This window comes from Vidua macroura, chromosome 7 (genome assembly GCF_024509145.1).
Source record: "Vidua macroura isolate BioBank_ID:100142 chromosome 7, ASM2450914v1, whole genome shotgun sequence".
NCBI classification, from domain to species: Eukaryota; Metazoa; Chordata; class Aves; order Passeriformes; family Viduidae; genus Vidua; species Vidua macroura.
This window is the reverse complement of record NC_071577.1, coordinates 18,750,015-18,888,041: the sequence shown is the minus strand read 5'-3', so window position 1 is coordinate 18,888,041 and position 138,027 is coordinate 18,750,015. Positions and strand designations below refer to the sequence as shown.

At 46.3% G+C, this 138,027-nt stretch overlaps 11 protein-coding genes and 2 long non-coding RNA genes across 20 annotated transcripts in view; 11 read left to right on the top strand and 2 right to left on the bottom strand.

Moving 5' to 3' along the window:
* The window catches only part of EVX2 (even-skipped homeobox 2), a 3,033-nt gene extending 2,253 nt beyond the window's left edge, over window positions 1-780 (bottom strand). The window contains exon 1 of the mRNA XM_053983051.1: window positions 357-780. Within this exon, the coding sequence (XP_053839026.1) occupies window positions 357-780 (424 nt within the window). The remainder of the gene's footprint in view (window positions 1-356) is intronic.
* A 7,866-nt stretch (window positions 781-8,646) lies between these two features.
* On the top strand, window positions 8,647-10,408 carry HOXD13 (homeobox D13). Its single transcript, XM_053982825.1, has 2 exons — window positions 8,647-9,364; window positions 10,158-10,408. The coding sequence occupies exons 1-2, from the start codon at window positions 8,647-8,649 to the stop codon at window positions 10,406-10,408; spliced, it is 969 nt and encodes a 322-aa protein (XP_053838800.1).
* Window positions 10,409-15,917: 5,509 nt separating this feature from the next.
* Window positions 15,918-17,055, top strand: HOXD12 (homeobox D12). The gene is made up of 2 exons (XM_053982956.1): window positions 15,918-16,479; window positions 16,817-17,055. Exons 1-2 carry the CDS (start codon window positions 15,918-15,920, stop codon window positions 17,053-17,055), a joined length of 801 nt encoding a protein of 266 aa, XP_053838931.1.
* Window positions 17,056-23,290: 6,235 nt separating this feature from the next.
* On the top strand, window positions 23,291-24,706 carry HOXD11 (homeobox D11). Its single transcript, XM_053982700.1, has 2 exons — window positions 23,291-23,897; window positions 24,471-24,706. Exons 1-2 carry the CDS (start codon window positions 23,291-23,293, stop codon window positions 24,704-24,706), a joined length of 843 nt encoding a protein of 280 aa, XP_053838675.1.
* A 7,832-nt stretch (window positions 24,707-32,538) lies between these two features.
* On the top strand, window positions 32,539-35,432 carry HOXD10 (homeobox D10). Its single transcript, XM_053982635.1, has 2 exons — window positions 32,539-33,280; window positions 34,680-35,432. Exons 1-2 carry the CDS (start codon window positions 32,539-32,541, stop codon window positions 34,955-34,957), a joined length of 1,020 nt encoding a protein of 339 aa, XP_053838610.1. The 3' UTR covers window positions 34,958-35,432.
* A 3,584-nt stretch (window positions 35,433-39,016) lies between these two features.
* Window positions 39,017-40,792, top strand: HOXD9 (homeobox D9). Its single transcript, XM_053982579.1, has 2 exons — window positions 39,017-39,698; window positions 40,274-40,792. The coding sequence occupies exons 1-2, from the start codon at window positions 39,017-39,019 to the stop codon at window positions 40,513-40,515; spliced, it is 924 nt and encodes a 307-aa protein (XP_053838554.1). The 3' UTR covers window positions 40,516-40,792.
* A 4,393-nt stretch (window positions 40,793-45,185) lies between these two features.
* On the top strand, window positions 45,186-47,332 carry HOXD8 (homeobox D8). Of its 2 annotated transcripts, XM_053982467.1 has the most exons (3): window positions 45,186-45,492; window positions 45,766-45,913; window positions 46,495-47,332. In XM_053982467.1, exons 1-3 carry the CDS (start codon window positions 45,382-45,384, stop codon window positions 46,788-46,790), a joined length of 555 nt encoding a protein of 184 aa, XP_053838442.1. In that variant the 5' UTR covers window positions 45,186-45,381; the 3' UTR covers window positions 46,791-47,332. The 2 variants fall into 2 exon arrangements, with proteins under 2 accessions (XP_053838442.1, XP_053838441.1); XM_053982466.1 differs by having other exon boundaries at window positions 45,186-45,913.
* A 15,903-nt stretch (window positions 47,333-63,235) lies between these two features.
* On the top strand, window positions 63,236-64,574 carry HOXD4 (homeobox D4). Its single transcript, XM_053982559.1, has 2 exons — window positions 63,236-63,653; window positions 64,058-64,574. Exons 1-2 carry the CDS (start codon window positions 63,245-63,247, stop codon window positions 64,360-64,362), a joined length of 714 nt encoding a protein of 237 aa, XP_053838534.1. The 5' UTR covers window positions 63,236-63,244; the 3' UTR covers window positions 64,363-64,574.
* A 13,619-nt stretch (window positions 64,575-78,193) lies between these two features.
* Window positions 78,194-80,013, top strand: HOXD3 (homeobox D3). Of its 5 annotated transcripts, XM_053982933.1 has the most exons (3): window positions 78,194-78,612; window positions 78,706-78,822; window positions 79,222-80,013. In XM_053982933.1, exons 1-3 carry the CDS (start codon window positions 78,327-78,329, stop codon window positions 79,974-79,976), a joined length of 1,158 nt encoding a protein of 385 aa, XP_053838908.1. In that variant the 5' UTR covers window positions 78,194-78,326; the 3' UTR covers window positions 79,977-80,013. The 5 variants fall into 5 exon arrangements, with proteins under 5 accessions (XP_053838908.1, XP_053838904.1, XP_053838907.1 ...); XM_053982929.1 differs by having other exon boundaries at window positions 78,194-78,812; window positions 79,188-80,013; XM_053982932.1 differs by having other exon boundaries at window positions 78,194-78,820; window positions 79,214-80,013.
* Window positions 80,014-82,138: 2,125 nt separating this feature from the next.
* LOC128810241 (uncharacterized) lies at window positions 82,139-85,750 on the bottom strand. Its single transcript, XR_008437982.1, has 3 exons — window positions 85,655-85,750; window positions 82,617-82,681; window positions 82,139-82,415 (listed from the first exon to the last, which is right to left on the bottom strand). It is a non-coding gene; the product is annotated as an uncharacterized LOC128810241 (long non-coding RNA).
* A 72-nt stretch (window positions 85,751-85,822) lies between these two features.
* LOC128810240 (uncharacterized) lies at window positions 85,823-88,118 on the top strand. The gene is made up of 3 exons (XR_008437981.1): window positions 85,823-85,922; window positions 87,386-87,509; window positions 87,658-88,118. It is a non-coding gene; the product is annotated as an uncharacterized LOC128810240 (long non-coding RNA).
* Window positions 88,119-88,659: 541 nt separating this feature from the next.
* On the top strand, window positions 88,660-91,656 carry LOC128810352 (homeobox protein Hox-D1-like). Its single transcript, XM_053983150.1, has 3 exons — window positions 88,660-89,086; window positions 89,224-89,393; window positions 91,019-91,656. The coding sequence occupies exons 1-3, from the start codon at window positions 88,660-88,662 to the stop codon at window positions 91,085-91,087; spliced, it is 666 nt and encodes a 221-aa protein (XP_053839125.1). The 3' UTR covers window positions 91,088-91,656.
* Window positions 91,657-102,756: 11,100 nt separating this feature from the next.
* MTX2 (metaxin 2) lies at window positions 102,757-132,063 on the top strand. 3 transcript variants are annotated; one of them, XM_053982952.1, is made up of 10 exons: window positions 102,757-102,862; window positions 115,513-115,560; window positions 116,555-116,601; window positions 125,734-125,806; window positions 127,116-127,192; window positions 127,942-128,034; window positions 128,756-128,794; window positions 129,187-129,312; window positions 129,936-130,012; window positions 131,574-132,063. In XM_053982952.1, exons 1-10 carry the CDS (start codon window positions 102,823-102,825, stop codon window positions 131,779-131,781), a joined length of 828 nt encoding a protein of 275 aa, XP_053838927.1. In that variant the 5' UTR covers window positions 102,757-102,822; the 3' UTR covers window positions 131,782-132,063. The 3 variants fall into 3 exon arrangements, with proteins under 3 accessions (XP_053838927.1, XP_053838929.1, XP_053838928.1); XM_053982954.1 differs by lacking the exons at window positions 115,513-115,560; window positions 116,555-116,601 and having other exon boundaries at window positions 102,812-102,862; XM_053982953.1 differs by lacking the exons at window positions 102,757-102,862; window positions 115,513-115,560; window positions 116,555-116,601 and adding an exon at window positions 120,332-120,483.
* Window positions 132,064-138,027: the final 5,964 nt, after the last annotated feature.

Here is a 138,027-nt window from a genome sequence, read left to right as displayed (position 1 = left end):
ACGCCGAGGGCTCCAAGAGCGCGGGGAAATACACGGAGAAAGCTTTGCCTAAATATAGGTGGGTGGATATTTGTGCCCACCTATATTCTGGATATATATCTACATATCAATGGATTTGGGCATGCACACACACACACGAAGGCACCGGCACAGGCGCTGCCCGGACAGTGTATCTCGGCTATTGGGGTAGCGCCGTAATTGTAATAATATTTTACAGCCTGGAGCTCTGTCTTCGCAGAAGAGAGAGCGCCGATGCAGAGGCCAGCAACTTTGGCGGTGGCAGCGGGTTTCCTCTGGTTTTTAAAGCCGGTTGGCAAAGCGCGGGGCTTAGATGAAGATGATAAAGGAAGAGTTACCTTTGTTACTGTTTTCCTTCAGCTGGGAGGAAGTCAGGCTGGCCGGGGAGCGGAGCGCGGAGCAGCCCACCTCCACATCACTGTTCATATCTGCCTCTTGAGCAACTTCGGAATAAAGGCTGATTTTCTTCCTGCTTTCCGACGGCGGGATTTCGGAGGACACAGTGCTTTCACTGCTCGGATGCTGGAGATTGAATAAAGTGTCTATTTCAAATTTGCCTTTGGCGGAGATGTCCCCTATAGCGCTGTGCAGGGAGGCGGCAGTCAGTCTCGGGCTGAGGCGACCACTGTGCGGAGAATTTTCAAGGGCCTCCAACACCGCATTTCCAGCTGAGTCTGACAAATTCGAGAGCCTTTTGCCAGCTGTAGGGCTGTGCAGCCCTCTCTCCATCAGGATCATCTCTTTTCTTATTCTTTCCATCATCTCAGCTTTATAAAAAATGTCAAAGTTGCAGGGCTGGTCCTGTACTAATGATGAGCTGCAGCAGGGGCTAATTCACATTCAGCCCGGCAAGTGTCTCTAAATATTATTATCTGTTTTTGAGGGAGGTGTAAAAATTGTGGGATGCCAAAGCGAGGGAATGACTGGTCAAAATGACCCATACATCCTTTCTAGCCCGAAATGTCATTCATCAAAAAGTGGTGCTCGTCATTAAGGTACGAATGACGCTGTTCGAATAATCATTTATTGTAACAGGTTTATAAGCAAATAAATACAAGCTCCTGTCAGTGGATAATGAAGGCGGCTTCAGAGCAGACAAATATATCCAGGTGGAAAGAAAGAAAGACAAGAAGTGAGGAGTAAAGCTCCTGTCCTTAGCTTGATCAGATCCTGCTTGAATTGCTCTGGGGTTTGGCCTCTGGGGTGGAATTGACAGTCTGATTAATAAAATGAGCTGTGCAACATTTCCCCCTTCATTTAGGTGCATCATTATGCTCTGATTTTTGTTTTGTTGCCTTTTAGGTCCTAATGATGCAGCTTCTTTCTCATTTGTCCTCGGACAGAACTACATGCTAAATATTAGATAATACTTTTCTTTATTATTATTTCTGAGGCAAATTTTAGATCACAAGGCAAATAAATGCTCAGTAGGACCAGAGGATCGAGAACCTCCTGCCACTGATATCTCTTTACTTTTCCCTCCCATTTCCAGACCACTTTGTACTCTTATTTAGGAATTTACACTGACACCCCCATGCACCCCCTGACACGCACGAACCTTATGCCCAGACTTTACAAATCTGCTGCCTACATTCAAGGGTACCTACAGTAGTTACCTGGAGATTAAAATATTTGTTACAATGTAGTATATTACAACTCTATTATCTTTGTCTTCTTTGAGTCCTTAAATATGATCTCATTTTTACTTTCTATAATCCTGCTTATCGACGAAGCTAGCCCGGGATTTTTCTTCCTTCTGGGAAAATACTGACTGTTTTACGGTATGATAGGGGAAGGAAATAACTGGAGAACATTAAATACATTAGTGATTTAAAACACTCCGTGGGCATCCATTTCATTCTCCAGGCAGGTTTCACTCCAGCCCTTTGCTTCTTTCCTCCCCACCACCAATAAAACCTAAGCATTTGAAAATTAGAAAATAATAATAGAATTAAATGATGGATGAGGGTTATTGCCTACAGGTTCCGACCTATCAGAAACATCACCTTAACACCCTCTCTCCAAAGTTACCTGTGGCTCAGTTAGCTCATCCCTCCGCTCTTTGCCGGGTGCCGCGGGGCGAAGCGTCGCCGCGCTGCTGGAGACACGGGCTGCCGCGCTCGGCAGACGTGACAGTCGGAAAGTCTCCCTTCAGTGGTAACTTTGCTAGTAATAATGACGCTGATGGCAACCATTTAAACGAAGATAAATCCTTTGTCGTTAGCATCTCTGGAGTGCGCTTCGATAGCTGCCCAACCTTTTATCTCGCCGGGATTTTTTTTTTTTCACCTACATCATCTAGTGTTTAGACCCTGGGAATACCAGTTTCATCTCCCGGAGAAACACCCGAATGTTTCCTGTGATTAAACGCGGGTTTGTGTTTTGTTGTTTTGTTTTGTTTTGTTTGTTTTTTTTGTTTTTTTTTTGTTTTTTTTTTTTTTTTTTAATGAGGAGAGCTTTCCTGCTAATCTTGGTCACACGCATATCCTAAGTTCTTGTGCTCTTGCGCATGATTCATAGCTCGAAAATTGGATACTTGTTAGATTTCTTTTTTCAACAGCCTGTTAAAGTCCTCCTAAACATTCCACCAAATATTTAAGAAACATTTTAGGCGTTGTTTGCAAAATCCAGCCTTCTATTAATGAGAGTTTTATGTCAGCCCTTTGAAATGTGAATTTAGACTGCAATGTGGTGTCCTGCGTTTTACAGCCCCCAAACCAGACAAGAGTAAATGTCAACTTTTCCTTGCCCGCGGGCGCGGCGGAGGAGCGGGGCGATGCGGAGGGGAGAGGAGCGGTGCGCAGGCCACGGGGCCGCAGATAGCCCACGGGGTCCCGGCCGGGCCGGGAGCTGCGGCTTCGCGGGGCGCTCCCGGAGGGACGAAGCGTGTCCCCGGGGTGCCCCCGCGGAGCGCGGCCGGGCAGGCGCCCTGCCGGCGGCAGCTGGCACCGCCCCGCCCCGCCCGGGGGACGCGGCCCCGCCGCGCTCCCGCTGCCCCTCGCTTCCCCGCCGTGCCCGGCTCCGCAGCAGGCGGCGGCGCGGCCGCCGGTCCCGGCGGGGCGGAGGCGGAGCGGAAACCTGCGGCCGGGTTTATTGCTGTCGTTTGGCGCCCTCGTCTGTTTTCTTACATGCTGTAACGCGGCAAGCATCTTTCCCCCTGCTCTGTCGAAAACCGCAGCCGAGATACCACATCTCGGAGGCAATCGTATGTGCACGCCACCAGAACCGGCACGGTTTTAGACTCAAAAAATGTTACTGCACCACTAAAAAGGAGAGAACGGGTTTTATGTTATTTGGAGCGGATGAAAAAGACTATGTGAAAAGCCCTAATGTGAGAAAAATAAGTTACACTCAAGTGCGGCTATGAATGATCTTTACTAGGGTTATATTTTGCACCTTTTAAATAATAGTGATACCCTAGGTTATGTACAGAGTGCCTTAAAATACAGCTAGATTCATATGCAAGGGTTATAAAATGTTATACAAGACGTTAATAATCTTCCACTAGGTAGAGGTGAGGTTACAAAACTGTTCCCTGCAATGCAGTTAATGAGCTCACCCCAGACTAGTCAACCCCCTAATAAACTAGTTGTCTGTTGTTTAAAATCCCAGAAAAGTAGAGGTATTCACTGCACTAATATTTATCTCTTTGGGATTGTTGTTCTGTTTCGCTTTTTTTTATTATTTTTTTTTTATATATTTTTTTTATCGTTGCTTTTCTTTTGTGGTGTTCCTTTGGGGACTTTGTTTGGCTGGGTTTTTTTTTTCCAAAAAGAATAGCATAGCCTACAAGATCTTTCCGACTGTTTGTAGTTGTTCAAAATCAATAGCTAAGCCTAAAAAACCACGGATATTGAAGTGACATTAGTGAGTAAAGAGGGAGGAAGTTACAGAGACCGACGAGAAACTGCCGAAATATGTGAGCTTTTGTTAGCCTCTGTTTACTCAGTTGTTCTTGTAAGTTTAAATAGCTACTTAGGCCTTTGGCCAGATTTTTACATTTAAAGTTATTGCTGGAGGCATAAAAGAATATTTCAGTACTCATTTATTAAATCTTACCCGGGGAAAAGGGGTCACGTAGTTTAATCGAAACGAAGTTCGTATTAAATGAGACAAACATCTCGGGCAGCTTTTCACCAGAGAGAGCGTTCTTGGGAAGACGAGCGGGAATATCTTGCTTCCTATTCCGCAGCGGGGCAGGCTGCCAGCAAGGTCCCAGGGCAGCGCGCAGGAGACATCCGCAGTAGCGCAGAGTCTCCGGGACGGGGCCCGTGGGGTGGGAGAAGGCGGCGGTGCGGTGGTCGGGGGTGCGGTGGTCGTGGGAAGTGCGGGGACGCGCGGAGCCGGTCCCGGCGGGGCCGCTCCGAGGGATCCGCGGCGCGGGGGCCGCGCTCCGCCCGCGGCGGCACCGGCGGCAGGCACGGCGGCGCCATCTGGCGGCGCTTCGGCGGCACTGCCCGCCGTGCCCTGCCCTGCCAGCCCTGCCCGGCCAGCCCTGCTCTGCCCGGCCCGTCCTGCCTTCTCTGCCCTGCCCTGCCCTGCCCTGCCCTGCCCTGCCCTGCCCTGCCCTGCTCTGCCAGCCCTGCCCTGCTCTGCCAGCCCTGCCCTGTCCTGACAGCCCTGCCCTGCCAGCCCTGCCCTGCTCTGCCAGCCCTGCCCTGTCCTGACAACCCTGCTCTGCCCTGCCAGCCCTGCCCTGCCAGCCCTGCCCTGTCCTGACAGCCCTGCCCTGCCAGCCCTGCCCTGCTCTGCCAGCCCTGCCCTGTCCTGACAACCCTGCTCTGCCCTGCCAGCCCTGCCCTGCCAGCCCTGCCCTGCTCTGCCAGCCCTGCCCTGCCCGTCCTGTCCGGCCAGCCCTGCCTCTGCGGCCTGTGGTACTCGCCGGCCCTACCTGATCTGACCGCCGGTCCTGCCCGCAGGTGCTGCCACCCTGTTGTCCAGCCCTACTCGCTGGCCCTGCCCGCCCCCTCCCACCAGCCGGAGGCCGCCTGGCAGGGCAGCTCCGCGCCCGCGCAGCGGCTGGCCTGCGTGTCCGAGCACGCAGCACGCTCCTGCTCAGCCCCGACTCTCCCCTCTGCCTCAGGCCGCCATATCAGCATAGGGCCAGTCTTGGGGCGTGTTCAGCCTATATTGTCTGTGAAATATCACTCGCGAGTGAATTGTCCCCGAGTCCCACGGGCCCTACACGCCGTCCCTCCCCGCGCTGCGCAGGCAGAAACGCACGGGACGCCAGGCGAGTTTCACAGTTACACCATGTCTTCTGAGGCTGCCTTTGCACACAGACGGGGTTCCACTCAAACCACAGAGCCCACGTCCGGTCGCAAAGGGACTCGGCCGATGGTTCAGTTTAGGTTGCAACTGCGGCAGGCTGCCGAGCTGGTCCAAGGTCAGGGTCTCGAGGTCCCCGCGCTGCCTCAGAGCGGCAGGGGCAGTCAGACAGCGGCCAGCACCAGCCCGTGACCCGAGAGCTCAAGTTCAACGCCCGCAGTGCTCAACCACCCGTGGCCGCTGCACCGAGACCACGCGGGGAGCCCCGAGAAAACTTTCTCCGTCTCGAAACAGATTATTTAAGGTTGAAGCAACTAAAGAAGTGAGAAGCTGTGGCATAGATCTGGAGGGGGAAATAGTTTAACAATTCTCTACGTGTTACTGTTCAATCTATTCGTTATCATAACTGGCTATTTTTTTAAAGGCATGGGGGAAAATGAAAGTTCTTCTGTTCTGTTTAGCTATTAAAAGTTCATACAAATTAAAAGGTAACAACGGAATGCAGTGGAAACGGGATAAGATTTGGAAGACATATAAATTGAGTGGTTTTGTTTGCGTTCTCTGTTTGTCCTGGACAAGAATTTTTTTCTTACACCAAACATTAACATAAGAAGCAACTTCCTATCGACACAATTACCATGGGCAAATTTTGGCGAGGGAGGAGATAAAAAATCGGGGGGGGGGGGGGTCTGTAAGAGATGGATACTAGGCAGATACTAAAAGCTTGTGCTAAAAGTTTGAGTGGAATCCTAACTGTATTAAATAGTGGTAAATGCACTTGACTAAATGAGATTATTTCAGGATTGTAAAAATTAAAAAAAAAAAAAAAAATCCACAACCTTTTCTTCTGTGGAGGCACAAGCACGCCTGCAGCGTTGCTTTCTAGTTCATGTATTCTGCAGATTCCCATGCAATGTGTCAATGGAAAATGCGACACGGCTCCTCAGGGCGCTGGCCACCCGCGGAAGCGCTGCCCAGAGAGGACAAGGACGGCCTCGCAGGGAAAGACACCCGGCCAGCGCGGCAGGTCCGCCTGCCCTGCCCGACACGGAGCTGAGCCTCGATGGGAACTGTTCTCCCTGGGCAAAGGAAGTGCCGGACTGCACGGCGCCCCGCACGGCCCCCTGGACCGGGGGTGCGGGACCCATCCTGCTACTTGTAAACTGGGTGGGTGCTCTCAGAGAACCGACCTTTGCTCATGAGATCATTTATTCCTGTGCATAATATCCTGCCATTCAAGGCAATACTGTTTTCTGCACCCTTCACAAAGCAGCTCATTATAGAATTGAAGTTGTTGGTCATGAACCCGCCCAAAGAGTTTTTTGGTACACCGAGGGGCTCTCGCTGGAGCAGAGGTCTCGGCAGGGCTGAAGACCTCTACAGGAGTCCCTGCGGCTGCACCGTGGTTTCCTTTGATGCAATCGACCTTTAAAAGCTCCGAAACCCTGCTCTTTAGGTGCTCCTTTCTTTCACGGCCTTATTTAAAGGTCCTGACATGAGAGAAATTTTTACCTCATTTATTGAAAGAGGAAACACAACAGGACGTGGGAATACACATAGAAAGATGTCTGGAGAAAAAAAGTCCTTCGTTTCTCTGGACTTCTTTTTATAGCAACGTTTTCGGTAGAAAGTTGCTTGCAGCGACATAAAAGGGTGAGAAAATAATTCTTCGACTAAACTTCCTTCTAATTACGGAGAGTTTAATGTCCTGAGAGTAAATACTGATTCGGCTTATAGCTGAGAGAAACATGTAATCACGCCTGGCTCACTCCTTAGCAGATTATGAAAGATTAATAACAATTATGCGGTCAGAGCTAATGAACATGAACTCGTCTATGACATTCGGTTGGTGCACCAATGCATTTGGTAATTATGGGCACCCGTTTGTCCTTCCAAACCCCGCTTCCTGATACCGCCAACGATTATTAGACCGGCTACAAAGTAGGGTTGTGTGACGGGCGGCTGCTGCGGGACCTGCAGCTATCCTGCGACAGCCCAGCGTCCGGGGAGCCCTGCCACCACCTGCCCGGGCTGCTCAGCAAGGACACCCCCAGAGCCCCGCAATGCTGTCGGTACAGAGTTTCACCTCCATGGCGGCTGCCTCTCCTCTCTCACGCGCCTGAGCCTCCGTAGGGTCAGTAAACACAGCCCCAGCTATACGGTTTTCAGCGGCACGGAGTTTCCCTGTCCTTCCCCGCGAAGCTGACACTTTTCCCAGCAACTTCTTGCCCTCCGCGCCCAAGAGAGAGCGAAGTGTGCAATTCACAACTGCGGAGTGACTGGACTCGGTCCAGAGGGGTAGGGATTGGGGTTGTGGTTGAGGTTGTGGTTGGGACTGGAGATGGAGCCGGGAGTCATCTTCGGAGCTTTCTCCATTTCCAGTACTTCGCGCTCCTGCATTTCCATCCCGACTCAGTGTGAGAGTCGAGAGAGACGACAGGAGGATTTGCCACCGTCTTGGGAAGTCACCACGAGAACAGCCGTCAGCGTAAGCAAACTGCGTTTTAACTAGGCTGCCTTACCACGACATGAACTGACACTGCACGGGGAAAAAAGCCACATCTAATGAGTGCCAGGTTTACTATCTTGCGCTGCGCACACACCCCGTGCATTTTCCTAACCGGTAGCAATATCGGGGGGGGGGGGGTGTAAGGGGGATGGGCAAAAGGAGGGTTCTCCCAAGGACCGACAGTTCAGTGAAGCCAAGGGACCCCTTTTCCGATAGGACAAAGCCCATCTACTCCATATATCGCCGGGAAGAAGGGAGGTGGGGAAGATGGAACACAAAGACTGTGTTGGGGTTTTCCCCCTTTTGCAGAGGTAGCAATGAACTGGAGAAGGTCGCGCTGTGGATCCGGTGAGACCCTTGTCCGTGGCTGTAAAAAGGGCCCCTGCCGGCGGCCTCAAAAGGTCCAGTGGTACTCGGCTGGCCTTTTTGAAGCCGCGGGCAGGAGAAAGGGGGAGATGAAGCAACGGGGGCCTAGGTTGGTCCGGAGGGGCATCACCGCTGCTCGCCCGCCCAATCTCCCCCCGCTCCAGCGCAGGGGCCGTGGCGGGGCGGGAGCGCGGCGGCGGGGCGGGGGTGGGAGTAGAGGGTGGGGGCGCCGTCGGTGCCGACCGGGGGACTGCGAGGCGAAAGGGGCAGTGCGGGCAGCGGGAGGGTCACATGTTCCGACGGCAGCCTATGAGCAGCCCCCCGGGCTGAGGCAAACTAATCTGGGGCCGGCCGCCCCCGCCCCGGTCCCCCCTCCCAACCTGGACTTCGTTTTTATAAACGTACCGCCAGGATCCAACCTGTTGGAGGCAAATAACCATCCGCATCATGCCCGGCCGGGGACCGAGCCGCCGCCGCCGCCCGCGATGTGCAAGGCCATGAGCAAAGCAGCGAGCTGGGAGATGGACGGACTGCGCGGCGACAGCAGCGGCGGCGGCGGCGGCGGCGGCGGCGGCGGCGGCGGCGGCGGAGCCCCCGGGCAGTGCCGTAATTTTCTCTCCTCGCCCGTTTTCGGGGCGGCGCACACGGGCCGAGCGGCCGCCGCCGCCGCCGCTGCCGCCGCCGCCTCGGGTTTTGCCTACGCCGGCGGAGGGGAGCGCTCGGGGGCGGCGGCGAGGCCTGACCCCCCGACCAAGGACTGCCCGGGCTCTACCACGCCGGCCGCCGCCCCCGCGCTGGGCTATGGGTATCACTTTGGCAATGGATACTATAGCTGCAGGATGTCCCACGGGGTTGGGATACAGCAAAACGCCCTGAAGTCTCCCCCCCATGCCTCCATTGGCGGCTTTCCCGTGGAAAAGTACATGGACGTCTCCAGCTTGACCAGCACGAGTGTCCCCGCCAATGAAGTCTCCTCCAGGGCAAAGGAAGTGTCCTTCTACCAGGGCTATACAACCCCTTACCAGCACGTTCCTGGGTACATAGACATGGTCTCAACGTTTGGCTCTGGGGAACCGAGACACGAAACATACATATCAATGGAGGGCTATCAGTCTTGGACTCTGGCTAATGGCTGGAATAGTCAGGTTTACTGTGCCAAAGATCAGACACAGAGCTCACACTTCTGGAAATCGTCCTTTCCAGGTACGAGAGGGGGAGAAATGGTCTGAGCAGAACACCCCCGCGCCTCCTCCGCCTTCCCGTCCCCTCCCCCGCCCCCGGGCTGCAGGGGCGGCCTGCCGAGCTGGACACGCTGCACAGACACGCATACAGCAGGGTGGGGGCGGTGGATATTCTCTTTTTCTCACTCCCCCCTCGGCCGTCTACCCCCGAGAAAATCCTCACCCTCTGCTTTCCATACCCGCGGGACTGACCCCAGAACCTCCCCGCCAGCAGCGCCAGGGCACCCGACCCCCGGCCCGCGAGCACCGGGGCGGCCTCGGGCCCTTCTCCCGCTGCTTCCCTCGGTGGCCGGGTTTATAGTCGCGTTTGAAGTTTGCAGGACGGTGGTTCGAAGGCTTGCTCTCCTCTGCCTCTCCGGCTGGCGACTGATCCGGCGGCCCCAGAGCACTTAAGAGACCGCGAGCAGTGAGGGCACAGAGGCACAAACCACATGCAAACAAACCCGGGAAACTCTCACCAAAACGATTTCTGTATGTGCGCTGCCAGCACCGACCCACTCTCAGCCCCCCAGCCAGTGCCCCCACCGCCCTGCATGCTCGGTTAGCGATGCATGCCTGAAAAGTGATGACAGTCCATCAAAGTTTTGGTGGTGCTTTACTAGAGTGCAAATAATGTGGCAGTGTAAATAATAATAAACTGTAAACAACCCGGCATTATTTATTTGCCCATGAAAACCAGTGCCCAACAAGTATCGGTTAAGCTTTAAAAGCCTGTAATAAAATTCTGATTTTTCACATAATGTCTTTTGCAATAGGGGACGTTGCACTAAACCAGCCCGATATGTGTGTCTACCGGCGTGGGAGAAAGAAGCGAGTGCCGTATACAAAACTGCAGCTTAAAGAACTCGAGAATGAATATGCCATTAACAAGTTCATTAACAAGGACAAGAGGCGAAGGATATCCGCAGCCACGAACCTGTCTGAGAGACAAGTTACCATTTGGTTTCAGAACAGGAGGGTGAAGGATAAGAAAATAGTCTCCAAACTGAAAGACAATGTATCCTGATACATTAATTGCGGACAGTGATAAAAATATAAACTCAACCACCAGCTAAAGACTTTTGAAAAGACTTTTGAAAATATATTTAATTTTTTTTTGTCCTTCCAGCGGTGGCGAAATGTCGGGAATTGTTTTCCATGAAAGTCAGCGTTTTTCTCTCAGTGTAAGGGAGTGTTGACAAGTATTGAATTGAATTATAGTTTCTTCTTTTTGAAAATAATAATAATATTAATATTAATTATATTTTCTGTTTTTCCCTCTAGGCCAGTATAAACGAATTTAAATATGTTGAACGGTAAAATTTATAATTTTTTTTAATGCTTAAGTCTTTGGGGGGTATTCTGTGATTTTTTTTTTCTCTGAGCAACAGCCAGTGCCAGAAAGTGTCAGTTTTGATTTGGTATCATAAACTTCAAAACACGCCGAGTGAAAAAAAAAAAAATCAATCGGAAATACAAGAAAGCCGGAATACAGACCCGTGGCAGCACCCGGCTTCTGCCAAACTTGCCTGGCCCACTGGGACCCGGAGAGAATTGCGTGGAGGGTTACTGGCTGCAGCAGAAATTGTTATTACTTTGTCGAGGAAGGGAGAACCTCTCCGAGCTGTTGCGGGGCATAGAATCGCAGGATGTCCCACCGCGCTCCCCGTCCTGCAAGTTTGAGGTTGAGCTTGGGTTTGTGGGTTTTATCCGCCGCAGTTTCATTTTCAGTGCAAGGAGTCCACGCTTCCCGGCTGGAAATGGAGCCCCGGCTGAAAAAGGGAAGATCTTTTGTCCCAGGCGGAGCTGCGAGTCCGAGAGCTCCGCGGAGGCGCAGATCGCGGTGACTCGGGGCAGCGCTTTCGGCATGATGGATTGGCCAGCTCGCCCTGCTGCCAGAGGAGAGGTTGCCCCTCCAGAGGTGTGTATGGACCTGCACAGACCTGGCGGGAAATGTCCGCTCTGCCCTGTTTGTCTGGACCAGCCCAAGACTCTTCTACTTCCTCACGCCCAAAAACTTCCTGATGGACAAGCGAAGGTCACTGCTAGGTTTTAATTTACAAAACTAAACGGGTGTTAATGACAGAAGCAATAAATAAGGAAATTCAAAAGATGCCATAATTTATATAGGCCGAAAGGCTAAGATTTTGTCGATTTTTAAATTCTTTTAGACCTAGTGTGCATGTTATGATATACAGAGGGTGATCAGACACACTAATCAACAGCTAGGAGAGAGAAGTGGTATCCTCTCTGTTAATGTGCCTCATCTAATTATTAAAATGTGTTCCAAACTAGTATTATTTATTATAATATACTATTGCTCTAAACATTTTGATTACCCTTGTATGAGGTAAAACATACGATAAGCCTATTTCTCCATAAACCGTTTTTTGAAAATGTGTCTCAAAGTCAGCTTTTACTTTGTGTTGGAAATACAATCTGAACTTCCAAACTGTCAACGATGTTGCAAATCTTTTCCTGAATCATCTTTAATAAAACTATTTCTTTTCGCTGTATATAAAAAGAAAGCAATTCGCCTTCTTTTGCTGCAGGGGGTTTCACGGGCTCTAGGTTTGCCTGGGATCCTCTCAGGGACACAGGACGCCGTTCCTGGCAAATGAGAGGTAGATAGAATGAGACGCGCATTAAAGGATGAGGAAGAGCATCGGAGAGTGCCTTGTCGACAGGAAAGGGTTTTAGTGAGAAAGAAATGTTGCCGGCGAGAAATACACGGCGTGGGAAGCAGGCGAAAGGCTGTGTCTCCCCTCTCCCTCCGAGTCCTGCTCCGCCTGCCCGGTGCCTGGCGGCGAGGGCGGCCCGCCGCCCTTTGTTCTCCATTTCCAAAACGTCCCGGCACTTGCCGCTTCCCCGGCGGCCGGCCCGGAGCGATGCCCCTCCGTTTTCTCTGCAGCCGGCTGGCTCCATCGGGAGGTTATCTTCCGCCTCCTCCTCCCTCTTCCTTCCCCTTTCTACTCTGCTCGCACGTTCATGGCGTTTGTTTTCCCTGAAAGGACGAAAAAAGTCCATTTCTGAGCAGCTCAGATTTTATCGCAAAGAGCATTTTTGTTTAATTCTAGTATAAAAGGACACTTGCGCTGCTCATCATTTACGTGCCTGGAACAGCCCTCTCTGCTGATGCAACCTTCTTTTCTCCGAATGTTTTAAATTCTTGTCTTCTCCCCCTTGGCACCCCCACTCACCCACACATACAGACATTAATTCTACACAGGTTTTTCCTCCCACCGAGTCTCCCTGCAGACGGCCGGCCGGGCACTGCCAGAGCTGTTTTGTTTCCCGGCCGCGGAGCCATCGCGGGCTGTTCTCTTCCTCCTTCCAGGCTTAACCTTTGGCTTTGCCGGGCTCCGGGCTTTCAGAAGGCGCAGTTTGCCGAGGCAAAGCCGCCTTCCTCGGGCAGAAGGAAACCCGAACTGTCTGGCAAATCGGTACCAGATGGAGAGGAGTCGCCTTGTAGTTTCGTAAGAACGTTCAGAATCATTAAGAAGCCAACAGCTACAGGCAGGAGGAAGATGAGGCGCACATCTGCCCCCCTACCTACCGGCTGAGATTAGAAGGGTTTTCTAAGCCTGGAGCTGGGGCATTGGCGAGCCTTGTTCAAACCCTTCTTGGCCACAGCTTGGACTCTTCAAGACATCAGCTGCACGTGGCCCCGGGGCCGGGCTGCAGCCGCGCAGCCCCAGCTGTAGGCGGCCACAGCTATGTTTAGAGAAAAGGGTATGATGGTTCGTCTGAAATGTAGCGCACGTTATTGCAGATAATTAACATGTACCTCGACAAACCGAATTGCAAATGCACGGTGGCGCAGTGATGCATTGCTGGGCTCCTGTCAGGCAGCGCTATTTCCCAGCCATGTCTGAGGCAATCCTGCCATCTCCTGGACAACCCCCGGCATAGGCAGGGGAAGCCTTCCGCTTCGGGCGCCGCGTTTCCGAGTGATAAATGAGCGAGGGAGGCTGTTCGGTCACACGCAGAGCACCCTTCGTCTGTAAACTGGAAGACTATGCCAGTGAAATTATAGCGTGTGGTCAGCTCTGATGTCCAGGCCTATCCGGACGCCTGTTTAAAAACCAGGAAAAAAAAAAAAAAAAAAAAAAAAAAAAAGCGGAAAAGAGGAAAGGAGCGTGTGAAAGCAGGCCTCCGGGTCGCCCTGCTCCTCAGTGGTGATATTTCCTGTACAGACACAGGCGGGGGGACACCCGAGGCATTAACACGCTGCCCCCAAACCAGCAGCCGGCTGCGGCTGGAAAAAGCAGCACAAGCCCGTACGAGGCTCTCCTTCCACTCCACCCCGCTCCCCTCGGCTCCGAGGCCAGCTGCCTCTGGAACATGATGCTTCTGCAAATGTTTTCCATGTAGATTTAAACATTTTTCCGTAACTGTGAGTGTCTCCAGCTATTTCAGGTTTTTATTATGTTCTCTTTTTTTTTTTTTTTTCCTTTCATTCTTTTTAATTTTTTTAATTAATTAGCAATTACAAATGAGTTGAATATTAATTGAAAGCTCTGTTTTCTCTAACCCCATTAAAGTTAGTTTGAAGTGTCACCTTTCTTTCCGGTAACTGGGAACTCACATCCATTCCTTGTGTTTATTGCGGACAAAAATACAGCCTTTGAACTGAATGTTCCTTTTCTCTTCCAAGAACCGAAAATCAGCTGTTTCATAAAAGGCAATTATGAAAAAAAAAATATTGCCCATCTTCTTAGGGAACACAAAGTTAGAATACAAGTCAGCTAATAAGAGGGAGATTCAATTGGTAGACATAATTCAAACAATAAAAATTAAAGGCAGTGGTCAGCAATATCCTCCAGCGGTGCTTGTGTGGTCCTGTGTGGTCTAGGAGAGAGCAATCATTTAAAGATTTTTTTTCCAGGGCAATGAAATTACTGCAGAATTTCCCTCAATTTCCCATTAAACAGAAAGATGAATTTGATTAGGACAATGTCAAGAAGGGCAGCGTCTCTGATCTCGCCTTAGAAATAAAACCGAGATTAAAACTGTGATTAAGAGGATAATAACAGGGAAAATTAACCCTACATGCTAACTAGGTTCAAGTTTTTAACCGAGGTAATGAAAGTGGAAAAATCCGGGCATTAAGGCTTCGCTTGACGCCGGACTCGCACACACCAGGGGAGATCTTCTTGGGAAAGAGGCCGAGAAAATAAACACCCGGTCCGGTTGGCCGATCGGCCTCCAGAGTGTCCCGCGGATTTGTGGGATGGTGGGGCAGGGAGCGGCCGGGAGCACGGAGCCCATGGGTACTCCACTCCTTCCCGAGCCTTCCAGCTCCCTGACAGAGCCTTTGGGTGCAGCACACGGGGCCTTGCCTCTTCTCTGTCTCACGAACCGCACGGTTTGGGAAAGGACACGAGAAATCCCCTGTGAGGATGCTCTCAGATATGATTTTAATAACTCTGGGGCTGTGGGGAAATGAGAGAGATAATGGAATATATGGTCTCTTGTTTGATCAATCAAAAATATAAAAGTATGTGTAACTCCCCAAAATAACAGAGTAATACAACAGTAAGGGATTATTTTCTTCTCATAAGAGGAAAAATTCCTCTCACACAAACTGGGAGATGAGGCTGACTCTCCCCTCTGCCCGCTGCTGCATTCACACCCTCTCTGATGAAGAGCAGATCCTGGCATTTTCTTTCTTGAACTCTTCCGATTTTATTTGTTTGTTTATTTACTTATTTAATCTCAGAGGGTTGCCCAGGTAATTCCGTCTTGTTGCTCTCGCTATTCTCTGTTGATTCTTGTTTGATTGTATTTCAAAGACAAAACAGATTCCGAGTTTTAGAAGCGTTGTTTGCCTAGAAGCGCTTCCAAGTGAAGGTGAAAGGCAAAAGGGGTAAAAAGGGCAGACGTGCGGACCTAAGAGAATACTGGCCATTGGTGTGGCAGAATGACGATCCCGGTAACAGCCGATCGATTAAGACTCTATTTGCACGCATATGCAGATGCATATCATGCAGTTAGGGGCACAAGTACCTACGTTTGCCCTAAACATCCACATCTCATAGATATCACAAGTTATTTCCAGTCCTCGGTGCTCACTCTTACCGTGGGTATCGTTCTGGCCCGGAGAGTGCTGCCAGCCGGCGAGCACTGCCAGCCGGGGAACATCGCCGGCACCGGGGCTGCACCCGGGGCTGCCCTGCCCTGTCCTCTCGGCAAATGTTTGTTTTCCGCTCATCTCTCCACTGGCGCCGCAGCTCTGCCAACCCGCCCCGGCTACTTTTATAGAAGCAGAGACCATGGTTTCCCCTCCCCCTTGCGAGCTCGATATTTTCATATTTCAAGTGTTATCATAAGACTTTTTAAAAGTGGGGGTGAAGAGAAAGAAAAAAAAGGGTGGGGAGGGGGGGACTCTGTGGCTCGGTCGCTGGAGGCGGTGCTGAAATTACCGGCTTTGAAGAACCTGTCTGCAAAGTTTCGTCCAATCGTTTCAGGCTTTCCGCTTATTCCCTGTTGTAACTAAATACCGCTGTAAGAACAGCTGAAGTCCTTTGTTGGAAATGTGTGATCGCAGTCTCTACAGATCTGGCTACGTTGGTTCTCTCTTGAATTTGCAATCGCCAGATTCCTTTTATTTTCCTAATTTGCGGGCTAATGGCAGTCAATTGGCGGCTCTGCCCACCATTTCCTACCCCCGGAGCTCGATCCCCTGGACTTGCTCAAGTTCGTGCGCAGCCCAGCCGCAGAGCCACGCGTTCGGCGGCGCGGCGCAGCCTTACCTCCCCGGCTCCGTTCCAATCAACATCAGCTCCAACGGCAACAAGGAGTGCCTGGAAGACAACAATAAATATTACGCCCACGATACGAGCTCCAAACAAGAGGAGAGATGCAGGCAGAGGCAATCTTTTGCAAATGACCCAACTGTTACTCACACAGCCAACTTAAAGCCCGTAAAGTATGACCACTCGAGCCTGCAGAGAAGTTTGCATGGCTCGGCTACTCTTTTTGAAGTGAATTCCTGCAATTCAAGCTTAAAGGAGGACATCAAGAATCCCGTCAACTTGAACCTGACAGTTCAGCCCGCAGCAGTCCAGTCATGCCTCAGACCTTCAGTGCAGGATGGTATGCCTTAAATATCTCGCTTTAGTTAGAAGCGACCTAGCTATACGTTCTTTTTAAGAGATGCCTGTAATTACTTTGTAACCCTCCCTGTAACTCTTTCGGAGCAAAAGTCGCTTAATCTGACTCGGAGGTTAGATAGAAATTGTGCTGTCAGATGTGCTTTGCCCAGTTTTCCGACCTAGTTTAGCTCTGATATATTGCGGTTTTGGTTTTTTGTTTTCTTAGTTTTTTTTGGGTTGGGTTTTTTTTTTGTTTTTTTTTTTGTTTTTTTTTTTGCATATTCCTATATTTGTATACCCAGACTTGATCCACTAAATTATCGACGTATTTGTTGTAGGTTTGCCTTGGTGCCCCACCCAGGGGAGATCAAGAAAGAAACGGAAACCATACACAAAACAACAAATTGCTGAATTGGAAAACGAGTTTCTCCTCAATGAGTTTATTAACCGACAGAAGAGGAAAGAACTATCAAACAGACTGAATTTAAGCGATCAGCAAGTTAAAATTTGGTTTCAGAACCGGAGGATGAAAAAGAAAAGAGTAGTAATGCGAGAGCAGGCTCTTTCTATGTACTAGAGCAGAGTCCGCCCGTTCCTGCATGAACTTGTGCCCGGAGTGTTCACCCCTAGAGTAGAGCGTACGCGCCAGTGAAACGCGGGGAGTGTGTCTTTTTACCGTTTAAACCAAATTCTCAAAACGCGTAGGATCCCTGCGTAAATAGGCAGCGCTGAGTTCTTAGCCAAGATGAAGAAGACGAGCCGGACCAGCATGGAAACATGTATTATCAGCTTTTTACCTTTCTTTCTCCATTTATATAGATTCTGTCCTGCATCCCACCCTCTCTTTCCCCGGAGAACAAGCGGTGCTAAACTAAGATCGATATCTTTTATCTGTATGTAAACACCATTTTGCAGCAAAATAAAGGAATAACGCCTAGTAAAGACGTCAGCTCTGTGAGTCCCGGCTGCTCTCTTCATCTGCTGTCCTGCACGCCAGGGCGAGCCTGCAGCGCCGGCTTGTTTTGTGGTTTGGAGTAACCTGCTCGAGCAGCGATGGGGAAAGTGGTTAGCAAATAAACCTTTTTCTTTAGTCTTTTTTTTTTTTTTTTTTTTTTTTTTCCATTTCCACCCTCCCCCCGCCAGCCCCCGGAGCCGCAGATCCGACCGCAGCCCGGCGGAGAGCGCACGTGACACCCGCGCAAGGCCCGCGCGTAACCTGAGCGCCGGTTCAGCGCCGGTTCAGCGGCGGCCGCTCGGCCCCGCTCCGCTGGGGCGGCCCGCCCCGACGGCACAGCACGGCCGGGAGGCCCCTGTGTGCGCGCCGGCGGGGCCGCCGCCCGCGGGCCGCGGGCAGGGCTGCTCCACGGGCACGGCCGAGGGGTTCCTCTCTCGGGAAAAAGCGCCCCTCTCCCCCTCGCCGTGTGCCAGCCGCCTCCAGGCCAGCGCGGAGTCCCGCGGCAGCGCAGGGGCCGCGGAGTCGGGCGCCGGTGCCTCCCCAGGAGGCCGGGTCGGGCCCTGCCCTTGCAGCGCTCCTGACTTTGGCCTTGTCCAAGCTCTGCCCCAGCAGGCGAAAGACAGCGGGCGGTGCCGGGACAGAGGCCCAGGCTCACAGCGGCTGAGGCGCGGCTGGGACCCACGTCTCACCCCGAGGTGCTGCAGGCACGGGAGTCGGAAGAGCACGGAGGTTTTGGTGGGACTGATTATTTCACCAGTCAGTCCCCATGGCCTTTGCTGCATAAATTTGTAAGAGGGAAAAGTAAGAACGGTTCGGGGTTCTGCCCAGATATAAACCTCAGGAGATAACCCAACCAGAGGGGCTGGTAGCAATGTCTAAGCCGTTTGATCACTGTTTTGGGATGACATTTAGACCGATTTTTTTCCGCATCTTGATGAGAGGCTTTCTCTGCCGAGAGCTGCCGGCCGCTGCAACACCAGGGCAGTCAGACTGGCCAGAGCTCCAAGGCCTGAGGAAACTACACACTGCCCTTAGTCCGATACCTCAGAATATGAGTTCTAAAAGAAAAATCTCATGGATTTATAGGTCCGTATTAAAATGCCTTTTGGCTGCAGTTTCAACCTAAGTCTTCATTTCTTAACGAAAAGCATTTCCACGGCTCCCAACAGTAACAATAATTAGGCTGGCACACTCTGCCTTCTTTTCTGCTGTGTGAAATAGGTTCAGATATGGTTCTTCGTGGCGTATATAAAAAGTCTAAACAACTGCTAGGAACGGCACAAAGCTGCTGCCTACTTACACGGGGCTATAGCCTTCCCAAAGGCAATAAACTCATTATTTCATATAGAATCATATTTGAACTTTGCTCCTCCTCCTGTGCTTGCAAGTACTGCTCGAGAGGGCACGGTAGTCCAGATTAATTTGGAGCTAAATCCCGGATTTCTAGGCGGGCAGAGACGTAACCATTTTCCCAAAAGCTTTCCAGGGAGTCCCAAAGGTAACGCTTGGGTGGTGTTTCAGGGGGAGAAGGAAAACCAGCCCGAAGCATTTGTCGCCACACTTACCGCCCGCATTGCCCAATGCAGAGAAAACCCTACCTCGCCCATGACGGGGGTGGCTGCCAGTAGGAAAGCGGGGACGAAGCCTCGCCGGGTGACAGCTCCCCGGGGGCAAGGGATGCACACCCAGCCATCCACAGCCACAGGAACCATTCCTAGGTCCCTCCAAATCTTCGTTACGTTCAGCCTCTGTGCTGGGAGTTGACGCATTGCGGACAATGATGGTCTCTTCATCCAGTGGCATTCTCTAATTAAAAAAAAACTAGGAGCAACCCCAATGATGCAAGCCAGGAGAAGAGCAAAAACCAGATAAAGCCCCTTTTCTTACCCTCTCCTGGAATACTACTCAGACGGCTACAGTCCATGAGAAATTGACCCATTGCTCTGTTCTTCCCTATCCTAGTCCTCCCCAGTACAACCCGTCCCTTTATTACATGGGTGATATGAAATCCGAAGAGGAACCTCGGATGAAAATATGTGAAAGGCAATATATTATTTATTAAACGCATCTGATCCACGATGATGGCTTATTGTGAGGCTCCTAGTCTAAATCGCCTAAGGAAAGAGAAAAGGCAGAGGAGGTAGGATCTAAATTGCGGTTTGTTGAGAAAGTCTGTGTATCATGTATCTCTGTATGTGTTTGTGTATCTATAGATGCACTCTTTTCAGTAGCGCCCGTTGTGTGTAACCGTGTGTGCACACTCAGACGTACGTGTTTGTGGGCTCATGCTGTTCACATACACATCTGCGGTAGAAAATGGTGCATGATTTCACGCGTGCCCACACTCCAGGTTTCATCCCTTCCTCTGAAGCAGTGGGCGAGGACAGTGGTTCGGGCGTGGGGAGGCACACACGCGTGGCAGAGCTGCAGACGCAGGGCGCGCCCTGCCTGTGCGGCTCTGCCTGTGCACACCCACCCGAGCTGTCCCCTGGGCACACGTGTGCACAAGCGTGTGGAACACGCCGGCTGGGTGCACAGGAGATGCACCCGAGTGAGGTGGATGTACTCCACGCCCTTCCACTGGATTATTTCGGGTGTCTTATCAGGTGCCCCCTGTACCGGCATTGCGGGTGTATGCGGGGCGGGATGGAGCGGCGGGCACCCGCTTGCTGCGTTCGCGTCCGCATCCCTCCGCAGCATGCAGGCGACGGTTCATCCCTTTATTTTCTCAAACATAAACATCTTTGCATTTCCACCGCAGCCTAAACGTGTTCAAGCCCTTCGAGGAGGCTCCTCCATCCCTCCTCTTTTGATAAGGCTGCAAACGTAACTTGGTTTGTTGGGAATGGCTCTGGATGCCTTTGTGCTTCCTAAAAGAGCATAAATAATTAAAGTTTGGCAGAGAGGAAAAGCTTTCTTGCAGAACTGTAGTGGCAATAAATGAAATGACTCAGAATCTCTTCTCCAGTCGGTTTTTACGAGAGCTGCCAGACAGTGTCTGTTCACGTTCTCCAGATACTAGGGGCGCCATAACAAAGTTAAGGTCAAGTTAGTGTCTTATCTTGGGTGGCACAAAAATACCGCATCTTCTCCAGCCGGACCGGGCATATTTTTAAGCCCAAACGTTACGCAAGTCGCCTTAATTTCCACGGAGGGCGTTTGGAAATGTCTCTTGGACCTGAATACTTGGTGATTCCAGGCAACGATTGCAGATGTTTCAAGACGCCTAACGGTAAAGTATTCGCCTGATTGTGTACATGATGTGCATTTGTGTTTCGATGCTATTTAATCTGTGTAAGGGAAAAGGGGGAAAAAAAAAAGGGGGGGGGCTGTTATTGTGATGTTCAGAGCTGGGCTGGTACCGACCCCAGAGTGAAAACGCTCTGGCAGGCGGGGACCCCCAGCTCTGCCTTATTCCAGAGGGGTCTCTGCTGTGGTATTGGTCTCACATTTCCCAAATTAGATCGTTTCTTAAAGGACTGTTTCCTAAAAGAGCTTTCGTACTGACAAATCGTCGCCATGTCTTTGAACTTGAATTAGTTGAAACCGCTTGGCTCCTGAGCCAAAATTTAATTGATGCTAGGCTTGTTGCATCGAAAAGAAGGTGAAAGATTCTGGCTAAGGCACAATTAGTTGTTTGAACGGTAAAGAAAATGAAGCTCCATAGGTTTCCAAAACCATCTCTCGTGAGGAGATGGGCGATCAGAAACCTTGGGGGGGGCACAATCCGAACGGAGCCCTGCCCTGCTTTGCTGCAAGGTCCAGGGTAATTAGTGACACAGGAGCCATTTTAACTGCACAGACATCATTTTTGGGAGGCTGTTTTTTTTCTGTTGCAGCAGAACCGAGAGGGCTCGGAAGCCGATTAAGGGAGGGAGTGGTGGTTCTGTGCTTTGATTTCTAGTAATAACTTGCGACTTGCAAGAGTCTATCTGCTGGGAGCAATGTGTGGCGTTTGAGGTGTTTTGCGAGTGAGGCACCAAAGGAAAAAAAAAAAAAAAAAAAAAAAAAGAATCCAACTGTACAAAGAAAAGAGAAAAGGAAAGAAAGAGGCGGCGGTGGGGGGTGTTAAGAATAAACTCTATCTGCCTGGCTTTGGTCTTTTTATTTTTAGAAAGGGCTAGCTGGACTGCGGCATGGAAGCCCCTTGGGTAGCCCTCGACTGCTGTGGGGAGCTAGGGGATGCAGAAGGGGCAGTGCCGGTGGCGGTGGCACCGGCGGGGCGGGGGGCAGGGTGCGGGGCGCAGCCCGGGCTGCGGGGCTCCCGCCCCCGCAGCCTCTCCGCATGGCGTAGCCGAGGGCGAGCAGGAGGTTCCTGTAGCAGCGGAGACGAGTCCTCAGCGGGCACGGCCGCCTCGAGGAGCCGGGGAGTCCACGGGCCTCCTCCCCATTTGCCCGGAGCTCTGTGGGGCTGGCTCCCCACCTGCCGGGCTCTCCGCTTGCTGTGGGACCTGGAGGTGCCTTTGTGGAGGTGATACGGGGCCTGTCGAGCCGGATACTTGCCGGAGCCTCCGCCCGGGAATTGCTGGGGGGTCCGGAGGCGGCCGTGCTCGGCCTGGGGAGCTCGCCCAAGATAGCGGGTTTATTTGGAGAGCGACATGTGATGGAGCTAACCTGGCAATGCGGTACAGTGGCGGAAAAAACCCATTCCCATGGAGAGCTGGCAAATGTTGCTGGAATGAGGAATTGGTCGAGTATAGGGCTATGCTGGTGTATTTGTTATTCTCCTCTCTTTTCAATCTTTGCGGCCCTGTTTGTGCTTGTCTCTATAATATCATATTTTAAGGAAAAAAGGAAAATTGGCAAAAAAATGAGCCCTCGAAGGCAGGGCGGGAGCGAGGCTGGCGGCTGCTGTGCGTGTCGCCAGCTCCCAAGTCTTGCTTTTCCTTTCCAATGAAAATGAACATTATGGTGGGAGTTGGAGGCAGGAGAACAGAGGTCACTTTGTCTGCTGCTCTGCTTCCCAAGGAAACCGTGCTTGGTGGACTTCTTTTCCTGCCATAGCCCTCTGCCTTATAGAGAGCCCGAAAGTATCTCCCTTTCGTAAATCCGGCTGCTGAGAGATGTTCTGTTTGCGTATTTCTCATTTCAGTTTGGCGCCTTGACACAAGTGCGCAGTGTTTGGGCTTATAAGCGAGGGAAAACGAGGTGATCGAAACTCAGGCTTTGAATTTCGTGACCGGTTTTGATGCCAACTGTGGATTGCAGGAGCCGGGCGGGCAGATCCGGTCGTACACTCGAATGTGTGAATGGGACTTGGCTTTCCTGAGTGAACCCGCTCATCATCTGCTTGAGCGGCGGCCGGAGAGTATCGCTTCCTCTAAGGAGGAAGCGATCACGTTTCCGAGCCGGGGGTGCCCGTCCGTGAGCCCCCAACCCTCGCTCTGGGGGCTGCCTCCCCCGACGGTGGCAGTGCTCCCCCCTCGCTGCCCAGGGAGGCCGGGCGGAGATGCGGGCGGGGGGCTGCGCGCCGGGCTCCGGCGGTGGGCAGGCGCCTGCCCGGGCGGCGCGGCCCCAGGTGATCCGCACCACCTACGTGTATCTTACATCGCCTGGTGAAAGGATGAGACTTAAAACCGGCTATATTTGTACAAACGGCGCGCTCGCCTCCCCGTGCTGGGAGGGCTCTTTGGAGAGATCTTAGGAGCCTTTCCGAGGGGCTGATATAGATATAAGGACATTTCTACATCGCGTCACGTGACATAATTACCACTAGAATCAATCAAGATGAATTGCACGTCAGCACACGGTGGGGATTTTTTCTTAGTTGATCCTGTCCAAACCCTCTTGTGCAATAGATGGATCTTGTTCAATGCATTGAAGCCTCCTGGTTGCTTGCAATCGCAAAAAGGAAGACATGACTGAGTTTGACGATTGCAGTCACGGCACATCCAATATGTATCTGCCAGGGTGCGCCTATTACGTCTCACCCTCAGATTTCTCGACGAAACCCTCTTTTTTGTCTCAATCGTCGTCCTGTCAAATGACTTTTCCTTATTCTTCTAATTTACCTCATGTTCAACCTGTGCGTGAAGTAGCATTCAGGGAATACGGATTAGAGCGCAGCAAATGGCAGTATAGGGGCAGTTATGCTCCTTATTACTCAGCTGAAGAGGTGATGCACAGAGACTTTCTGCAGCCTGCGAACAGGAGGACGGAAATGTTGTTCAAAACGGACCCTGTCTGCGGCCACCACGGACCGTCTCCCGCCGCCTCCAACTTCTACAGCTCGGTGGGGAGGAACGGCATCCTGCCGCAAGGCTTCGACCAGTTTTACGAGACAGCCCCCGGACCCCCGTACCAGCAGCACTCCGAGAGCGAGGGGGACGCGGAGAAGGGCGACTTGAAAGCCCAGAACAGCACTTGCAGTAAAACACCTTCCAGCCAGGAGAAGAAAGTGACACCAGCAAACAGCGCCGATTCCCCTTCTGGTGAGGCTGTTGCAGAGAAGAGCAACAGTTCAGGTAGGTATCAGTAGTAAATTGGGGGCAAGAGTACAAGGCCAACACTTTGTCAAGCCGCATTTTATGTGCAATTTTATAAGCATCCAAAGGATTTTATATATCCTATAAGATTTCCTTTACCGTTGTAAAGCGTGTTTACGATAGGAAACCAATTTAGGTGGGCTTAAGGTATTCTTGGAAGAGGATATTAATTGTTATTAAATTGTTGATTCATCGGGGGCAGACGGAGAGATTTCACAGGTAGTGCTCAGAGCTGCCTTCGGTTTAGAGCTTAAGATCTTCGTTTGTTTGGGGCGGGGGGTGTGTGTGAGAGGAGTTTGAGAAACTTGGAATTTTTCCAGCCCATTTAAATATCTCTCTGTATTGCTCGAAGAGCTCTTTTTTAAGGAGAAGTTGGGAAATATTAGCTTTTCTTGTTAAGTCACCCGGAGATTATAAGCGTCAGGAATATTTTTTGAAGTGCTAGAGGGCTGCTTTGCAGGCAATGGGATATTATCAAAGTCTCTCATCAAACCCTAGCTGAGCACGTTCGTAGCAGCAGCGTGAATCAGTTTCTTCTCTCTTGAATTTCAGCAATTCCCCAGCGATCAAGGAAAAAGAGGTGCCCCTATACCAAATATCAGATAAGAGAACTGGAACGGGAATTTTTCTTCAACGTGTACATAAACAAAGAGAAGAGACTGCAGCTGTCCAGAATGCTCAACCTCACTGACCGGCAAGTTAAAATCTGGTTCCAGAATCGAAGGATGAAAGAAAAGAAACTGAACAGGGATCGACTCCAATATTTCACAGGGAATCCCTTGTTTTGAAAAACAAAACAAAACAAAACAAAACAAAAACCACAAAAAAAAAAAAAAAAGAAAAGAAAAGAAAAAAAAAGAAAAAATATATTAAAAAAAAAAAAAGCAAGAGAACAGGAAGAAAGAAGAAAAACAAAGAATACACCGGTCTCTCTGACCTACCATCTGAATGCAAAAGTTAATTTGTTTACTTGACACATCCACCCTGCGGAACTCAAAGTTTCATTTTCATGTGCAACTCCCCACACTGAATGGCCACTGGAGATTTCGGGGCTTGGCGGAGCAGATTCCTGATAAGGGGAAACTAGGGTAAATCCAACTGTCCACTCTCGAGTGTTTTTCGCCAAAGGTGCTTTTTTTCCCTCTCCCACAGTGCCAGCAATGGACCTGCAGTGTGTCTGGTAGTTGTTCCTTACAATTCATTGAGTTCGGGGGGGGAGGCTCTGTTGTTGTTGCTTTTGAGCTAGGATAACACTTTCCTCCCTTTAAGTGAATGCGGTTTATTTAAGAGATGGTAAATGTACGCTCGCTATATATAAAAAAATATATATATATGTTTCAATTGTCACCCAAAAGCATGGGCCACTGTCTTTTTCATGTGAATAAATGGTTTCTAGTAAAGTTAAGGTTATAACTTCCGTGGACTGTATGGATTTCCATCTCTGAAGGATCCTAGCGTTTTCCGGGCTAGAGCCAAGTTCAGTTAAATAATAACGTGAGGAAGCCTACCCGGGTTATTTAAAAAGCATTTTCATTAAGTTATAGTTCAGATGCCTAACTCTTCTTTGTAGGTATGTGTACCTTCCCCGTTCGCTGTGAGACAGAGCCAACATGGCTGTCTGCAGACCATCACTTCTGATGGTGCTACCTTTACTATAAACAACGAAAAAGGCTTTTCGTTTAACTGGTCAGGCTCCAAATAAGCCCAGAATCCCCAACGTCAATGACTGTTTACTTGTTAGTGAAGACCAAGGCAGAAAGACTGAGGGCTCCAAGCGAGTCAGACAAGAGGGAGCTATAAACAATTGGCACTAGTTGGGAAAAAAAAAAAAAAAAAGAAAGAAAAAAAAATAAAAGAAAATTTTAAAAAAAGAAAAAAGAAAAAAAAAAAAAAAAGAAAAAACCACCCCTAACCAAAATCACAAAACCGTCCCCAACACTTTTGGGAACAGAGGGGTGGTTCTCTTAAATCTGCTTGCCGGGCAGGGCGAGCAGAGCGCGGCGCTGGCGGGAGCTGAGCTCAGCGCGCTGCGGCCGCGGCGGGCCCCGCCGGGGGCCGGCACCCGGAGGAGATCCGCTCCGCTCCTCGCCGCTTTATCTTGCGTGACCTGGCTGGGCTGTTTACAAAACCTTGAACTGTCTAGACAACACCATAAAACCCGAGGTTCTAAACAGCTTAATTGGGTTATATTATACACCTTCTGGTGGGCGAAAAAGAGATTTCCGCAATGTGCAATAAAGGCGACGAGTGAGAAAAGAATTTGGCTTTTTTGAATAGGACGAGGTGGCTCTCGCTACTCTCGCAGGCAGGGAAGGCAAAAGTGCCAACTAAGTCAGGAAAAAGCTGTAGAATTCAAAAAATAGAGAAATAGAAGAGGAGGGAGGCATGACTAAAAAAAAAAAATTAAAACACTTTAGCAAGAAAAACATAAGTGTATGCCTTTGAACTTCCAAAATGTCAAGGTCATCACCTTTAACCTTTCTGAATAATTAGGCGCCTTAAGGTTCCTCTGTTATTTTCAACCACCACCCACTCTCTCTCTCTGTCTCCCTCTCTCCCTCCCTCCCTCGCTCTCTCTCACACACACGCACAGCCACACACACACTTTTTACCGCATAGCTGGCCATATTAGCAAATGCATCATAACGCAAAGAAAATCCCGGCTGGGTCGAGGTGAGCTCTCGGTGTCGTGCAGTGAGCGTGCCCTGCTCCAGTCCTTGCCAGCTGGAGCACAGGGGGCTCCTCACATCCCCATCTTTCTCTTCTGCGCCCTGGGAATTCGACCAAATTTTTTTTTTTCTTGTTTTCTTTTTTTTTTTTTTTCTTTTTTTTTAGCTCATAAGATAAAGAGGGGTTTGCTTAGAAAAAAAAATAGTAGGAAATGTCTCGTAATGTGGGGACAAAGACGATATTTCTATGCGGTTTCCCCACGAAGCCCATTAATTAGAAATGCGCCAGGTCGCAGGGAATTCCTCACGGCGTTTTGCCTGACCTCATAGCCAAATTCTCGCGTATCTCCCGATCCTTAATCCACAGGGCGAGAACGAGTCGTTTGGTTTTCTGTTCCCTGCAGTGCTTTGACAGTCTATCTCAGAGTATTAATACGCCTTCAAAATGCCAAGACACCGCAAAAGCGGGCCGCAGAAACCGAAATACCCATGCATTAATCCTGCATAAATGCTCAATGATAGCGGTGTTAAGTTTCTATTAAAAAGGAAAGGAAGAAACCCATGACTGAGAACGAATTGAGCAGAGGAGAAAGACCTGGAGAGGAGAAAACTCCCGGCGTCTGGCGGGCAGCGGCCACAGGAGGGCGCGCCCAGGCGCTGCAATGCCGCAGCCTCTGGTGCTCCAGTCTCTTTTCCCCCTAATAATAATTCCACTGCTAATAAAATATCTAATATATAAGTAACGATAAGATTTCAGGGCCTTCCAAATGAGAAAATAAAGCATCAAAAAGATTTATTAAACAAATAACCCATAACCGTGACGTGCTGGAGAAATATGCCACTTTAAAAGAATTTTTTTTTTGGTCGTAATCTTTTATAATGCATCCGAGCTTTAAAAAAAATCCCATAATTTTAAGAAAGGGAAAAAAATCAAACCCCAAAGATATTCAGAATTCGTTCCCTAGAACGAAATTCTATCTACTCCTTAAAGGACAGCCTTAACGCGGGTGGAACAAAAGTAATATAAACAATATGCATTTCCACAATTTATCTTTGATTCTTACTCGAGGATTTTCTTAAATAAACCTCTAGGTACAGAAAACATAATGTTAAAAACGTATTTTATTTAAAGGCGAGATTAACATTAGTTCCTGAGAGTGCTTGTTTTTTAAAATAAAGACAGAGAGACTAAAGAGAAAAGATATTTTTAATATCCTAACATCACCTTTCCAAGGCATTGCTGAATGAAGTCTCTCTCTTTAAAAGTGCTATGGAGATCTATTAAAATGAAAGTAGAGCTTACAGAATTAAAGTCATTCTTATGAATTTCTTGGACATTCTCCAGCAACCTAGCACATTCTGTCTTTCTGAGAATTTTTTTTTGTTTTGTTTTATCTTTTTTTTTTTTCCTTCCAGCGTGCACTTCTGGTCAGAACCTGAGGAAAGAAAGGGTTTTCCTGCTTTCTGCTTATTTGCAGAATTCATTGAAGTCTATTTCATGTTGGCTTAGCCATATTCCGCATTTTTTAAAGCCCAGTCTCTCGTGAACGCATTTGTTGGCACTTTGTCTGCTGGATTGTTGGTGTGTGGTTTATTTTTCTCTGATTTCTTCTTTCTTTCTTTCTTTCTTTCTTTTTTTTTTTTTTTTTTTTTTTTTTTTTTTTTCCTTTTTAGAAGTTCATTGTTAACACTTTCCTAGATATAGCCTTTCCGGCCGTAATAAAACGGCATGGTACAATCCAAAATCCTTGGGATCCCTGACGCCAGAGGTAGCCCTTGCAGGCAGAGCCGTATCCCGGAGGAAAATGCCTTGATCTCTTGGTGGACATACACTTTCCTAGGGGGAAATGTTTAGCGAAGTTTTGGTGTTTGTTTTTCTTGGCATGAGAGGGCTCCTTGCGAGAGCCCACTCCAACCCCGAGCCCATCAGGCTTCATCCGAGGTGCTTTAACCCCCCGCAATTACAGTGAGGCCGAACTCAGAGAATGTGAACGGGTGATGGGAACCAGGGTGCGCTGTTAATTTTGGAAAATTATATCTATACACGAGAACATGGAAATGACGCTTTCTTCCCTTTTTTTTTTTTTTTTTTTTTTTTTAACAATCGTGTAAATGTGATGATTCTGTGCGAGATTGTAACCTCTTCTATTTCTCCTTTTTACCCTTTTCTCAGTTAAATTCCTCTAGATAGAAAAGATTGTGAGCTATTTCCAAGTGTCTTTGGGCTTGTCCTTTACATAGAACGAAAAGGGCATTTGCTTATTTTCCGATTAAAATATAAATATGGCAGGAATCCTCCGAAAGATAATTGTGCAGCACAAATACCGAGGCTGAAGGCTGCACTGGCCACCAATATACACGCTAAAATCTCATCACACGCAGGCACCTTTGTGTCGGCAAAAATATGGAAATACGATAGGAGAACGGCTGGGGTTTAGAGCGAAGTCAGCGCTAGTATGCGATCTTTATGCTCAGAAATAACACCTTTGAAGAAAAGATCTGTGTGCTATTTTGTTTATTTTATAGGCTTTCATATTTAGGAAAAAACATAATGTCATCAGTATGTCGTGTCTGTCCCCTTATCTCGGTCAAAAAAATATAGAGAATCTGAGCCCAGTTGCCGACTCTTTCTATGAAAATACGGCACATAGAAATCTGGGCAACGTTGCTTTATTAAAAGAAAGATCACAGTATCGTACCTAAATTTTTTTCTTAAATAAAACTATTCTTCAATGTCCCTGCAATTTAACAGCGTGACATAAAAGATACAATCAGCGCATTTAAAGACTCCCTAAATAAAATGATGAAATCAAGTAAATCAAAGGAAATTTACTAAAAGCTTCCTGGGTTCCAGACTATTTTAAAAATAAGACATTTCTCGCAATACCTTTGTTACTGAAGGCATCTGCAAAATATCTGGCTTCTTCCGTACCCCTCTCCCATCCCCCTCACATAATGGGACACAAACACAGCAAATTGCAACTATGAGAATGCTCGGCACAGCCGAGACAAAAACATAATCATATCACCAGTAATAAGGTTCAGGGAGATAAGGCAGTGAAAATTAAGCCCTGCTGCCACGTCTGGTAACCTCCAGTTTTTAGCCCTGACATTTGCTAGAGGAGAAAACTGTAATGTCCACCTATGCTTTATTACAAACAGTAATTTACATCTACATGGACCCATTGGTTGGGGCATTTTTTCACCCTCGTTCGGAAAAATATGGGGCTCTGAGAGCAAAACCTTTATATTAATGCAGATTGTATATCTCATTTATTGCACAATATTGATTTATTTATTAATGTTAATTACTTTATTCCATTTTAATATGATTTAAAACAATAGTGACATTAAATGCCCAGAGCCTAAGTCCCCAGCTCCCCAATGGCTCTCGCATGTTTATTCAACTTCTATTTACATCAAACTTTAACTTTCTACTGTTCATTTTCACTAAAAAATTGCTGCCCGTTTTTAAATCCCTCATGATTTACCGTGAGCGAAGGGTCTTATGGAGCCGTGTGCCAGTCCCGAATGCAATATTTAAATTACTATAATCATAACAGTCATCTGAGTTTCCGTGTAGTGACATGCATGAAATTAATATTTTCAATTACAAAATATCAAAGAGCCCTCATGTCTAATCAGGAGCCCAGAATTCAGCTCCTCTAGCAGCAGCAGCAGCAGCAGCAACAGCAGCAGCAGCAGCAGCAGCAGCGAGGCCGGCGTGGAAAGCAGCTCAGCATTTGCTTATTGTTTTAACTTTACTGTTGGGCGAAACTCGCCGCAAACCTCTGGGCTGATACTTTCAGCTGGGATATTTCTGGGACCCCTTTTCTTACAGTGTAAATAAAGATTATGAAAGAACCATTTGATGGGCATAAAATTCCTGATTAGATTTAATAGTCAAGTCTTAAACTGCGTCAAGAAAAATAGTATTTTGTTTCTTTAAACTCTGTGGGTTGTCCAGGCTGTTGTTGAAGAGGAGGAAATTGCTAGAAGGCGAGGGGGGGTAGGGGACGCGGCGCTCGGAGGGAGCGTCGTGGGCTCCGCCGCGGCTTCTTCCCCGGCGCAGGCGAGTCTTAGCCATGGCTCTGATCATGATCTTACGTGGCCACCGCGCCGCAGCGCCCGCCGCTCGCCTCAGCCCGCGGCGCCGGCCAAGCGTGCCCGGGGAGGGCAGGGGCTGCGCCAGGCGCAGGGGATGCTGCCGACAGAGCCTGCGAGCAGCGAATATTACGAAGGTAATATTTAAACTCTCCGGCAACCCAGGAGCTGGAGACTGCAGCTATAAAAGACACTGGCTCTTAACCTGACAATGATGTTGTATTTGAACAGCTGCGATAAGGTTTTAAAAGGTCTGTCTCATTGCCACCGCGAAATTTTAAATAGGGTTATTGTTTCCAGCAGTCTAAAGTGTACGGTAAAGTACAAAAACATTCAAATGCCAGGAAACAGGAAAATTCAAACCCACGCTGGTGGAAAACGCATGTTTGCAAGCGTGCGAAAGACGCATTTAAAAATTTTTAAATCCTTTCACGTGCTGCCTGCTCTTGGGGATCTGAAAGGGTGTTTTGATAGTAGAAAGGCCCAAAATAAACAGGCGACTGAGTCCCAAACAAAAATTATCAACAAGTTCACTTTGTGTGGGTGAGAGTCCTTGACAACATTAGTCCCAGACAAGAAATACTCCAGTTTGGGGAAAAAAAAAAAAAAAAAAAAAAAAAAAGAGAGAGAGAGAGAGAAAGGAAAGTAAAACGATAAAGAGTAATAAACAGTTTCTACCGCCACTATTTAAAATGTAGTAGCTGCGGGTGCAAATACGGCTCAGGAGTGGAAGGAAAACAATAAAACACGTTTAAAATGTTGGGACGGAAAACTCTGATCTGCCATGTAGACAGTTACTGTTGCCTTATGTTGGTTGCTTTCTTTGCTGTTTGTTTGCTTTATGATACAGATGCATTCATCATTCTTATAAAAAAAAAGACCGAAAAAGTTGTTTAAAGGAGTTAAAGGAGTTGCAGTGAGGATATGAGTTTCTGTATGTTTTTTTGATGAGCAACACTACAGAAGGAGAAATTACCTTTTTGATACTTTCGGTTTGCAGGGCAAGAGAAAAACCCACTTTTTTTCTTTTTCTTTTCTTTTTATTTTTTTTTTCCCCAGGCGGTCGGGAGAGAGCATTGTAAAATAATTTTAGGAATGTGGCTTCCCTATAAAATTCGAGTTATGACAAAAGTCCACCTTTTAATATTTGACGATTTGTGTTAAAACAAAAATTGACCTTCTCGGTTAGCAGCTAGGAAAAAAATCAATAGTATAATTTTCAATAATTCATAACGCGAACGCCATTATGCTAAATCTTAACTATTAATCTTATCCTTTACAAAGTCTCGATTGATTTGTTAATAAAATATCTTCCCGTGCGCGGCAACAGAGGGTATAACTCTTGAAAAAGCTTCAGAAGCAAGAAAATTACCGAGTAGCCCGAGAATGTAGATGAGGGTTTTATTGATCGCCCCTGATTCTCCTTAATACGCATTAATAAATCCCGCAACCTTTTGTCCCCGCACTTGTCAGCGGCGGGGCTTTTACAGGAGCCATGGCGGGCAGGCGCGGTTTTGCGCCCGCCGCGCCGCGCCGGGGGTTCCGCGGGCGCGGAGGTTGCGCGGCGCGGGGGGGCGCGGGCCGGGCCGGTGCCGCAGCGCGGGCGGCGGGCGCGGTGCGGTGCCGGCGCGGCGGCGCAGGGGGCGCTGTTGACCGCGGCGGGGCGCGGCGGGGCGGCGCGGCGGGGCGCGTCAGCGGCGGGGCGGCGGCGCTCGGGGCGGCGGGCGCTGCCATTGGCCCGCCTGTCATGTGGTCGCGCGGAGGCATCCGCAATTACACGGGAATGTTTTCCTAGAGATGTCAGCCTACAAAGGACACAATCTCTCTTCCTCAAATTCCGCCCCAAAATGTCCTTTCCCAACAGCTCTCCTGCCGCTAATACTTTTTTAGTAGATTCTCTCATCAGTGCGTGCAGGAGTGACAGTTTCTACTCCAACAGCGCCAGCATGTATATGCCACCTAGCACAGACATTGGGACGTATGGGATGCAAACCTGTGGACTCCTTCCGTCTCTGGCTAAGAGAGAAGTTAATCACCAAAATATGGGTATGAATGTACATCCTTATATACCTCAAGTAGACACTTGGACAGACCCGAACAGATCTTGTCGAATAGAGCAACCTGTTACACAGCAGGTCCCCACTTGTTCCTTCACTACAAATATTAAAGAAGAAAGCAATTGCTGCATGTATTCCGATAAGAGATCCAAACTCATTTCTGCAGACGTCCCTTCCTACCAGAGGCTGGTGTCTGAATCATGCCCCATTGAGAACCCCGAGGTTCCTGTCCCAGGATATTTTAGACTGAGCCAGACCTACGCCACTGGGAAAACCCAAGAGTACAATAATAGCCCTGAAACGAGTTCAACTGTAATGTTACAGTTAAACCCTCGCGGCAGCTCCAAACCGCAGATATCTGCTCAACTTCAGCTGGAAAAGAAAATGAATGAAAACCCGAACAACCAAGACAGCACCGCTAAAGTCTCTCAAGTGGAAAGTCCCGAGCCCAAGTCCACGTTGCAAGAGGAGCGGAGCTGTCTGCCCGAAGGCTCCGTGTCCAGCCCAGAAGTCCAGGAGAAGGAGAGTAAAGGTCTGTATTACCGAGTTTAAGCCGTGCCGTGGTGTAACTCCAACACGCCAGCACCATAAAGCACGCTCGAATATACTAACGAGCATCACAGCCATCACATTTAATGCTAAGGAGTATCGGGCTGCAGGTGCTGTCTCTCTGAAGATTTTGGCAGGCAAAAATGCTACACAAAATGGTCCAAAGATTTTCCGTAGAGATCTGCCTCTCCCGTGCACGCAGACAGCCTCTGTGATGCGGGGAATATAGCCGTGTGCTCTGTAATGCGCTGCAGCAGCCAAAAGCAGCCCCATACCTCTAAAAAAAGCGGGTCTGGAGGTTGTAAAATACGAGCAGCTCAACTTTTCTCTCGTAGTATTTCGTCTTTTTTTTTTTTTTTTTTTTTTTTTTTTCCACTGAGCCTTACTGCGGTTTGATTGCATTTAAAGTTAATTACGATCCTCTTAAAATAGGTGAGGAATAGGTGCTACCAGACTGGGTAAAGTTGGAAAGAAATGCACAATGAAAGCAGCAGCTCGCTATCTGCTTGGTCCAAGGGTGGAATATTTCAATGTGGTGCTTTAGATAACCTTGGGTTGGTCTCCAAAAGTGCACCAGTATTTTGAAATGCTTTTGAAACCTGAAAGTGGTGGCACTCTGATTTTATTTTCCCTTTTAAAGTGCACTAACGCCTTTCTTTAGAATGGCGTGTATCGAAGAATCCCAAAATGAGAAATTTTCTGCTATCAAAATGTACTTTGCAACCTCTAGGTCAATTTTTACCCTCTGTGTGCATTGAGAATTTCTTTATCTGAATTATATTTAGTAGTCCAGGTCTAGCTTCATGTGGGGGAGATTTCTTTCTGGTGGGGAAAAGAAAACCCAAAAGGAAAATGAAAAAAAAAAAAAAATCAAAGACAGGGGGTCGTAATTTCTTATATATCATTTTGTCTGGGAAATGTCTATATCTGTTTATAGGTGTGCTTGCGTGATTCAGTTGATGTTGTGGGGATGCTGCTTCAAAATACAGTGCGAGACTATTTTGTAATTGGAATATTTCCGTGGCAATTGTCGTGGGAGCCCGAGTCGGCCATGGCGAGGCTAGACCCGTTAAGATGTGTCCATAGGGCGGATGGCAGGTTAAATATTGTTGAAATGTTAAACGCCGGCCGAAAACTTGAGAGACCCTTCCTGGCAGGAGCAGGAGAGCGGGGTGGCCGCAGGGCAGGGTGCCGTGCTGGGGACAGGCGAGCCCAGCCTGGCAGCAGGTCCCCTCACTGAGCCCACACCTCAGCCGGGCGGTGTTTAATGCCCACATCCACCATATCTGCCAGACACTGCAGAGGAGGGGTCATGGCCAAGGGTACACTCTAACAGTCTGAGGTATTTTTGATTTTTTTTTCTTCTTCTTTGATTTTGATAGAGGAAATCAAGTCTGATACTCCAACAAGCAATTGGTTAACTGCAAAGAGTGGCAGAAAGAAGAGGTGTCCTTATACTAAACACCAAACACTGGAATTAGAGAAAGAGTTCTTATTCAATATGTATCTCACTCGAGAGCGCCGTCTAGAGATCAGTAAGAGCGTAAACCTCACTGACAGGCAGGTCAAGATTTGGTTTCAAAACCGCAGAATGAAGCTCAAGAAGATGAGCAGGGAGAACCGAATCCGGGAACTGACCGCTAATCTGACCTTCTCTTAAACCCTAACCCCGGGGGGGGGCACCAGTGAGGAATGGGCACAGCACCACCACTTGATAAAGGCAGGAGAGACTCTGGCAAAACCCGGCATTTTCCAGTTTTGTTTTGTTTTGTTTTGTTTTCTGATAGAATGTGACTCTTCGTCCTTCTTTTAGCGCTGCAAGTGAATATGTATTACTATGATGAGTATATATAAAACCTAGCACGTGTAATTTATTTTTGTTCTCATCGTAATGCAGGGTAACTATTATTGAATATTATCATTTGGTCTTAACTTATTGAAACTGTCGAACATCCAAGCAATGTGACTTTTTCATGTTTTTACTAACAAAATGGTATTTATGTGGGGCTGTTACACGGGCCATAACATTTTGAGTACATTCAATACTTTCAGAAAAAGAGTGGGGGGAAACTGTAGGGGCGGGGGGAAAGAGAAGCACATTATAATGTAACTATCCTCTCAAATGAATTTAGAGATTGTCCTTCGTAAAATGGAATATTTCCTTCTTCTCCATTGTAGACATTTCCTTGTGGTGCATATGTGGAATAGTAGTCGTTCAGCAGCAAATTGTCCTTCTTGTGCATGTTCTGTTTGCATGTATAATGCAATAAACTCTGTAAACTACTGCGGTTCCTTTGGTTTTCTACAAATGTTTGAAGCACGGATACAGGTTGGTCTCCTGATCTTTCTCTATCAGCAACGTTTTGGACTGGTGAACCTTTTTTACCATATTCTTGTCTTTGTGTGTGCCTGCCTGGCATTCTTTCTTCCTTTTCCTCCATTTCCCCCCTTTTCCCCCTTCCTTCTTTTTTTTTTTTTTTTTTTCCTGTGGGGTGGGGTGGAGATTGGGCCGGGAAATTATGTATACCCACTTAATTTATAAATGTGTCTGTAAACAACTGATAAATTGATAAAATGTTGTGTGATGTTCGCAGTCTGACAAACTGAATGCAAAAAAAAAAAAAAAAAAAAAAAAAACAAAACAAAAAAAAACTAAACAAAAAAAAAAAAAAAAAGAAAAGAAAAAGAAAAAAATAAAAGAGAGAAAGAACAGATAAAAAAAAGTTGTAAAATATTATGACCTAACTGGACATCCTCATCCAATCAACTTGTACAACTCGTAAATGGTAAGTGATAAAAATATCTTTCTACTACAAGCTGTCAGGAATATGTGTATCATTTTATTTGATGTTCATATGTTGATTTTAAAAATATCACTCCCTGTGTTCTTACAATGCGCAGACTTTGATTTCGAGTCTTTGCTCTCTAAAAAAACAAATAAGGAAAAACCAACAGAAAACCTCCATAATAAATGCAAAGCTGGGCATAAGTAAATGTTAAGGAGCTCGGTTTTTGGTCGGCTCAACAGCTTTCAGAAGACCGTGAATGGAAAAAATATTCCCTCAAAACATTCCCAGCATCTGGCGAGGTTGGGGTTTTTTTTGAGCAGAAACCCTCCCAGGCGTGCTTACAAAGTACACCAGCCTCTTCAGACCCACTTTTGTCACCCTGCACCGTTTCTGTTTGCTCAGAGATCGTTTTATTTCGTGCAATTCCATTTTAGTAGCACACATCCAGCTAATGACGTTCACGACTCTTAACCCTTTCTGTACATAGCTGAAAAATAGTATTAGCAGGGCTCTGCGCTGGAATCTGAGGAAGGATGCGTGTGCTGAGAGCGGGTGAATGCCCCTGTGAGCAGATATACTAAGTAGAACTGCAAATAGCTTGCAAATGAACATGACTTCAAATTGAAGTGCAAATACTTGGGCATACTTTCACCTTCAAACGGGTACTGGAAAAGTAGTGTGGCTACTGTTGGCGCTGGAAAACCAGCTTGCTCACAATCAACGCCCATTTCTCCCCTAAGCTCTTTCTAAATCAAGAAATTAAACTCAAGATAGTGCCAATATTGTGCGACTTGGTGACAGATACTGCTCATAATGCTGTTGGTGGTATTCTGTATGCTCTTTCGTCGCTGATATTTAATTTAAGCCAGTACTTCCTCATGTGCACATTTACTCATAGGGAAGAGGCGATATATTCCTCAAACCAAGGCATCATCATTTTGAAGCTGCGAAAGCCACAAGCACCTAGGTACTTTGTGCTTGTTCCCGTTTCGAAAACAAACAGCAAAACGATGCTCAAACCCCCCCCCCCCCCCCAATAACCCCAAACTAACAACCCCTTAAATATTGCATATATTCGCACGGCCTTTTCTTTTCCTTTAAAGGTACTTGCTACACCACCAAAGAAGTTTCGGCAGTAAGAAGTAAATAGCTGGCTCCATACCAAGAGTTTAACGTATGTAAAAAGGAGGCTCACTCTAATCTGCCTGCTTTACCAATTGATATCTGTTTGAAGCGAAGGGAAATTCTTCACCATACAACAAACCCTGCTTCTAGAAAACAATGTAATAGAAATTATAAAAGCACAGAAGAAAATGCTAGTCAAAAGGAAAAAAGGGGGGAAAAAAGAGTAAAGGAAAAGGAAAAAATTAAAATTGAAAAAAAAGGAAGAAAACAACCTAGGAGAGCAATAAATCATTAAATAAACAGGAATTTCAGTCCCTTCCTCATAACGGCCCGCGAGTAGGAAGTGTTTTCCCAGCACTGCTGTCCGTGCCCCCGGCGGGCTGTGCTGCGGGCTCGTCACTAACTCTCTGCGTTTCCTCCAGATCCCGACACAGCCACCGTCCCTCGCCCGGGGAAGCAGGCGTGGGCAGAAGATCATGGGTAATCCACTTTTCCGTACTAACGGGGCATCGTTTCGGTCGGGCAAGAAAAAACAGGCCGGGAGGCAAGGGTGGGGAGGGAAAGCATGGAAAAGAAAGCGAAGTGGGCAGAAAAAATTCTCACGTAGGCATTGAACGTGGCTCCCCCTGAACTAGGGGCGGAGGAGACAGCTCTGCCGACGAGCTGGAGTCAGCGACAGCCCCGCGCCTCCGCGGGCCGGAGCCTGTCCGCCTGCAGCTGCGGGGCCAGACGGCCTCCTCCGGGTTCTCTTTGCCCGCGTCCCTCCCGGGCCGCACTGGACACCTTAAAGAGGGGCTGTGTTAAGGCTGTGTAGCCCCAAAGTTCCGCAGATAGAGGAGCATGTGTTCAGCCACACGTCAGTTGTGCTCGGAGACACAGGCTTTGCTGTTTCCATCCGTCCATTTTATTAGGGACACATTAATCTATAATCAAATACACCTCATAAAATTTTTATTGGAAGGCATAAAATCATTACAGAGGTCTTCCACCTGTTTTAAAACAACACAATGGGCATCTCTTTTTAAAAGTGTATCCTTTCCATGGAAACTTTCTGTCCGAGGGTGGGGGGAGCGGATAATAATACCCGCACATGCTCTGAAATATGGAAGTACCGCAATGTGCTTTTACTGTAACATTTTCCTGTTTTATGAGAAGTCGTTACAGTCCCAGCTTGCGATGGTTTGTTTTTACAGGCAAGAATCCCCCTTTCCCAGCGGGTTCCCTCAGCAGCTTGGAGTGTGATTAGCAAGCCAAGGCTGTTGGATTTATTTAAACACCCTGCCTCTCATTGATTAAGAAATGAATGGCAGAAATCGCTCAGCGAAGGTGAAGAAATAGTCCGCACCCGCCGCGGCCGTGGGCAGCCAGAGCGGCCACGCCCGCCGCGCCCCGGGCAGGCAGGGCAGACAGGCGGGCAGCGCAGGCGGGCAGGGCGGCGGGCAAGTAGGGCAGGCAGTAAGGCAAGCGGGGAGGGCAGCGCAGGACGGGCAGCGCAGGACGGGCAGCCGGGCACGCAGGGCGGGCAGGGCAGGCGGACGGGTGGCCCCGGTGCGGTGCGGGGGCGCAGGCGGTGCTGCGCGCTGTGCGGGGCCGTTGTTGATGATGATTTTTTTTTTTTTTTTTTTAATCACAGCAGCCCCAGTTTAGCGGATTGATTTACTCGCAGTATTGGTAAATATGATCACGTGGGCTCCACAACCAATGGTTGAGGGTTGCAGTCTGCAAAATACTACGATTGTTCTCCGGGAGGGTATCATATACAGTTAACAGTGTAACCTTTTATATGACTAAGAGGGGAGCCTAAAATGTCGTCTAGTGGCACCATAAGTAACTATTATGTCGATTCTCTCATAGGCCATGAAAGCGAAGAAGTTTATGGGAGTAGATTCGTCCAGGGAGGTCACAGTGCGACCTCCAGGCCATCAGGTGTTGCAGAGAGTTCAGATTTTTCCTCTTGTAGCTTTGCACCAAAATCCACCGTGTTTTCCACCTCCTGGTCCACTGTTCACCATCAGCCGTCTGCGGCAATGACCGGGATCTACCACCCCTACATGCACCAGCCCCACTTAGGGGCAGCCGACGCTGGCCGCTACGTGCGCTCCTGGATTGAGCCCTTCCCGGGCTTCCCGGGCGGCGGCGGCGGCGGCGGCGGCGGCAGCGGCGGCAGCGGCAGCGGAGGCAGCAGCAGCGGCGGCTCCGCGTCCAGCTCCGGCTCCTCCAACGGGCGCCACTATGGGATAAAGCCGGAGACGGGAGCAGCCACCTCCTCGTCTTCCTCCTCCTCTTCCTCCTCCTCCAAAAGGACTGAATGCTCCTCGTCTCGGGAGTCCCAGGGGATCGGTGTGCCCGAGTACACGTGCAGCTCCTTCCTCCAGGAGTCCCGGGAGAAGGCGCCTGCCGGCAGCTCCAAGGACCCCGCCGCCTGCAGCCACAACCCCAGCCCGAACAGCGATCTGAAAGAGGAGAAGCAGCAGCAACTTGACCCAAGTAAGTAAAAAAAAAAAAAAAAAAAAAAAAAAAAAAAAAAAGACATAAACACAAGAAAAAGAAAATACAAAAGACAATCAAAACAAAATGGGGAGTGGGGGAGATAGAGAGGAATAGCGGCAGAGAGAGAGGGAGAAAAAGAAAGAAAGAAAGAGAGGAGGAGAGAATGAAGGAAGGAAGAAAGGAAGGAAGGAAAGTAAGAAAGGAAGCAAGGAAGGAAGGAAGAAAGAAAGCGAGAGAGAGAGAGAGAGAAAGAAAGAAAGAAAGAAAGAAATTGCCCCTTTGATTTATTGCCGAAACCTGTAAGGCTCGAATGTGCAAAACTGATAGTTTTACTAACCTATAAAAACGTCTAGACGCCTACCCCAGCACAAGCAGCAACAAGCACCCATAAAAGACTCCACATAACCACCTACCATCAAGACATCATTTGTACAGTAAACAGACTGGGGCATTAAGGCTTTTATGATAATTCCTCCAAAGTTGTGAAAACAGTCCATCCTTCGTTAAATTAATTTAACGACTCTTCTCTCCCCCCCCCCCTCCCCGTTCCCTATATACCTCCCTTCTTCCAGATAACCCTGCAGCAAACTGGATCCACGCTCGTTCAACGAGGAAAAAGCGTTGTCCCTACACAAAGTATCAAACTCTGGAACTGGAAAAGGAATTTCTGTTTAACATGTACCTCACCCGAGACCGCCGTTATGAAGTAGCTAGAATTTTAAACCTCACAGAGAGACAGGTCAAAATCTGGTTTCAGAACAGAAGAATGAAAATGAAAAAGATGAACAAGGAGAAAGGCAATAAAGGAGACTAACACTGGGGTGGAAACGTAGTTGGGGACTATTGATTTAGTTTTGAATTTGGATTTTTATCGGGGGATTGGTTGTTGGGTTTTTTTTTTTTTTTGGTTTTGGGTTGTGGCTGCTTGTTTTTTTGGTTGTTCGGGGCTTTTTTTGGGGTTTTGTTGCGGTTTGGTTTGTCCTTTATATATTTTTTTTTTGGTTTTTTTTTTTGTTTTTTTAGGTTTTTTTGGGTTTTTTTTTGTTAGTTTGGGTTTATTCTTCCTCTGCACCCTTAGCCCCGCATACGTTCCTCCTCCTGCGCCACTCCACCCCAGGGATTTGAAATCAATCTTTTTTTTTTTTTCTTTTTTTTTTTCTTTTCTTTTTTTTTTTTTTTTTGGTAAAAGTGAAACGTGGTCTGTGTCAGGTATTTCCGGAAATTTTGTCTTGCTCGACAACGTGTTTTTCAGTCTCTTGATACTCCCCTCCTCCTTCCCAGACCATTTAGATGACAATATTGTGAGTGCACGTTAGCTTTGGGAACTCTATCTGATGTTAAATGTTTGACATGTTTCTTAAAAGTGATGTAGACTAGATAGTTATTTTGCCAAAATAAAGGTAAGAAAATTAATTATAATTACGGTAATAAAATACATATTAAATTACAGTCGCTTAAATCAATGGGGGTTGCTGTGCTGTCCACGACCTACTAAGAGGAAATCTTTCCCCAAACTTCTGCTTTCTAGGTCTGAATCCTTCGCAATAGATGCCACAGAGAGGCCACGAGCTACTTCCCCCCCCTTTAGTGCACTGTTAGGAGGTTGTCTCATCCTTGGAGCCGCTCGCCGTAGGCCTAACGCCTCCCGGTCCCCCGGCTAGCTGCCGTCCCTGCCCGCGGTGACTGTTGTATTAATTAACCACTCCGTGTCTCGAACTACGGACCTGTTGTAATTGTTGTCACTTATTACACAATAAAGTCTGCCGTGACCGAACGACAGCATTGCGGTGAGAGGAGAAGTCTGTGCGCCCCTCGCGTTGCGCGCTGCGCCGCCGGCCCTGCCGCGCAGCCCCCGCGCAGCCCCCGCGCAGCCCCCGCGCAGCCCCCGCGGGCCGAGCGCGGCCGGGCCGGGGCGGCGGGAAAGGCCGGCCGAGCTGCGGGCCAGCAGCACCCCCGGCACCTTCCCCCGCCTCCCTGAGCCACATTTGCTGCCAGAGGTCAGCGCGGAGAGGCCGGCTAGGTGCCCCCCCCCGCCGTGCCGTGCCCGGGCCTCAGGTACCAGCGCTCTTACAAACATCAGCGATCCCTTGAGATCGGCTAGGAAATACTTCCACACCAGTCCTCAGGAGCCAAGGAAACATAATGATGCCTATTCGGTTAATCATGATTTTTATTCCTGGGTTTTTTTCCTACTGCTGGGTCGCTTCTAACCTCTGCTTTCTTTAACTGGAAGCTGGAAGCTTTGGAGGGGACACGGCTGCTGCCAAACGTTCGGCTTTGTTGGCGGGAGCTCATTTAGCAACGCTCCTCATGCCTTCTGCATTTATAAACACACATGACTTTATCAAGATAATTGAGATGAAGTTCATTGTAAAAAATGCTTTGTTTAAAGAGCAACCATTAAAATGAAGGACCCGTAAATATTTACGAGCAGTTCGGTTAATTCAAGATTAAGGAGAGAACTGAGAGACTTGGTGTTTAATGTATTTTACCTCTGTGGAAAAAAAAAAAAAAAAAAAAAAAAAAAGAAGAAAGAAAGCAAAGGCATGCACCACCAGGAAAAGGTGTTGCATTGCTTCCCATCCATTGTCGAGAAGATACCTATAATTCTTTTAAAACAGGAAGAAGCATGGTATAATAAAACCATTGAGATGGCTAGACGTCTGGACCTAATGAGTTTACGATATGCTATGGCACTTTTCTTTGAAAGCACCTTATTTTGATGTTTGTGTTTGTTAGGGGGGAAAAAAGGCAAAAAAATGCAGACAAACTAGGTCTTAAAACCTTGGACTATAAATTTCAGTATGTCAGCATTGGGCCAAGGCAACAGACTCAAAAAGGACCTGAAGGTCATGAAACAGAGATTTTACGAAGTCCACTTATTTGTTGAAATGTATTTTATTGGATATTCTACTGCAATGAATCCTATGATGCCAGCCTCAATATTTTCGCAAATACCCATGGCGGGGGTGGCAGGGGGGTGGGAGTGTGTGATCTGTAACAAGACATAAACAATATCCCTGTACACAAAACTACATTGTGCTGATTCCAGCAGAGGCTCTGTTAAGAAATTTTCACCAAGCCCACACCATCATTTTAATATTTTATATACGGCAGATTGACACATTTAATCTTGTATATTTTTTCCTTTTGTTTACCTGTTTTTAATATTGCATGCATTTATTTCAAAATGGCAGAAAGAAAACCAAACATCTCGATCGATGAAATGCAGTTCATCTATGGAAATTACTTTTAGTGTCAAACAGAATAATTTAATTCCTACCCATTGGTTGTGTTAATATATGTTTCCACATACGCACAGTCTCGTGCACACGCATTATACCGAATAATTCACAGGCATGTGTGATGAAGGAGGGGGTGAACAAAGATTCATCTTTACTTTTGTTTACATAAATCAATCCATAAATACATAAAAGCACGGGCAAACAAAATAACATCTTCAATACAAAAACGTATAACTCTGAAACTACCACACATGGAGATTTCATGGTGTAATATGTGGGGAAACATGATCGAAAATGCGATAGCAGTCGTCTTCAAAGCTCAGGCGTCTTTCCTGGCTGCCATGTGTAAACGAGGCGCATTCTTTGTATGCAGTTAATTATAGCTCTGGCAAAAAAATAAAAGAGGGTCACCGAAATGTGCTAAGAAAATGGCACTGTAAACTTAAGGGGGGGGTGGGGGCACAGAAGAAAAAAAGAAAGGAAAAAAGAAAGAAAAAGGAAGAAACCCAACCTAAAAGCAGAAAGCAAAGGAAGAGTCGGTCAACACTGGCCCCGCCGGTGTTCCGCAGTTGGAGTTTCTGGCAGCCAGCGGCCGGCGGCGAGGCCGAAGGGCCGCGGGCAGCGCGGGCAGCGCGGAGCGGGGCCGCTGCCTGCCGCTGCCGCGGCTCACCGCCAGAGGGCGCCCGCGCTCCACCCTTGCGCGGCCGCCGCGCCCCGCTCTGCGCGCCCGCGGCCGGGGGCGCCGCGGATCCGCCGCGGGCACCGCAGCCCCACGCGGGGACGGCGCTGACCCGCGGAATTAACGCCCGCCGGGATGCACAGGAGGAGGGGCGGGGGTGTCTGGAGCGGATGCGGGAAGCAGCCACTGCCCTTCTGTGCCCCTCCGCAGGGTGAGGCAGCGTCTCTACGCTGCGGCTCACCCCCTGCCAGGGCCGGCCTCCTGCCTTCCTGCTGGTCTCTGGCGAAGGGCTTTTGCTGCTGTCTGTCCGTGCGTGTGTGCCCGGGCCTTTCCCGCCTTTCCCGCCTCCCCCGCCTTTCCTTGGGCGGCACGGGGGTCCCTAAGCCTCCGCGAGTTCCTAAAGGTGTGCGCCCCGGGCCGCGGGGCCCCCGCCCAGGCGAGGGTGTCATTGCGGACACGGGGCCCGTCGGAGTGCTCGCATGCGGGGCATGGAGGCGTGGGGGTGGTGGAAGAATGGGGTGTGATGGGGAAGGATCCTGAGATGCTTTTTATGTAAGCACAAGGATTTTTTTGTCAATTCGCATCAGACGGTCACACGTGGCTCTGGTTGGGCCTGTATTATATTTCACCTACATTTTTCGTCTCTCTCCAAAATAGGGAGGACTCGAGCTCCTGACTGTGCCTCTCCAAAAATTTGGTTCCCACTGCAGGACAAAGCGGGAAAGAGAGGATTGGAGACGACGCTTTTTGGGGCACGGGGGCCAGCGGGGGTGGCCGGCCCGAGCGTGGGCAGCGCCGAGCCTGCTGGGCCGCGCTTTTCTTCCTTCCTTCCTCCCGGAGAACAGGGCTCACTTATTTCAGGCCGAGTCCCCGAGCGGTGCTAACCGTTCACCCACACTTTTTTTTTTCCCCCTCCCCCTCCCTCTCTTTGCCTCGGTAATGACGTCCACCAAGGGTGAAATGATGGAAAGTATATTCATAGGCATGATTTCCATTAAGTATCAATTAACCTGGAGCCTCAGCCATGCGTGCAAGGCGTCAAGGGTAAATGTGCATCTCATTTCCCAGCGATCTGCTCGCCTGGAAGGAAATGACCCGGAGGGCCCGTTGGCAAGGGGGCCCTGCCGTTGCACGCTGCCGCCTTACGGGCACCCCACTGCCTTCGCCTACACCCCGGACACCCTGCGACGGGCATCGACTCCCTCTGAGGGGTTCTGCCCTTGCCGGTCGGCGTTGCAGGCCGCGCTCCGGGCAGTACAGCCTGGGTGAGCCGGGCGGCGTCGCCCCGGGCAGCGCGCCCGCGGTTATCGCGCGGGATCTGCGCGGCCGCCTCGCCCCTGCGCGGCGGGGGTTTCAGCGGCTCCTAGCGAGCGCACACCGGAGGGGGGAGCGGGGGTGCCGCGGCCGGGGTGGATCCGGGCAGGGCTGGGCCGAGTTTTTTTCTTGCCCGAGGAGCGGCACATGTAAACTGAAGCCAAAAGTCCCCCCTGAGCTCATGAGCGTGTGTGTTTGTGTGTGTGTGTGCGTGCGCGGGCTGCTGTGTGCCTAATAGGAAATAGTAAAAGCAGTGAGGCAGGTCATTTTGGGAGCGATTATAATCCAGTCCTGGTCACCACGTACACGGAGAGCAGGAGCGGGGAGCGCACGGGCCAGCGACGACGGAGGCGGCGGCATGAGCGCGGCGTAGAGGCACCGGCGGCGGCGGCGGCGGCGTGAGCAGCGCCCCGTGCCCCCGCCCGCCGCTGCCCCCTCCCCGATGAGCTCCTACTTTGTCAACCCGCTGTACTCCAAGTACAAGGTGGCGGCGGCCGCGGCGGCGGGGGAAGCCATCAATTCCCCGTACTACGACTGTCACTTCGCACCCGAGGTGAGCGGCCGACACGCCGCTGCCGCCGCCGCTGCCGCCGCCGCTCTGCTCTACGGGAACGGCGCGGCCGCCGCCGGCTTCCCGCACCCCGCGCCCGGCGGGGTGGGGGGCGGCGGCGCGGCCGCGGACTTTTACCACCCGGCCGGGGGGAGCCCCACGGCCGCCTACCAGCCGCCTCCTCCTCCCCCCGCCGCGCCTCCGCCTCCTGCCCCCTGCAGCGGGGTTACCTGTCACGGGGAGCCCGCTAAATTTTACGGATACGATAACTTACAGAGACAGCAGATTTTTACGACACAGCAAGAGGCCGAGCTGGTACAATATCCTGACTGTAAATCGTCCAGTGCTAATATTGGCGAGGAACCAGACCACTTAAATCAGAGCTCGTCTCCTGCTCAAATGTTTCCCTGGATGAGACCACAAGGTTGGACGCAGTCAAAAATTTGCTTCCATCTCACGTCTGAGTTTGAAACTTTCTTTTCCTCCTCCTGCTTCTTTCTCGCTGACTCTCGCTCCCTGCCTCTGTCTCCGCCACTCCCTACCTCTCTCACCGCGATTCCTATCACCGCGGTGGCTTGCGATAATAAAGAGACGCAGTGAGCAAGCAGAAACCTCTGCAGCACTCAGCTACCAACCCAAGAGTAGCCTTTGAGACGCCTCTCGGACTCTGAGGCGCAGCTGACACGCTCGCCTGTCTCCCTTCGCCGCTGCCTGAACGGGAAGGGTGCAGGGTCGGGAAGGGGGTGGTATACAAGATGATAAAGTGACCCCGCAACATCCTATGCAGAGGGACAGCTGAGGCGCTTCGTGCATTTACTATAGCTGTGTTTCTCTCACTCAAGTTTAAAGCTCTAGACTCCTCTGTGCCCTCTGCTTTCTCTCCCTGCGGTTCTGTGGGGCTTCTCTCGAGGGATTCCGGAGGGACCGGAGTCCTCGCTGCTTGCCTGCGCCTTGTTTTGAACGGCCACACCAACCTCCAAAACCCTATGTTTTTGTTTTAAACAGCAGCGCCGGGTAGGAGGAGAGGAAGACAAACATACAGCCGATTCCAGACTCTAGAGCTGGAAAAGGAGTTCCTATTTAACCCCTATCTGACCAGGAAGAGAAGGATCGAGGTGTCCCACGCACTAGGACTCACCGAGAGGCAGGTAAAGATATGGTTTCAGAACAGAAGGATGAAATGGAAAAAAGAGAACAACAAGGACAAATTCCCCGCTTCCAGACAGGAGGGAAAGGAAGGGGAGGCCAAAAAGGAAGCACATGATCTGGAAGAAGACAGAGCTGAAGGCCAGACGAATTAATTTTTGCCCCAAATGTCTTTGTGAAAGTCAATCAAAAATAACCAAGGCTAAAGCCCAACATCTCAGCTCATCCACACCTCTACGTGATCTTGTCGTGGGACGAGTGACCCCATGTCCCTCCGTTTGACATTTCCCTGCTTCGGGTGCTTCACTTGTTTGTGCTTTTATTTTGTTTATTAGCGTATCCAGAACGATCTCTAGATTTAACATTTCAACTACTTATTTTTTCAAATTTGATACAGAGTTTCTAGCAATAAATTTCTAATTATATACAAATATATATATATATATATATATTTGCAATCTTAAAAGACGGTGATTGTGGGAAACGACATAAACTTCCTAATAATAAATATCAATAAGTAAGACATTTAACAATGCTTTATTAATCAAGACAAGTGCACTTGTACTATTTTAATTCTTGTTCTTATGTTGAATAAATTAAATAAATTTAATAATCTTGAAGAAAATATCATAGGAATATATTTAACCTTCTTCTATAATATTTGATTAAAATAAACCGAATTTATTCAATTATAAAATGCATCGACATCTCTATATTCCTTTTGTAATCTACTCCTCAAGAAACCTTCAGAGTTTCCACTGGTCCGGACTAACTCTCCCCTGTGCCCTCCCCCGTCTCTCCTCCGATGCTGGGTGTTTCTATGGGGTCTGGGAATGGCACAATGCGTACAAAACCTGCTTTTTACTGCTCGCTGCCCCGAGCGCTGCGGAGCCGTGGTCCAAGCAGCGGCCAGCGGGGACCGCGGCCTCAGCTGCGAGCGGAGCGCAGGCTGCGGGCCGGCCCAGGGAGCCCCCGACGTGCGCCTGGGCCTTGCTTTCGCCTGTTCCTGCCGCCCACCCCGGGCTGCGGAGCGGCCGTGCAGGAGACCGCAGCCGGCAAATACGGGCCTTACCCTACGAAGCGATTTGCTGCCAGCCCGGCTGGAGGGAGAGAGCCCGGAGAGCGCTCCGACCCCAACCATCCCCAAGGGCTGCTCCAACCGGTGCGGGGCTTCCAGCCCTGCCACGCAAACCACGGCCAAAACGGGCCCAGCCTCCCCCGAGGATGGCTGACAGGCAGGGGAATACAAAGATTTTGTGACCTTGCGTGGGGGTTTCTCGAGGGCTGTAATTCTTAGGTGTCCCAAACCATGCGTAGACTGAGAGAAAGATGTTTCTACCCCTAAATATTATCATATGATGCATTTCCCAGCGGAGGCCGCAGCTGGTGAAGACAGCGCCTGCCTCACGGTTCCCGTAACCACAGGAGGAAAGGTCCTCTCTGATTAGCAAACAATTTAATTTCTCTCTCCCTTTCCCCTCCCTCCTCTTGCTCCTGCTCCGCGGCAGGGTCCCGCAGAGCGCGGTATCTAACAGAAGGCCGAGAGCAGTCTTCTTTAGGAGTGGCAGGCAGAGGGTCGAGGGATGAGGTATAAATCTCTAACAAGATTTTTGTATCATTTTTTCTCCACCGGCTGACGCTGCCGTGAGTAATGGCTCCGTGAAGGAAATCGAATGGACGCGCCAGAAACTGCGACAAACACGATATATAATTCTATTTTCTGTCCAGAAACGAGAGTGATCCCGACGAGGCCGGGGCTGAGCCGAGGCCTTGCTCGGAAAATCCTAGCCAGGTTCCCGAGGAGATGCCGCCCACCGCTCTGCCCGCCCGCCGCTGGGCCCTTCTCTCGCACCCACCGCTTCCATCCCGGGAATGCACCCGGCGTGGCGAGAACCGCCGTCCACGGGGATGGGATTTGTAGGCCGGGTTTGGTTCACTTCGTTTCCCTTCCTCTTCCCCGCTCCCCACCATTGAGGCACGTTTCCACTGCTGCAAAGCGCCAGCTCTGGAGGGAGGCACGAGCAAGCGGAGCTATTGTTCTTGGTTTTATTTTAATCGCCTAGTTGGCTAAAGGTTGTAAACAAGGGGAAGCTGCAACAAAGCAGCGAAAAAAAAATTTTTGCTGCATGGATTTGCATAAATACACCGGTATCCGTAGTGTCAAGGGGGGATGTGGGGCTGGTAGCTGCGCGTTTAAAGTAACCCGATGGCCCGACGCGCAAAACCCCCTCGCTTTTCAAAACAATACTCGTGCTAGTGGCACCGACATATTTGGTCTCCGGGCAGGAAAAGCCTCTCGCTTTTGCTGCGCTGGCGGCGGAGGCTGGACTCAACACGGTTCCGGCGGCCCTGCTGCGGGAAAGCCGTGTTGGAGCCGCCCGCTGCCATCCCGGGCTGCCCGAGAGGCGAAGGCACGTCGAGGACCTTCACGCACCAGCGTAACACTCCTTAGGCTAGTATTTGTCCGGAAAAGAGCTGCTGCGCTGCTGCGGTAGTTGTTTTTAATTATCAGACAAAGAATAAAATTAAAATATTCCTGAAGAAGTTTCCGTTGCGTTGCTCTCCTAGGACCGACTGGAAACGCAGCCACGCAGGCAAAAACTGACTTCCCTGAGCCCACATCATTGGCAAAGGCCTAGTGGTAACTGGAATCGCCCCTGTCTTACTCATTAAGAATAACAAAACTTCGCTGTAGTTGTTAAGGCATTTACCCCCGTAGCCTGGCATCTCAATCTCTCCCTCGGTCTCACTTGGAAACTTGCTAAGAAAAAACATAGCGGAGTCAGAAATTGACCCAGGCGGCCACCGTGTCCCCTGTAAAACCGAAGCCATCGGACTTTTGGCAAGGAAAAGCTGTAGCTGTGCGGGTTGCGGCGGGAGCGGCGGCGAGAGGCCGCCTGAGACGGCCGCGGAGTGGATGTACCGCGCCTTTGGTTTCCGCGGAATTTCTCCGTTCCCTTGAGGAGCAGCTCAGCGCGGTCGTGAGTACTGCAGAGACACCACGAGAGTTGCCATAGCCTCCGCTGAGGCAATATTCAAAGGTGTGCAACTGCCTGAAGCAGCGTGTTAAAAAGATCCAACCTCGATCCTACATCTTTAGGCGTGTTTACTTTTGTTAGCAGTTACAACCAGCACGGAGGTCACGGATTGAGGGCTCTGGCTATTCCCTGAAACAAAACTTGAGCAAGAAACATCCACAGTACTCCGTCTCCGAGCCGAGTATTCCTTGTGGACACAGGCCCATTTTAATTTTTTTTTTTTAGAATACTTTCTAGGAATCGGATTTTCCCTGTTGGTGCCCCGGGAAGGTTTTATCGGGGGCGGAGGCAGCCTGCACTGGGCGCGGTGACAGTGCCCGGCGCAACCTGCGGGAACCGCACACTGCGGGGTGGGGAAGAGGCTCGGACCATTTTTATGTCGGCGACGGCTTCCGCTTCAGTAGTGGGCGCTAAAGCAGATGTGGTTTCTTTTAGTGCCCGGCGGAGCGGTGGGGAGGGGTGGGAGAAGAGGGTGGGAATGCGGGTTAAGCCCCCTTTCGTTTGGCAAGAAACGGATCCTTCGGCACAGTGCCCTGCCCCTCTTTATGCGGTTCCGCGACCGCTTGCCCTCTCTCTCCGCGGCCCGCGCGGATCTCCCGCGTCCCGGCCGTGCTCACGGGGCTCTGCCACCGCGGCCGTGGCGCGCAGGCCGAGGACAGGCGGGACCGAAGCCTCAGTAAATGCGCAGCGCGCAGGCGAAAGAAACATGGCGCTGGGAAGCAGTATGTGCAAAATCCGCAAGGAATTGCAGTAAATTCCTTTTTGTTTGAAGAAAATTTACAACTTGGTAATAGACCTTTTTATGACCTATTTGGGCTCGTCATTGGCTGCGGCTGGTCATGTGCAGGCAGCGAGCGCTTTCATGGCCTTTTCCTGATTTCCCTGGCGAATTTCCCCCTGCATTCTGCCTTCAGAGAGCCTCAGCCCCTCTTTTTCTAACCTTTGTCTAGGCTGAGGTGTATGGCAGTCGCCCTCATGTTTGTGCCCCGCTCCCCCAAACCCGCGGCCGGTCCCGTCGCCGCTGCACTGACACTTCTTTGGCCCCGCGCCGCCTCCTCTCCGCGCCCACGGAGGGATGCGCGGAGACCCGCGCCCGCCGCCGCACCGCCTGCAGCCCCTTGCTCTTCTCCCACCGTTCGATGCTCCCGCTGCCGCTATCTCCTCCGGCACACGGATTGCTACGCGGGTGCAAAATGGATTACAGCGACCCTCCCGGGTTTCTCCGCAGGCGGGCAATGCCGCGAACTGGTAAGCACTCAGTTCCCCTCGGGCCGGTCGCCGGTACTCCGCGATATGCGGCACGGCACCGGCTCCCCTGTCCTCCTGTCCCTCTTCATCACCTGTGCCTCGAAAACCCTTCTTCTGCCTTTTAGCATTGCTATTACTATTATTACCACTACGATTGCTGTTGTTGTTATTGCTATTGTAATTATCGGTGGTGTTATTATTATTAATAATGGTTGTGGGCATGCCGCAGAGTGAGAGCGGCTGTTGCGCGCGGTCTCTCACGGAAAACATGCTGCGGGCCACGATGTCTTGGTGTTCTGCGGTGAGGGGCGGAAGGCTGGGGCGCAGTGCGCGCAGGCAGTGCCTCGCCTGCCGGAGGGGTTTCTTCCAATATAAGGTCCTCTGCTTTTGGGATACTTTTTTCCCCCTGCCAGCCTGAAGTGTGCTGTGGTGATGCTCTAGTTTGTTTTCCCCATGGCGGAAGGGCAGTCGAGTAACTTTAAAGCCTAACAGGTGTTTTCGCAGGAGAATCGGGGTCAGTGCTCCCGCGGGGGCGGAGGGCGCGGGGCGGCTCTGCCGAGCCGGTCGAGCCGGGGGCTGTGCCCGGGGCCAGTACCGGGAGCCCTCGCCTGCCCTGCAGGATCTTCTCACATCCTTGTCCCGCTGCAGCGCGGAGCCAGGGCTTCGGCTCCGAGCTGCTCGGTGGGCAGCACACGGGCCGGGCTCGGCAGCCGGAATGCGGGGGCGGCTGCGCGGAGACACGGCCAGGAGCGCACGCCCGCAGTACGGCTACTTACCCACGTGGAAATCATCGGGGGCTAAATGGAGGACAAGTTCTCGAAAATAAACCCAACAACAAATCCTTGGGTTTATTTTGAGATATGTCGAGGAGATAGAATATTTAAGTAGACTATTCCTGCGTTACACATATATGTATATACATCCCGCATACATACATATATATCGTATCTACACATCCACTTCTCTCTGTAGAACACATATTCCTTGGAAGTACGTTGTTGTGAACGTATATATGCTTTACTCATTTCATCTTAATTTTCAAGCTGTTAGTGCACGGTGGAAAGCCCACTGTTTGGTATTCAGCGTTCACATCGATGGTCGGTGGTTGCAGTGCACCGTGCTGTTGCACTGCAGGAATTTACCGACTCGCCATTTACCCCGAAAGCAGCCAGTTAATTAACGGTAAAGCAGAACGCCTGACTACACAATACACAGTGAGGGTGGAAAGGTGCCAGTCATGCCCCGAGTACATATTTTGAACCCACAGAAGAAACTGTTCTTTAATCCACCCCCGAGCACCCCTCAGTCCGCTAAGCCCGAGCTCCACTACAGTAAGCGATAAGATCCCTGTCCCCCACGCTCTGCCTGTTTGCACTACCCGGCCGCCCTGCACTCCTGCAGGACTTGGGGATTATTTAGGATGAATCGTTTTCAACATAGCAACAGTCTTCAAGAGTAACATGGAAAATATGTGCTGCGTTAGGTTTCATTCTCAGAATACCTCCTAGGTGACACAGTAATTATAGCTACTTGACTATAAATCTCCCCAAAAATTTCGGAAAATCTCGTCCTTGAGCTGTTTTGAAATTATTCGTAGCCTGGGGAAAAAGAAGAAAACAAAAGCAGGATGTTCTAACGAATTCTAATGTGTATGTGTGTGTCTGCGGGTCCATCTGCTGACACATACGGATACACACACGCATTTATGATTCCACTGGTTCATGTGGGAATTCGGCTTTTTTTCTAAATGCCTTCCTTCCTGGCTTGCTTTTGCTGTTATTCTTTTTCTTATCGGATGTATGTATGTATGTGTGTATGTAGTTATTTATTTATTATTAACATTCTAGTACACATAGGTCTGTTTATGTTCTTAAGCATACCTACGGAATTGTAAGTATTCATAGCAAATAAATACTCGTTTATATATATGGCACATATATATTTATATATTTATATATTTATATGTACGTGTTTGTGTATATATGGCACATATGAGGACTGTATTTTTATATCTATTTATGCACTTATAAAACATGGTATGAGTATAGATGTGTTGGTGTGCTGAAATTTTTGGAGTACAAGATTCACAGTCAAATTTCTCGCGCTTGCTTCATTTCCCGATGTGTTCGACAGAATATGACTCATCCTTTTTTTTTTTTTTTTTTTTTTTTTCTGGTGTTTATGTGTGTTGAAAGGAAACAGCCGATCCCCAGTGCACCCTTTACTGACGCACGGGCAGTATAAAAACACCATCACTAAGCAGTTGGCAGGAAGCGGCAGCCTACTGTCCCTGACAGTGGCGGGGTACCGCTGGCACCGGCTGCCATTTGGGAAGTCAGGTTGGCTCCCGCTTAGCTGCTGCAGGTTGCCTGGAAGAGAAGTGCAGCCCTGTTCCCCCCGTCTGGCAGGGCTTTGGTGCAAGGAGGGGGGTGTGTTGTGAACTGCGGACCCGGGAAACCAGATAAGACTAGGCAAAGATATGCACGTTGGTTTTGCGTTCTTAAGAACTGAAAATCCCTCCGATTCACTTTCTCGTTCCCGAAAAAAATATAATTCCCACGGGGTGTTTTATGTGCGCTTGGGACAGAAAAAAGAAACCCGAACAAAGACGGTATTTCACCCCTCGGTTGGCAGGCAGCTGTTAAAGGTATTTACTGCTCTACTGCAGTGCGGCACTCAATGCTGCTGGAGCGGGAGAGGAAAAAACAGGAAGCGAAAGGAAAAGATGAGGCGCAATAAACATTGCAGCAGGTCGCGGAGGCCGGGCGGGGCGCGGAGGAAGGGTCTCTGAGAGAGACAAGAGGCAATAAAACTGCATTCAGCGGCAGCAGGCTCTGCCCAAACTCAGCACTCGCCTCCCATCACCCGCGGGGGAGGGTGCGGCGAGAAGGGGAGGCAGCCCGCAGTGCCTACCCAGTGCCCCACGCCGGGAGCCATCCGAGCTGGAGCCTGTGAGAGCGCAGGGCGGCGGGGGTCACCTCAGCCGCCCGGCCGGCCCCGCCGTCGTGGCCTGGCTCCGCCGCATCTGTCCGCGTGTGGGCGCACGCCCCGACGGACCGGGACGCGGTCACCTGCCCGTGGCTCCCGCCCTCAGGACCGCCGAGCCGGGCCGTGGAGCGACCGCCGGGGGCGCGACAGGCCCCGGCCGCAGCCACCAGCCCTTATGTCTCCACGGGCTCTTCCAGGAGAAGGCGCTGTAGGACAAGCCTGGCCAGTCTCCCCTCCGCGGGGCGAGGGGCCCACCGCCCCGCCGCCAGCCTTGGGACCCGTACCCTGCCGCCCGCCGGCCTACGGCAGAAGCCCACCGGCGGGCGGGGGACATGGGCGGGGCTCCACCGCCCTCCTTGGGCGTCTCAAGCCACCACCCGGTTGTCCCACTCTCTCCGGCGCCGCGATTTCCCGTCTCACGTGGGTCCGCAGACCCTGGCGCGCCCCGGTGCGCGCCCTCGCGCTCCCCCTGCCTAACCCGCAGTGCCGCGGGGCTCCCCTCGTGTGCCCCGCTGCCCTCCCGGTCACCAGCCCGCGCTTTGATGTCGGGCACCCGCCTCTTCCCTCCCCGTTCCTTTGATGCGGGTGCCAGAGCACCCTCCTTCCCGCCGGCTCCCTTCCCGCGGGCAGAGCCCCCGGCCCCCGCACACCCTCCCTTGCCTCCTGCAAGCTGAGGCCCGGCAGAATTCCCTGCCTCCGCCTCACCTGTTGCCTGCAGGCTTCACCTACCCCAGCCGTGCCCGGACACGACCCTGGCGGCACCCACCCCCACGGGCCGTGCCTACCCCGGCGAGACGCTCCCACGGCCCCCGGCCTCCCCTCCCTGCCCCGCATTCCTCTCCCTCTTCCCCCGCGGACCCGAGGTGTCGTCGCCGCTGCCCCTGTTTGATGTTGAGGCGCGGCTCGACACCGCCCTGCCCTCTCCGGGCCTCTGCTGCCGCCGCATCTGCCTGCGGGCGTGAGGTGCTGCAGGCAGGGGCCTTTGCATGCCCATATCCTGCTCTGCGAGGGCATGGGCGACGAGGTGACTGTTGAAAAGTCGGGGTTATGATAAAAGCAGAGGGGCAAAATGCGTTGGACGCTATCAAGGTGCTTAGTAGGTGTTCAAAGTCAGAGATGGAGCCTGTAATTTTCTGGCAGTGTGGTCCTCGGGGTAGGGTGCCAGTCGTCATGTCTGTCAGGTCGCATTGAGAGCGATGGCGGTATGCACATGTGACTCAATTCCCCCAACCTCTTTATCACAATTACCAGAGGGAAACCAATTGTTACTGTGTTATTTCATTACACCTCTTATCTGTCTCCAGATCATCAGCCCCAAATATGAAAACTTGCATAAAAGCCTAGAGAATGAACTGGCCAGAGCTTCAAAGTCAAATTTCACATCTGCATTTTAGAATAGGAAATGTGAAAATTGTTCTAATTCCCACTTCAAAAATCTCATGGCTAAAATTACTCAGTTATTGAAACATTTGTCTTGTCCTTAAATGAGAGGGAGCTGTATCTCAATCATCAATTCCTCACTATCTCACAGCCTCATCTTTCACAGCCCCATGTCCAGGACACGTGTTCCTGAAGCACATGCCCAGCCCGGGCCACCCTGTTTGCCAGGGGCTGACACTTCTGCAGCCTGACTGCCATGCCACCTGCCTCTCCACAGCTCCTCTCCTCCTGCACATGCCGGGCAGTCTTGCATCTCCAAACTATGGCCAGGAGAGCTGAAGCAATCACAGACACCCCTTAGGGAGGGATGTGATGTTCGCTGTCCTGCACATGTGCATACCGCCATCGCTCTCAATGCGACCTGACAGACATGACGACTGGCACCCTACCCCGAGGACCACACTGCCAGAAAATTACAGGCTCCATCTCTGACTTTGAACAGGGCCTGGAGCCCACCCATGGGCCCCACTGCCTGGGACCTGACCTTTGCCATACCCAGCACTCGGTGCCATGCCTGGGGCAAACACACTTGATTCTGCATTGTAGTTCTTGTCCCAAATTATTTTACCCACATTTTATTGCACTTTCTCATTACACCCTACCCCTCATGTTCCAGTATGTAGCCTTTTCTTGCCGCTTTCCAGGTATGGCCATTCCCTGCAGCTGCCTGCTGTGAAGCCCTTCTTCCAGAGGCCAGTGAGGGTGATGTTTGGGGAGGAGAGTAGCTGGAGGCTACCACAAAGCCTGATCCAGGTCCCACTGTGGCCAGGCCCAGGTGCCTGAGCAAGGCTCAGGGAGCTCCAGGGAGCTTGTCCCTCTGCCTGCTCAGGACTGGGAGCACAGGCCATGCACCAGCTGAAAGAGACCCTGAAGTCAGCCCCATGCAAGGCAGCCCACTCCTCTTTCTGGGATGGCTGGCTGGAGCCCCTGGGCCTGATAAAGCTTCTCGGACCATGTACTGTGTCTGAAATGCCACCTTGTGCACTGTCCCTGCCAGCTGTCCTAGGCAGGGGAGGGGGTAAGAGCTGTTCCACAGCTTAGGCCATTAAAAAAAGCACTAAGGCAATGTGAGTAAGGCCTTGCAAAGCAAGAAAAATAGTGGAATGCAAAGCCACTCTGGATCATAAAGAAGGAGCAGGGAAGGATCTTGGGATGCCTCTTGTTGTCTGAAGGAAAACGAATTGTTTAGCTGTGACTGGAGCCATCTAAAAAATATAGTGAAAGCTGAGCTGGCCCTTTTGGGTGACTTCATAAGAAGTAAGAGCAGACTCTAGTGTTAAACAGGCACCACTCAGTTGGTGCCACCACCCAGCAAGGAATTGTATTTTGCTCGTTTGTCAGATCTGAGCCCCCGGGCGGAGGCGCACTCTCACCCGCGGGCCGGGCGAGTGGCCGTGTCCCCTCTGCACGCGGCCGGTCCCCGGCGGGGCTGACATAGCTCCCCGCCCTCTGGCGAAGGCACGAACCCTTCCTGGGATGCACCAGGAGCTGCTGGCCACTCCGGCGTCCTCATCTTAGCCATGATAGATTGGGAGCTGATGCCCGAGTTTCTTCATGCTGTGTGACTGCCAGGGACATTTGACTTCCTGTGCTCGGGCTCCTTGAAATTCTCATTTGCGAACTCACACCCTGCTCCCTTCACACCAGGGCTCTTTTATTGCTTTATAACCGTCCTTAAACTTCCAGTCCTCAAAGATCTCATTGTGGCAGGCTTCACACTTTCTCCCTTTCCGAAGCTCTGTGCACTCACTGTTTGCAGCAGTTTGGTCACTTACAAAGGTCCCTCGGGTGCCCGGCGAACCTGCAGCCCCTGGCATAGCTCTCCCAAGTTTTGAGATGAATGACTCAAAGCCATTTTGCAGGGGAGCCTCACCAAAATGCCATAAACACCCAGGGAAGGGAGAAAAGGTTCCATCTTTCAGTTGGTTTGGTTTTTTTTTTTGTTTTGGTGTGACTTTTTTTTCTTTCCTCCTAAAGATGGGCTTCCTTGTACTGTAAGAGCTATAAAGAAAGGTTTGAACGGGTACCCATAGAAAACACGCTCGGCTCCTTTCCCAAGAGCACTTTGGGAGTGCTAAGTCCCCTTTGCAGCTTTTCCTAAAACACGCTCCTCAAAAAGGCCGGCGTAACGCCATGCAGCTGAGCTCCCACCCATCCCCGCTATTTCGACCCGGTCCCGTTTTATAGGACAGATTCAGAGAACCTTTATTTAGCGAATAAAAGTTTAAAGCCGAAGGTTATTTATGGTTCCACAGAGATAAGTCCTGAGTGGCTATTTAGAAGCACGTGATTCCAATAAACTTTGTTTTATGGCTTGAGAGTTGACAAGCCAAAATATAATTCCCACCATAAATTAGTTTAAGAGCATACAAGTGCAGATGCTTTCGTTCCTGGAAGCAGTAATCGGGAAAGTGTTAGCAGGGAACCGTCGGCGGAATGCGACCGTGCAGGCACCTCTGCTCCCGGGTCCCCCAGGCCGCGGGGGGAGCGCACAGTAAGTCCGCTATCCGCCTCCCCTCCGCCGCCGCGCTCGGGCTCTCGGCATCCGAGCACCTCCGTGGCAGTGGGGCGGCAGCGCTCGCCGCCCGGCAGCGCGGAGCAGCTCTGCTGGGGAAACGGGCAGGTACAGCTCAGGTGGCTGCGGCTGCGCCGGGATGGGCCAGCTGCCCTCTGTCTGAGATTTCTGAATTTAATGGGATTTCTTAAATGGATATAAGCGTTTTACTATTTTTTTTTTAATAAAAAACCATTTCTTTTAATAAAAATTGAAGATAAAAGGAAAGGCTCGGTAAGGGAGTGCTTAGTGCCAAAATGCTGATATTAATCCACTCTCCTCTCAGGCTATCAATGTTACCTAGAAAGGGCAGAACTTAAAAAAAAAAAAAAAGAAAGAAAAAGGAAAAGAAATTACTAAGAAAGGTCTTGAGAATCTCTATACAGTGAACTATTGGTACGGAGGCAATTGCTCTGTGTTTAATAGAATAACTCACCAAGATATTGTAGGAAGGCAATACAGGAGATGAAAAATCGCTTACAGAAAAGAACCTCCCAGTAGTATTTACTTTTATGACGCGTTTCAGGAAAATTAGACTAAACGTGTGAATTTGTTTCCCTTATGTGATCTTTGAATATATTTAATAAAATATTTGAAGGAAAGTTGAAGTCAAATCTCTCCTTCTATAATGCAAACAAAGGCACATGTCTCGCGGTTACTGATAGGTTAATTAGGTGATCCTAAAAGAGAACTATTTTGGAATAATCCGATATTTAGTCTGATAAAATTGTAGGTCTTTCTGTGTTTAGCACGGATATAATGCTGCATGGCGTATTTTGTGGGTGATGGTTTGGCAAAGGTGATCTGAATGTAACTGGATTCCCACAGAACAAAAAAAAAAAAAAAAAAAAAAAGGCCTTTGTTATTCTTTTCCATTAGTGAAAGAGGGAGGTCTGGCTCTTCATTTCTTTAGAAATTATCCCGTATAAAATTTAGACTATGAATATTAAAAGTGAAAGATCACACCCCAGGCACAGGGAAAGCGTGTATTCATAAAAAACTGCCTGAACGCAACGTGGTCCTCATTTGGAAGGGGCTTCCATCCCACCACTCCTCTGCTAGCAGGATTTACCACCAGCTCCTCTCTGCCTTCATCTATCAAACGTGGTTTGTAATTGTTCTCCAGAAATATCACCCATATGTGGAATACAACAGTAACAAACGTTTTTATTGCAACAGGTTCTGCAGCATGGAAGAACATCCACAGTAAGTAACCTTTTATTTCTTGTAGAGTTCACATTATTCGAAAATCCTGGTTCTTCCCTTCAGACCGAAAAAACCGCCAAACTATGATTCCTGATGAATATTTCTTCCCTCTCCTCCCCACCACTCCCCCTGAAAATAAAAAAAATAAAAATTAAAAAAAAAAAAAAAAAAAAAAGGAAAAAAAAAAGGAAAAAAAAAAAAAAAAGGACGGACTATGTCAGCATGTGAAGGTTCTTGTGGAGTCAGTTTGTGGTACCATGTCATAATCCTGGCTAGCATTAAAAGCAGAGGTGCAGTCTCCTGGGGGTTTATTACAGGGCTATACAGGTGTCGTCCTGCTTTTAAGCACTCCAAAGCAATTAGCAGCGTTTCCATTTTAACTCGGCGGGACTGTACAGCGCCTCCCTGTGCAGAATCCAGACGGATCACGTTATATCCCAGCACCTCATAACCTTGGCTACTCCCACTCTTTTCTCCAGGCGGGATCCCAAGCAGAGCTGTGCCTGCTTTCTGATGTTCCCCTCGTTTGGCACAGGCTGGTGGCTGGGTGAAAGAGGCGTCAGGAGCTGGGGGCGGTCAGCGCTGGCAAGCCGGAGCAGCCCAGCTGCAGCCTGGTTCTGCGGGCAGCAGAGCTGCTCTGCTGGTACGAGAGGTCTCGGGGCAAGGGAGACTCTAACGTGGCTTTAAATGCTGTGAAGGCACGGAATAGAATGGGTATCAGAGCTTAGGAGGGCAATCTTTTACTGTAGGGGTTTTCGCATCCCAGATGGTCCTGCCTGAGCTGCGCCAGGGGGACCGAGGGGAGGGCAGAAGACCAGTGTGCATCAGGAACCGCTGTTGAACCTTTCTGCCTCCAGTGAGGAGCTGAGTGCATTGGTCCTGGTCCTCCAGGCTGAGACCGGCTTGTCTTTCAAAGAGGGAAAGACTGCGATATTTGGAGACTCATTAGGCTGTACATTGCCCTTCCCGTTTCTGCCAGCCCGGCTCTGACCCGGAGCATGTAAAGGAGAGGAGTGTTTGCGTGTGTGTTTGTTTGCGTTTCCCTGCTTCCTCTCCCTGTTTCCTGATAAATAATCTGTTTCACTATATGTGCCAAGCTTCTCCTGGTCTTTTTGCCTTCCGTTGCAATATTGGTTTTCGAGTCCTATAAATACGAACTATAGACTCGCCTTCAGCGTTGCAATTTTAATTGTGTTCCATAGGTAACTTTCCTTCCCCCACAGCTCAGTCCTGTGCTACCAGGACGCCCTTGGCATTTTTTTACAGGGTCGGCCCTAAATGTATGGATTACTTGTTTTCTGCCAACGTACATTTAGCATACTGATTATGAACCAGAATACAAAAAGCCTGATAGATCAAAAGTATTTTGTATGGGCAGTTGAACAGGAGGTGAATATATAACGCTTTTGTTCATCAATAACTCTTTGGCTTTGACCTGTCTGAGCAAGTCGTGCAGTAAGGTGAAACGCAGGTCACAGCGTCTAACAAATATGAAAATGTGTAGTATTAAGCAGAACAGGGAGCTGCTGCTTCCCCAGCTCCGTCGCTGCTCCCTGGGCTGCCCTCGGCGGGCTTGTCCGCTCCCGGGGGCTGCCCCAAACGATAGCTCTCTTTGGGGGGCGGAGGGGAGTTACCCTGCCAGTTCAGCCGGGTGGTAAATAACCCCCGCGAGGGCGGGGGTTGTCCCCTCTCCCCTCAGAGAAAGGATGCGAAAGCGGGGAGAGATGCTGAAAATAGCTGGGTAGGGATTTGAAGATTCCGGGGGGAGATTAAGGATATAAAGTCGTTTTGAGTTGCACTTGCTGTGAAGGAAGCACCACCGCAGTGGTAAGAAAGCAGACGTTTGAAAATAGCATCTCCCAGCTCAGGCACTTGGGAGCTGGAGCCAGCCAAACAACCCGGTACACATCGCTCGGATGAGCGCAACACCCCCAAATCTGCCCTCCGCAGTGGTTGGATGTATCACACCCGCACCATTATTTGTCCTTATGGTGCCTGTTTTAAATAGTGGAAGGAGAAGAGGTTGACCGCAGGACAGCAGTGAGGAGCTGGGTCAGACACAATTCATGAACTTTTGTACTCCTGTGTGCCGCTGTCGACAAAGTAAAAATAATGAAACTTTGTGATATGTTTGTAAATGATTTCGGCTGACCTCTCGCCCTGCCCTTCACCATAAACGCTACGGCAGGGAAAACCTGGGAGGGTGCGAGGCTAAGGCTCGCAGGCAGATCGCGGGGATAATAGCTAGACCAGCATAATAGGATGAAGGTAAATTTGGAAACTCTTTTTCCCGAGAGCAACTAACTCCAGCTTTTAATCTCATCTTTTTTTACCAACCGCTGTTTCTGTTGTCGGCTGTTTTGCTTCTGTTTCGATTTTTTAGAAATTCTTTTTTATTTTGGGGGAATTTCTAATTATGGAGAATCTTTTCAGATTCGTGTTAGCCTAAATATTTAAAGACTCCTTACTAAATTACTTTAACCATTATTATTCTAAATAGCGCAATTTGACTGACCACGTCCATTTTCATAGCGAGGACGTAAGTGGCAGAGAATTTATAGAAAGCGGCAGGTCTTTCTGAGAATTTGGTAGGCGAAATTCGTCGCTATGAATTGGTGGAGGGTCGTATAGCTCTATTGCAGCCATAATAACAAGCGTGAATCTTTTCTGAAATTCCACCTTCCTGCAAATCTGTATTTCAGAGCTGAGTCCCAGCAGAATAGTTTGCATTCCTCAGAAGACAGTAAGAGACTAAGAGAATGGCAATGACCTGCTATATTGTAGATGAAAACAGAATGTTATTACGTTGTCTATATATACCCTGTAGAACCGAATTTGTGTGATATTCATATAGTCACAGATTCGATTCTAGGGGAATATATGGTCGATGCAAAAACTTCACCTTTCTGCAGATGGTTAGAAGTTAAAATACTGGCGGAATCAAGAGGCATGTGCGTGCTGAACACTCAGAAATTATAAAAGTTTTGCTGCCTCGCTCCTATTCACTAGGTTTTAGGACGTTTCTTAAAACTTCAGTTGTCGTTCAGTCCTAACTCTCACTGGCAATCTGTGAATTTAAACAGTTAAATTCACCAGAAGTTACAAAATTTCTGGGGAAAAAAAAAAAGATATTATCTACCAATCAGTGAATGAGTATTTTATAAGATACTCATAAATTAGCTAGATATGCCAGACGTTAGCAAAATTTCCCTGTCAAGGGTCCAGATCGCATCAAAATATTTACGACAGCAGCAAAAGCAGCATTCGCCTCGCTGGAATGTATTTACTTGTGCTCCAGGAATGATATTGATGAATGAAGACCGAATTTATCTCATTAAATCCGTGATATTTTTAACCTAATTAAATGACGTCTCCAGTTCAATTGATTGAACTTTATGGTTAAAAGTGAACTCTTTCTTGCCATCTGTATGATTTTATATACATACATGTATAGATTTATAAATATACGTTGGCGTTTGCGTCTGTGGACGCATACGTATGCACACGTGTATTTTGAGGCTTGAAAGTGAATGAGAAGTTACTGATTGCCTAATTTTATTCAGCAGAACTAAATTCTGGTAACTTTTGGATGACCTCTGCTAGACAAAGACAGGACAGATCTATTGTACATCATATTACCCTCTTCTTTGATGGCTTTTCTTTTCCTCGCCTGCTTATCAGTTTTTTCCCTTTTAACCCCGCTTCAGCTCATCGCTCTGTATATTCCTTTCGATTCTTTTTCTTATTTTATTTAAAGCGAGGTACCAAGCCCCGGTGGCGATGCTGGCTAGTAGATCAGAGGGCAGGGCAGCATCCCCCGGGGCTGGGGGAAGCCGGCTCAGACAAAAGGCTGTGGGCAGGGCAGCGGCCGCCGCCCCGGGGTACCCCTACACCTCCGGTACCTGGTTTGCGGGTGCGGCCCGCCGGAGAGGGGGGTCATTCAGTTAGAGGGATGTTATTGAGTAGAATCGCTGGAAATGCGGGGAAATGCGGCGGTGGGCGCCCGGCTCCCCATTGGCCGGGCCGGTCACATGCCCGCCTAACTTTATTCAGTTGACAGCAAGTAGGAGGGCTCTATGGCAGGGGAAAAAAAGACAACACGAGAAAAATTAGTATTTTCTACCTTCAGAAATTAATGGCCATGAGTTCGTATATGGTGAACTCTAAGTATGTGGATCCCAAATTTCCTCCTTGCGAGGAATATTTGCAGAATAGCTACTTGGGCGAGCAGGGGGCCGAGTACTACAGTGCCTCGCAGGGCGCTGATTTCCAGCACCAGGGACTCTACCCACGGTCAAACTACAGCGAGCAGCCCTTTAGCTGTAGCAATGCCCAGGGCTCTGCCGGGCAGCCGCGGGGTCACGGACAGGAGCAATCCGGCCCGGCGAGCCACTTCCCCGGCCCAGCAGAGCATTGTCCACCGCCTCCAATGTCCAACTCGCGAGCCTGCAGCCAGCAGCCGGCCCTCAAACCCCCAAACGGCTCCGCAGTTAAGCAGCCAGCAGTAGTTTATCCCTGGATGAAGAAAGTCCATGTTAACTCGGGTAAGGATCCTCTTCTTACTTTGCTCTTCTACCCTGCTTCCGATCGTCCTCAGCGGCGCTCTCCCGAGTCCCTGCCAGGCTCGTGGGCGAGCTTTTTAAACCGAGGTGGCCAATTACACTCGCCATAAATTTTTATTGCTGAGGAAATAGGCCGTTGGCCATGCGGGGCTTTGCCGTGCAGGATAAAACTCCATTTTAGGAGCCTTCTAGAGGCTCCCAGCCTACCTAGCTGCGTGTGCCCGTAGTGCCTGCCTCAAACGAGGGGGAAAGCAGCCCGGCCATTGTAAGCAACTGGGACGAATCCAGCTCGGCCACATGCTCGCAGCTCATAAGGTTTTCTTTTGTAAAGTCGGACCGGCAAGTCAAGATTAGCTTTGTAAAAGTTCTCCGTATTTTTTTCCCAGTGAATCCCAATTACAACGGAGGGGAACCTAAACGCTCCCGCACAGCTTACACCAGACAGCAAGTCCTAGAACTGGAAAAAGAATTTCATTTTAACAGGTACCTGACCAGGCGCCGCCGTATCGAGATAGCCCACACTTTGTGTCTCTCTGAGCGCCAGATCAAGATCTGGTTTCAGAACAGAAGAATGAAGTGGAAAAAAGATCACAAACTGCCCAACACGAAGGGCAGATCTTCTTCCTCTGGTTCAAACCCCCATTTACAAACTGGTTCCAAGGACCATCAGACTGACTTGACAACTTTGTAGAAGAGGTGAAATTTTCCATTTCATCCTTCGCTTCTGACCAGTACTGTACATAACTGACACTGCCCAAGCAGAACCTGCATGTAGCAGCTAAGGACACGAGAAACTGTCATCTTTCTTTAAGGTATTGTTGTACAAAGGAGACGAAATGACGCTACTTTGGACTTTATTTTATTTGCCTCTGCTAGCACAACCTAAAAAAAGGAAAACAAAAAAAAAAAAAAAAAAAAAAAAAAAAGGGGGAAAGAAAGAGAGGGAAAAACAAACAAACCATCATGCAGGCAGTGGGAATTGGGAAAATATTAAATGAGACCTTCTGTCCTTAAAAAATAATAAATCATTGAAAATGAAACTGTCCTGTGTTTCAGTTTTGAATTCTGAAGTGAAGATTGGATGCTTTATTCTGGGATTTATACTTTTAATTGTCTTTTTATCCCATGCAATTCGGGAGAATGCATTTTGGGCAAGTTGAGGACAGGAAATTCATAGCGTAGTCTTTTATTCAAACATAAAGACTAGTAATTGTGAACTTTTTTTTTTTTTTTTTTTTTTTTTTTTGTGCTGCTTTACCTTTCTCGGTGTAATGAAAATTCTTGCTCATTTCCATAACGTCTCAGAAAGTGTGCATAGAAATGAAGTGAAAACGGGTTATTTTATGTTCTGGTAATGTTAGTGTATTTATTTATTTGTTGCATAGAAGAATGAAGACAAAAAGAAAAATAGTCAAACCAAAAAAGAGGAAGGGGAGCTGAAATACAGTATTTTTCCTTCTCAATCTCATGAACACATATGTAATGTTTACTTGTCTTGAACGTACACAACTTTCTTGTTGCCCCCCACCCTTGTTTTTAAATTTCCATCTTTGTGAATATAAAAAGTGACCCTGCTCCTTACTGTGTGCCATCCAGAGCTAACAGGCTTGAAATCTGTTTCCAAATCTTCTCTGTTCAGCGCTGTGCTTTAAACCATCGATACCTCATTTAAAAAATGAAAGAAAAAAAAGGAAAAAGAAAGAGATGAGACCACAAAAAACAACCCCACAAAAAACAACAGCAACCCAGACTGAAAAATTAATGTAATTTCTGATATAAACTGAGCCATTCAAAGCTGAAAGCTGAACACATTCTTTCAATCAGATTTTAAATTTATTTTCTACTAGAGAGAGATAGTCTGTGTGGGTTGATGATTTGTTTTGCTTTGGGTTTATGCTGTGTTTTTATGGCTTTGGTTTGTTTAGTTTTTAGGCTTGGGTGGGTTTTTTAGGATTGGGTATGGGTTTTTTTGTTTTGGTGGAGTTTTTCTGGTTTTGGTGGGGTTATTTGTTTTGGTTTGGTTTTTGGGTTTTTTTTTGGTTTTCTGTTTGGTTTTTTTTTGGTTTTTTTTTTTTTTTTTTTTTGGAACAGCGATTGTTTTTAAGCAAACCATGACACATGACTGCAATGGCTGGAAATCTCAGCAAGTTGCTTTCAGGAAAGATGAAAGGCTTGGATGGGAACAGAGCTGGTCTAATACCCACGAATTTGTCCCTGACTGCTGGTTGCCAAAGTTTTAGTGCGCTGTAACTACCAAACCAAACCAGCTCCCTGAGCCACTTACACCTCTGCTCAGGCGGTTTTAAAGCTCAGCCCTTATCTCCTGTACCCTCAGGGCAGCCTAGGAAAGCGACCACATAGCCAAAATTGTAACGAGGTGATGATCCCTTTTTTAAAGAGAAAAGTGGCGAAGAAGGAAACTCGACAAACACTGAAGGGAGGTGGAAAGAGCAGGGGGTGAGTTAACGTGCCCTTCTCCAGGCTGGATGCTTCCCACTGAGAACTCACGGCTCTCTGGGCTCGCTCGGGAAAACACTGGCCAAAATGGGCTTGAATTAATTCGAAAATAAAAGGCGAGCTTTTCAACAAGAGTGTATTCGGCAACGTTAACTGTGGCCAGCAGTTAATTTCTGCCCTTTTCTCATCCCTTGAAGTCCGCAAAGTGTCTTTAAGACTTGGTCTTTTGTTTTAGAGCCTGGAGAAAACTCTTTGTTCTTCCTTAGGGTTAGCCCAGTTCTCAGACTTGCACATGGCAATACTTGAATATCTCCACGTCGTGATATTAAAGATGGATATTCCCGCATTATTCGCATCATTGTTTCTATGACAAAAAGCACCGAGTTCATACATAGTAAAGACGTCTTTTTTCTGACGCCTTCACGTTGAGAAGCTGAAAAGGTATTTTACTGAAGTTCGGCTAAATTGCAGGAACAGGTTCACCCAGAGGACAAATTTTCTATTCGATTAGTTGTATTTCAGCCGGGAAGAGTGACCTCTAAACCCTTAACCTTTTGGACCCAAACTACCCTTCCCTTTCTCTAGCATGGAGAGCAGCTAGCAGCAGCGCTTGAGGAGGGAATTCCTGAGACAAGTTTTCAAGTTTTGTTACACCAGGGTCCTGCAGTAGTGGCCTTTCCTCTCCAGAGCTGCTCAAAGCCATCCTTTTGCTCTTCATACATATCTATTAAAATAAAGAAGAAGGGTGTGGGGAAGTAAAATCCCTCTAGCTGCCCTTCTTGAAAATCCTCCTCCCGGACCCCCGCTGTTTTCCTAAAGTCCTATAAGTTGGCTGCGAGCAGGACAAAAGTGTTATTCGAGAGAGAGCTACCAACTTTGGCATCTGTGGTACAGTCCTGGAAAATACTGGCCTTGGATAAGCAAATCCTTGCTTTGTGCTTCTAATCAACCGAGATGGCTCCCGAAGTTAAAGGACCAACTTCTGCTCCCAGATTTCCTTCCCCCGCCCACTGAAGTCAAACAGGCATGTAGCTGCGAGCAGAATTTGTCTCATTGTCTTTTGAAATGTTAATAACTCCAGGACGAGTGTTGGCTTCAGCAGGCACAGCTCTTACAACCCTGTTTGCACGTCCCCTTTGAGCGAGGCTGGAGCACTGTAGGTTCACATAGGTGTGATTGCACCGTAAGATCGGAGGATATGTGAACTGGAGGCAGAGAGTACCAAACAGAAATAGTTTCCAGCTGCCATTGCTCTGAATGGTCAGGACTGTGTATAATAATGACCAGTAGCACCCACTGGTCGTTATCTCCCATGCAAAAGGAACCTGAGTTTTTTTTTTTTTTTTTTTTTTTTTTTTTTTTTTTTTTTTTTTTTTTTTATGGTTGTAACCCTCCTCCAGAGTTATTTTTTGTATGAAGGAAAGCTGATTATTTTTGTTTATCACGGGTAAACGTTGTGCATTGGAGCCTTTGTTAAACGGTCGCATTGTCCAGCACTACTCTCATCTCTGTTAAAGTGTGATGCTTTTTATAGACTTTGCTGATGTTTTGCTGCCATTGATTAAAGCGTTATTTATACTAACTGTCGCCTGTAGTTTTGATGTAAGCCCTCCACATCTGAAATAATAAAAGGTGTAGTGAAATAGATTCTGGTTTGTACCTTGAACAAGCAGTCCTTACAAGGTGGGTCTTTCTTCTGTGAAAATGCTGGTCCCTCCCATCATTACAGTGTTAAAAGATGAGTGACTCTGCATAGCATCCTTCCAAATGTCCCTTTGAACAGGTTTGCTGTTTGCCTCAGTCATAATGGTGTGACTCTAGGCCAAGCTGGAGTCTATATTTACTTTTGGGCTGCAGTTAAAAGTGCCTGTCATCCATTTGCTGCTGCTTTGCATTTAACAAGCCCTCCTAGAATGACTCCTGGATTTCTGCATATGTGGTAGGAGGCAAAGAGCCACACCTGAAATCACCTCGATGCCCACACAGATGTGTGTCTTTTAGGTGAGTCCTGGAAAGAATCAATTAAATAAAGAAATGGTAATTCGAAATTGCAATGCAGAGAGTAGTTTTTCCTGAGCAGTAACTCTCACTTTGATAGCGGATATAAAAGAAAGATCACAAGAAAACACAACTTGGAGACTTTAAACTTTGCTATGCACCTATGACAAGCATATTTTTTTTTTCTTCCCAGTGTAAGTATCTCAGACGATAACACAGCCAGAAGTTGATTGCACTATTTTTGTCATAAGTACTTGTCAGTGAGGGCTTGTCCTCTCCTGGAGCGTCGTCAAGGCATGAATCCAAAAATACAGTCTCTGTCTCAGCCCGGGCAGGGAGCAGGGTGCCCAGCAGAAACCATGTGCCCTTACTGCCCAAGTGCGCCAAGGGGAGGCTGGGGTTGCCTTTCTAAGCACACACTCGCTAAGTTTAAATATTGAGGCATATCTTGTGATTATACTTTCTCTCTCTGCTGTTTTATGGCTCCTCCTGTTACTCCCGATACATCAATACAGTTCTGTATATTATATCACCACTAGTCGTTAAGGTAAGAATGAAGAGGAAAGGCAGAGTCAATAGCAAACCCCACTCACTGTACAGTACAGTAAATAGGGACCTCTCGGTGCAGAGCCACACCGCTTCCAACGGCCATGTTTGTTAGCCCTTTCCCCTGATTCTTTTTTCCTTTTTTTTTTTTTTTTTTTTTTTTTCTCCTTCCCCCTAAGCCTAGAGACCAAAATAATCTTGCTAGGAACAGTCATAACAGGCAGAATTTCAAAGTGCAAGGAAGATGATAAGAATAGATTTCTACAAGTCCTGACCACGTGATTTGCGAAATAATTAATTCAGCACGTCCCTTAAGAAACACGGAGTCGTCATTAATCTGCCAAGCAAAGGACTCTATCAGACTTGAAAACTGAAGAGATCCCAAGAATATAATATACAAAGGGTGCCGTCCCTCTCCCTGCACACCTAGCTCTTGGGTAGCTGCTGAAAAAGAGACGCCCGGTACGTAAATATTTTTTACTTTTATTCCTCCTTATTTAAGCCTTAATGAACTCAGCTGTCAAACACTTGACAAATAGGGCACGCTGCTTCCTGATTTCCAGCGCGGCAGCGGCCGGGAACCGGACCGGGCGCAAGCGATGACCTTTGCTTCCCAGGGAGCGGGGGAAAGAGGACGAGCGCGGAGCGCCGCGGAGCGCCGCGGAGCAGGGAGGCTGATGGCCAGACCGCCTCCCGGAGCGGCGGCTCCGGCCGCGGCTGCCTGCGCGGGGAGGCGCGGAGCGGAGCGGAGGAAACAATGCGGCTGTCAAGGCAGCCGCTGCCCGGTCCCAGCGGCGGGGAAAGGCCCTCAGCTTCTTCGCAAGCGGGGTCGTAAATTTTGCCGTGCGTCTTTGACAGCGGGGCCGGAGCCAGGGCCGGGCGCGCCTTTCCCCCGCCGCCCGCACAAAGGCCGGCTCCGGCCCCGCTGCCCTGGCCGCCCTGCCCGCTCTTACCCCGGCCGCCCGGGCTGCAGGGGAGTCCGGCCGCATCCAGCCCCCGGAGCGGGCATGCCGGCTTGCGAGTCCCCGATCAATAGCCCGGAGTGGGGAAAAACAGCATTTTTGTTTTTATACAAAGCCACTCTCTATAAACTCCATAGAATACGGACGAGTCTGAGATTTCTCTGTGAAATCCCAGTCAGCTGGAAATACCTCCTGCAAACAGGATATTCTTTATTATCCCTTGCTGGAGTAATTTCTAAAAACCCTAGATTGTAGCTTTTTATTGCTTCCGTTTCGGTGGCAGGACAGAGACAAAGTTTCCTATGTTATGAATTATACATTCAAACAATAACACATTAATTCAATTATTCAAAAATGATAAATGTTTATGTGCTGTGGTAGTGACTAAAGAACAGATTCGCTGCTTCACGAGAACTCCTACATTTTTATCAATGAAGTTTTATATTATCCTATTGGGCCGGGAAAGAAACCAAACTCCACCAAGACACGCAGTAAAATGGACCTGAACATAAATCGCAACCCTTCCATAAGAGCGTTTATTCTCGCATATAGCCCGGGCTATTTTATCAGTTTGACAATTGCCGGAGTTGTTGTTATAAATCATCATAAGTAATTCCTGAAAGGGTGCGAGGCTGCTGGGGGGCGGGCGGAGACTGTAAATCTTTCTGTTTTATTGCTCTATGAACATATGCTCCGATTGAAGAAGTCTTAGATCCTTTACTGGAGACAAATTCGCGCAAAGCTGGAGTCCCACCAGCCAAAGGATTAACATTTCCTTAATACTTTTTTAGTCCCCTTCACGATATCTTAATTCTGGTGTTGGTGGCGAAGGTGCTCCTTTCTTTGAGCCGTCCTCCATTTTCACGTTAAATTTGTCTGGGTGTGTTTTTTTTTTTTGTTGTTTTTATTTTTTTTTCCTTTTTCTTTCTATTTTTCTTTTTCTTTTAGCACTAGACTCTGAAAAGACACCAAAGGGCTGTGAGGCTTTCTCCGGGGGGTTCTGAACTGCCGTCCAAAAAGGCATTTTCTTCTGATTCCTCTTCGTGTTCTTTACTTGTGTCCAGCTTTTCCCCTCTCACTTTTGTGTAGGAAGCTAAAGACCTCTCCGTCATCCAAAATGTCTAAACAGCGGCCAGAATTATGTTCGGCTTTGTGTGCATGTACACAAGTATGCAGAACACGCTGTGCGTGTAGGGGTTGCTGTATGTACACACAGACACGCGAGCGCGGGGGGCTCGGCAAAACTACCCAGACACCAAAATATATGGCTGACTGAAAAGGATATAAAGAACCATTACCTCTTACTTGAGGCGAGATTTAAGTGCAACATTTCGAAGAAATATAGGATTATAAATCCGAAGCCATACACAATAATTTACATTGAACTTATGTTTCCATCACTGGACTCCAATCTTTTTATAACTGGTTTGCAAAGTCAGGAAAAGCAATGTAATTTAGATAAATGTTACAATGCACTTACGGTTAGTATTGTAAGGTAATACGTTACTGTCACATCCCCATGCTTTGGATGGTAATGAAATCATAGCAGATGTTAGATTAGGTGTGGTGTATTTATAGCTACAGATATGTTGCAAAAAAATCAAACAGAGAAGCTAATATATATATATTTTTTCTTTTGCCTAACTGGTATTGTTGGGGAGCTTTGTGGGCACACATGACAGATATACACAGGGTTTACTCCATGTCTCTTCATACACACATAGCAGGGAGGCCGGCCCAGGGCAGACACACACACGCACAAATGTCGTGAGGGTTTTTTTCCCCCAGCGCTTGTTTAGCCTCCAGAAAGGGGTAGTCCCCGCTGCCCCGCATCTTCCCGGTCCGGAGAAGGCGAAAGCAAAAAGTCGCGCACGCCAGTGGGCCCCAGCGCCTGTTCGCCAGAGCAGAGTTGCTGCGGAGTTGCCCCCCGCACAGGCTGCCGGCCGCAGCTGGCTCCAAATACCTCCTCTGTCTCCGCTGGGAATTTCTGCGCGCTGGGATCATCCCGCGGAATTCACCTTTTTCCCCTGCTCCGCCAGCCCCGCGGGGCGCGTAAGTGCGGGGGCCGCGGTGCGGAGCGGCGCGGCGCGGTGCGGGCTGGGCAGCGCGGGCGGGCGCGCAGGGGCGCGGGGCCCGCCCGCCCCACGGGGCCCGGCGCGGCAGCCCCGCTGCGCGGGGGCGCGGGGAGCGCGCCAGCCTCGGCCCCGGCGCGCTGCTCTGCGATCACGTGGGCCAATATGCCTGTATTTTAAGGCAGTGCCTATATTTCTGATTATAAAGGGATTTCTCCTGCTCGCCCCCAAAATTCATCAATGGCCGCACGATTTAAAACCAAAACAAAACAAGAGCCGGCCAATTGCTGTCGTTGGTTCCAGGAGGCTGATGGCTAAAGGGTTGTGTGTTGATTTTTTTTTTTAAAAGCCCAACAAATTCCGATTTCCACTTGCTCTCTTTTATTGGTAGTTGAGCCTGAGCCTGTTTTCGTTCTATCGGGAATTCTGGTGTATGGAAATATTTGTAAAACCGCAAGATCAGGTTTAGGAGAGTATTGTCTGCAGACAAAGGGTGAAGGATATATTCTAAGAACTGCAAGCGCAGATCCTGAAAAGTGAGGAACCCAGGTTTATGATAAATTGATACACAGGTAAGCAACTGCATGACAAAATGGGACGTTTAACCGCAGGGGCTGTATTATCTCCTTTACTCAGAGACGGTCTGGAATTTGTTTGCAATCTCTGCCCATAGTGGCTGCAAATGTATGGAGTGGTCTCCACCTACTTGAACGTTTTAAGCTGTATCTTCTTTTTATTACGTTCTTTAAATAAAAAGTGAACTCATTTCCAAAAGCTAGGGGAATACATTTAACCCTATCCTTTCCCCAGTTTTCGGTGGGTTCAGGAAGGGAATTACAAATAAGCAAACAAATGAGGGAGAGAACTTTGCTAGATGCTCCCATTGCCAAAGTGAGATTGAGCATCACGTTAATGCGTTGCCGTGGTTAGCCGGGCAGGGGGTAGCCGTGTTGATTTGTAAAGGGCGATTTAAAATAGGCTCATCGGTAATGTAGCCCCTACATAGGATCTCTCAAATGTTCGTGCCAAGTGTCTTCCTGAACCTTTTTCCTTGGCAGCGCATTCGTGTTCCTTAGTGGCTGTTGTTTTCCTTCTGCAGTTGTTTTAGTACTACTGTTACCAGTATGCTCATGACTTCGAGTAACACATGCGATTTGAAGCACGGCTTGATATTTATCTACCGAGAAGTTTCTTTCCCTGCATTTGTGTGGTTTGATCAATAAGGCGGTGGGAAGATGCCTGGGGGGACCGGTGCCTCTCTGGGCGGACTGGGGGTCTGGAAACGACCACACAACCTCCCTGCAAACATTTACAGCTCAGCTCCCGCTTGGGCTGTTGCAACTAGCCCGACTCTCCCAGGAACGTCTTTTTCTACTGACTGGTGGCTTGCTTGGAGCCCGGGTGAACTCTCGGTTATGTCTGTTGTAAAGCCCCTGCGTAAAACCCAGCGCTGTGCTGTCGAGCAAGAGTGTGCGTAAGGTTGGAACGGACCCTGCCCTCCCCGAGTCAGCCGGGCGAGTCCTCGGCGGGGGTCGGAGTGCCCCGAAGGAAATAGGGTGGGAGGCCAGAGGAGAAGGAGAACTTTAGGGTGTTTATTTATTTATTTATTATTTTCTGTTGCGTGTTGCTCTGCTCGATCAGAAGTTAAAAGCACTGAACATTTTTCTTAGCTGTATGCCTCCAAGCTGCTGGCCTGCCAAGTTAGTCAGCTGAATCCAATTACTGCAAGCAGCATTTCATTTAGCTCGATGGAAGCACTCACTTATAACTTCACCTAAAATTTCAATAATACCTATATTGGTCCCACGCCTGAATAATTCTAAAGATTTCCCTGGGTTCAGCTCTGGCAACATCTCCGAGTGCTGGGAGACGAGCACAACCCCAGCGTGCCCAGACTCCTCTCTCCACAGTACAAACTTCGGGGGTTATTCCTGTGGCCGTGGAAGTCTTGGTACTTGGCCAAGCTCTGGCTAAATAAAGCATGTCTAGAGCTAGAAGGCTATCGTTTGTGAGGCTGAGAAGCTGCTTCGGAAAGGGATGAGAAGTTGATAATTAATTAGGCACAAAATGAAAACTTACCGTGTTAATCAACAGCGGCTAACAATGACTCGGTTTACAATATTATGATCTCTCTGCTCAGGGGCTAAGGGGCAACCCACTTTAGGTTGCCTTCGTACACCGTGTAAAGTGCTATTTCTAATGAATTCTCTTTAAAAAAAATAAAGCACTTAAAGTTGACATACGCCCACGTGAATACATTATATAAGACGTTACCGGGACAGGCCTGGGCCAGGAACCTGAGCGAGCATCATGTGTAATGATGAAGCTCCACTTCCCTAACTCCAGTTTGCCAGCATAAATTAAGGTGATTTGGAAGGGGAATGTGGCATCCTACTGAGTTTGGTTAGGGAGAGAGAAGACTTGGTGGAAAGTTGTAAGATCTGTTGTGTTGTGAGCTATCGGAGGCGCTTCCGTTGGTTGTTCATTAAGTGGTGAGTTATTACTATACGAGCCAAAGGTCATTTCAAAGGCTTATGGTGGCTAGATATCGTCTTTATAATGACCTGGGCTTCTTTGTGGGGGATTTTCTGGCACTTCTAAGTTCTTAAAGTCCTGAATCGACACATTGCACAGACAAAGGCAAAATACTTATTTCGAGACGCAAATGTTTGCAGCGCATTTTCGATGCTGGGACTTCTTCGCTTATCTTTCTCTCTGTCTTATTCGGTATCTGGGGGGAGAAATGGAGAGAGACCCGCGCTAGCTTCGTTTCCGCGGAGCTGCTCGCGAGCCGTGGGTGCGGGCGGCGGGAGAGGAGCTTGTGACCCTCGAAGGTGCCCGCAGCTGCTCCGCAAAGGCGCTCCCTTACCCCCGTGCGCTGCCTCCCCGCGCCCCGGCCGGGGCTGGACTGCGCGCTCGGGAAGGCAGGCATGGGTTCGCGGCCGGTGCGCGGGGCCCGTGGGAGCGGCTGCCGCAGGCCGCCCGGCCCGGCTCCGACTCGCAACCGGAGTATTTTGCACGTTTGTTTGCTCCCCGCCTCTCTCAAAGCGCTATTAATAAATGAAGAGAAACATCTATCCTTTGTCTGGTAAAAGATCTGACGCGGACGGAAAGACACGGTGAGGGCCTGCGGACGAGATGTGCATTTATTAACAAAGTCCTAAGAAAGAAAGTCCAAAACAAAGCAGTTTCCGCTGAGAGTTATCACTTCTGTTGCAGGTCCGTGCCCACGGATTATCCAAAGGAACCTGAAGATCCTACTCACACAGTTAAAGTCAAAAATCAAGAAAAAACGTAAGTTTGGTGAGTTCTCTAAATTTCCTTTTCCATCCATCTCTCGCTTTCCCTGTCGCGACAGGCCCGTCGCAGGGAGCACAACCCGGCCCCGGCCCTGGCCCCGGCCCATGCCCGCCGAGCGCGGAGAGATGCTCGGTCGAACCCGCCGGCGGCGGCACCCCGGGCGCGCCGCCGCCCCACAGGTCAGATAAAGAACGGCCCGCAGAAAGCCCCGCTGAAAGCCGCCCCTGTTCCGCGGAAGTCAAGCCCGGCTGGGGAGCAGCCAAGGCCTGGACCCAGCCGCGGGGAGCGGGTGGCTCCCTGAGGGGCTCCATAGCTGGTTTAAGAGGCCCCACGGCAGCCACTGCTCCGTGTCTCGCAGGGACCCTTCGCGCTCCCCAGTGCTCTCAAAGACGAGACATCCCCCGGCTCAGGCACAGCCCCAACGGTGGGTGCCCAGCTGCCCTGCTTGCGGCCGGGTCCGGCGGCGGCTCCAGCGCTTTCCTTATATACAGGGCTGCCCCGGGCCGGCGGCCGGGAAACGTGCCGAGCCGGGGATTCTTTTGCCGGGCTCCCTCCTACGCGCCGGCTGCTTTGCACTTCTGAAAGTGCCGGGGCTTGGGAAGTGTTTTCCTTTTCATTCCTGGCCGGAGCGTTTACTGCCACGGCGCTAGCAGTCATAAATTTTGCTACAACCGCAATGACAGGTGCATTGATATGCACCCTGAGAGCTCCGGCTGCTTTAATAACCGCTTCGCTGCCCGCTCTCACCGCCTCTTATTTATTCGGTATCATATTAGATATTGATCCGAAGCAGAATTAAGTGTAGTGGAAGTTTTAGTGGAGAACTGCTTAATATGAAAGTGTCGGGAGGAAAGCGACTGGCAGTGCCGGGCCGATGTCAGCCTGGGCCAGGCGGGTTCCGCGCACACGCGCGGGTGGACGCTTGGGCTCCCAGCAGCTCTCCAGGCAGAGCCGTGAGAGGGCCGGCATCCCGCAAAAGCGCTGGAACCAGTGGCAGGACAAAAAAATCCCATTATTAAGTGCAACGCCTAACAGTTCAGATGAGGTTAACCTTTCTGGAGAGGAAGAAGGGAAATCTGAAACACAGACATGGATACTTTGCGGTTTCCTACCCTCGGTGCCTCCAAGCCCACCTCCCACGGCTCGGCCTCACCATTTGGATGTTACTTTTTTTTTTTTTTTTTTTTTTTTTTTTCTCTCTCTCTGTAGGCTTTTTCTGGCCAAACCACCAAGTGTTGAGCCCCTGCTTTGGTGTTACCTATAAAAACATCACCCCGGGCCTTTCACTCGTGGAAAATCAAACCCTGGATAGGTCTCCCTCTCCCTCTTTCTCTCCCTCTCTCTCTTTTTAAGATCTAAAGATGAGCCACCAAACAGTTGAGCATTGTCCATGTGATTTATGGCCCATAGCCTCCTTTTTAGGTTCAAGCAGAGTTCACAAGCAGTTGGTATTTCAGAAAAGAAATAAGGCTTTTAACAGCTTAACAGCAATATTCTTTCTTAAGATTCTGTGTATTCTTTTGGGAACTATATTTCACAAGGCATATAAAAGCCTACGCTTAAGGCAGTGTTGTGCTAACAAAAGTCCTCAGTCCAGACCGGTCCCGAAAATGTAGATGACAGAAGTGGGAAAAGAGAGACAGAATTATTTGGACAAAAATACTTCCTAGACTCGTCAAGATTATCACATCGTATTAAAACTCATTTTTATCGCCACCGTCCATTTCTGCAGACTTTTTAAACTAAAATTTTCCAGGAGAAAAAACCGTTCCCATTCTGTCAGCTCCACAGATGATCTCAAGCTTTTGTTTAGGAAAGAAAAGGACCCCGGCGGTCTGTGACAAGGGATAAATCGCCGAGAGCGGCCGTGGATCGCAGCTCGCTGAGGTTATTTTGACTTACAGAGATGTGTTTCCCGGTGAATTTTAGAGAACAGATCAACGGTACTCGGTGGGACCAACGGTACTTGCGAGAGAAGAGTACTCCCCTAGTATTGCATAAGTATAGGCAGGAGAACTATAATTGTCGGATACCTTTCAAATATTTCTAGCTACTTTTCTCTGCTGTCTTAGTAGGCTTAAATCCTACAGAAATACAAGAAAGTCTTAAGATATGTTGATTTACAGACTTACATTTTCAGGTGAAGTATGTGCTAATTTACAAAATTACCAGAAGTGTCAGAGAAAACCCCTATCCCACAAGAAAAATAAGAGCAGGGAATATTAAAAAGCCGCATGAAAATTGCAGAACATTTTCCATCTTGTACTAAGAGCAGAGAAGTTTTGGGAGCAGCAAGGAGAAAGGTAACAGCACCCTGCCTCAAAACATCTGCCCTAAGGGGACTGGGCGCTTTCGGTGGGAGCAGCCTTATGTGGGAGCCGGGGGGCGGGGAGGGGAGAGCCATAAGTTTGCAGGCTGAAAAAAAAAAAAGAACCCTCTAAAAATTATCTCAAATGTCTCAGGTTCTTTCTATTGGGTACAAATAAAAGGGATTAGAAACGTTGGGTGAGGGAATTTAATTCATCACAGAATTAAAATAGGGGAGCTGACCTGCGACTTCCTTTATAGTGCAAAGTTAAAGGGAGTGAATGGCGCCGGTTATACTTTAACTCTGGAGGAATCCGGGGAAAGAAGAAGGGCGGGTTTACAAAGCGGACGGGATTTTTCTGCTTCTGCCCGGCCGCAGCCCGGGCTCCATCCATCATGTCAACCGTGCACGGCCGTGCGCACGCGTGCCGGGCGGGGGGCGCGGATGCTCTCGGCCGAGATGGGCCACTGGGTCTTTGGGGACTCCACCCAGCACAGCTGCTCACTGAGAGCCCTTGCCTACAACTGCGGGGTCCGATCCAGCCAAACTCGAGTGGGAACGGTCCAAAGGCAAAACAAAGCAAATAAAACATCCCCCAAATGCCTTAAAATGTGGCCTGTACGATGTCCTGCCAATGTGTTCCGTCCCCTTGCACCATCGCTCTCGGGTGGCTCTTTCCCTGCAGTGCCCCGGGTCCTTCCCTGGTGTACTCTGCTCTCTCCCTGGTGTGGCCCAGTTTGCCCTGACTCCTGCCTGGTGATCCTGCTCCTCCCCTCTTGTCCCTTGGTCCTTCTTTGGGTCCCCTGCTCCTTCCTTGATGTCTCCAAGCCCTCTCCTGGATGGGAGGCCGAGGCCGAGTGTGCCGGGGTGCGGGGGGTGCCGAGACCGGCCTGTGCCAGCCGCTATCGGCCTGTTTCCCCCTCTAAAGGTCTCCTTTCTGTCCCTGCTGTTTCTCTCCCCAGGTGGCTGCGAGTGGCCCGGGCCGACGACGTGAGGCGCGGGGCGACGGTCAATGTTATTTGAGCGGGGGCCGCGGGCCTCGGCGATCGCAGAGCAGAGGATGCAGAAAGCCGCCTACTACGACAACGCGGGGCTCTTCGGGGGCTACACATACAGCAAGGCCGACGCCTACCCCTACGGCGCGGCCCACCAGCCCTACGGCCAGGCCGGCCTGGACGGCGAGTACCCCGGCTCCGCCTGCTCCGTCCAGGGCTCGGCGCCCGGCCGAGCTCCGGCCCACAAGGGCAGCGAGCTGAGCGGGAGCTGCATGCGGCCGGGCGGGGGCGGCCCCGGGGGCAGTCAGCCCCCGGGGATCGGCGAGCATCAGCCCCCGGCCTTGCCGCCCTCCTCCCCGCCCAACCCCCCTCCCAGTGTGCCCCCTCCGAAAAAAGCCAAGGGGGGGCCCAATTCCTCGGGCTCGGCCAGCGCCACCCTCAGCAAGCAGATATTTCCTTGGATGAAGGAGTCCCGGCAGAACTCCAAGCAGAAAAGCACCTGCGCCCCCCCAGGTAGCTCAAAACCCCCGCCCCGACCCACTGCTTGCTCGGGGAGCCGGGCTGAGCCCCCTGGCTCCGGGCCTTGTCTGCTACTCCTCTAGCTGCCATCTCCCTCCTATTCCCCCACCCCTGCCCCCCGCTGAGGGGTCCCATCCCTGCCGGGCGCTGCAGGTGGGACAGGCTGGGGGCGGGGTGCCGGGGACGCCTGGACGGGTGGCCGCTGCTGGTCTCTGGGGGGAGGCAGCTGCGGGAGGGTGTGCATGTCGGGCCGCCCCCGGGCTCTCTACACCCCCTCCCCGGGCGCCGACAGAGCGAGAGGGTATAGCAGGTTTCCGAGGGACCCCGGGAGGAAGGAGTGGGGGTTGTCTTTCGTGGAGGGAACCAATGTCTCTTTGTGCCTCTTCCCCGCAGGAGAGAGTTGCGAGGACAAGAGCCCCCCCGGGCCGGCCTCCAAGAGGGTGCGAACAGCCTACACCAGCGCGCAGTTGGTGGAGCTGGAGAAGGAGTTTCACTTCAACCGCTACCTGTGCCGGCCGCGCCGCGTGGAAATGGCCAACCTACTCAACCTGACCGAGCGGCAGATCAAGATCTGGTTCCAGAACCGCCGGATGAAGTACAAAAAGGACCAAAAAGCCAAAGGCATCATGCACTCCCCCGTCGGACAGTCCCCGGACCGCAGCCCCCCTCTAAGCGGCCCAAACCACGTCGGCTACTCCAGCCAGCTCCCTGGCGTCAACAGCCTCAGCTACGACTCGCCCTCGCCCACCTCCTTCGCCAAGTCCCAGCAGAGCATGTACGGGCTGGCCGCCTACACGGCGCCGCTGAGCAGCTGCCTGCCGCAGCAGAAGCGCTACGCGGGCGCGGAGTACGACCCCCATCCCATGCAGAGCGGCGGCGGCGGCGGCTTCGCCAACCCCAGTCTGCAGGGCAGCCCCGTCTACGTGGGGGGCAACTTCGTGGACTCCATGCCGGCCTCGGGCCCCATGTTCAACCTGGGGCACCTGCAGCACCCCTCCTCCGCCAGCGTGGACTACAGCTGCGCCGCCCAGATCCCCGGCGGCCACCACCACGGACCTTGCGACCCCCACCCTACCTACACGGACCTTTCCTCCCACCACACCTCTCAGGGACGGATGCAGGAGGCGCCCAAGCTCACGCATCTGTAGCGGGGCGGCGGCCAGCGGGCCCCGCTCCCCTCTCCATTACCTCACTTTTCTGACGGGACAGTGTTACTGTGCTCTCGAGTGCCAACAGTATTAGTGGATTTGTCTCCCTTAGCAGCTCCCTTCTTTCTTCCGCAGCCCCGAGTAGGTCCGTGAGCAGGAGCCTTTCTCTTAGAGCTGTTTTAAGCATGACAGTGCAATATACTGCCAACCGAGGGACTGATAAGCTGGTAATGATGTACTTGAAGGTAAGTCTTAGAGATGCTGTAGTGTTAGCAGCGCGTCATGCTGAGGTGTTTTAGACCAGTCGTGAGCCGTCGGAACTCGCCCGCGTGTAAGCTTATTTCAGAGAAGTTAATTTATGAGTTCTTCCGTAACGTAAGGATCGCATTGGACTAAATGATATGTATTTATTATTTTAAGCGAGACATTTTTTGTATCACTGATTATTTATCCTCGTCTTAATGTATTTATGTGAGTATTTGTAGAGTTTCTTCACCAATACTTCGGGAGAGGGATTCAGGTCCGTGGTGACTTACATTTCACCTATTTAGTATAATCGGTCTGAACTAGTTGAGAGAGTAGTCTTGAACAGTTGTAACAGTGGCTGGTGTTTGTAGTTTATGTAAGGATTAATTAAGACAGCAAGTCGTAAATCATTAATAGAGTAAAACAAACTGTGGCATCACACAAAGAGCCGTCACACTTAAAAATATTGAAAGTATTTTTAAAGTATTTATTTCTAATTGGCTGGCCCCACTAGAGCGCTTCGGTGGCTTGGCTGGCAGCTGGCTCGGCCGCGTGAAGCCACCTTTAGATGGAAGCGCAGCCGCTTTGAGGAGGCGATGTACAAAGAGGGGCTCTTGGCCATCTTGTTTCAGATCAAATCCTGCATATGAAAACCTCGGTGAGGTTAACATTTATTTATTGGCTGGGTATCTATCGTGCATATTATTTCAGTGGACTATTTTCTTTTTTTTTTTTTCCGATTACACTCTGGCTATCCAAAATAGAAAAGAAATTAGAAGCTTAGAAGGCAAAAAAATTAGAAACCCTCTTGATAGTGCTAATTTCATTAGGGTCTCCATAGCAATCTGCGCAGCAGCTGCCGCCTCCTTTGTTATTTTTATACTGTTGTCTTTATACTAACCATAAATCAATTTTTAGACATCTTTGGAAGGCCGAGCTTTTCCTCTTGTGGTTTTTTTGTGTTTTTTTTTTTTTTTTCTCTCTCATAAATATAAACTTTGAAAGAAAATTGACAATCAGATACACACAGCCGAAGGGAGACGCTGAGACGGGGTGCGGGCAGTGGCTGGGCGGTGCCGCCGCACTCCCCCGGCGCCCGGCAAGGACAGTCCCACCCGACCTGACCGCGGTAGGGGGGCACCGCCACTTCTCCCTGCCACAAACAGGCCAGTTAACACGGGGAAGAAAAAAATAAAGTAACAAGAAGATAAAAAAATAGGAAAAAGAAAGGGAATGATGCTCTGAACCCCGGTGTTTCCTCCTCTCTAGTTACACGGCTGTATTGAACTCGCTGGATTTACAGAGATCCTTCTTTTGTAAACGCTGTGATTAAAGTCTCTTCCTGACAGTACATATCGCTCTGAGAAGACTATTCTTATCTCTTTCTAAAAGAGTCGAGTTAAATATTAATCCAAACTTCTATATTCCCCACCAAAGCATCTGATGCATCGCTTTCCAGTTTGACAAACACTGCAGCTCCTACTCCACCCTCTAATGACAGACCTGGCATTCCTATTGTGAGAAATATTTTGCTACCTCCCATCCTGGTCAATACAAGACAAGTTTTCTTTTATTTGTTCTTCTTTTCTTTCCCATCCCTGCTTTCTTCCTCGCCATTTGGTATTTATGTTCAGCTGAGCACTAATGATTCAAAATATTACTTAGGGTTTTGTTTTCCCCTCTGTGAGATTTCAGCAATGCTGTGCTACAGTGAAAAGTGTATCTTTTGTTAAATTTCACTTTTAACCAAGCAAATTTGGATATATGTGTTACAGATCTGTAAACAAAACAGAACAGAATAAACTTCTTTGTTTGGAGACATATTTTAACCCTTTTAAGCCCTAAAATTGTATTCTATGGAAGCTTTCACACAAATTGTGACTTAGAACAACACAAAAAGTAATGCTAGACACCACTTGTGATTTATACTTCTGTAATATGCCATAAATATATATATACATTTGTCTCTCCAAAACTTTCTGCAATGTGCCCACAAACAAAATTGTCCATGTAGGTTTTTTGTGTGTTCTTGAAACACAATATATTTTGCATCACCTGCTTCTATCTGTGAAATAGCAAGGCACCACCATTTCTGCAGGACACCCAGTGTCCTTTTCCCTTTTGCTTTGTGCTCTGTAGGCTGTTAGTCAAACAGTGTCTGCCCTGACTTACACTATTAGTCCTTCAGTAAATCTGTTAAGAAAGAAAAGGCTGTTTAGAGATTTGGGGAAGGAAGGGAGTTCAGAGGAGCCCTGACCACAAACACAGTGTTACTGAGGCCCACTGCCCTGAATTACTTTCATGTTGCAGAAAGACCGGGCCAGCAGACATGGTTTCCAGTGCGGGAGGAGGAGGAGCTTGCATGAGGGAGAATCTTCTTGTAAATAAACTCACTTTCTTCTCCATGACTCTGGCAGAGGCGTCTTCTTTGTAATGCAATAGAAGTCCATGATGATAACCTAATTATTAGAAGTAATATAACTTTAGCAAGATTGCTGGCATTTTTACAATGTTTGTACAAGCATCAGCAATCTAGAGGAGAGATACACTTTGGCACAAGCCAGACTTTTTTTTGGCCCATCATTTAAAACCCATAAATTATAAACAACCCCCTTTCACACTCAACAGGAGCTCAGCTCCTTTGCAACAGCATCCGATGTGATGAACTCCAGTCACCTATTTAAAATGCAACCAGTTAGCCAAGGCCAGGCCTGGGGCTGATCTTAGCTTTGCCTTTCTTTACAAATAGGAGGCACAGCACCCCTTCCTCTCCTTCCCTGCTCTCTCCGTTTGCTCCAGGCCCATAAAAAGGTCAGTGAACCAGGGCCTCTAAATGCTGGCAGTGATGTTGCACTATTTGGGATAGGGAGCTGCTGACAGCACTGGTTGAGAGGTGTCAGGGGTGCATCGAGTTTCAGTGAGGCCATGCAAGTTCTTCTCTTCAGATCAGTGGGGTTTGGGTCTTGACTTTCTGGTCTGGCCTTTACAGTAACCCACCATTTAATGGCATTCCAGCAGCTTCCCCAGTGCAAAAAGGAGCTGAGGCTTTGTGTTATCTCCATGCAGTCAGTGCAGGGCTGAGCTACCCCTTTGCATCCTGTTTCTTTTTGAGGGGGAACCCATCAGTGTCCCACTGTGCATGGCCTGGTTTGCAGCACTAGAGCAGGGGAACCTAGACAGGCACAGCCAGGGGCTTCCAGGGATGCCACAGTTTTGTAGGTGCCACTTGTGTTTGGCTGGAAAAACAAAGCCAAATGCCTCCTGCTCCATTAGCAAATACTTCCTGAGCAGACACTGCAGGCTCCCAGGCCCGGTCCATGGGTAGGCCAGGGAAGGACTCAGGGGCATCCCCATGGCTTCCACTATGAGACCACACCAAGGTCATCTGGGGCTGCAGGCAACCTTGTCCAAAGATGAAGAGGATGCAGCTGGCTGCATGCCCAGGAGGCAAGGGCATGCAGGGAGGAGGCTGTCTAAGAAAGAGGGAGAGCCCACCAGCATCAACTAGAAGTCCTCTGACTTTCTTGAGGGCCAGCTGGGTCTTTTGGGCTCCATGGCAAAAAGCCTGAAGGCAGGATCCACCACTGGGGTGTCTGCACCCCTCCAGCCCCATGGGAAGCCCTTTGAAACAGCCTGCAGGGACATCCAAGCACTAGAAGGACTAGGACTACTTGACCAGGGGAAAAAAACAGGGTAAAGGGGATGGGACTGCTGGTCTACCACCGGGAGGGTGCCTTGCTGATAGCTGTCAGCTGAGGAGAAAGGAAAGGAGCTGCAGGTTGTGATGCCATCTTTCTATATGCCAGCCTGCTGTGCGTGCCCAGAGGCCACACACAATGGCAGCCTGGCAAAGGCACGGTGTGCTGCACGGTGGTCAGGCCCAGATGCCCAGAACTCCACTGCAGACCTGCCTGGGAACAAAAGCTGGAGCTGGGCAGCAGCACAAAGAGGCTGGTGCTGCCAGGGCAGTTAGGGTCGTGGTGGTTGGCTGGGTGTCACGTGATGTTATACAGTGATGAACAAGATACCTCTGCTTTTAAAAGGTGCAAGATAAGCTGGACCAGAGCTCTGTTGGATGCAGCCACTTTTCAGGGATTGAATGGCAAGTTAATTCCTGAACAGGCAATGTCTCTCTGTTCCCATATGAGAGGCAGCAGTGGGTACCTGTGGTGCTTGCTTGGAGTGGGGCTGCCAGGGGAGTGAGAGGGCTGGCTCTATTAGGGGTCATCAATCACACAAAGAGCACTTTTTACTTGACAGTGGGTCCTCCTACTTCTCCTTGGACCTGAGCCAGCTGGGACCCAAGCAGAAACCCCATCCAGCAGAAGCAAAAAGCAGTCCCAGAGCCTGAGAGTCATGGAGTAACAGGGCGGGACTGAACCCCTTTGGTTACAGAGGCTAAGATATAAAATGGAACACAGTAAGGTATCTATGCCTGCACATCCCTAGGCCTCTGCAGATGATGCTCAGGAGCAGAGGTGAGTCTTTATGTCTCCTTTTGGAGCCCAGAGTCCTGAAGCTTTCCAAACATTCTTGGATGAATTACAGAAAGCTGCAAGGACAATAAACACAAAGCAAAGTAAAAACAGCAAGGAATTTGTACTAGACAGGATGGATGTCTTCTGGGTAAAAATACTAATGAATGTAGAATTTGAACGCTTCATTTTTTTTATTTGCTGACATGCAGTTTTTCTTGCAACAGCTGAAGTTTTGGGAGCGGTAGGCAATCACATGCTGAGTGAGGTATACAGCCTCAGTCTTTCCTCTAAGAAACCTGGTCTGCATTTTAGGATCTTTGGGAGCAAGAAAGTCTAGACAAGACAGAAATCTTGGCTGCAAACTCATTGACACTTCTGTTGACACCTCTGGGTTATCCATATATGTAATATTTCTGTCCCAACAAATTCACAGCCATGGGACTGGAAACAGGGCTTTATGTGGCAAGGGGCCAGAGTGGAATCACTCTTCAGAGCAAATCTTTACAGAAGAAGGGATAGACTTTCCTCTTCTCTGTGTCCATATAAAGGATCTTTGTCGTTAATCCCACATACTGGGAAAACAGAGGTTCCTGCCCCGGGGCCATCTGGGAAAGGGGAACTCGTGCCAGGGAAACACTGATGGCAGAGGGAAACATCCCTTCCTGAGAGGTGTTGTGACTGCCTGAAAGGGCTGTGCTAATGCAGGAGCTGAGGATGGCTCCCCTGGAGTGCCAGAACAATTCCCCATCTCTGCCCTGGAGTCTCTGTTCATCCACATTTTACAAAACAAACTCCCAAGAGTTTCCCCTCCTTCTGTAGTAGCCTTTCTCACAGGAGCCTTTGGTGGTTTGTTTATGCTAACAGGGGCACTGCTTAAATACCCAGTGTTTGCTTACGTCCCTTCAGGATGCCCATCCACACCCTAGCTGTCCACGGATGTACATCCCCACTTACCACTGAGAACCAGCTTTGCCCAGCTGGCAGTGTTGTAGCAGCAGAGGGGTAAGGACAAGGTAATGCTTGAACCACACCTTCTGGGTCTGGGGGCTGGGGAGGGATCTGTTGGATCTCCTATGTGTCACAATAACCATATTGTGACAAGCACAGAGGGAGGAGTCCTGTTCTAGGGAGAAAGGCCACATGTCCCAGTCTCAAAGCAGTGTCTGTGGCTCAGGGCTGCCATTGCCTTCAGCACACACGCTGCTCAAGCAGCCCCCCAAAGGTGAGTGGCTGGTGTCTGCACCCAGCGGGACCCAGGGCTTTTTGGCCAGACTTTCTCCTACATCATGTCTTGGTTCCACAGCAGCTTTCTCAGGCTTTGTAGAGGCCCACATACTTCCAGAACCATGGTGACACAAGGACTCATTTGGTCCATTGTTCTCACAGAGGTTTTTGCCCCAGCAGCTTCCCTGTCATCATTTGACTACTCACACAGGCATCCCTAAACCTCCCAGCCATTCTCAAATTGTCTCTGACAGCATCATGTTCTTCACATTCTTTTTTTCTCCCACTTTTCTTCTTCCTTCTTTTGGCTTCCAAGGAGTCCTTCATCTTTCCTCTTAGACTCCTTGTAAAAAAACAGCTTCAGTCATTCTTTTTTCTATCACTGTAACTTAACTTTTTAAGTCTGAGCACTGAAATTCCTGTGTGTAGAAAAAGCCCTCCCTCAAAAGCCAGAGCATCAACAAGAGTTGTTTTGCCTGTATTTAGCCACTGATTTTTGCTTTTGTCACCCTTGAACAGTCCTGCCAAAACAAACAGGTAATGAATAGGAAACTGGTAACAGCATCCAGCTGGGTAAATGGAAAGATCGTATGTTGGTGTGAACACAGACAGCTTTTCTAGCATTTAAAACAGTCTTAGGTGTAATTAAACCAGTTGCATTCTGCAAACACAAGATTCAAGTAAAGTAGCAGCCCTGTTCTGAAGCCAATTTTCTTTCCTTCACTGGAGGCAGGAATTTTTACAGCAGGGGAGACTGAAGAGCACAGATGCTCTCCTGCATGGACAGCCATTCTCTGCTAAAGAGAAAACCTGGTGTTCCCAGGCTTCTCATTTTTCAGAAGATAACATTTTCCAAACTGTTCTGATTGCCATGGGATTGCTGAGAAAGTTTGCATCATGCAGAATGTAACACCTTCCTCAAAATGTATGTTCCCTGAAAAGTGTATTTGATTTAAACTGTTCTTCTAATTTATATCCGCATCCCCTGAAAATAGAAATTTAGGTGATCCTCCATTATTAGAGTATCTGGGCAACACAGCCCATCAGAGTGAACAAGTCTGTGCCAGGAGAACACCGAGCTTCAGGGCTCTGTGATTTCAGTGACTGCCATGTCTGTAGACTCGAAGTTCAAGCACTCTTAAGACATGATCCGTACACTCTGCAATAGTTGTTTTCTAGGAGATGAACAATATTAGCTGGGGAGAAAGTGGGGCTGACAGGAGGCCATGTCACTGATCAGAGTCCCTGTGCAGGGAAGCGCTCCTGTACCTTTGCAGCATGTGTATGCCTGTCCTAGCAATGTGTCCTCTCAGGGCCTCTGCAGGATCTCTCTGAATTCATCAGCTGGGTATAATGGTGGAGCTGAGCTGCACAGCATAAATCTCCATGGGAAAGAGTTCATACTGAGTCAGTGAAATGGTCTGATTATGTCTCCTCATTATATCCTTTTCCTGTCACCAGTCTGGCCCTCTGAAATCCACAGGAGATCCAGTGGAATGTTTCTTTCTCTGGGGATTCCGGTTGCCTTCATGAGGTTGGCACCAAGCTCGGTCCTTGCAAAATTTGTGGCTTCTTCTTGACCACGGTAAATGGCACTTTTTCCAAGAGCTTGTAGAGCTCCTTGAGCTGTTGAGTGGAAGGCACTGGATGATGGATGAAGGCATATAAATTTCATGCTTTTATTTAAAAATAACATGTATTTTTTAATAACGCACGACCCTTGCATTTCCCAGCTGACTCCACATCCACCTACTGAGAATTAGAAGGTTGCAAGTCCAATTCAAAGCAGCATGATGTAGCCCTTCTTCGTGTTCCTGGTATGGCCAGTTCCAAGTCACCAAAGCCCAGGTGTACTCTGCCCAGCACACCCTTCTGCTGCTCTGAACTGCACTGACATGTGGTTATCAGCTGAGGCATTGGATGAAACCAATCATTACCCAAATCAAACATCAGCATGGCTCAGACTGGATGGTCAAATGCCACTTGGAGACATTTAGGGAAAGATGATCACTTTGGGAGTCCAGATTTCACCTCCTTCACCTTGTTGCTGTTTCCTGCCATTCTGGGGGATTGAAAACCAAGAGAGAATTGGACGATTTGGCTGGGTAGAGTAACTTGGTGCTCTCTGCCAGCTGCAAACACTCAGTAAACAATGCCGAATCGCCAAGGGAAAAATAAAAGTCCATTAACAGTGTGGGTCTGTTAACGGTGAGGGGATTCATTTTTGAGAGGCTGCAGAGCACTTATCTGACTGAAGGAGACCATTAAGTGCCATGGGATGCAGTAGCAACCCGCCCCTCGTCCCAGCCTCCGGGTGTGGAGACCTGGGTGTACCCGCGTGGGCTCCCAGGGAGCCTCCAGGAGCCTGGTCGGCTGCAGGGCAAGGGAGAGCGCAGACCTGTACCCGGACGGGAGCCCGGATAGCGGGAAATCGCCAGCTCACTCACCTTCTAAACTTCCGGCAAACGTCCCAAGTGTGCGGCGACTCCGTCGAGGGGGAACGGCCTGACCCGGGGGAATCCAGCTCCCCGGTCCACGCCCGGCTGCCCACCTGCAGTCCCGCGCCAGCCCCGGGCAGCCGGGCGTGGACCGGGAAGCTGGCGGCGCCCGGGACCCCCGGCGCGGGCTCCCCCCTCCGGGCTCCCATTGGCCGCTGGGCGGGACGTGCCGCCCCGCTCCGGGGCCTATATTAGGGCAATATTGCCCCGGCGGGGCGCGGTGTTGCCCCGTGGGTCATGGACCTGGGGTACTTTGCTCTCGCCTTTCCGCCAGGGCTGTGCCGCGGTGCCCCGCAGGCCCCGTTCCTCCAGCGAGGGGACGACGCCTTCCTGGCGCTGGGCACCACGGCCAGCGCCGCGTCTCCCCCGCAGGCGCTGGGGTACGCGGCCGCTGCCCCCGCGGCGCCGAGCCCCGGCTACCGGCCGTCCCGGGGAGCCGGACCGCTGGGCTTCGCTACGTCCATCCTTCCCGAGAGCGGCCGCTCGCCGCCGCCGGACCCCGAGCGCCCCTGTCCCTGCCTCGGCGCGGGCGGCGGGGGTCTGCGGCACCTCTCGCCCTGCCCCGGGGCCGCCCCCGCGCCTGGCTGCCCGGCTCCCGCGGCGGCCCCGGCGGCGCCCCGCACCTTCGAGTGGATGCGAGCGAAGCGGAGCCCGCCCGGGAGAAGTGAGTGGGGCGGCGGGGAGCGGGCGGGGACTGCTCCCATCCCGGCTCCCCTCTACCCTTCTCCTGCCTCGATCCCCGCCCCGCTTCCTCCCCCTGCCTTTGCCCCCTCTGAAACGCGGTGTTTTTCGGCGTTGCAGGCGGTGCGGCGCCGTACGGGGGGGAACTTCCCGCCTGCTCCGCACGCACCAGCTTCAGCACCCGGCAGCTCACGGAGCTGGAGAAGGAGTTTCACTTCAGCCGGTACCTGTCGCGGGCCCGCCGCCTCGAGGTGGCCCGCTCGCTGCGCCTCCGCGACGCCCAGGTGAAGGTCTGGTTCCAGAACCGCCGCATGAAGCAGAAGAAGCGGGAGCGGGAGGCGCTGGCCGCCCCCGCCGCCGCGCCCGCGGCTGTCCCGGGCGGCCCCGCCTGAGGCTCCGCCGACCCCACGGAGGGGCCGGCGGGGACGTCGGGGCTGGGCTGGAAGCTGCGGCCGGCGGGACACCGGGTGTCCCTTCACGCCGGACCGCGGCTGTGCAGTTCCGCTGCTTTTTCTGTTACAACTTTATGTACAGTTTTATTTATGAGGATTCAGGGAAAACCGCCGCCCGGAGCGGCGCTGCTCGGTGTCGGACCGGGCCGAGGCAGCGGGGGGGGTGCAGCTAGGAGTTAGCGGGGAGCGCCGCTCCCCCAAGGCAGGGCAGTGAGCGGCTCTGCCAACTCCCCTGAGTTCGGGCGGAGGTGGGTGCGTGGAGGGGCTGCCCCATGCTCCCGACCCTTTCTCCATTTTGCAGTTAAAAAAACAGATCCATGGGCTCAGGCAGAGTTGGTGCAGAAAAGGAGAAACCCCGAGAAGGCAGAGCAGGGGAGAACAGGGAAACTTCCTCTTACAGGAAGGGTCAAGAATGGTCATGGCATGAATCGAAGATCCCCTTTTGAAAGAAGTGTTCTTGTCTTCTGCCCTGCCCTTTGCAAAATTGCTGCAAAAAAGGGGCTGGTTGTGCTTGTATTCATTCATTCATTCATTCATTCATTCATTCATTCATTCATTCATTCATTCCCATTTCTTTTCCTGACATGGCTGATTTAGTCAAAAATCTGTTTGTGACAGAAAAAACTGCAAGGTAAAATTTAAAAATAAATAAAGTCTTAAGAGGAGCACCTCTTCCCTTTCGAACTGCAGAGGTGCTGGGATTTCTCTTGCGGAGGCTCTGGGCAGCCCAGGACTGACCAGTGGTCACTCTGCTAACTCCCAGCTCCCCTCACATGTCTGTAGACAATATAAAGCCTCCTACAGCATCTAGGGCCAGAATCAGTTCATTTAGACCTCTCAGTCTTTATTGTATCTTATGGTTAAAAAATTGCATCACTATAAATGGGTTTGCAACAAATCTCACCACATGGAAAACCTCAAGACCTGTCGAAGCTCAGAAAGTTTGACCAAAGACTAATGCTGGCAAAAGCGCAAGAGGATTCCTGGGTCTTTTGCTTGGATACTTGCACAAAAAAAAAAAAAAAGATTGGCAATGTTCCCATAGACAAAATAACAGAGTGGGCAAAAGAACCAAGTTTAGACTTTTTCCCATTTGTGCGTGGGAAAGCAAAATAGCGACGTGGAGAGGAATGACATCTGGATTTACGTGAAGGTGATTTTATTTATTTGTGGACAGGACTTTTATTTTGGACAAGCCTCTTTCTGCCCTGGATTTCTGCTGACTGTTAGACTTTGGGGTGAAAAACCTATTATGGGTCTAGGGGAGACAGACTTCAAGGGGACCTGTGGAATGCACTGGGTCCCTGTCTGGAAGGCAGCCCCAGACACCAACAACTATTTGTCTTTGTTGGATGCTTGCTGGGTTAAATGAACACAGAGAGAAGATGAAGATGGATGTCTCAAGTCAAAAAGTCTGCAATGAAGAAGATTCTTACTCCCTGTAATACTTTCCATCCTCCCAGGTGCCCTTCTGCTTAAGGCATTCTTCTGAAGATTTTCTGCTGAGGCTTTCTTCTGAAGACATCTGCTGAGGGACTGGGAAGCCACTGCTGATGGAAGCTTCAGCAGAGGTTGGTGGGAACCCTGGGAAACTACTCCCAAAAGCTGGGCAGGCAAGTTATGATGATGTTGTGGGAACAAGTCCACGGCTAAACGGCGGCAGGAGCCTACTTGGCAAAAATATGGACGTTCCCCACGGTGAACATCTGAAGGAGGGGACTTCCCAAGACAGAAGGGCTGTCACACATCATATCCTGACTGTACTGGCAAAGGACAATACTGCTAGAGGCTCGTGGTTGTGCATGCACACAGGCACATTTTTGTTCTGTACATAGAGGTATGGTTCATGTCCCTTGGGCTGGTTCACTTCATGGCATAGACCTAAAAATTCCCAGGACTGAAGTACTCATGGGAAACTAGCTGCAACCAAAATGTGTGGTTTGCAGTTCTTCATTAAAGTAATGACACAAAACAAGTGTTTATACTGCAGGCTGATTGTTCATTAAAAAACAGGAAATAAATATTTTAGCCACCTTTTTTTTTTTTTTTTGAAGGTGCTACTTAAAGCAGAATAAAGCAAAATCTGGTAAAATTAATGAAAATTCGAATTAATCAAATTTGTTTTGCAAGTTGAATTTTAAAGGCAAGTACACTACTAACCAGCCCTTTTCTGCAGCTGTTTCTAAGGTCCATTTTTATGAACTCTTCTGTTACTACTCTTTCATTTGTTTTTTTCAATACTACAAATGAGCATAGACATACAGCTGGAATGACCCATTTTTCTCAGAACACGTTTCACATACAAACTTTAGAAAACAGCTGTATTTTCAGTTGCCTTCAAATTTGTCGCATGTCTATGAAGTTGCTTGTTTGTCAGCCTTTTATTTTCCTAATGATTTTGACATTTGTGCCAGGCACTTCAGGCCAGAGGAATGCTTTCTGTGCTGCTGGCACACTCTTGCACTACCAACATGGAAGGAAAGATTCTCATTGATTTCAGTGGCGCTGGATCAGACCATTAGAGCACACTAAGTCTTTTACAATGAATGTTTTTGTGACATACATTTTCCTGAATAAATAAATACATGTCCTGGCCTTGTAGCAGTGCACAGTTCTGTATCCATCAAAATGACACAGACCGAATGCACAGAGATTTACTCTGAAATTAAGATGAAACCTTATGACTCTCTTATGGCAGTCTGAATTTGGTGGTATGAGCACAACTATATTCTGTCTTAAGAACCAGTACTTCATATTCATTGTAATTTCCGCTCACATGACAGGGCCAGTTTAATAGGATCTTTCTCTTCACAAACAGCTCTAGCTGTATGAGGATTAGTTATTGCTCCTTTGCACTATTCTGTCAGCAAGATACCCAAAGGAAGGAGCTAATGCAAGTCACGTGCCAATTCTTAAATAATTAAATCAAAATGCCTGTGATGTCTGTGGGTGCACACATGAGACAAATAAATGATAGATAAGGTCTAAGATTCGTTCATTTAAACTTAATCCCAAGAGTTGTGTCTCACACATGCTCAATTTGATGCCTAGCAGTTGGAAACAGGTTTTAGATTTGGCAGCTAGTTGTAAGAGCACAAGCTGCAGTTTTCACTGCAATCGGAACAAAATATTCCTGACTGGACTCAGTAGATACGCACCACCATATAATTTTTCACAAATCATGAAACTGCTATTTCCTGGCCTTATTTTTCCTCAGCCATCATCAGAAACCACAAAAAGACCATTCTCTTTCAGTCATATATTAAGTTTTTGCCTACTGACTGTTGCTCAAAGGGCCTCAGGCTACAAAGGGATACGAACAAAGTAATTTTTTCTGTGTTCCCATTTTGCCTCAAACAGAACAAAAATATTGATTTGGAAAGCTTCCAACAGGAAAAAAAAATTGTTAAATTACTGGTCCTAAGTGGTATATGTGAATGTAGAGATTTCATATCTTTTGGATAGGTAAATGATAACAGATGATCACACCTCTTTGAAAACCAAGCTTAGGCAAGAACTCAGGCTTGCCTGGCTCTCTGTCCTCCCAAGCAGACCAGATTTAGTATGTTACTGCTTGGAATTAGAGCACAGGGAGCACTCTGCTGAGGGTCAAACCAACAACTCTGATTTATGGTATGAGCTGCATATCCAGGTTTATTTTGACCATGCAAGTATCCAGCAGTAAGCTAAAAAAAAATATGCAACCCAACCCCCACATTTTAATCTCATTTTGAAAGTGTCCCTCTCCATTATTTATTAGTACAACCTGGAACTGTGGTTTATGCTAATAATGGTACAGATTGCTAGCAGAGGAAAACAGACTGTTATTTCTTCTAAGAAAAATCTTTGCAGACAAAATTACAAATTGCATACACCTCCTTGGAGTTCCAAGAACTTGTCTCTAGCAGCTAAGAAATCATACTTATGATTGTCCTGCACCACTCTGTTAGCCTAAGTACAAAGGAACCCCCAAGAACACTTGCAAATCCCTGACAACTGAAGAGAAATAGGTATGGAGAGAAACCTCAGATGAGACATGGCTGTTACCAGTTTATCATTAAGAGGTGACTGAAGTTAGGGGACACACATTCTGTTCTATTTGCAATATATTGCTACATACAGCTATGTGTTTATGTGATTCGCTCAATTGCAACCATTGTTTTTTATGACTTTTCCTAATGTCAGTGAACTAAGGAGTCTTTAGCAAAGGAAAGTCATCCCGATAAAGAAAGGTGAACCAAATGACAAATCATTCTTCTTCCTATCCTAAGAATATCTGTTATTCACATATCTACTTAACCACATCTCTAAAATGTCCCCCAAATAATTCTGGGAAATATATACGGAAAAGATGCTTCACAGAGCCAATGTCTTACTGTAGTTTAGCTTTATCTGGAAGTCTTTTGCTGTTCTTGATCATCAGCCAAGTGAACAAAGTGACTCTCAGCTGTAAATCTTCCTTGGCTGTTTAAGCCAATTTACTCTTACATGAATTTAAAAATCTCTGCTGGAGATACAGGCCTGAGACCTTTTTGTAAACTGGACAAGGTTTCCTTTATACTGAAAAAATTTAGACCACTGGTCCACAAAAGAGCTTTTCATAAACAATTTTGGTACTCTTGTGCTTCTGTTTCTTCAAAAGACAACAGCCACTAGTGATTAGCAGATTGAAAACCAGCAGTTTAAGTCAACAAACAAACACAGGAACAAATCCAGTCAGTTTCTTTTCTACTAGCCTAGCAGACTTCCCACCACCTGGAAAATAGATCTTTTTTACTACACTTCATCAGAAAGCATAGTGTTGCAAATAATAACTCAAAAAATTTCATTTTATTCTGAAAAATGTAGCATTTTTAACCAGGATGGCATATCATGCCTTATGGAAGTGTTTAACACTTCTAACTCAGTAAGTCTGGCCCATGGTCCTGACCTTAGAGTGAGACCTCTACACTGACCAGCATGGGGGACAGACTAACCTGGGTGCTTGAGCCCTTACACAGAGAACAAAGACCTTAGCAATGCATCAATTCATGCTGCTGTGCGTGAGCATAAAATGCCACCCATGCGTGAATTTAGTGGATCAGACCTGCTTCTGTGGGGCAAAAAGAACCATTCCTTCTGTCCATACAGGCAATGAAAAACACCTGTAACCCAGTAATATGATTTTGGTGGCATTAGTATAGCAGGAGAATCTGAGCGCTAAGGCTTTCCTGCCATTACTCTTCATCTTAACGGCTGTGCTGCACTAAATCTACATTTGTAATGCCTCTTTTTATGTTCCTTTAACAAGTAAGCTAGATTAAACACTATAATGTTTAGAGTGGTATTTGAAAATAGATAAAAATATGACTAAATTTTTAAATGACTACTCAGATCTGATTTTACCCAGTTACTGTTCAGATAATGGAAACAAATCCTGGAAACCTCCAGTATTTGATCCATATTTTAAGCATAGATATTGGTATAATTATTTTTTATACACAGACATTTATAGATTTATAAATTACACAATTTATATGGAGTGATATTTTCTTCAACATCCAAGTGTATCAAATCCAATTATAATTATCAAACAGTGTTAAAAACCTATCAATAAAATAATCTATCTTTCCCTTTAGAAATACAGCTGAGTAAATGTGTACTAGGTACATGACACCAATGAGCTATCAACCCCATTTTCTCATGCTGGAGGAAAAAAGTGCATGTAACAGGGTGACATCTTCTAATAGGTCCAAGATTTTGTAAAATTTTGTAATTTTAACCAGCACTGTGAGAACTGTGACTTTAATTTCAATGTGACCAGGCAGAAAGTTAAAAAAATAGGACAGGACTGGCTGAACACTCTTAATGTCACGTCTCACTTAAGAAATGGACCACCTGATGCTTCTGGTTGCTTTTCAAATGTAGTACTAAATCAAATAGATTTGTTAATCTGATTTGGGACTCTACATGTGTGAATTGTTGCAGCACGAGTTATACAAGAAAATGGCTCTCACAAATCTGGTGTAAGAATAAATTTGAAAGAAAAAAAATAAAGATACACCCAAACAAGAATAAAAACTTTACATCCTGTCTGCAGGTTGTCAGTGCCATTCATCTGTGATGCTAAGACCTGCAACACTGTAACACCAGTAATCTAAGGCCTGCAACACAGCTCACCCATCCCAGAGGCAGATGGCTATGCTTTCAAGAATTGGAAGAACAGGGCTTTGCCCTGTTTTTCTGAAGAAAAATTTCCTAGATTTGAATTTCATTGTATTTAATAAAAAGATGATGGTATGATGGCATATCTAGATGTTGTTGGCATCAGTCACATGCAGACAGAGACACCCAGATCTGCAGTCACTGCCAGCCTGCAATTTGTGTCCTGAAGTCTTCATCAGCTGCAGCCTGAGCCTCACCAGTGGCCACATGATGTACAAGCAATGTCACCATCAATCACTTACATTTGCTGGATTTGGCAGTCTCAGGGCTTGTTCTGCATTGGTCCTCTTTGCATCCAACTCTGCTGATAGTTCAGGCAGACTGGCCATCTGACTCATCAGTGTAAGTCTTCAATACCAGAATTAATTTAACTAAACACATTTAGTTCTAAAACATCTGACTAAGAGGGTTTCAGATCCTAGCAACATTACTCTTGTAACTTTTGCCAGCCTCCAGGGAACTGAGAGGAAGTAAGGGATTTGGAACATCATGCATACACATGGCTGTTAGCTGGACTAGGCTGGAATTTAGCTGGATTAAGCTGAAATTTAGCTAGCCTGTGCTCTCTGCACACTTACGTAAACTGAATATGGCTCATGTGGCTCAAAATATTTCTCAATCAGGCATTCCTTTTCCATGTCCCAGTGCTCAAAAAGTTTAAAAGTGCATCTTATTTGCAAAATGATCTGAAATCATTGCTGCACAACTTTTTATTTCTGCTTGCTCTGTCTCTACAAAGACCAAAGAAAACACCTGGTGCATTTCTCACATCCTTCTCCTGGTGCCAGGAAAAGGATCAATCTGATCTGCCACATCTCCTCACAAATCTCAGGAGGTTCCCAGCCTCACCAACTCATACCTACAACCAGAAAGACCATGTGTTTTTAATGTATATACATTCAAGTTATTTCAGTCAGCATAATTTTTTTCCTTACCACAGTTGTACCCTGGGGAGAAACTATGTCAAGTATGAACTTCTACAGCTGTAATGAAGATATGGCAAAGCTTTTCTTGTTCCTTTTATGGAACAAGACAATAATTTTAGATGGAATAAATTCAACTTCTGAAGTTTCTGCTGTATTGTATTGACTGAATCTGTTCTCTGCCTCCCTTAAAAATACAGAATGGCACCCTGATGATCAGGCTATGTGTCTAAACTGGAGGTGTTGGGGAAAAAATCAACAAACCCCACTGGAGAAAACTTCTTATTTATGAGATACATGGGGGAAATTATTCAGAAAATAAAGTCACTTCCATGTAAGCTTTTTAAAAGAGGAGATTTCCCATATAGAAGTAAAAATTTTATAAAAGATCATTCAGCTCTGCAGCATTTAGCTGTAAAAAAGGAAAAGCCAGTCAGTATAAACAATGGGTTGCTTCTATTAGGACTAAGTAATCAGGCAGAACCAGTCACAACTCTTTTGCTGAAGTGAAATGAGCAGCATGAAAAGCCAAGAGCTAAGCCCCATCCTGGCTCAGCAGAGACAGCATTCACGCAAGATCAGCACGGCTCATGTCCCTGCTCCTGCATGTTGGTCTCCATAAAGCACTCCCCAGGGATGTGGAGGTTGAATGGGATGGCTTGGATCTGATGAATTCTCTACCAAACTTTCTTCTCAGGTGTTCTAAGAATTCCACACATATGACTGATGAGAGGGTTTTGTAGGTGGGTCTTGCTCCCTCTCTCTTCTTAGATTATGTAAAGGGTTTTGGTTTTATCCTGGTGTGGAATAGCGACACCTTCTTAATCTCAAAAATCTTTTGGGACAAGGCAACCATTTGTTGCCCAGCTCCACAATAATTCACAGCACATCACTCTTACAGTGTGTTGCAGATAAATATTTCACTACAGCTGCCTCTCCCCTCCATGCAGGGTAGGCAGTTTTGATAATTTCTACAGCAAGAAGGAGAAAGTACTTTCTTTCTATGCTGGCCTCCAGAAAAGGATTTAGACCCTCTCACAAGGAGCTTTGATGAATTAATAAACCTCTTCAGTATTTACCATGCAGTTCCAGAAACTGAATTCAATTGCAGCTCCTTAATTTTCCAGATAACATCTGTAGAGTTTGAGAAGACTTGCCTAACCAGTGCCTACAGTCAAACTGTGAATCATTATTCTTATTTTCATTAACAAGATGGATCTGGATTTTGCTACAGTATGAGCTATACAAATATCAGGATGAACCTTTACAGACATTGCTACTGTGAGCTGGAGTCATGATTGCTGCTTTGACATTTGTGCTATTTGACAATGCAGGTCAGATCCATGCTTCAAAAAAAAGACTTGTTGGCGTCTGGTCAACTGGGGATTAAAAAAGAGACAAGTATGGAAGCAGCCTGTTAACACAGGTTGGGTCCAAGGAAACCAAAGGCAGAGTTTGGCAGGAAGAGTAGAGGAAGGCAGGGTGGACTCTGCAGTAGCACAGGCAGAGAAACCAGGACAAACCTGTTGTCTCCCTTCTGGAAGCTCCTGCTTGCAGGTCCCTCTGATCTGAGATTTTGTTTAAAAGCCAAATCCAGATCCCATAAAGTATAAGCTGCATGGAACCTGTTGCTCTAAATCCACCACTTGCATAGAGAAATAAGCTCCATGGGCAGCTGAGACACTGTTGTGGTCTTGGGCCCCAGCTGGGACAGCCTCTGCTCCAGTGGCCCAGTGGATCGATTCAGAGCTCAGTCCAGGTCATTGTCCTCTTTGCCTAGCCATGGCTCCTCCTTATTTAGACTCTGACCTATGAGCTGATGTCCCTGTGCCTGTGGAAGTGCTTGATGCCCTGGGCTGAGAGCACTGGGATGGGCTGTAGAGGCTATGTCCTACCCACCTGCAGAGCTCTTCTGAGAAAGCACAGGTAAAGCTGGGAAGATCAAGGTCTGACTTCAACATGTTAGCTATTTCAGAGCACAGAGCAAGATTCTTCAGCAGCTGCTGGGAATGACAGGGATATGCAAGAGCCTGGGGGCTGGTAACACCTTCAGTGAATAAAATAGTGAAGTTTGGGTTTCTGCACAGCTGCTTTGATGTCCGCTCAGTGCAGCTGCAGGGATGACAGATGGGCTAAAGTAGGCCTGGCACCCCTGAAAATCTCACCCTGCTGAATAAAAGAATGCAGGAGGTGAGAAAAGGAGAAGAAAATGATTAATCTAATGGCATTCATACAGTTTGTGACTGCCTGTTTGCTTTCAGAAATGCTATTCTTGTATCTCTTAAAACTCTAATAAACCCTTTTTGTCTTCATGTAAGTTGCTGGAAAATGCATCAGCATTTTTTCATTTGTCAATTAAGAATGCAGTATCTTTCTTAAGTGTGAAGTGATTAATGTTAATACTCTGACTATTGCATTTTTATAGACATATGTTCCTAGAAATCATACCTTATCTTGTTTACACAACAATTAAACCCTTTTGAGCCTGATTATGAAAATAAGAGAATACTGTCAGCAGCATGCAATTAATTTTAGTATGAAAATCGATTGTAAGGTACACCTGAACTTTCATAAACCCAAATTTATTTCTTAGTCCACCAGGGACACTACCACAAAACATATACACCAACTTTCCAAGGAAGTGCATTGGAGCTACAGAGTTGAGTTTGGCCTCAATTTTGAATTCAGGTTCCATATAACGGTATCTCTTTAGTAAACTCACAGGACTGTGTGTGTAACTGAAAAAAATGCAACTTGGCTCATGCTTGAGTAGTTTTGGCACCATTCCTCATACTGAATAGTGGATTGCATGAAATGGCTGATAGGCAAACACTTGCCTTGAAAGTATACCAAATGCCCTGTTAGATCAATTTGATCATGCTAGTCCAGATTAATCTGTTTCTGTTGGTCTGTGTACTTTGCCAGAGTGTTTAGTGTACAGAGAACCTCTGGCATGAAGTCATGCTAAAAACACCCTCCTGCTGCTGCCTGGCACTGGATGTGTTGGCAGGGAAGGACTTACTCAAGTCTTCCGTCATTGTAGAGATTTCCAGCAGCCATAATAGCTCTTTAAAGACACTGACAGGCACCATAATGCTGAGCAGCCCCCAGGATGCCCTAAGTTGCACGAAAGGGGCAGCTGACTGTGGGCCAGGCAAGGAAAAGGCATTTCAGTGCTGGTTTTTTTCCCCCATGGCTCTCTACTTCTTGGCCTTTTCTCAAAACTCCAGCTGTACCACACAAGTAGTCTTCAGACACTTCACCCATGTGCAAAATTTCTGCACAGTTCTCTTTGACAGAACCATTGCTAATTGAATCTGTGACTGTCAGCATTCCTCCTGTGTCTTGGAAAGGCCTAACTTGTTAGAGACCGTGGAAATGCAGAGCAGTGTTTTGGGCAGACGTCCCCAGCTGTGCACTGAGAAAGTGCTCTGATGAGGTCTGCTGAGCAGCATGTGCCCCGAGCTTGCTGTCTTGGGATGAAGAAAGGTTATTCTGCAACACAGATCAACGCAGTGTCCCCTACCACCTCAACAGTTTTCTGAAGAGGAATTTTTGCAATCAGTGTTGGACTGATACAATACTCTTGTATCCACCTTAAATTGGACTTAGCCCATAATGTGCTTCATGAACTTGAGAACTGCACATGAACCTAGCAGCGTTCTCAGTTTTTGAGAAACTAATTTAAATGCCTTAATTTTCTGGTGGTTTGTTTAATAGTCTCTACTGTCATCCATATGGTTAGCTCGACTGCAATTTGAATGGCCAACAATAGTGTTACAAAGCAAACAGCTTGGAAAAATGCACAAGAAAAGTCTTTTTGTTGTCATCTCACAATTCCTTTTGTAACGTATTCCTAACAACTGTATCTGCAAAGAACTCATTCTGCAGATAAAGGTATGCACTATTGTTAGCCATACATTTTGTAAAATATTAACAGAGAAAAAGAGATGTTAAAAGCTGTCTAAATAATATTAAGGGAACTAATAAAAACAGTTGCTTTTTCCTAGGCAGAATATGAATCCTATTCAAGTTCCATACTATTTAAAATGTAATGTATGTGTATATGTGTCCTAATCCTGTTTCACCTGCAGTCAGTTTAACCCTAGCAACTAATATCTTACAGGGTAAAGGCAGCCCAGTGGAAAGATGGGCTACAAGAAAACTGAACTCCATCTTTTTGGTGTGCCCGTGTAAGCACCCCTCATTGAGGGCTGACCTTCTGAAATGCAAAGCCCAAGGGACAGTGTAATTCTGCTTTCAGTTTCCCTTGAAAACCCATCCTTCTCTGCACTGAAATCAGAGGGACCAGCACCTTGAGATCTGCTGTGAAGCCTTTGAAATCTACGGCAGCTAGGGAGCTTGCCATGGCATGGAGCAAGAATTACCAAAAAGAAGTTTGTTAATGGTGAGGCCATCTGAAGAAACAATTCACATGCAGATCCTGCAGGAAGCCAGGCTCATGAGACTGATGCATTTCCTTGAAAAGCTGGAGGAGAGAGGCATATTGAATAAAGTTGAAGGTGGGGATGCAGTCAGTTTCATTGCTCCATCTGTTGACCCTGGAGGATTTCCTACAACATGCTCTGCTAAAACAGTCCTTTCAGTGGGAGCAGGGAGGAGGACTGGGAATGCAGAAACAAAACTACTGCCCCAATCTCCCGTCCCAGAGACAGAAACCTGGTAGAACGCGTCTGTGTTGGAGGCATTGCCTGAGCACCACTCAGTTTTCCTCCTGTTTTGACTTGGATTTGGTAGCAGATTTCTGTTGATATTTATTTGTTCATACTTGCTAGATTACTTCCTGATTTTTGTTCCCTGATTTATTTTGCATCATCTGCCTCCATTTCTGCAGATGACATCTTTGTATCAAACTGAGCTCTACAAAGAAACATTATTTTTTTAATTGGCTGCTAATATATGGATTTGGCCTAGCTTATTCCTAGTTCATGCTCAGTCTTTTGCCCCATGGCTTGTGTTTTTAGCCTTCTAAGTACTACTGATGATGAAAGGACTCAAACAGCACAAACCAGCTTAATTTAGACTTTTGCAATCTCTTAATGCAAAGCCACTCAGCTTCTCAAGACTGCTCAGAATTTCTGTAATTTCAATGCTATTCAACTTACAGCTGTAATTAGAAATTAAGCTTTCATCAGCATTTAAAAATATTCAGTTTTCTTAAACTTCACTGGTTTAAGTCCTCAGTCCATTGTTCCAATGTATCTACTGGCTCTTCTGCTTCTGCTACTACTCTAATAGCATGCTTCCACTATCATGTGAAGAATATATTCAATATATTCATGTGAAGAATGATTCAATAGTAAGTGTCACCAGAGGACTTCCACATACTTTACAAACAATAATACATGTTTATATCCCATGTCCTCTGTACATAAAATATTTAAGATTTTACAAGACTGAAATGTTGTGCTATCTGTCCTTCACAGTAGAGTAAGTCATACTTGATAAAATGAGATATACTAATTCTTATTAAAGTGTGGCTAAAGAAATAAGGATCAAAAGGGATTGCAAGATAAAAGAAAGAAGTAATTCACATATCCTTTATCTTCTCTGCAATCAACATACTGAATATGTAATTTTATAGCATTTTCCAACACTTAGGTAGGCTTTATATTATTGAATTAAGACCAAGAAATTTATGGTTGCTTAAAGGCAAGGTGTACGTTCCAAAAAGCATAGCTTGTCTTCTGGAATTAAGACTCCCAAACTGGGACGAAGAAAAGGCAGCTGTTCTAACCTTTAGTTCTAACCTATCGTCCCCGAGACGCTTCGGGAAGCACTTCGGAGTTCCGCTCCCTTGTGTCCCTATTTCCAAGCTAAGGGGGCAGAGGCTGAGCAGCAGGTGCTCCGCTGGGAGTTCCCGGGGGTTTGCCCTGGGGCTGGGATAACAGAGGGGAGTGGCTGTCGCTCCCAGGCCGGGGTGCTCGGAAATTCCCCTCGGAGCATCCCTGCCGCTCCGCCGGCACCGCTCGGCGCACAAGGCCGGCAGGCCCCGGCGCAGCGCCCCGCGGGCGGGGGAGCCGCGGGGCCCCGCCCCGGCCCCGGATGCAGTCGCTGCCCCGCCGGCGGCGCGGCGCCCAGTTCCTGTGCGTGCCCTCGGCCCGCCCGCCCTCCGCGACATGTCGCTGGTGGCCGAGGCCTTCGTGACTCAGCTGGCCGGTGAGGGGCGGGGGCGGGCGGGACGCCGGGGCCGTGCCGGGCGCCGCGCTCCGAGCCGCGGGGTAGAGGGCGGCGGCGGCGCCGAACTCCCGCGGCCTCAATCCCCGGGGTGACCCCTCGGGATGGGGCCGCGGGAGGGGGCTGTGGCAGGCTGGGGGCGGCCGCGGTGCCGTACCGAGCCCGGTCCCGGAGGACGGGGACAGGTCCCTCCGCACGGCTCCCCAGCGAGCACAGCCGCTCTATGGGCTCCCTAACCGCGGCTGTGCCGGGGTCGTATCGTTACTTTACTTTCATAACAACTTCTTTGAAACGGATTAATTTTTTTCAGTGGTTCAAAAAACCGCGTCACGTTTATAATTCTGGCAGCTGGCGTTGAGCCCCGCTGCGTGGGAAAGCTCGGTGCGGCGTCGTGCCGTGCCCGCGCCCCGCGGGTGCGCGCTGTGTCCCCTGTGTCCCGCGGGGAGGCTCCGGCGTGTGACGGGACCTTTGCTACCTGTCCGTGCTCCCGGGAGCCGCTGCAGCGGCGCCGTCTGCGCTGGACGTGACCTTGAGATAAAACAGAAGAGTGTGTGTCACTGTGGAGCTATTTAGCAAAAAATTCTAATAGTATGCTCTTAAGGAGAAAACCAAAACGTGAACCTTTAGATAGTGCCTGGCTAGGAAGTTCAAAACCCAGTTAATGTGTTGCATGCTTAAAATAAGTGCCTTGGTCAATTTCTCCTTTCTTCTTATTCCCTGTTCTGGAATTTTTTGCTGCTAAGCAGCGTGTTGATTAATACTGACCTGTTGAGGAGGATGCTAGAGTTTTGTCTCAGGAGCTGGGTCTTCTGGCACTTGGTAGAGGCCTCAACATAAGAATCTGAGGTGGATTCTCTATTAAGAGTGGCTTGTAGGTCATGTGAAGGTGGTAGGTCTTCAGTCTGGGTCTGTAGAGGTACCCATAGACAAGCATGAAAGTTGTGCTAGCCGGTTGAGTTGGCAATTGCTAAAACATAGATGTTAGCACAAGCCATGCTTATGGACTGAGGGCCAGAGCTCTGGGTCCTTGGGATGTGGAGAATAGGGTATTTACTTGCCTTTATGATCTCGTTAGTATATTTTATTTATATTGTGAAATACAAGGATAATGGCGTACATGACTGAATCTTGATTCTCCTGTCTGCTCTGTAACCTTTATGAATATTCTGGAGTGGCAGCTTGCTAATACTTATTCTTTCTGAAATTACAAATACAAACTCAAGACTATAGTGTATGTAGGCATCTCATTGCTGTGCTATTCAAAAAGCTGTTGTTTCACAGTTTTAAAAGCAGTTATCTGCCTTAAAAATAAAAGATACCTTTGCCAGTGAGTCATGACCTTTGTAGTTTGTCTGTGTTAGGCACCGGGTCCAGATTGAAAGTAAGTAACGGCAACATTGCTCAATTTGCTCACATGAAAGATTTTTCAAATTTAAAGAAGGTTAACCAGGATCTTGGCCAATACCCACCATACAGCTGGACTTCCTGAGATGTTAGCACATACATAGGGAGTATTTAATTCTGGTACTAAGAAGATATAAATATCCCCCAAGTCTAGAAATATTTGTGAGGAAAAAAAATGGTATATCTGCAAGGAAAGAATACTGCTTTACAATGACATTTGTTTTAATAGCATCTTATCCCATATCTCTGGTTGTGAATGATTGAGAATTTTTTCCGTGTTCCTAAAAATGAAATTTCATTGAATTTTCATTGGGTTCCTGTTCATGAAGGTGCCCCTTTGTCACAGCAGTTGCAACCAGCTGCTGCTGCTCTTAACATATAGCAGCTGTAATGCATGGGTCCTTACATACAAGTATTTAAGACAATCAGCTGAGTATAATTTGTTTTATAGAAATGTTTTAAAAGCTTAGGAGAGGGTTTTAGTTGAGAAGAGGGTCAGAACTTCCTTTTACACACCAACTTTTTGTGCATGTATTTGGATTTTTTTTTAAAGTATTACCTATCTTCACTTTGCCTGTGCCTTGTGCATTCACTTTCACCATCTCAGCACAAACTGAAACACAGAAAACACCATTTGAATGTAAGAAAAACTTCTTTCAGTGTGAGGATGATTTAACATTGGAGCAGATTGCTCAGTGCAGTTGTGGAGTCTCCATCCCCGGAGGAGAGTGGAGATGGGCAACCTGCTGTGGCTTGCTGTGGACATCCAAGAAGTGCCTTCCAGCCTCAGTGGTTCTGTGCCCATCAGTTCTCAGCCTACTTGCAGTGCTGCAGTAATTCAGCATCCTCCCTGAGCAACATGCATTCACCTGACCACGCTGGGCACAGCCTGCTGCTCTAATGCATCAATGATTAAACACAAGGCTATGACCGAATCACCTGTGTGGAGTGTAATGCTTGCTTTAGTGGCATTCAGCCATTTGCTCATTCAGAAATACAAAGAGGTTGATATTATGTCTCAAGGAATAATAAATATTTCCATAGCTTCATGAGTTGCAAGCATTCATGAAAAAGAGGCATCACAGTTTAAATCATCCATTTCTAAACTGTAGAAAATATTAATTGAATAATATGGTAGAGAATTTATTTAGAATAGCTCAGCATCAATCACATATTAACAGGATAGGAAATGAATGTTTATACTGTAAGAAGAATTAGAGTGCCAGCTTTCAAGTGGTCTACAACATTAATCTTTCTAACTCTAGTAGTTTTGAGAAGCTGACTGCTCAAATAATCACTAAACGATTGTTGAACATACATTTAATTGATCACTAAATTACTCCATATGCTTTATTTTTTTCCCCCCAAAATACATTAGTTTTAGGTCAGTGATCAAAAGAGAGAAAATAATAATTGTTGCTTGTCCTTTGATCTCTGGAAAACTACTTCTGTTTATTGCTGTTATATCCAAGAGTCTTAGGCTGGTTTTAATACTAAGGGAAATGAATGCAGTGTGAAAAGCAGGTGCCTTTCTGCCTTAAGGTATTTTATGTTCATAGTGAGTCTGCCTCCAGTGTGGCATGCCAGAGTACAAATAAATCTTTGACATGCATGTTTTATGTATTGAGACAAGCTTCAATCTGAGTGAGAAAAAATTCATTGGGAACAAAACCTGACCACCTAAATTGTTCCCATACATAAAGACATGATATTTAAACTGAGTATGCATTTTGTGCATCAAAATGTGCATAGGTAAATGTTAGTACTTCCTCCATGTGTGAGGTGAAAAAATAGCTATTCTTGCTTAAAATAGGTTGTTGACAGCAGAGATTTTTAAGCCTGCTGCAGAAGTTTTTGTAATGAAAAATTCAAGTTTATTTGAAAATATCAAATTTGTCAGACTACATGATTTTATCTTACAGTGTTTTTTACATATGTGCTTTTCATTTGGTCATCAAGCTGAAAGGAATCCCTTTTAACTCCTGTTCAGTTTCAATAAGCAAGTTTCTTATGTCACTCCTGCCAATTCATGCTCAGACATGTTTCATGACTTGGTTTCGACCAATCCTTTGAGTGGATTGCTTATCCAATCTATTTTTTTGGGTCAGGGAAAACATTACTTTCACAATTATTGTAGTATAGTACATATTTCATTTTGAAATATTGTTATTTCTTGTTTTTATGCAGCAGCGTAATTACAGTTTATAATAAAGCATGTTTCTGTCTCCATTAAGACTAAGCAGTCTTTTCCTAATCAGCATTTTATTATTACATGTTTTCTGCTAAAGTGATGTCTTCTTTTCTCATTCCAGAAATGAGATTGCTCTAGAAATAGTGGTATAAAAATTAGTAAACCAAACATAGCACCTATTTTGATATTGTCCAGTTTGAATTTCAAGTAAATTTTCATTGGCTGATGAAACCATGACAAGTGGTTTGGATGAGAGTGTTGTTTTGGAGCCTCAGCTCAAGAGGTCCTAGGAAAAAATAGCAAATAGTGAGAACGACTTTGGAGAGGAATCAGCTTTTCCTTCTCTTTCTCACTTCTTTTTTCTCTCTGGTCCTCGGATGCTCTGTTCTCTGACTGTCCTCAGGCATTAACCTGGTCTGTTCCTGTAGAGAACAGGATCAGGTGAGTCACCTTTTTTTTCAAAACAAGAATAAATGCAAGAGCTTGGTTGGTGTTCTTTGCTCTAGTTGAACAAGCATCACATGTATGCTGCTGGGCATTTTCAGCTGTCTCTTTTGAAAGTGCTTGAATAACTGCAGCTGCATGCAAGCCATGGTGAGGACAGAGAGAAAGTACACAGCATACTCCCAAATTTTTATTATTATTACCTTTACATTCTGGTCTTCAGTTATTAAGAAGATGATATAGATATCACATGAACGTGGATGTTTTAACACAAACTATAAGAAGTTTTATGTCGTAATAAAACCCATGGAATGCTCAGGAAGTATCGGAAACACCAAAGGAAAAATTCCAATGATGCTGCAAAGAAGGCAGGACAAGTCTTACTGGGGAGGATGGGAGCTCAACTAAAAAAATTGGTTTGTACATACCAAATTAGAAAGTAAAAATGCTGAGAGATGGGAATTTTTAACAGTTCTGCCTTCTAGCTGTGGTATAATGACAGTGAAGCCAATGTAATGTTTGCATTCCTAGCAAGAACTTCCAAAGCTCAACTGCATGTGTGGTTTTTTTTTTTTGCATTTGAATGCAGTATTGGAGAAACTCTGGATGCATTGGAGTGTTCTCACTGAAAGCCTTGGAAAAGAAATGAGGGAGATTGGGAGGGTATGATGAAGAGAACAGGATAAATGTTTTCAGGTTTTGAAGCAGGGAGTCTGCAGTGTTTCCCAGAGGTGAGGGAGAGCATGAGAGGTGCTATGGCAAATACCATAGTCTGCTGTGGGCTGACTTAAAGGCTTGGAGCCCTAAAGCAGCATCTTCCCTCTTGCTAGCAGCAACTCCTGGCTGGCTGCACCAGTGCTAACTGTCTGCATTTCTACCCTGCAGAGCTCTCCTGTCTAGGGATCTCAGCTCATCTTGCACCCTTGCGAGACTGATGCTGCTGTGCTTAGGGCTATGGGCAGGATGGAGAATGAGAGAGTGATTGGGAACCTTAATGAAAGGCCAGAGGGACCAGGGAATTGTGTGTGGGAAGCAGCTTTTGGAGCAGGTGTGGGATACTGAGGTCCTGTCTGGTGGGACAGATGTGTAGGATCTCTGTTGTGGACCAGAGCAGGGGTGCTGTGAACGTGAAAGCAGGGAACTCCTTGGGGCACTCTACAGAAGTGGTGGTCAGACTGCCTGCCAAACATCTTTAGGGGAGGAGGAGTTCAGACTACCACAGAAGAGAGGGGTCCCAATCTAGGAGAGCTTTCAAAGGACTGATTTAAAAATGTACATATCTGCAAATGTAGGTATCATGGCTAAGAAATACTCCAGTCCAATAAGGCATTCATAAGTATCATACCTCCATTGTCCTGCTCTTTACAGCTCCTGTGCTTGAAGTTTGACTTCTTGGGTCAGGACCAAAGAGGAGCAAGGGAGTTAAGTAGCACAAAGGGAAGGGATTGATTTGGAAATCTATAAAAAGCTAATTTTAAGACTTACAGAGCTTCTTTGAGATGGAGCATTTATGCTGAATATCAGAAATAAGTAACTCCAGCTTATCAGGACTTTATAAATAAATCTTTTGAGATCATTTAGCTGGCATGCTCTCTGATTTTTCTGAAGAAATCCAGATGTTGATTTAGGAACAACTATTATTTATGGACTTGATTTTGTTGAGATTTTTTTGGCCTCGTCTCCTTACAGGATCTCCCTCCTGTGGCCTGCCCGAGCAGCAAGAGTGCTAAAGCACCCTAGAGGATTGAACCACAGATGTGTACACTCTTGAAAGTCAACTCAAAGACAGTAACAAAATTGGACTAATGCTTAAATACGTGCAATTAATAGCTTTCTTGGAGGGTGAAGAAGCAGATTATGTCATGTTAAATGGCTGCTGCAGTAATATCTCATGGTGACTATCATAGTGGTTCAGCTACAGGAAACTTAAGTTTGAGAATTGCTGCTGAGATTGACTCTTTACATTGAATATTTGCTCAATCAATAATTACTGGACAGTCATGTTTTATCTGAATTGTAATATCTCTACAAAGGAGACCAGGGACAGATTTAAGCAAATGATGTAATTATTTGATACATGATTTAATGCATAGTGTTTAACTGGTGTGAAAGTTGGTTTTCATTTGGCAAGGCACTATGAAACATGTTTTGGTCCTTTGTCAGCAGAGCCAGGGAGTTGCTGATGCTTTCGTTTTTTCTTGGCCCTTGTTAGTTTACAGGATCAGGCAATTACATGAAATTGATGTGTACTCAGTGTGGGTGGGTTGAAATGGTAGGTCTTAAGGAAGCTTATTCACAACTTTCTTGTGCTTCCTTTATTGATCACTCTTAATGTATGAGATGTAGACATTTAACTGCTTTGGTTCCAAAGTGGCTGCAGCTTTACTGTATTAGTCAAAATGTACCCCTCCACTTATTTCCTGAATACTAGAATCCTGGCATTTTCTTTTTAAACAATATATTGCTACTTGAAAATACAGATTTGTGTTAAAAGAGTATGAACTGCTTCTTTTTTGATGCATTTTAACATCAAGTGTCTTATAGTCCTCCTTCTTTCTGCAGTCTGGGGAATAGTTTTCCATGTGTTTTTCTTTTGGTTACTACATTTAGAACATTGTGATGCCTTCCAACTCAGAATATCCTGTGACACTTTGGTATTGAGCAGCAGGTCCCCGTCATATCACCAGTCTTTGGAAACCAAAAAGAGTAACTTTTCGTGCTGATTGTTGTGATGTTTGCTCCATGATGTTTAGAGACTTGTAAGTAATATTGTTGGATATAGATGTTGCCCAGATGTAAGACTGAATTTCTTTTTAGTGTTTTGTGAAAAAGCAATTTTGAGAATTCTCATTATATTTTAATCAAATCTGTACCTAGGGAGAGGCTAAAGGAAACTGTGTGAAAATAATGTGTAAGTTAATCTCGCCAGCTGTAATACTGCAATACAGTGATTCAGATTAATGCCAAGTATTTTTGTTTGCTTGTTTTTAATAGAGGATATCTTGGCTCTTATAGCAGGCCTTTAATGCCATGTGAACCAAACTGGTAAATACAGATGTTACAGCTTTCCTCCTTTTTTTATGTAAGTTTAGTATCAAAATGTTTAAGAAAAATGTAACAGAAAGGAAAGTGATTCATGCACATGTGGTGATTTTAGAGAAGAAGTAGTCTTTATTTTTATATGATCCATTACAACTTCATAACATTTCATGAAATTGCTGTGTTAAAGAAGGGCAAATACTCCCAGGCCAGGTCCTAGCCTTGCCTACACAACAGCACACAGTGAACTGTACAGAAGAGATTGTTAGTCAACTGAATACTGCATTTACAGAAACAGAAGGTATCATAGAACAAATTGGTGGCAAACTGACAATATAGTAAATTTTAGTTCAGAGGAGATTTGGGGCAGAAATTATCTTGATTTACTGTTTATTAGCCTTATTTCCTATTAGGCATAGGCTACTTTTATAACAGAAAAATATTTCTATCTGCATTGCCTTCCAAAAATATTCTTGTCCCAACAGAATTCTGTAGTATTGCTGAGAGCAGGGAACACCCTAATTTCAAGTTGAGTGTTTTCCTAAAAGACTTTTAACTTGTTGATGACTTCATTTCTCATTCAGGAGGGAATATCTTGATGCCTGGATCTAGAGCTCTCTGGCTTTTGTCTGTGGCTGGTATTCACGAATGCCACAGCTTCCAGCAAGCTAAACTAGTGGCAGACTACAGGGCAAATCACACTGCTTACCCTACTGCTGAAACTGGCTATTCATAATAGACCACTGAAGTGACTAAATTGTTGTTTAGCATTTTCCACAATTTAACATGCAAAGTATTTTGTCTTCTCATTTTCACAGTCAGAGCCTTATTTTTTAAGTAAGAGGATTAAAGGCATAACTGTAAACCATTTATTTCATTACCTCTCTTTCATCATCCTGAAGCTGCTTGGGGAAGGTGGATAAAAATGTTTGTTTCCCCCGTACATCCTGGCAGCACTGACACAGGAGGAAGAGTTTCCCAATAATTCAGAGTGTAGAAGTTGAAACCAAGTTTTGTGCACTCATAAATAATTCTGAACAGCCCGGACAAGGAATTGGTGGGGCTGAGGAACTGTAGAGCATCTTAGGGATATGGTGCTTCCTCTTGAGCAGAGTTCACTGGGGAATGTTAGTGCAGCCTCTCATTCTTGGAATTAAGGTTCACCAATGTGCAGTGAAGTATGTCCTGTTTTGAGAGCTTTAGTTGGAGCTATGTAGGCTTCAGGTGGGTTGCTGATCCCCTGCTGGTAGCGGGATTCAGTGCTCTTGAGTATGTCTTCTTACAGCATATGTGCATTCTTTTGTCTTACTGTCCAAAAAGTATTTGGGTAGGTAAAGTCTTATAATTGAAATGTCAGTCTGAAACATCTGGAAACATTGAAATCAAATTTTTATTTGAATGTCTCTCTCTGGTCTTAATGTTGCTCAAGTAAAACATTTCACACAATGAAAATCTGAAAAGTGCACCTAAAGCAATACACCTTCAGTGGCAAAGACTGTGATGTAACTGTCATGACTCATTCTTTGCTTTGGAAGTTTTTTTTTAAGAGCAAAAATTATGCTTTTTCTAAGTCATTCTCTGATATGACAGGTGAGGAGTTAGTAATCTGTTTCAATATTTACAAACCTGGGTACTTAAAACTCTACTGGGAATGTGCAACACACCAGTTCACAGAATTTTCTTCTAATTTGACAACTAAGAACCCTCTTATCACTTTGAAAATCTTTAGCATTTTCTATGCTAAACTGTTAATAAGTAAAACACTTAGACTAACAAATACATTGAGCTTAGTGAAATTTTTATGCATTTTTAGTCATCCACAAACCAAAGAAGGTTTGGTGTAGGTTTGCTTGCTGTTTGACTTCCCCATTTGTTGGAGTGCTGTGTCTGCTGAATTCTCAGCACACAGGATAACAAGGCTTATGTAGTGATGTTTTCTGTATCCACATCCTTTTAATTCTTATTTCCCTGTTACTTTTGAACTCAAACCCTTTTCAGACATTGTTAATGGAGGGGGGGTAGAGGGGGAGAAAAATTCCACAGATTGTTTCTCATAGGCTGTTTCCTATAACTGGCATTATTGTTTTAATCAACAAGCAGTGTGGTAGAGAAGTAGGGAAAGACAATAGTATGAGATTTGATTGTCCTGAACAGCAGAAAATCCACATGAAAGACTAAATATTTGAATTTGTTAATCATGGGAAGTTTCGGTAGGGTGGGAAAACAGTTTTTACTGAAGACTGCAAGCCTGCGAGACAGACCCATTGAAAACCACACAATAGTAATTCCTCTGATTATGGAGGCAGAAGGAAGAATGAAATAGTTCCTTATTCCTAAGAAATGTAGAGAAGCTATTCCTGTAAGGCATACTTCCAGGCAGTTATTTCATCCTGTGAGCAAGTAATGATAAAAATGTCTGTTGCGTAGGATCTAACACATAAATGTGATTCTGTGTTGAAAGCTTCTGAAGCTGAATTGACATCACATTTGTTAATTTTCTCTTTATATACCGAGTGCCACAGTAGCCGTGGTTAGCAGGGAAATGAACATCTACAGACCAGAAGATTATAGTTGCCGAAGGATAAACTGGATTTGACTTCATTAGTGCACAAATGATAAGTTTGTGAGGAGTTATTATAGCATTAATCAACTTGATGGATTGGAAATATGACAGAACTGAAGCAGCGTGTAATATTAGTGCCTATTATTCTACAAATTATGTCTTCACCTACATTCATAAGGCAAGAGTCATTGCTGCACATTAAAGATGTTACACACTTTCTCCTCTTGTGGAGACATGTGACAAGCCCTCAGTGATTCCTCCTCCTCTCTTCCCCAGCCGAGCTCTGGTCTCCCTTAGCTGCATGTTTGCACCTTGGAACTAACCGAAGGCAGCAAGGGAGCAATTTGTACTTGAATTTAGCTTGTACCTGATGAGCCTGGACCTCTTACGTAGCAGGGTGTATTTAAACTTCTCTCTTCCTCAGAAAGAAATGTTTCATATTCTAGACATCTTGGAAGAGGGAGAGTGAGTAGAAATTATAAGATATGGGAAAGATAGTGAATGGGTATTAAATTATTTGATTTCCAGAGTATTGCACAGGTGTTTGTACCTCTGGTACTGTGGAACATGATCTGCATGCAATTCTGAATGGATACTGCAGAATTTGTTTATTTTCTAGGATGTAGGTAATAACATGTGAATCTTAATGTGAAACTGATAATTTTAAAATCCAGTCTGTATAGAAATAGTGAAATCAGTTCGTATGCTTTGCATACAAAGAACTGAAGACTTTGGTTCAAGGCTTGTGAGCATGTGTCTACCTCATCCAGACATGGTCAGAGTTGCGACCTCCCTCTGGAGACTGTCAGGTGCCAAGTGCAGGGTGTATTCATTTTCTTACAACAGCTGAAATTTGGAGTTCCAGGTGTACTCATAGTGAAGGCTGAGATTTTCATTTGGCTGTTTTTCCTTGTTTCATTTACTCGTCAGAAACATATATTAGTACACAATTAAACAGTGTATGTATAATCTTCTACTTGTATTTTAGTTTACAGCATGGATATAGCATGCCTTAGCAGCAGTGTGGTTTTGGATTCTGTGTGCCAAGAAGCTGGTGTGTGTGTGTGTGTGTGTGTATTATATCTCTGTATCTCCATGGCTGCATATAGCTTAGTGCCAAAATCAGACTGGAATTAGAATCTGAATTTCTTGGAATGTACCTAGCTCTTTTGTTTGAGAAGGAAAAGTTTGCTTGATTTTTGTAGTGCAGAAATATTTCTGTCATGTGCTTGTGTAAAAAATAGGCGACTTCCAGTTTAGGCTGGAATCCAAGAATTAGTTATAAATCTGACATTTCAATCAGAAGAGGATCAGGCAAAAAGTTTCAGTAGGAATGGGCCCATGCAATTGAAGCTCTCTGTACCCTTTTGGGCATGTAAAAAGAATGTTTTCACTGTTTGGCTGGAGCATTTACAAGATCATTGTAACTTTGTCACTTAGTTACTTCTGTAAGTATCTCAGAATCCAGAGCTGATAAGTTTGCTAAAATATAGTAATAACATTCTTAATTTCCTCCTTCCATTTGCTCCTGCAAGGCTTCAGTGTTCTTGAAGAAATTTATATTAGATAAATGATTTTAAATGCTTAAGGTAGTACTGCAGATACTATCTTAGATTCTTTTTATTTAAAGATGTAAATGTACTTCCACCTCAAGAATTTTTACTTCAGGGCAAAACTTTAATGGCTGGGTGTAAAACCAATATCTGTTACAATAAAACATAAAACATTTTTCCATGACACTTAAATGTGATTAGTTGCTTTCTCATGCCCATACTAGTATCACTCTGATAGGCTCTATGCCTTAATGTTAGAGTCAGTGACCTTCACAAAACTGTGTACAGTGTTTTAAGCTTTACATTCTGTGTGACTTCCATAAAAGTTAATACTTCATGAGTATCCAAAAGGAACGATAGTTAGAAAATTCTTCACTTTTTCTGTTTGAGTTCTAAAGGGAAAGATGCAAAGCCTTATTTAAGCCAGTGACATACTTATGCTTGATCCATACATAGCTATTTATATACATTATTGCTTTAAAAAATAATTTACATGATTAGAGCATAAATTTTATTTACAAAAGGCTATTTTGGGTAGAATGCAAGGTTTGAACTGGTATTCAAAAACAGATTTTTAATCAGACATTAACAAGGAATGTATTGGATACAAAAAACGTGATGAACTGTTACCTTAATGCTACCATTAACAGTAAATTGGTACTGATTATTATTTTTGCCTTCTCTTACATTCATATGGTGTATGATTGATTACATGCAATGGTCCTCGACTGGAGGATGTGACTGTCTTTTATTTCCTTGCCTCATTTTTTTAACAACTGCTCAACAGTTTTGAACTGATGATTCAGTTTCTTGAATGCATATTGACATTCCCATTTTAGGGTTGAGCAGTACATAACTTAAAGCTATAGGCAGCTCTGGTCATCCTGGTGGGCAGAGTTCTGACATGCCCGGGCTCCTGGCTCTGTGGGTATTACATAGGATTGCAAGGACACAACTTTAAAAGGCAGAAAGCTTTTCCATTTTCCTAAAGCATTCTTCACACGTTGGAGGTTTGTGTTTCTTTCCTCTGTGTCTTGTTCTGTTCTCTCCAGAATTCTTTGTTTAGTACCTTAATAAATCGTTGCTCTTGGGAGTGGCCAGAATGAGGATGGGAATGTGCACAAGGATATCTTTATAGTGGAGGGAAAATAGCTGCATCAGTTGCTTCAGAATTACAAGGCCATTCTGTAACATAGCTTGAATTTTAGCTCTTCTTGCAACATTACATTCTGGGACTTTCTTCTCCATGATGTTCCTCTGTGAGCAGGAGAGAAGTACAGGAGGGGAGCGTGTCAGTGGGACATTTTTAGAGCAGGCTAAATTTTGCATCATCATCTTTGCAGTCTAAGTTCTTGCTCTGGGTAACATTTGTGCTCCATTAGCATTTATAAGCACATTGGTATTCAGCTTGCTTAATTAATTTCTTCTCTTTCCACAGCCGCAGAGCCTTGGCCTGAAAATGCTGCATTGTATCAGCAACTGAAGGGTAGGTACACTGGTTTTGGCAATTAATAATTACCTTATTTTTAGAAAACACATTAAATATGCACTAAGATAATTAACTGCAAGGAAGCACAGAAACTGTTAAAACAGTCCTTTGTGTTTTTTTGTTTGGTCAGAGGTTTTAGTTATGCTTGTATCTGCCAATATAAACCAGCTATTCATGGCCTATAAGGTCCTTGGTTTATTATTGACTCATTATATTGGCTGCTGTAGCCAGTGTAAAATGATGTGGTTGCAGGCACAGTTGGCAGATTTACTGCACCAATAGCTGAGGCAGCAGATTTTTGAAGTCTTGTGGTAAAGTGGGCTCTCAGTAAAAAGGAACTGTTAAAATGTATAGGCTAGGATGGTTCACTCTCCCTTTAGCAGCTCTTCATATATCATCAGATCACATTATGGCCCCCATTTGGGGCTCAGCAGCCTGCTACAGTTGTCAGAAGACTGCAAAGTAATGAAGACTAATAGGTAGCAGCTCTAGTCTTCTAAGCATGGAATTTTTATTGCAGTGAACTTGTCATCTTTCTTTTGTGTGACAGACCTAGACACAGTGTGCAATATTAGCTGCAAGCTGCTTTTATAGGTTTCTGAATACTTCTACTTTTTAGCCAGAGGAGGTATGAAGATGCGATTTTATTTAACTTTGATTAGAAGGAGAGTAATTGGCATAAAAGTCAGGCATTTGTTTTTTTTTTTCTTGTAGTGTTTTTTATTGAACATTGGTGGTAATATATGATAAGTGCAATTGCATTTGTGGGAGAAAAATTCCCCGCATTTTTTTTCCTGTTTTTTTAATATTCATATTACAGATTTTCTAGTCCAGCTGCATAATAATTATATATGTGCTCCCTCTTATGCTCCTTATGCATAAGAAATGCAACCCAGCATGGTTTACAGTTACAGGTCAGTAGCTAAATGGGCAGTGTTTTTTTGTAATTTTGTGGTTTATTTTTTTCTTCTTTTTTTTTTTCTTTCAACAGAGGAACAAATTTTGCTTTCTGATAATGCATCTTCCCTTGCTGTTCAGGTAAAATATCATATTTTCTAAACTAAAGATGTTAACACAATTTTATTTTTTAAATTATTATGTAGGTAACATAACTATATTTATTTAAAAGATTAATTTAAGAACTATTTCTGCCAAAATGAACTACTTACTTCCTGCCTCTGATTTGCTTTAAGTGCCAGAGCCAGAATGATTTGAAGATTGTGAAAGTCCTATGTAGAGTGCTGCTCCTTGTATTCCTGTTTATATTGGTCTATGTAGAGTATCTGCTTGCCTGCTTACTCTGGGAACTGTGCATGGTTCATACCTTTTGTTACTTGCTATGCATGTTTGCCTTGTAGCATCTTGCATGATGTTTGCCAGTCATTAAATTCTCATAGCTAATACTATGCCCAAACTCAGGGCATATTTGCTTCATGCTGTGAGCATCATGCCTTTCTATGTCTCTGGTAGGTTTTTTTCAATTTCATCATGTGTACAGACTGGAGCTCCAATGTGGTTTTTAGAAATAGTCCATATAATTGACAAACTTGCACCTCTAATTGACTTAATAGCACCTCTGTGGCTGTGAAGTCCATGTAATCTCCATTAACCTGTTAGGTTCAGTAACCCCAAATCTCAAGGGGACTGTTAGTAGCGAAGGCCTGGCTGTCAGAGTGGTGGGGAGCAGGATGTCTGTAAGGCTCTTGTCCTTCAAAGCAGTTTTGTGGCTGCTTTGCTTAGCAGGGAGTTGCACTGTTCTCCTCCTGTGCCTTGCTTTTTGTGTGTGGTCTAGCTCAGAGAAGCTTCAGCAAGCAGTCTTTGAGGGCTGTCCAAAGAGGTCACATCTCATTTACCAAAAATGAGACACTTGGAGATTGTAACTGATGTTACTGGTAAAAAGGTTAGGATCACTTGATCATGGTAGCTACTTCCAGGATCTCTTAACATTTTTCCTTCCAGTCTGGTACTCTAGGAGATAGCTCTAAGAGTAAATTCGATCACAGGAAGAAGATAGGTTTATCCTTTGCTGGAAAGAGGAATCACCTCTGATACACCTAATAAATGGGGCAGTGTTTATTTATTTGAGTAGTATGTTTTATATTGATCTCAGTGTTCCTTTTTACCCCAACAACTGTATTTTTGGGGGTTCTCATCTCATTTCTTCCCATCTAACAATACATGTATATGTGGCTTGTATTTAAAACACAACCCCCCCACTATCTCACCAACAAAATAACCCTAAAATTTCCTTTTCTAATGCATCATTTTTCTTTACTGTTCCTAGTACATTGTTATCCTACACATGTCACTTAGATGATAAATTAACTATAATATATTAAAAATCCTTGTTTTTCTTCAATATTCTCTAGTCGGAGAGCTGATAGTAGCCATGACTATAAATATGGCTCTGGTAGATATCTGATCTTAAACTTTATAGAATAATTCTGTATTGAGAAATTGTATCAATTTTGAAGAATCTGTGTAACATGGCTGTGACAGGGAAAGGATAACTATTCTTCGTGTCTTTGATCCATTTTGAAACAATACTAGAATATGTAGCGATCAGAGAGGTTTAAATACATCAGTATGTTTTGCATAAGGAATTTGCTTTTTATTTTGATGAGAACTTGTTTGTCTGTTTATTGGTTTTGGTTTTTTTTAAGGGGGTGGTGGGCACTGGGGGATGTGTGTCTTTCTCAAAGGAATATTTAGGAATGAGGGATAGGAGGAGAAATAGGAGCTGGTACCTGGGACTTCTTTCCTACTACCGTCATTGTTTTTCCCCCTGTTACTGATTTGGGGCACATCAATATCAGCAGAGCAGATGCATACCTTATTTGTGGTTGTTGAACTTTCATGTGGTGAAAACATCAGAAATTTGAGCAGAAAGATCATTTGGAATCAGCCATCAAATCTTTAAGAAACATGGTTTAACAGCAAGACACTGAATGTGCTGCAGCCAGTCTTTCAGGTATTTTGTAAAATCTCCTTGTAGCACCTCTTTGTAAAGCTGCTCTCAGGTCTCAGAGGGACATACACACTGATATCTACACATAAAATAACACATACGATCCAGTGCCATAGTAAGTAATAGTCAGAGTAAAACTTGACTGTTCTAAAGTTGCCAGCCCTGCAACACAGATGGCATTTCAGGTACTGCTTGTTAACGGAGCAGATCAAGCAGACAGCAGAGTAAGCTACTCTCACTGCAGATGTAATTAATGAGTAGAGAGGGCTGCAGGTTGAATAGAGGAAGTTGGTTGAGTCTTGCTGTTTTATTAATGATTGGACTTACAACTTCTCATTGTGCAGTAAAATCTGGACTCTTGTCCAGCCACATGTCAGATGAGGGAAGGGATGACAGTCTTCTGGGAATTGCTGGGTAACTGTGCTGGTGTCTATAGTAGTTCAAAACCAACCAAAACCAAAAATCGTTCTCTTCTTGTGGAACTTCTCTATTGATTCTGGTAGGGTTGTTTATTTTTGTTTGTTTGCTTGTTTTTAATTAATCTTCTGCTCATTGTTTATTTTGGTAACAGACTAATTTAGCAATTTCTTTGTCTTTTACTGGGTTGAGATTCTTAGTATTTTCTGAAAATACAACATAACTTCAAGTAGCAAGTGCATTATCTCTGGTACATCTTGGTGTTTGCACTTCTTGTTTGTTAACTTGAAGTAGTGTATTATACAGCCAAGTCTACTTGATCTTGGGCTGCAAAGCCTTGATATTGAATGAAATTTTATTTTCACTGCAAATTAATTAAAATCAAGGGAAAATACTAATCACTAATGACTATCCAGCTATTGAAAGGAGATTGTAACAGAATGAAGGCTCTGTTCTTGTGAGACACTCAGCCCTCTTCCCATCAGTATTAATGAAAACATACCTCCTGGGTAACATGACACATGGTTAAAACCATTCTCCATGTATTTACTGTGCAACTACCATTATACAGCATTCCTGTTTATCTGGCTTATCACAGTGGAAAAAAAGCCACCAAATCAAATACAAAAATGTATCTCAATAACAAAACAATGCTACAAGTTTAAGGAGGGAAAAATGGAGTTTGAAGTAGATTAAAATAGAATTACCATAGGAGAGTATATTTCAGTCTGAAGCAGAGGGTCTTTCCAGGCTCTGTCTCCTTATTGATGCCTGGTGCAGGTAAAGCCATTTTGTTTAATGCCTGGCCAAGTAGGAGGGAGGGGTTAATACAGCAGCACTCTGCCAGGCCTCTTGCCTCAAATGGCAGCTCAAAGCATCTTTTGCACTGTTTCAACTTGTCAGGAAGAGGAATGTGGATGTTGAGACTGCCTCTCTTATTACAGGTTCTTCTGGAATCTTTATGCAGTTAGTCTCATAGTCTTGCTCAAAAGGCTGTCTAAAATGTTCAGAATTCTGGAAATTCTGACAGCTGTCCTGAGGTTAGAGAGCCTGCAGCTCATTTAGTTAAGATACGTATTAATTGCTTGTGCAGTCAATGTCCTTGTAAGTGGTCTTAACATATTCCAGGGAAGTGCTTTTAAAATTGCCTGTTCTTAGACCTGAATGACAGAAGGAAGTTTGGGCAATTTAAAATTGTGTTACACAGACCAATTGCTTATTTACTTCAACAAGTAATCAAATAAATGTGTAAATCCTACATGATTAATTGCCCTTGACAGATTTGTGATTTTTTTTCTCTATGTGTGTGTATGAATTGTGGTTTGGTTTTTCCCTAGACAAAACATTGGCAGAAATTTGAAGTTGTTGCTGAGTCTTAAACAAAAGCTTGGTACTGAAATGAAAATCTGCCAATCCCTTTTTTAAAAAGAGAATAAAAGCTGGAATTCTTCATGATGAGAAATGCAGTATCAACATAATCCATCTAGCAACATTGTGTTGTTTCTGAAAACATGCTTAAATCCCAAGATATACAGGTACGGTTTGTGAGTGAAACATCTTTCATATAGTTCTAAGATGAAATTACCTCTGAATGAATAGAATCTTCATTTATCTTCAAAACCTCTGTGCTACCAGTGAATCCACTCTTTCTGCATTCTACAGCAAGAATTACATTATACCATTAGAGCCAGTGCCATGATGCAGTATAAAATAGATTGTTTTGGAGAATGAACGTGGCTTTGCTATAAATTACATTCACAGGTACAGAGGAATTTGTTATTTTGTTTAAAATAGTCACAAATATAATTAAGATCTTAATTTATGTTAAACTACACATGTGGCCATTACCATAACTGGATTAGGAATTTAATCTGTCACTCAAGCAATGATACTGAACAGTTTTCATTTATAACCTTAGACACACTATTTCAGTTACAGGGACTGCAGCTGTTTGATATGAAAACTGAATTATTCTGTAGATTTCTTCATGGGTTTTAATTTTAAAATGTGTTCCTGCAGTAAAGTAGAGAATAACTCTTTAGTTGTCATCACGTACTGTCCGTTGTATGCTCATGAAATAAGATAAAATTGAAAGCAGAAAATGCATTTCACTCCTTCTTCCTAACAGTATGTTGTGTGAGTGCCTTTAGAAGTGCTGCTGAATAAGAGGTGGCTTGGAATGGCTTATTCTTTATTAAAAACTAATAATGAATGTATCTTCTTCAAATGAAGCCTGGACTGTGCCATCTGAAAATAGTGTTCCTCATGTGGCGACGTAAATTGTGAACTATTTGAGTCTTGGCTTAAGTAATTTCATTCTTGCCTCTGATCTCAGAAACTACAATCTGGATATGATTTACTTCAAGTTGTAAGTCATTTTTAATGATTGTATGTGTTTGCTCATATGTGTTTTTCAGGGAGGAAACTGTAGGGGAAGAGGAGAGCATTGTGATGGAGCTCTGACAGGGTGATTTGCTGCCCAACACATGTCATGTGACGGCCTCCTTAGCTGGCAGGGCAAAGAGGAAGGGAGAGCAAGAATGAAAGTCACACCTGAACCAATTAACTCTAGGAATAAACAAAAAAACTCCTCTCTCCCTTCTCCTATGCCTTCCCATTGTATTTCATACACAGTCATTTCCCATACTTGTCATCAGAGGAAGACACAATGGCACCCCTTTCTTGCATTGTTCTGGGGGTGGCAGCAGCGGAGATGACAATGTCAGTCCTGTGAGAAGAGGAGGGTGGGGAGGGAGGAGGAAGGGAAGGGTGCGGTGAGTTGTCCCGTGTCTGCCTGCGGTTTCTGGGCTCTGGGCTTTTGAACTATGCCAAATCAGTGCAAAGGTGATTGCTGTGATTGTTTTTTTTAGATAATTGAAATCCAGCATTCTACTTGTATTTTGAATTTTAAATTGGGTGGGCTATAAGAAGAAGCAAGCCTTACATGGATTGTGTCTTTTAAGCAATGCTGTTGTAAATACACTCCATAATTCTGGCAGGAAGTGTCACGTGCCATGATTGAAATGAATGATAGGCATAAGATATTTGATTAATTTTGTAACAAGTGTCACCTCAAAGCTTCCTATCAGCCCTGTTCACATAGTTACCAATACCTCATTCTCTCACAACAAAAATATGAACTTGGTTGTTCCATCTGATTTTGAAAACAGATTGGCTCATGCTCTGTAAGCATAAGGCAGTTCAATACAAACCATAGTCCTGTGTGGATCAGTGTGCAGTGGGGCAGGAAAGGCACTGAGAGGCTTCCCCATACTTTTCTTGAATTCAATGTCCACAAATCTTTCTTCCCTACTCTGTAACAGTAAATACTGGGAGGCTAGGGGAGGACAGACATTATGCATCTGGTTGCATCTGTTTGCCTCCCTCTCATCCCTTTCTCCTCATGGATGTGCAGAAACCTTCCATCTCTGTCTACAGCAAAGTCTCCCATTAAAAACAAGGTGCAAAGGGGCAGTAGCAGCACTGTAGGCTCAATGGTTTCAGTCTGGAAAAAGAGAAGTATCATTGCTAAAAATGTTTTTTTTATGTTTCTTTCTTCACTTTCTAGGTGTTAGGTAATGCTATAGCTAGAGAGGCTGGAAGAGTGTGAGAGAGGAGACTGTTAGATTGCAGGAAGGGGGCAGGCAGCATGTGTGGGAGAGAAACTGACTGACTCTATTAAGCCAAATCTTTATTTTTTAATGCCTTTATCTGTTTCTTACAGTAACCTCATCCAAAGAAAGGATACACTTTGTATCTGGTGCTGGAGGAGATCCAGGTTGAGGCCTATAGTGTCACCCTCTTTGTTCTTTGGTAGTACACTTTTTTTTTTTCCCAGAGGAGAAGGGAGCTGGAAGTTTAATGCTGTTACTTGGAACTACAGTCATCTTTTTGAGGTGGGACAGGCTGTGCTCAGTTAAATGTCTTGTTTCTAGTTTTGCTGTTACTTGCTTGCCATTTTCTTGTGAATTTTCACAAAGGTGTCATTAACTAGATTGTATGTTACCTGCAATTCAGTTGGCCCCTTTCAGTCCTTTTTTAAGTTGATCAGCCAAATTTAGGATGTTATTCTGATGTACTAGAATAAGCCTGGGCCCTTGGTCTTTCAGATTGCTCAACTTTTGATGCCGTGTCTTTGAAGGGGTGTTAATATCTTCATAAATCTCAGCAAAACTGCACTGGGGTGGTTTCAGCCTCCAATCTCTTCCCCAAAAGCACTCAGAGGAGCTGAGCACACTCCCATTTGCTCACAGAAAAAGATTTCTCTCACAAGAAAAGCAAGGGTAACTTGCCTAATCAAACTGTGTATGTGAGGTACTCAAAGGGAAACAAGATGTTCTGAGCTGAAGTAATCAGTGTTCCGTGGCATCTTTTATCAGAGTTGGAAGCCATGGTGGTCTCATACCATCTGCACACCAAATGTGCTGGTTCTTGACATTCTGCGTGAGTGGTCAAAAAGGGAACAAATCCTGCCTTGATCACTGGGCTAAAGCATGTAATGAGATAAAGACTCAGAGAAATTGCTGCTTTGTCCTATATTCTCTCTCTAGGATTTCTTTGATCTGTTCCAGTTTCAACTGTTTTGGTAATAGTTCATGCCACTTACTGTCTAATATCAGTTATTGTCTAATATCTAGCATACCTAGTTGAACACATCAGAAAAAGATTTCTGGCAATGAATATTTATAGGAATGCATTGGTCATGAGCCTTTTCCATGTTTTTTTTTCTAAAAGAAACTGTAATTTCCATAAATATGGAGTGCATTCACTGTGCTTGAAAAGTCAAAACCACCTGACTTTTTAATGCTAATAATTTCCAAAGCCAGTCAGTTACATCAATGAAAGAATGTAAGTAGTCATAGTAATGCAAATTGCAAGGCTTATTTCTTGGGCTGAGCCCTCCTAATTTGGGATAATACTGTTGTCTTTTACTGATTCACATGAATATTTTAGTTGACTTGAAGGGTGTCCAGTGGACCATTAGTTTAGGCTGAAGCAAGTAGTAGATACTGGCCTACTTCTCTAGTTAATGATTAGTTAAGCAGTGTGTATTCAATAAAGATTAAAATAGTTTTATACTGTGGACCTTTCCTTCATTTTGCTGCAGAACATTATGTAAGGACCACTTGAAGTTGAGCAGGTCATGCTTTGGATACAAGTTACAGCTCATAATAGACAGACATACTGGTCTTTTTATTCCCTGGGCTTCTACCTTTTAAAAGATGTAATGGCAGGGTTTTGTTAAAAATTCTTTTCTTAGGTTGATTGTATTTTATATTTAGGTTATACTATTAATATTACATAGTATATTACATATTTAGGTTTATTTCATCACTCATCTTAAAACCAATCCTAAATATAGACAAAGACTGAAATGGAACAGATCTTGGCATGGGGATGCTGAAGGGGGTAGCTGGAAGAAGCCTTGTAAAGCTGCTGAAGGGGCAGCTCCAGTAGTCAGTGGTCACTGTTTCAGAACCTCACAGGAAGCCTGATGAGGTAAATACAGTATTGGATGGGTTTATCCAGTTTTAAGCCTGAATCATTCTTCTCAGTGTCAGTCCTGGTCTCTCATTTAATGAAGCATTCATCAGAACTGAAGATGACTATTCCAAGGAAGTTTTCTCAGGTTTTTGATTTGGTGTTTACTTTGGGGTCTTCTTAAATTCCTTTTTAATTTTGATTTTTTTTTAACTAAGGGTAGACGAAATGATTTCTAACATTACTAGAATCTGTGCTCTATTATGAAGAGTAGCAAATCTTAAGGTTAAGGTTTAGGTTGCTTTCATGTGTGTGATTAGAGTCTGAGCAGCTAAAGCTGTGAGAATGTGGTTTCCTGCTAGATCCTGCCATCTGAAGAGCAGGGAGGAGGCTTGTAGAAAGTAGAAAGTGCTGTGTTACAGTACTGTTTTTCTTCATGGTGGGAGCCTTGTTGCTCTAGGCCTTTTTTACCTCAAGTCTCATTGTATAAATAGGCAGTAGAATAATTTTGGAATTTGGACTTGAGACCTAATTGCAGACATAAAATGAATGATAGGGCTGAGCTGAGTTTTGTGAGTCTCTAGTGAGTAAGAGATTCCTTATTTGCCATGTTTTGTCCAAACTGCAAATACTTCTCTTGACATTTTGGTATTTCAACAGAAACAGCCTATGGATTTTGTGGTAGTGGCAGGTGCTGATAGAAATTGTTATCCTTCTGAGAAAGCTTTGAATCTAAGAAGGCAGATAGAAGGAAATGGTAAATTGATCAGTTATGCTCTCCATGAATCCCATAAATTAAAAATAATACTTTGTCCCAAACCAGACTTGTGCTTTGACAGTATCACAGAGCAAAATTTCTGCCAGCTATTTTAATTATAATGTGGGAAGGTGCCATATGTGTTTGCCATGTTACATAACATTACCTTGACTGGGCAGCTTTAGCCAGGAGAAATTAGTATTGTGGTTTTTAAAAGGGGCAAAATGTCATTCAGTTTTGTACAGCCACAGCACTAGTTGTGTCTGTCAGATACTGCTTCTTTGCCCATCTCAACAAAACAGTGAAAACAGATGAAACTGCATTAGAAGAATTCCAGGCAGTGTTTGAATGATAAACAGTTGTCTAATGAAATTAAAATGCCTTTGTTTTTCTTTTACTTACCCCTCTTCCTAAAAACAGTATGCAAGGAACTATACTTCATAAGTGTGTTCTGGGAACCGGCTAACACAGGCAAATGTACTGAGAGCACCACATTTGTTTGCCACTGGTGTATGAATGCTTTTCAAATGCGGCTCTTTGTTTCCAGGCCTTTTTGCAAATGTGCAATCTGCCAGTCCGGGTGATTTGCAGGGCAAACGCTGAGTACATGTCCCCATCTGGTAAGTGTGGCCTTCATTTAGATTACTGTGTTACACCTCCATTTTGATACCATGGCAACTAGGCCATGTCTTGCTGATAACAGCCGGGCAGTGCTACTGTGTGTGGGTTGCCTTTCCCCCTCCTCCCCAGAGCAGTTTCTCCTCTGCGAGCAGTCAAAACAGTGAAATGCAAAGTAACATTGGCACAATGTGTAACAGTACCTGTGTAAAGTGTTCACACAGCTCGGTGTCTGATGGAAGCCTTCTCTCAAATGTCCTAAAGCAGAAAGACATATGTGTCCAAAAATGGCTTTATTCTGCATCCAGGGAATATTCCAGGAAATGCTGTTATATTGTCCTGTTGCTGGAGTGAAACAATACTGGAGAAAGGTATCTTTTGTTACTCTGGGTGGGAGTTGATTGCCAGGATACAAGAGACCAAAGGGTGCATTTTCACTATTAAGGGTGACAGGTGATTTTAAATCTTCCTCAGATCCATGAGATTGTCTGGAAAAAAATCCAAACCACTACCAAAAAGTTAAGTATTAGAAGGGTACACAGCCTGTCTTTGTTGGAGATGACCGCCTAAAAATGCCTAGACAGCAGCTTCAGAATATTGCCCAAATTTCAGAAAGAATTGCAGAACGCAAGGTGCCGAGATCCTCGTGCTCTGTCCCAGATTTTTGCTGTGTGAGGAGGTCCATATTTACTGATTACCTGGCTCTGGCTGATGACTGCCACATGGAAGTGCCTGTCAGTATACGTCTGCCAGCTATATGGATTCTACTGCTGGTACTGATATTTTTGGTTAAAAACAGTGAAATGAGGCAATTTAAAAAATACCCAAAACCAACAATTGCTTGGCAGGAGTGAAACCCCTGCAAAAGCAAAATATGCAGTTATATGTATTATTTGTTAGTAAATAGAGAATTGGAAATGCTGAATCCAGGCACACAGGAACATCTTGCATGTGCAGGACTAGGACTGGTGACACTTACATGCTATGGCTTCTCTGCCACTCACACCTCATGGCCACACTTGCTGGCATCTAATGTTGGAATTTAGTTCTGAACACTTCCTTCTTCTTCTAAAAACAAGGAGCACAAGAGGGAAGATGATACTGCTTCAATTTTAAATGTTGGTAGAATTACATGTATTCTTTTTTCCCTTACTCCTGGAGTCCTTTACTGTTTTTACTCACTTTTACTCACTTACCTTGTTTCCTTTCTTTATATTGGTTTAATGATAATTCAGAGAAGGTTTGCATTTGTTCCTTCTCTTGCCTCACCACCCTCTGTCTCATTACTACAATACATTTCTCCTTTTACAGGCAAAGTACCCTTTATTCATGTGGGAAATCAAGTAGTATCTGAACTTGGGCCCATAGTCCAGTTTGTAAAAGCCAAGGTAATAGTACATTGTTTTCATTAATTAGTGAATGTTAATCCTGCTTAGCATTGCACTGATTTTGTGTGCTTTTCTGGAATGTTACTGAATTTGTTAAAACAATATAGGAATCTAGTGCTGTTTTAAAAGAAGGGTATCGTGGAACAAGAGTTCATGAGGTGAAAATGTTTTTTTTTCTCATTTCCTCAAATTCTCCAAGTAAATTCTATGCAGAATAGCTGCATACCAGTGCCAGTTTCTGAGACTGTTTTCCTATGTGCTTCATCTCTGGGTCTCAGAGGTCTTAAGCCTAGAATTGACTGTTTTAAATCCTGAAATGTCAGATACCTTTCAACTTTGCCTTTATTCTCCCACCCCCAGCCCTCTCCTCTATTTTAAAAACTGCCATGTTTTCACTGAGAAGTTGAATCTGTATCACAGATGTAAATTTGTGTTTACTTCTTGCCATAGGGATACACTAACCAGGAGGTTGTATGCTCAAAGTGTGCTCATCTATAACTGATAATAGTCTAAATTTCTTGTAGATTAGCTTAGGTTTCTTATCGATTAGATTAGTTACATTATGATTATTTGGTTTTAATTGTAAAGGATACTGTATGTAAAACTTTCATATGTAATTTTTTATTGAACTATGTAAGAGAATAGGATGTGAGCCAAAGCTCACTGATGTTTAAGGTCCTTGGGTCATATGTTGCTGAATATTCCAATACCGGTTCTTACATGTGTGTTTTTTTTCTTTTCCCCGTTAGGGCCATTCTCTCAGTGATGGGTTGGATGAAGTCCAAAAAGCTGAGATGAAAGCCTACATGGAATTGGTCAATAATATGCTCTTGACAGCAGAGGTACAGCAAACGCTAGTAACTCTACACACTGTAGGCAAGAAAGTTTTAGGATTTTTCCCTGTAGTGGAAATAGTGTTGTTCCAGATTAGGTTGTCAGCTTTTGAGGTGAAATGAACAATAAGGAATAAATTCTCCTACAATGTGGATTGCTTGCTAACCTGTTCCTGTAGCCACATGTGATTCCCCTCACCTATGTCAAGTGTGGCACACAGCTGTAGAAGTGACTGACCAGAAAACGCCAGTGGTTCCTGGGGTCCTACTGCACCCCTGGCTGGCCAGGCACCCCTGGCTGGCCAGGCACCCCGCTGTCACTGTCCCCATGTGCATGCTGTGCGTGCTGGGAGCCTGGGATCCTCTGTGCTGCCTGTCTGTGGCCAGTTCAGGTGCCTCAGTCCTGGCCTGGGAGCAGTGTTGGAAGCACAGGGAGGATGCAGGTGACTGAGGAGCTGAGGGCTGGTCACCTGTGCCTGGAGCTGGGTGTGGTATGGGCAACAGGAGCAGGCTTTTGGTCTCAACTTAGTTTTGGTGCTGGTGAAGTAAGGACTAGCAGCTGGGCTTTTGCCTTCCAGTTTTAATTTCTTTTGTACATCAAAGGTCTACGAGAAGAAATGAAATGGAAATTTTAATCTAATTTAGAAAAGCAAATTCTACCAGTGAAAAATTATTGTCTCTGTATTCTCTTTTATTAGGAAGTTTTAGTAAGTGTTCTTTCTTTTCCTAGCTCTATCTCCAGTGGTGTGATGATGTTACAGTAGAGGAGGTGAGTGGTTCCGCAGCATTCATCTTAATTAAAATTTAATGAGAAAACACTTTTGCTCACAACTGCAAGTCCCTACTCATAAATGAAACATGGGGTTTTATACCATTAATGATAAAGTCTTTTCACTTTAATTTCATTTTTGGGAAGCTGTATTACTGGAGGGAGCTGACTGCAGAATAGGTACAGGTTTTGTTTATGTTTCTGAAATAATAGCTTTAAATAGTTATGCTGCAAACAGTGGATTCTGTGCAAATACTTACAGCATGCACACAGCTGCTTTTCTCTTCTGCAGCTCCTTTTCTGAGAGAAATGATTAAATATCAGTTGTTTTGTTCAAGGGGTATCTGTATTTTCTTGTATTATAACACAGTACCTTTCTGTTTTTCAACCAGATTACTCACCCAAGGTATGGCTCTCCTTACCCGTGGCCTCTTAACCGCATTTTGTCCTATCAGAAGCAGTGGGAAGTCAGGCGAAAGATGAAAGCCATCGGATGGGCTGGAAAGACACTTGAACAGGTAAGTATGAAAAATGAACCTTATTTCTTTACCCTGTTTTCCTTTTGATTTCTTTTTTCTTTTTTTTTTTTTTTTTTTTTTAATAGGCATTGGAGAGTAGCATGTTCCTGAAACAGATGTAGTGAAATGTATATTTTGTACTTTAAACATTATCAGGGGTCAGATACTTGCCTTCAGCAGCGATACATTTTAAATTATGTGCAACCTGATGGGATTCAAGGAAGGATGTTTTGCTACGAGTGTACAACTCTGTCGGTGTTAGTTTCGGCCATAGTCCTGAAAATAGGTTGTGTGTTCTGTGCCCTGCTTCCTGTATGATGCTGATAGGCTCCCTTTGTGGGATTGTGGCAGGTTGTGGGGTTTAAGTCAGTACCTTTCATTAAGCTTAGTTGTAAATGTTATGGGAAGCACTTAATCAGAGTTGCCTTACATCAAATGTTAGATTAATTAGCACTTTGCTTCCTGCCTGCTGTATAGGTTTGACTGACTTTAACAGCTTTTGATATTCCAACATGTTACATTCCTTGTTCCCACTGTCGGTGCAAATAGAATAAGGAGGTTATTTCTTGGAATGGTGTTACTTCCTGACAATATGGATCTTTCTTTCTTGTGTATTTTGATAGGTGCTTGAAGATGTAGATCAGTGCTGTCATGCTCTCTCCCAGAGATTAGGAACACAACCATATTTCTTCAATAAGCAGTAAGTTACTCTTCATTGAAATACTGCATCCAGCAATATGAGATATAGGTATATACCCACATACATAAAAATGTATTTATATAAAACTCCTATTTTATTTTAAAGCTGTGTGATTAGTTGTAAAAATACAAATGTCGGTGACTGGAATCTAAACATGAAATTTCAGGAATAAGTATTTAAAGGTTTCAAAGGGACAGCTTCTGTAAGTTTGTTGTATTTATGATTTCATTTTACTCCTGCTTGTCTTCTCTACAGATTCTACCACAACTTATACAGGCTACAAATGTACATTTTTATATAGTTAGTTTCTTATTAAAAATGATACATTTAAAGCTTTACTTATATTTCTTGGGTAACATTCTCTGCTAGAGGAGTGAATGTGTGTTGTACCAACCTGACAAGGACAGCTTGTCTTAACATGAGAAGCAGTTCTGAATGAACTGAATTAGCATGAGGGTGCCTGTGAGTTCTAAGAACTGGGGTAGAAGGTAGTTTATCCACAAAGAACTAAATGCAAAGTGAAAAACAAGATTCACATTGCCAGGAGAGAAAAAAGAAATTACTTGACCTCCATGGAATGTCCTTTGATCTCACCAGTTTCTTTCAATTGCAATATGCTCTTCTAATTTTTTTTTCTCTCCAATAATTCACAATTTTGGAAATGTTACAGACTTAAATAACATCATATTAGCTCCCTCTTGTCTCCTGTGTGATCTTGTCTCCTCTAGATCAGTCTAGAAATGCTCAGGTCTGGATTTCAGTTTAGTGCATTTGAACAGAGAGATGTCATCAAATGGCAGCATTTGGTTACTTCTCTGCATTGTGGCTTTGAATGTTAGTAAAGGGGGACTCTGAAGTTATTAATAGATTTGAAAAAAAATTCTTTTTACATGACTACTTACATCCATGTATGACTACTTACATACATGGACTACTCAAAGGTCCAAGGTCAGAAGGGTCATCATACCTAAAACATTCCCAAAATACCTGTTTTCTTCTGTGTAATCCCCTTTCAGAAAAGGGATGGTTCCAGCTGCTGCCACCATGGAACTCCCTTTTTTGTTAGTTAAATAGTTCCAAACTGTTGCAGAGCACAAAAAAAAGGAACGGGGGTCATAAGCTTCCATTCATCTCCCTTTTTTTTTCCCCTTGTGAGATAATTGTTGGATTTCTTAACACACATCTGCAGAAGAAAAAGAAGAGCCACAAAACACCTGATCAGCATTTGCCCTTGTTACAGGACTACAAGGTGGAGCATGGTTTGAAACTAGATCAGTAAGTCTGTCTGATCTAAGAGATGTTATTTCTACATTTCCAAACTCCCTAAAGCAAGGAAAATGCCATCCTGAGAACAAGCAGGGTTCTTAATATACCCTGCACACAGATTTCATACATTTGGTTTAGCCTTGCTTGATTTCATCCCAGTTCTTAGACTGCATGGCTAGCTAAAGGTTACTCAGAACAGCACGGTTCTTTTCTTGATCAGGACTTGTCTTCCAAAATACTTGTCTTCTTCTCTTCCAAAATTCTGGTTTGGTTGATTTTTTTTTTTTCCCCCTAGTCCAACTGAATTAGATGCTCTGGTGTTTGGACATCTGTTCACAATCCTTACTACTCAACTAATCACTGATGAACTCTCTGAAAAAGTGAAGAACTACAGTAACCTCACAGCGTTTTGCCGGCGAATAGAGCAGCAGTACTTTGAGGGTCATGAGAAAGACAGCTCTACAATTGCAGCCCGATCTTCCAAGAGGCCCTTGCTGAGATAAGCATGGTGCTTGGGTTGGATCACATTGCAGTTTTGGGTTTATCATTGCTCAATAAATTGATTTTGAGAATGGAAATGTGTGTTAGCTTTTTGAAGCTGCCAAATCATTCTGGAGCAAGAAAAAATGTTAAATACAGGTTTTGTGTTGTAGAATATACTGTGCACATTTAAGCTGAAATGTCTGTATGAGTGTTTCCATTTTAATAGCCTGTATGCCACCTACTGTAAAGTGACCTTGGGAAAATATTGTATCTGTTTCAAAAAATAAAACACTGAAAGTTGATCTCTGATCTTTCTAAATGCCTCTTTTGCTAAATTTAATTTCTGTGTAGTTCACAAGTGGGATCCTTTTGACAGGACACTTGGAAGAAAGTTGTGAACTAGTTAGAATTACTAGGCTGGGAATGAAAGTATGCATTAGAGATCTTAATGTTTGTCTGCCTCAGCTAAAATTTATTCAGAAATTGGGTGAAAAAAATGTCTTGGAGCTCTGTAGCACACAATTAATGTGATCTTATTCAGTCAGTTTCTATTTTTGTGTCAAAGTACCTTCTGGCTGTCAGTTCTTCATCTTGTGTGTGTCTTGCCTCTGCTTTTATCTCTCATTCATCTTTGGTTTTTTGATTATAATTTTTTTTCTTCATGTAGTTTCCCACTTTTAATCCCCAGCTTTTTCTGCAATTTATTTAAGAAACTTATTTGCTAGGTAAGTGTCTGCCTCACTGTTTCCACTTCCAGTATGTTGACATTGCTTCTGAACTTTGATCTATCTACCAGATGTGGTTCTCATAGAAAAAGGAGTCACTGTGAGCCTGTGGCTGGCATGTCTTGGTCCTTCTGCCTCCGCATTTTTCTTGGTACACGTAGCCACAATGATACAAAAGTAAACAAAGAAATATCACTGTGGTGCTCCAAAAACTCTGGCAACTTGGAACTTTCCAAGGGAGAGTTCTTGTGTGTAGGTAAGGATTGATCTGACTAGTATTATTTTGAGTGCATTATGTGGTACTACTCTGTTCTGCTGTGTCAGTTGAACGTGATGTTTTTCCAAAAGCACCACCAGGAACATGCTGGTGGCAGAAACAAACCTTGTGCACTCAGGAAGTCATGGGCACAGCTGGGAACCAGCTCAGGCTGTTTGACTTGTTGGAACCATTGTGTTCTTACTTTGAAATATGTCCATTTGATTATATGCTTCAGTGTCAGAGCACTTATAACACTTTATAACACAGGTTATAAATGGTTATACAATGGTCATGAGGTTTTGGCTGCCATTTCTTTCTCTCCTAAAAACTGAGCAGAAAGCAGTTGCATGCCTTGGACTGGCTGCATCTCCCATGACAGGCTCCTGAACCACTCCTGCTTGCTCACTGCTTTTGTGGGGAGCCATTCTTGCCAGCTGGACTGGAAAACAGAGCTGAATTCTTACTGCCTGTTTTTTTGATATAACAGTCTTAAGTTCTACTGCAGTCAAATCCACTAAGTATCAGTGTATAAGGGTGTCTTGGTCTTTCATCAAACCACTCTTGCCAGGAGAGGCAGATTGCCCTGGTCCTGCATTTCAGTCTTAAAATTTCACATGTCTCTATGTTGAATACCTTTTTAAACTAAACCCCATCAGCTCTTGATTGCTTAGTGACCATTTCCACTATCAAACCAGTTGGTAGCTGAGAACCCAGACATTTCTTTCAAACTTGCTTTTTTTTTTTTAAGTTTGGAGAGAATATTGTGATACATGCTACTTTGAGCACTCAGACTAAAGTTAGCATGCCGTGGTGATAGGGAAATCCTGTGTGAAAGCTCAAGTATCTTAATCCAGGGTAATTAAACTGGTCTTTTACCCTCTTGCTATTCACAAGGAAAAATTTTAAGCTAGCTTCTGATGTTTTCACAATTCTGCTACTTGTAGACTGAACTACAGGACTAATTTATTAATGGATTTCTAAACCTACCTATTAATTTTTATTGGTCTGAAAAAGTGCAGGTGGGCATGTGTTCCTCCTCTTTCAAGGCTTAGGTGCTATTAGCCACCTTGTAGCCAAATTTCAGCAATTGCTTTGAAACAGCATTGAATGAAACTTTTTGTATTCTGGCAAGGTGAGGCAGAGCAAGCTCTGGTAATACAACACCTTGAATGCTGAACAGCAAGTTATTGCAGATTTTGTGCAGTAGCATACAGTGAGCTTTATAACTCCAGAGCAGTAAAAAAACCCCACAGAGCGATATGCATTAACCTGCTTTGAATGTCTCATCTAGAAAATAAATGCTGTGGAAGTGGTTGGGCAAAAGATACTGATCTCTTGCAAACAAAGTTTGTGTAAATCCACCTGAGCTACTCAGACTCTACTTAAGGATACAGAGACAGGCAAATCACATCAAGTCTTCAATATTGAAGTGAGAGGACAAGCAGAGACTGAGCTCTCAAGTTACACTGAAGTTTCTGAAAATTTAACCACCCCTCATTCCTCGTGCATGACTTTGATAATTTCATTTAAATGGAAAAGAGCATTCCTTACTTCTTTGACTGAAGAGGATTCTTTCTGTATGGCATATTTGCTACATAGCTGGTTTGTAGTTGCGGCTGCACCTCTTTCTAGGTGATATCTAAACTTAGAAGGAAAATCTTGGCTTTGCTACCCATGTTGAAACTAGCTATTAAAATCCTAGCCAAATGACAGACTTTGTACTTCATAAATACAAGAAAACATTATGCTTTTTAAAGTGACATTGGTAGCATGACTGGTGCTGTGGAGCAGACTGGGCTGAGCTCCAAGGACCAATGCTTGCTTGGCAAGCTGTGCTTTAACTCAGTGAAGCTGCAGTCCTACAAAGGACACTTAAGCAGATTGCTGCTGAAATGCTGGGCACAGCTCAGGAAAGGGAATGAAAAGTTCTAACAACACCAGCAATGAAACAAAGGCGGAAAAACCCCCAAACCAACCCCAACCCCATAGCCTTTCTTGCAAGAGGATTGAGCAAGGACGCTGAGCTGCCTTCTCCGAGGCAAAGTAGCGAGGGCTTTCTGGTGGTCTGAGTGGCCCTCTAGTAGACAAGGCTGTGCATGTGCAGTCTGTGAGAATTTTACTCTTGAGTTGTGGGTGTTTCTAGGAAATCTCCCATGACTAAAGCACAGCTGCTGCACCAGACAGGAATCAGGCCAGGAAGGCCTATGGTTTGTATCACATAGTAGGACACTGGGGATGATGGTTGATGGTTTTCTTTCCTAGCTTTTCAGGCTCAAAATTACAAAGTTCTTACAGCTATTTTTGAGTGAAGAGGGATAGCTGGAACTTCTAAAGTTTCCCCAAAGTAAGACAATATTTAGGTTTCTAACAGAAAAAAATGTCAGAAGCAACTGTACCATGGATTCTCATTCACCTTCTAAATATGCCCTACAAGGGAGTGCAGGAGTTACCCAACCAAAACAGCACACAGTCACAAAAGCTCTCAGAGCTACAAGTGAACAGACATAATTGAGTCTCAGTACAAATCACCTGACCATTGTGGTTTGCTTCTTATAGTCTTTTCCTTCCACAAGTAATTAGCTTCATAGGCATGTGCTCAAATTGGAAAGTAGCAGACACTTTCTTCACCTGATGGAGCTAAAACAATTGGGGAAGTCCTGGTGAAAACAGGACTGCTTCTCCATTCCTAAGATGTTTCTTTGGGACTGTGGAGTGGACTAATCTTGCTCAGCACAGACCCCCCCTCAGCAGAGTTCTCTGCTCATGTCCTTGCTGGATTTTGGTGTCTGCTCCTATCAGAAATATACAAAGTGCCAGTTCCACATGTGAAGGTCTTATTGGCGTGATCAGCACAGCACTGTACACACAGCTAGACTGTGGATCCTGTGTGCCCTGTCCACTCTTAAGTACAGCACAGGAAAAGGAGCAACCACCCTACTCCACCACAGGCTGTAACAAACCAGCTGGTGATTTGAAAGTGGCCAGGGTCTCAGCCACAGGCTAATTTATAATATTGGATCATTGTTTCCAGCTCACAGTCCTCCCTGATCTTCTGGTTTTCCTGTCCCTCTCTGAAGCAAGTTCTCCTTGAAGCGAGTTCTCCTTGACTGGGTAGCCTCTTGATGTTGCCTTTTATTATGTGATGAGATTTCAAGGGAGACATGTGAAGGGGTTTTGGTGGGAGCAGCTTTTGCTAGGATCTATCACTTTTCACATATCAGTTAAAAAAATTTTAGTACTGAGTGGTGTTAATGAGATATTAAACTGCTCTTTTCTCTGCCTTTTGTTTTATTTCTCCTTTTCCTCCCTAGGGAAAGAAAAACAACCTGGCAATCTCCTGCCTCTTAAATGTACTTAAAGCTCAGTGTTGTGGAAAAAAAGAGGCTAGCATAGCCTTACACATGGAGAATGCTGCTGAGCTGCACTTAATGATGCCTCTTAGGATCAGCTGTGCTGCTAGAAAACACTTCATTTCCTGTGGCTTTCTTTCTTTATAAGCAGAGTGCAGCTCCAATGGCTCTCACAACAATTAGCACCCACTTGTTCTGCAGGTTTGAAGTTTTTGCATTAGTCAGGTTGAGAAATTCATGGTATTAATCATGACTGAAGCTGTTATTTATCACCTGCTGGGTGAGAAATAATAATTTTGGCACTACTGGGGCAGCAGGCCAGAAGTACCAAATTAAGTAAAACATCTAAACACCAGCAAGGATCATTTCTCTGATTAATGAATTGTTACAAAGAAAAACTGCTACTCGTTATCTGATCTTAGGATAAAAGTAGGAGTAGGAAGTAGAAAGCATTAGCAAAGTCAGGCTCTAGCCTGATGCAGTTTGAAACTTCCTGGCTGATCTACTCTGTCATTCACTGACTAACATGTACTCATCTGCTTTACAGGTTTGTGATGCTTGGCTTACATCCCCAGTGCCAACTTTGTTAAAAACCAGCATTTGGCAGGGAGCTTGAGGCCTGTTGTGTAACTGCCTCGAAAGAAATGAAACACTCTAAGCTTCTAGGGCTTGTCTAGGCTGGAAGGTTTTGCCACAGGAACAGCTACCAGCCTGGCAAAATACCATGGTGTGAAGGCAATAACAGGCGTGCAGGAAACAAAATTGGTGACATCGATAGAGTGAAGTTCACACCCAGTATCCATACTGGGAATGTTAGGCACCTATGGCATTAAAAGGGCCCACAAATGACAGCTGCCTAATCAGGTGTATTTCACATGTATCTCACCTACAGAAAGGATTGGCCTACACAGAAGTGGTTGCATTGGAATGAGGTCTGTGTGTGCTGCTAGAGCCCCAGGCCACCAAATGCAGTGACACCACATCCCCTCCCTGACAGCCATTGCGGGCAGCTGAGGAGCTGCTGTGTAGCAGTGCCCACAGAAGTGCTGATTCCTGAGTTCATAAATGAGATGTAAAAATTGGCTGTTAGCCTTGACTATGGTCAAAGAACTCAGCCTGGGAGAGATGCCTCACCTCTGAAAACACTGATTGTTGTTTCTTTGCTTGTTGAGACTTACAAGAAAAAATTTAAAGTGAGAGCTTTAGAGACCCTTTTTGGCTCCAAGTAATTCATTATCTAGAAAGAAAGGACAGGCTTTTTCCATAGAGAGTATCAACCATTCCCATCTATTGCTGCAGACCTCAAATTTGGTGCTAGTTGAGAAAAAGAACTTCACACTGTTGACATAGATGGACTGCCATCAATGCCACACATGACATTTATGGCAGCCAAAGTAACTCCTGTCTACAAGCCGATGTGCTCAGAAGCTGACTTGAAACAATGAGCTGACATGAGAGGTCAACATGAACTCATCCCTCTCCTGGCAGTTGCTGTGGGTTGATAGTACTGGGTTCTCAGTAACCCAGTTTGTCAATAAAGATACTTTTTTCTAAGTAAGTCTTGTGTCATGTATATGTTTTCTCATCCAGATTTTTATACCTAGAAGTTTATTCTGCACTTAAGAAGAAAATTAAAGATCTTAGGAATATTGGGCATAATGGTCACCTTCCCTACAATCACTGCTCAAATCATCAGTCTTCCAGGGTTTATGTTCTCAGTTCACATAGAAAGACTTGAAACAAGAATGAAAAGGATGATCATTCATAGAAAATATAAACAGCAGCAAATGGCTTGCTGCAAACAAAAGACCATCTTCTGAGGCTAAGCAGGAATCACCAGAATGTATCTGAATGAACCTTGTTGTAGGTACTGTGGGGAGGAATCAGTGAAGCTTAGCCATGACAAATTCTGTAGACCTGCAAAGAAGACCA

What these genes read in the sequence shown, in the direction of transcription:
- HOXD9 (XM_053982579.1), top strand. Translation starts at nt 39,017, where the DNA reads ATGTCGTCTAGTGGCACCATAAGTAACTATTATGTCGATTCTCTCATA. An exon ending in GCAGCAGCAACTTGACCCAA is followed by an intron (nt 39,699 to 40,273) that starts GTAAGTAAAAAA and finishes CCCTTCTTCCAG; the next exon opens with ATAACCCTGCAGCAAACTGG.
- HOXD3 (XM_053982929.1), top strand. Translation starts at nt 78,327, where the DNA reads ATGTTATTTGAGCGGGGGCCGCGGGCCTCGGCGATCGCAGAGCAGAGG. An exon ending in CCAAGCAGAAAAGCACCTGC is followed by an intron (nt 78,813 to 79,187) that starts GCCCCCCCAGGT and finishes TCTTTCGTGGAG; the next exon opens with GGAACCAATGTCTCTTTGTG.
- LOC128810352 (XM_053983150.1), top strand. Translation starts at nt 88,660, where the DNA reads ATGGACCTGGGGTACTTTGCTCTCGCCTTTCCGCCAGGGCTGTGCCGC. An exon ending in GCGGAGCCCGCCCGGGAGAA is followed by an intron (nt 89,087 to 89,223) that starts GTGAGTGGGGCG and finishes TCGGCGTTGCAG; the next exon opens with GCGGTGCGGCGCCGTACGGG. An exon ending in TCCGCGACGCCCAGGTGAAG is followed by an intron (nt 89,394 to 91,018) that starts GTCTGGTTCCAG and finishes CCATCCTCCCAG; the next exon opens with GTGCCCTTCTGCTTAAGGCA.
- HOXD11 (XM_053982700.1), top strand. Translation starts at nt 23,291, where the DNA reads ATGACTGAGTTTGACGATTGCAGTCACGGCACATCCAATATGTATCTG. An exon ending in AGAGAAGAGCAACAGTTCAG is followed by an intron (nt 23,898 to 24,470) that starts GTAGGTATCAGT and finishes CTTGAATTTCAG; the next exon opens with CAATTCCCCAGCGATCAAGG.
- HOXD13 (XM_053982825.1), top strand. Translation starts at nt 8,647, where the DNA reads ATGTGCAAGGCCATGAGCAAAGCAGCGAGCTGGGAGATGGACGGACTG. An exon ending in CTGGAAATCGTCCTTTCCAG is followed by an intron (nt 9,365 to 10,157) that starts GTACGAGAGGGG and finishes CTTTTGCAATAG; the next exon opens with GGGACGTTGCACTAAACCAG.
- HOXD10 (XM_053982635.1), top strand. Translation starts at nt 32,539, where the DNA reads ATGTCCTTTCCCAACAGCTCTCCTGCCGCTAATACTTTTTTAGTAGAT. An exon ending in CCAGGAGAAGGAGAGTAAAG is followed by an intron (nt 33,281 to 34,679) that starts GTCTGTATTACC and finishes TGATTTTGATAG; the next exon opens with AGGAAATCAAGTCTGATACT.
- MTX2 (XM_053982952.1), top strand. Translation starts at nt 102,823, where the DNA reads ATGTCGCTGGTGGCCGAGGCCTTCGTGACTCAGCTGGCCG. An exon ending in TCCAGTTTGTAAAAGCCAAG is followed by an intron (nt 127,193 to 127,941) that starts GTAATAGTACAT and finishes TTTCCCCGTTAG; the next exon opens with GGCCATTCTCTCAGTGATGG. An exon ending in ATATGCTCTTGACAGCAGAG is followed by an intron (nt 128,035 to 128,755) that starts GTACAGCAAACG and finishes TTCTTTTCCTAG; the next exon opens with CTCTATCTCCAGTGGTGTGA.
- HOXD4 (XM_053982559.1), top strand. Translation starts at nt 63,245, where the DNA reads ATGGCCATGAGTTCGTATATGGTGAACTCTAAGTATGTGGATCCCAAA. An exon ending in GAAAGTCCATGTTAACTCGG is followed by an intron (nt 63,654 to 64,057) that starts GTAAGGATCCTC and finishes TTTTTTTCCCAG; the next exon opens with TGAATCCCAATTACAACGGA.
- HOXD12 (XM_053982956.1), top strand. Translation starts at nt 15,918, where the DNA reads ATGTGTGATCGCAGTCTCTACAGATCTGGCTACGTTGGTTCTCTCTTG. An exon ending in CAGACCTTCAGTGCAGGATG is followed by an intron (nt 16,480 to 16,816) that starts GTATGCCTTAAA and finishes TATTTGTTGTAG; the next exon opens with GTTTGCCTTGGTGCCCCACC.
- HOXD8 (XM_053982466.1), top strand. Translation starts at nt 45,382, where the DNA reads ATGAGCTCCTACTTTGTCAACCCGCTGTACTCCAAGTACAAGGTGGCG. An exon ending in TCCCTGGATGAGACCACAAG is followed by an intron (nt 45,914 to 46,494) that starts GTTGGACGCAGT and finishes TGTTTTAAACAG; the next exon opens with CAGCGCCGGGTAGGAGGAGA.